The 141,909-nt window shown below is 45.4% G+C and overlaps 5 protein-coding genes and 2 long non-coding RNA genes across 15 annotated transcripts; 5 read left to right on the forward strand and 2 right to left on the reverse strand.

Annotated features, from left to right (window-relative positions):
* Positions 1 to 565: 565 nt before the first annotated feature.
* LOC128400231 (serine protease 27-like) lies at positions 566 to 9,737 on the forward strand. Of its 3 annotated transcripts, none has more exons than XM_053362344.1 (7): positions 566 to 688; positions 4,156 to 4,300; positions 5,315 to 5,335; positions 6,381 to 6,546; positions 6,975 to 7,249; positions 8,075 to 8,244; positions 9,421 to 9,737. In XM_053362344.1, exons 2-7 carry the CDS (start codon positions 4,243 to 4,245, stop codon positions 9,664 to 9,666), a joined length of 936 nt encoding a protein of 311 aa, XP_053218319.1. In that variant the 5' UTR covers positions 566 to 688; positions 4,156 to 4,242; the 3' UTR covers positions 9,667 to 9,737. The 3 variants fall into 3 exon arrangements, with proteins under 3 accessions (XP_053218319.1, XP_053218320.1, XP_053218321.1); XM_053362345.1 differs by having other exon boundaries at positions 4,159 to 4,300; XM_053362346.1 differs by having other exon boundaries at positions 566 to 677.
* Positions 9,738 to 16,062: 6,325 nt separating this feature from the next.
* Positions 16,063 to 26,184, forward strand: LOC128400232 (prostasin-like). 3 transcript variants are annotated; one of them, XM_053362349.1, is made up of 7 exons: positions 16,067 to 16,538; positions 20,740 to 20,760; positions 22,004 to 22,045; positions 22,303 to 22,465; positions 23,611 to 23,879; positions 24,584 to 24,753; positions 25,754 to 26,184. In XM_053362349.1, the coding sequence occupies exons 4-7, from the start codon at positions 22,386 to 22,388 to the stop codon at positions 25,997 to 25,999; spliced, it is 765 nt and encodes a 254-aa protein (XP_053218324.1). In that variant the 5' UTR covers positions 16,067 to 16,538; positions 20,740 to 20,760; positions 22,004 to 22,045; positions 22,303 to 22,385; the 3' UTR covers positions 26,000 to 26,184. The 3 variants fall into 3 exon arrangements, with proteins under 3 accessions (XP_053218323.1, XP_053218324.1, XP_053218325.1); XM_053362348.1 differs by lacking the exon at positions 22,004 to 22,045 and having other exon boundaries at positions 16,063 to 16,538; XM_053362350.1 differs by lacking the exons at positions 16,067 to 16,538; positions 20,740 to 20,760 and having other exon boundaries at positions 21,989 to 22,045.
* A 2,568-nt stretch (positions 26,185 to 28,752) lies between these two features.
* LOC128398888 (transmembrane protease serine 9-like) lies at positions 28,753 to 48,091 on the reverse strand. The gene is made up of 11 exons (XM_053360153.1): positions 47,804 to 48,091; positions 42,910 to 42,936; positions 42,642 to 42,810; positions 40,422 to 40,699; positions 39,173 to 39,348; positions 38,083 to 38,319; positions 33,875 to 33,983; positions 33,161 to 33,326; positions 31,353 to 31,630; positions 30,551 to 30,729; positions 28,753 to 29,152 (listed from the first exon to the last, which is right to left on the reverse strand). Exons 1-11 carry the CDS (start codon positions 47,955 to 47,957, stop codon positions 28,895 to 28,897), a joined length of 2,031 nt encoding a protein of 676 aa, XP_053216128.1. The 5' UTR covers positions 47,958 to 48,091; the 3' UTR covers positions 28,753 to 28,894.
* A 526-nt stretch (positions 48,092 to 48,617) lies between these two features.
* On the forward strand, positions 48,618 to 54,124 carry ELOB (elongin B). The gene is made up of 4 exons (XM_053362356.1): positions 48,618 to 48,745; positions 51,985 to 52,119; positions 52,795 to 52,903; positions 53,762 to 54,124. Exons 1-4 carry the CDS (start codon positions 48,743 to 48,745, stop codon positions 53,872 to 53,874), a joined length of 360 nt encoding a protein of 119 aa, XP_053218331.1. The 5' UTR covers positions 48,618 to 48,742; the 3' UTR covers positions 53,875 to 54,124.
* A 36,164-nt stretch (positions 54,125 to 90,288) lies between these two features.
* Positions 90,289 to 95,312, forward strand: LOC128399963 (uncharacterized). The gene is made up of 2 exons (XR_008327287.1): positions 90,289 to 90,592; positions 94,109 to 95,312. It is a non-coding gene; the product is annotated as an uncharacterized LOC128399963 (long non-coding RNA).
* A 7,067-nt stretch (positions 95,313 to 102,379) lies between these two features.
* On the reverse strand, positions 102,380 to 120,632 carry SRRM2 (serine/arginine repetitive matrix 2). 5 transcript variants are annotated; one of them, XM_053360577.1, is made up of 15 exons: positions 120,517 to 120,632; positions 118,542 to 118,817; positions 116,955 to 117,059; positions 116,585 to 116,785; positions 115,979 to 116,056; positions 115,756 to 115,818; positions 115,325 to 115,351; positions 114,904 to 114,954; positions 114,698 to 114,787; positions 114,361 to 114,553; positions 109,350 to 114,211; positions 106,790 to 107,059; positions 103,931 to 104,056; positions 103,664 to 103,780; positions 102,380 to 102,491 (listed from the first exon to the last, which is right to left on the reverse strand). In XM_053360577.1, exons 2-15 carry the CDS (start codon positions 118,778 to 118,780, stop codon positions 102,482 to 102,484), a joined length of 6,432 nt encoding a protein of 2,143 aa, XP_053216552.1. In that variant the 5' UTR covers positions 118,781 to 118,817; positions 120,517 to 120,632; the 3' UTR covers positions 102,380 to 102,481. The 5 variants fall into 5 exon arrangements, with proteins under 5 accessions (XP_053216552.1, XP_053216548.1, XP_053216553.1 ...); XM_053360573.1 differs by having other exon boundaries at positions 120,511 to 120,628; XM_053360578.1 differs by lacking the exon at positions 120,517 to 120,632 and adding an exon at positions 120,168 to 120,256.
* Positions 120,633 to 120,676: 44 nt separating this feature from the next.
* On the forward strand, positions 120,677 to 123,371 carry LOC128399290 (uncharacterized). The gene is made up of 2 exons (XR_008327201.1): positions 120,677 to 121,025; positions 122,031 to 123,371. It is a non-coding gene; the product is annotated as an uncharacterized LOC128399290 (long non-coding RNA).
* The last annotated feature ends 18,538 nt before the right edge of the window (positions 123,372 to 141,909 follow it).

Below are 141,909 nucleotides of genomic sequence, written 5' to 3' on the forward strand. Positions count from 1 at the left end.
AAAATAAAATGGAACAGTGCAAATCCGATGTATGGTTGATTTTTCTATGAATTTATAACAGAAATGTGGCGTATGTAGTGTGTGAGTGTGTGTGTGTGTGTGTGTGTGTGAAGTTTGTACAAACAGAATGATTGGGGTGGGGGGGTTCCTGCTACAGGCCAAACTTAGATTCACAGAATGTTTAGGGGTATGGGTACCCCTGCGTAACCCCAGAAAGAAAAGCACTGGTTCCAGCTGAAAAAAGCCCTGGTTTCATTATGTTTTTCTATATGTTGGAAGCTGCCCAGAGTGGCTGGGGCAATCCAGTCAGAGGGACAGGATATAAAGAATAAAATTATTATTATGGAAAAAGACATCCCTATTTTCATCAGAGAAATGTTGGAGGGTATGTATTCAAAGAACTGAGATTTATATGTTGCACTCCCACTCCAGACATAGAGAGACTCTCAGGAACCCAAAGAGGAGGAAATGCACAGAAGCGCCACCCTTTCCCCTTGATATGGAACATTATATAGCACAATTAATTAAGATCGAAGTTCAGCTTTTCCTGGCGTTCACTGGAAAGGAACCATCCGGAAACTACCTCAGAGAGGGACTGCAGAATCAGAAGCGAGTGGAACATGTCGTTTAGCCCTCCTTACTGGTACTGCGGCTGCTGCAACTAATTGTGCTAAAAGGTGATGGATTGGTGAGTGGGAATCAATCCCTCAAGTTTTCCCCACCTTTCAGGGGTGTAAAAAGGAGACGGGTTTAAAGAGTGACAGTTTAGACTGTCACTATTTTGCGGGGCAGGGGGATTCAATGACATAACCAGCAAAATCAGGTTGTGCGTAACAAACCCACTTCCTAGCAAAATTAGATATTTTTGTGATGAGAGTGAAGAGAAATGCACTAGGCAATGCAAGAGAACCTCCCTGCCGAAAAATTAGGATGAATGCTCCACAAACAGGTTGGATGTAAGGGAATATTGTTTGTGGCAAGGGCTTAAAAAGAGGCATCCCTTCTCAAATGTATATCATGGAATGTTGATGGACTGAATAATAAATCTAAAAAAATTAAATAGAACATAATTTCTTTCTTTTTTAAAAAAAAAAGGATATTATGTGCCTCCAAGAAACCCATATAAAATAGGAAACAGAAGAATTCTAATTAATAAAAGACTGGGTTCAGAATTTATTTCAGCAAGTTCAGAAAAGAAGAAGGGCGTTGTGATGTATGTTAGCCCTAACCTAGAGCCAAAAATACTATTCAAAGACGAGGAAGGTAGAGTACTAGGAGTGGAAAGAAAATATGGGAAAGAGAAATTAACTATTATAGGAATTTATGCCCCAAATAGTAAGAAATCAGAATTTTATAAGAATTTAGAAGAAGAAAAAATCTGGGATCATAATAATGAAAATATAATTCTCGTAGGAGACTTTAATGGTGTGACCTCTGTAGACTTGGACAGAACAGAAAGAGACAGGGTTATGAACACTGGGAAGTTGCCTCTTATCTTCTTCCAATTTGTAGAGAATCTTGATCTTTGCGACATATGGCGGATTAAACACCCAAATGGGAAAGATATTACACACTTCTCAGAATCCCAAAAATTGGGAGGTAGAATAGATAATATTTGGGTTTCCAAGAAAATAGTATTAAGACCAAGTAATGTCAGACCATAACCTGACAATGCTGGAAATAACACAGAAGAATGAGTACAGTGGTACCTCGGGTTAAGTACTTAATTCGTTTCGGAGGTCCGTTCTTAACTTGAAACTGCACCACTTTAGCTAATGGGGCCTCCTGCTGCCGCTGCACAATTTCTGTTCTCATCCTGAAGCAAAGTTCTTAATCTGAAGCACTATTTCTGGGTTAGCGGAGTCTGTAACCTGAAGCGTATGTAACCTGAAGCGTATGTAACCCGAGGTACCACTGTATATGAAAAGGTGGAGACTAAATGAGAGTATCGTGAATGATGAAGATATAGTTAAAAAAGCCAAAGATACATTAGAAGAATTTTTTCAAATTAATAACAAACAAGTGACGGACAATTTGGGATGCCAGTAAGGCATATATGAGGGAGTTCTGCATCCAACAGTCTGCTATGAAAAAGAAAAACAGAGATCAAAACTTCAACCTAATGCTTAAAGAAATAAGACAGAATGTAAAAGAATTGGCAAACATCCTAAGAACAAGGAAGCCCAAGTGGGGTTTAGGATATAACAAACACAAGTTGAGAATTTACTAAACAAAGAAGTCGTAAATAAAATTAAATGGCTCAAACAAAAAACTTTTGAGTCAGCAAACCGTTCAAAAACCAGGGTTCCACTGTGTCCTTTCTAAAGCTACTGGGTGGTGTGTGAAATTCTGCAATGGAAAAGTCAGTGTTATTCTGTTAACCTAGTATTTTTCTCTCTCTCTAGTAGATTAAAAGAGGCAAGGGGGGTACCCCTCTGTTTTCGAGGTTATTTGTTTGTTCATTTCTCCTCCCATCTTCCTTGCAGCTGAAGACTCCATAAACAGGGCTTACTGGTGGTCTTCCTCCAAAACTGCTTAGCTTCTCCAAAGTTTCTGCATTATGTGCTTCCCTTAGAGCAGGGGTCAGCAACCTTTTTCAGCCGGGGGCCGGTCCACTGTCCCTCAGACCATGTGGTGGGCCAGACTATATGGGGGGGGTGAACGAATTCCTATGCCCCACAAATGCATTTTAAATAAAAGGACACATTCTACTCATGTAAAAACACACTGATTCCCAGACCGGCCGCGGGCCGGATTGAGAAGGCGATTGGGCTGCATCCGGCCGCAGGGCCTTAGGTTGCCTACCCCTGCCTTAGAGCATGCCTTAGGGTATTCTGAGCAGAGGTAGCTGGTGCTGATTGTAATGGTAGAGTGGAAGTCAGGGTGAAGACCAACTATAGATGGAGCAAGAACCTATGACAGGCAGGGCCAAATAATTCTAGTTTTGTTCCCATCACTCTACCTGCTGAGATCTACAAGGGAAACACTGACATCTAGACACTTCCAGCCCCTGGACTGGCTATTAAGTAGGAATTCTAGCAGGTGGGGGCTGGCTGAGGCTGGTGGAAATGTTCCATTTGCCCTCAAGAGCCAGCATCCACTGATTCAGGGGTGTCATAACACTGTACCACAGGCAGAATGGGGGGGGGTTTTTCCTGACATTGAAAGAAGCACACGATTTTTCAGTGTGAAACTGGGTGTCTCAACTTGGGTGTGAAGCTAAGCACTTATACACACCCACATGCAGGGAGTGCTTTGGTCAGGAAGCAAAGGTCCTGGCCCAAGTCCTGAGATTGGAGAAAGCGGCACGCCCAGCTCCCTCTGTCAAGCTAAGGAGGAGGTATGTGCATGCAGAAATGAAGAGAAGAAGCAGTTTTGGAGAGATGCAAAAGCAACAAGAGGGAGAGCTGGGAAGACACCTTGGTGGGGCCAATATCTCCCTAAAGGGAGGTGGAAGACCTGCTGCAAGGGGGAAGTGTACTATGCTCAGCTTGTATACCTGTAAATAAGCTAAATATTACCCCCCAAAAATCCAAAGTTTTCTCCCCCAAAGGAAATAAAAACTCAAAAGAGTGCTGCCGTTTACAGTCTTGGAAAGCAAGAAGCATCAATATGATTCATTCATTTACCCCTGCATTTTTCTCCCCTTCCTCTTTTATCTCCTCTGTGCTGAATTTTAGACTAAAAGCAGCTCAGGGGAAAAACCTACTCCTTTGTTCTTCATAAATGCCATGCATATAAAGGGGGCTATAGATAAACTACCACCAATAGTACTACTAAATAATAATAACAACAACTATTTTGTTGTTGTTGGCACCCATTTTGTTGTCGTTGGTATTACTCCTCCCCTGATACCCCATACACCCCAATAACTATTTTACACTGTTATTAATTGGTAATTTGTTTATTTTCATTGATTTATTTTAAAACACTTACGTACTACTTTTTATTTAAGTATTCCAAATCCACAATATCAATCAAGCACTGCCAGAAAGTTTGGCAACCATAGCCCAAGGCATGAAGGAGACAGGAAGTCTCAGGAGGTCAACAGCGATTTGGGGTGAGGACTGAGGGACTTGGAGGTTCTGTGCTGCATCTCCAGATTCAGTGAAGGAAGCATTATCCTTTCACCCTTGATACTGTATTTGATCCTAGAAGACACCCAGACCAAAATAAAACATCAATTATCCAGAACCGACTGGTGCTCAACCACTCAGAGGACACTTCAGAAGAGGGACAGCCATGGCAACTGTGTCTTTCATGCTGGCTGTGTGGCTTCTGCAGCTGACCATACTACAAGGTGACTTATAGGGTTTGGGAAATGCAGAAATTCCCTCCATGTAGCCTTCGTTTAGGGGCATAGCTGTCAACCGTCTCTTATTTGGCGGGAAACTCCCTTATCACAATGCCATGTCCCGCTGCTTTCCCTTATTGATGACGTCCCTTAAATTTCCCGGGTTTCATGCTTGCCCAGCTTGGGAGGGAAGCAGCGGCTCGGGGTCCTCCGCCGCGAGAGAGAGCGCACACACGAGCTGCCACGTCTCCATCTCTCCCTTTCCCCCCTCAGGGGCACATCGTGAGGAGACGGGTGGCTGAGGAGGCAGCCTGAGGGAGGAGGAATAGCATAACACAGAATTCAGCATAACACAGAATTCTTATTTCTAAGAGGAAAGGCTTTTGAGAGTCAAGTCTACCTGGCTTCATCATGTGTCCCTCATTCTAAACTGAAAGAGTGGAGGGGCAAACTTGCCCTCTACTAAACTTAGAGGGAAAAATTATGCTAGGAGCTTTCTCTTGTACCCCTGCTGCCGCTACATAGTGGCATCTAAAAGCTCTGAGAGCCATTGTTCTATTGCAGCCCTAGGGAACACACCGCCGTTCACATTGCTTGCCAATACTGAATGCCCACCACACCTGAAGAAGAAGAAGAAGAGTTTGGCTTTGATATCCCGCCTTTCACTCCCCTTCAGGAGTCATAGCCACCCCATAGCCACCTTCTCCTAGGAGCCATGGCACTTTCAGGGGGCATTTTTTTGGGGGGTGGGCCCCCTCAGTTTTCAAAGGGTGTTCAGCTCTGTTCCTTGGTGCCTTACAACATTGTGTTTGCGACGCCAGGATGTTATGTCAAGTCCCCACAATCCTCTTTAGATGTTTATGCCTCTGCCCCAGCCCATTTCCTTACAAGATATATATCCTGTGCAGACACATTCACATGAAAACATGGATCTCAAAATGTTGTTGTTGCTGCTGCTGCTGCTGCTGTTGTTGTTGTTTCTTACCTGAAGTACCTTCTCTGCTTTTTCATTTTCCTCAGGTGCTGCCAACTCAACAGCAGGTAAGAGCAATTCAATATATTGTAAGCATTTCTGTGCAGGAGTTTCACCCAACTTCCTTAAGGCCCAGCCAGATGGGCGGGGTATAAATAAATTATTATTATTATTATTATTATTATTCAGCCAAGCCACAAACAGGGATGGAGAAGCTAGTCAGTCCTCAAGGCTCTCCCCATTTCATGTACCCTCCAAAGCCCACATCTCTCTCCAGCCAGGCTCCATGCTGTCCTTGAGTGGTTCTGTTTGCTTGGAAAGCATCCTTGAACTGTATTGGTGCCTCTTCCTTGCCTTGATGGACAACAGAGAGATGTGGTGGGGGGATGTAGAAACCGCTGGACTTTTGGGTGGCTGGGTGGAAATTTGATTCAATTCACATTTAAAGATGAACCTACCTGGTTAACATTTTCTGAAACAATACATGAACTTAAACACAGCTCTCCTTCCAAATTCTCCCTTCTCCAGAATTCGCAGTGCAGTTCTCCAGTCAAGTAATATGCAGAAAAATGCATATGCTAGCGTAAAGTGTGATGTGTTATGCATATGTTAGCAATGACATACAAAGATGTATTATAGTAGGGAAAATAGCTTTGCAAAAATGTTTACATTAGGGGAAATTGTACAAAAATGCAGGTGAATTTTCATTAAAGCCTTTGTGGCGTGGGGGGGATGCAAAGATTTTGCACTCAGTGGCAAACCACATAATTAACACCACGTGTAGCTGGGTCTCATTGAAGAAAATGAGACTTACTTATGATAAACATACACAACATTGGGCCACATGGTCTGAGGAGAAATTATTGGTCAATAAATGTTGTGTTAAGAAACAGTAAGTTAGTTTTACTTAACAGATGAAATGCTCACTAAATCCATCAAAACTGATAACTGGAAATCTTGTTTTGAAGATTGAAAACACTGACTGGAAAACCAATTGAAATTCAGAAATTTTGATTCCTCATGTCCTCGTCATGTTCTGCTCAAAGAGCTCCAACATGGCTGTGCTGCAAACCATAATAGCAAGTCCTCTCATTTCTTCCTCATCCTTCACAGGGTGTGGAAAACCAATAAACTCTCCACGAATTGTTGGTGGCCAACCAGCCTCAAATGGGTCGTGGCCCTGGCAGGTCAGCATTTTACAGAACCTTTATCCTATTTGTGGAGGATCCCTCATAGCCGAGCAATGGGTGCTCTCAGCAGCTCACTGCTTCTTCAACAGGTGAGTGATGGGTATTGCTGTGCAGCCGTTATCAAGCGTCACCCGAAAGACGGCTCAAGGCCAGGCTAATATCCTCTGCCTGCCTGTCAGCTACCTGGTGTCTCAGGTGTACAATACATTCAAAGTAGAACCATGTCACTTTAAACAGTCATGGCTTCCCCCCCAAAAAAACCCTGGGGACCGTAGTATGTTACAGGTGCTCAGAGTTGTTAAGAGACTCCTGTTCCCCACACAGAGCTACAGTTCTCAGAATGGTTTCAAAATTCATCCCTCTTCCCAGGGAATTGAGCTCTTGGAATTATAGTTCTTTGGGGAGTCCAGGGTTAGGGTGACATGCAGAAACTCAAAAGTCAGCATTGACAGATCCATCTGTTTGTTTGTTTGTTTGTTTGTTTGTTTGTTTGTTTGTTTTGCCCTTCTATTCACAGAATGGGGTCCATGTTCCAATACAATGTCCTCCTAGGTGCCTATCAGCTCTCAAACCTCTCAGATAATGCAGTGATATCTGACGTGGAGCAGATTATCCTCCACCCTGACTACAATGGCATGGATGCCTCCAGTGGAGATATTGCTTTAATTAAGCTGAAGTCCCCTGTGAAGTTCACCAACTACACCCTCCCCATCTGCCTGCCAGAGTCCTCTACACAGTTCCCTTTGAACGAATACTGCTGGGTGACCGGATGGGGAGATATTCGATCAGACGGTGAGGGGTGTTCTTCAAAAGGCTCATTCAGACTCTGGGGCTCATCCAGATTCACCTGCATAAGGCTTAAATAGTGGTTAATTTTACGGGCGCCTGCAGACTGGTGTTTCTTTGAGGGTGCGTTCTGCAACAAGTTGTTTGCCCTATAATAGTGTATTAGTGGTAGATTTATACAGGGCCATCCACACATGATTCCCCTTTTGCCATTTTTCTGCAGTGCTTCTCAAATGTCCTAGCATTCTTACTATCTGGTAGGGCGCTTTTACACTATAGTGCAACAGAAGTAGGACCAAAAAAAAAAAAGAGTCCCTGTACATTTGTGAGATCAGAAGTTAAAGGATTTCAGCAAGTTACAAAACATGCACCAATGGGAAATGAAGCAGTATGTCCACCCCAAAACTTTTGCAGACACAAGCAGTATTGAAAGTGGAATGCACAATAAAAATGATATCCAGAAGACCCCAATTCTAGTCCTTCTTGAGCATTCAGTCTTGTTTGGTTATGGTGCAGCCCCAAGGGTTTAGGTATAAGCAATTTTTGTGCATGCACAGAACACCTGGAACTGAACGCCTGTGCAAGATATGATCATACTGCACTTGGAATCCCCAAACCTAACATTCTGGTATGTGCTTGAATCTCTCCCACAAAATGCTGACACTCTGGAGGCAAATTCACACCTCCTTCTGCACATCTCATGCTCTGAGCTGTAGTGAGTGCACACCCACCATGCACTCACTGCTAAAAGTGCATGTGTCTGAATGCACTTGAATTATTCTGCCTCTGCCTTCCATGGCCGCATTCCATTTCTCTCTCTCTCTCTTCCAGTGCCTTTGCCAGATCCACGAACCCTCCAGGAAGTCAAGGTGCCACTCATAATTCGAGAAATCTGCAATATTCTCTATAACAGTCGCCCAGTGATAGGCCTGGGCAGGGATCCTATCAAGCAGGATATGATCTGTGCTGGTTACCCAGAAGGTGGGAAAGATTCCTGCCAGGTAGGTTGTTCCATGACCTGTTCTTCATACAGCCATTGCAGGTGGTAGACAAAGGCAGGTTCTGGGGTGGTGGCATTTGAAAATCCCTTATGTCATTATCTATGAACTTACATTGTGTGAATATAGTACTTGGGGAATTGCTTACTAATTTGGCTCTAGCTAGGGAGATGGTTCTTGACAATTTTTCAGATTCTCCCATTTTTCAAAGTGTTATTGCTTTTGTTTCATCTTAAATATTATGATGCTGCTTCTTTGGGCAATACCCCAAATATTGCAGGTGCCAGAGGCTGGCAGAATCAATAATAATAATAATATTTTTTTATTTATACCCCGCCCTTCCCGATTCAAAAACCGGGCTCAGGGTGGCTAACAACAAATTTAAAACACTTTAAAACACTTAATTATAAAAGGAGCATAAAATACAGTAAAAAAACACGAATAACAATAAAAATCAAAAATCAATTAGATAATCCCGAGGGCTAGATGGCTGAATTGGTCCTACTTGGGCCAGCGAGGAGGCCAGGGGAGAATTAGCTGTGGGGTCTCAGAGCGGGTGATCTTCATAAAACACTTGAAATATCTTATCCATTCATGCCTGAGGTGATAAAGACTTATTATTATTTTTTATTCAATTTTACAATTAACATCTACATTCAAACCAAAATCGTAATCATAAACATATAGTGGTGCCTGAATCCTTGGACTTCCCTCCATGGGTTCCGTTGTTAATCTTTCTCAACTGCATCGTATTAATGTTCTCTATTTTTCCTTAAAATCTCATTCTTACCATAATTCTTGTTACATTACAAGTGTTGTCCCATGATTTGAGGCATAAGCAGTTTTTTCTCTGTCTTGCCATGTTCCCCGGAAAAACCTACTGTTTACCGCTAACATTAATTCTCAGAAAAACAAACTGACGTCCATTCCAATTCAGTGGTAAACAGCACGTTTTCCTGGGCGAGAGCAGTGGGACAAGCCTAGTTTGAGGACGAGCCTAGATATTGTGCAGCTACAACTCCCAACACCCCTTACCATGGGCTGGAACTGTTGGGGGGTAGAGTCCCCCATTCCTGATTATCTCACTGATTCCAGCTGCTTCACCCAATCAAGATTCAGAGTCTGATATCAGAGTGTTCAGCGTAGATCCTCTGCTACCTCCCATCTCTTTCTCCACAGGGTGACTCTGGAGGACCTTTGGTTTGCCAACTTGAAGGAGTTTGGACCCAGGCTGGGGTTGTAAGTTGGGGAGTTGGCTGTGGTGGAAGCGACCACCCTGGTGTCTACACCTTAGTGCCTTTCTATGCTAACTGGATCCAAGACAAGATGAGTGGTAGAAATGGGAGTGGCGGCAAAAGCGACCAACTACACAACACCCGTGTTGTGACATTCACTTTGGTATCTCTTCTGCTAGCCCTTCTGTGAAAAACCAATCTATTGGCTTTCCGTTTTACCTATAATTACCTGGAATATTTAGGCTGCTGGAGGACTCTGTTTAAATCCAGGGAAACCTACCCCTACTTCTCTCTGATTAATACAGGCATTAGCTTTGTCACATTTCAATTCCTTTGTAACCATTTGATCATAGTTTAAGCATTGCGTGCCCAGGCGGAGAAGAGAGAGGCCATCAGAAGGAATAATAACTCATGACAACATGTTATGGAATTAAAATTGGCTACAACTTTATTAAACCTTTCAGATGTAGGAAGACCTTGGCTTAGGCATTGGGCATGTATCCCTCCCAGCCTCCCAGCTTGGGAACTGGGGCTCCTCGGGGTTAATGGGATAGGGGAGGGTGCACTGCAAGACACTTGTGTACACAGGCAGCCCACCCCATATCCGTGCAACGCAGGGGAGATCACTGACAACCTTTCAATGTATGGCCAGTGACTCCCTTTTCACAAACCCCTTTAAGAGGGAACCCTGGAATCGCCATAGCAGGAGGGGGGGTGAGTCACCACTTCACGTCCACCCCCCATTTAGGGAAGATAGACTAAAAGATTCTGTCCAAGGCTTAAAAGCCACCAAAGTTGTGACAATTGCTACGGGGAAGGCAATTCCTTCCCTGCTCCTCAACAGCAACCATCAAAAGACCCTAGCAACGCCCGCTGAACAGAAAGGATAATGGTTAACCTGCAATCAAGCATTATACAAAGGGAGAGTTGGGTGAGTGAAGCTCCGGAGCTGACTGCATGCTTGCTGCTGGCTCCGCCTCCCATTTATGCATCTCAAGCGGACCAATGGGAAGCCTGCCCATTCAAGGTCCGCTCGGCTGGCCCCACCTCCAAAGAAGCCACTAAAAAGTTTTAACTGGGGTTTGGCAGGAACTTCCAATGGCTGACGACAGGGAGGTGGGCCAACAGAACAGCTGGTGAGTCCCACGTGGCTCGGGGGTGCTGCATGCGGTCCTGCAAGCGGACCCACAAAGGGAGGTGTGAGCACTCATTTATTATTAAATTTTGATCCCACCTTCCCTCCATGGAGCTGAGATGACATACTGTACATGGCTCTCCTCCTCCCCATTTTCATCCTCACAACAACCCAGTGAGGTAGGTTCAGCTGAAAGTGTATGACTGGCTCAAGGTCACCCACAGGCTGACTGGAAATATGAACCCTGGTCTCCTCGGTCCTAGTCCAACACTCTAACCACGACACTTCAATGTTACACCCAAAGATCCCCAGGATTGCCACCTGGAGAAGAAGCTGAGAATTTTCCATCCATGGACATCAGTTGGAAGCTATGATATTTCAGACTTCTACAGTGATGCTGGAAGTGATGCCTGTCGTTCCGTTCTTAAAAGAAAATTAACATTTTTAATTGGCATTTTTAAATGACGTTGAAACAAGTGGTAGATAAATTCAGCCCCTGGGACAAAACATAATAAGTTATGAACTTTAAATTGAATTTCTTCAGTCACTTGATCTTTTATTTGTGATGTTTCAGGGTTTTAAAATTATCAATAAATTATTATAAAATACTTGCAATAGTTTTATTGCTTTATTCTTTGTATGATTATTTCTTCTTCTTTTCTCTTTTAATATTTGTATGTATACACAAAGAGAAAGTGAATGTTTTTATGTACTATCTCCGTCTGCTTCAACTACCTCCATTTCTTTATGCATTGCTCAGCTTTTTCCTCTTCTTTCTGCATCCTGCATGCATGTGTATACAGTGGTTTCTTGGTTCTCGAACTTAATCTGTTCCGGGAATCCGTTCGACTCCCAAGACCATTCAAAAAGTAAAGCGCGGCTTCCTACTGGCTGCAGGAGCTTCCTGCACTCAATCGGAAGCCGCAGAAGCCACATCGGACATTTGGCTTCCCAAAAACTTTCGCAAACCAGATCACTCACTTCCGAGTTTGCAGTGTTCAGGAGCCAAGCCATTCAAGTACCAAGGTACCATTGTACTGAGTTAGACCATTGGCCCAGATGTTGTGGGAAGGGGCAGAGGCTAACAGAATCACTAGAACTACCTCGCCAGTAAATGCTGGAGATACTAAAGATTTAAACCAGACACTGGTAACCTCTGACCCTCCATTGTTGCTGGTCAACAACAACTACCATCCCTGACCATGGACCATGCTGGATGGAACTGCTGGGAGGTGAAGCCCAACAACATATGGAGGGTTTCAAGTTCCCCATCCCTGATTGATACACTTATTCCATCTCCTTTACCTTGTTTGGCTCTGGTGTCATTGTGGGATCTATCTCCCAAATCTTTCTCCACAGGGTGACTCCAGGAGAACCTTAGTTTGCCATTTCAAGTTGGACCCAGGCTGGGGTTGTGAGCTTGGGAAGAGGCTGTGAAGGCATTTACATTTCAGTGCCTTTTTATGCCAAGTGGATACAAGACAGTAGAAACAGGTTCGGTAGACAAAATGGTGGACCACCCAATGCCCCATGTTGTAATGCAAACCTAAGTAATTCACACTTCCAAAACTACATGCAAACGAGAGGTTGTGAGCTTGGGAAGAGGCTGTGAAGGCATCTACCGGTACATTTCAGTGCCTTTCTATGCCAAGTGAATACATGACAGTAGAAACAGGTTTGGTAAACAAAATAGCTGACCACCCAATGCCCCATGTTGTGACATTCACCTTGGTGTGTCTTATTCTAGCTCTTCTGTAAGAAACCAACAGCCTTTCAGTCTGCCAGATAACAACATGGAATATCACAAACTGTCCACACATTCAGCAACAATGACTATCTGAATGGGCAGTAATCTGGGGAAACAAATGAGACTAGCGGAGAAATTCAGTTCTGTTCACATTTAAAGGCAACCCTATATAATTTACACTTTCCAAAGCAATACACACACCCCAAAATATGAATATGTACAAAAATGCATATATTAAAGTGTGTGTTTAAATGCATATGTTCACAGAAATAATATTTTTAAAAATGCATTATGTTAGAGAAAATTGGTTTTACAAATACGGTATGTGCATATTCAGAGACACACTAAAATGCTGATGATTTTCATGATCCCACACATACACACATATACATGGAAAAGAAAAGTAGAAATATTCTACTCTCTAATGCTAAGTTTATTTTCAGGATTGACACACTGGTATAAAGTCCTGCGTCTGTGCATAGAGCCTCAATAACTGTCAAGCCCTTACTTATCAAATTAATTTCCTTCACATTTTAATGCACATCTGCCTGAATTTACACCAACCAAACCAATATGTAGATCAAAACTCAGGTATCTACTTAAATTCACACTTCTCCAAATGCAATTATCCATACTCCCCCCCAAAAAAAAATCCAAAACCACAAAGATGTGTATATTAGGGGGAAATGCATAAAAATGTGTGTGTTGATTAAAATAATGCACATCATGCATTATAGTAGGCAAATTATTTTGCAAAAATGCATGAAAATGCACAAAAAGGTTTGTGATGTTTTAAAAACTGCTGCAGAGATAGATCAAATTGAACATAAAACTGGGGGGTGGGGAGAAACTGATAGGAACCCCAACTGACATGTTTAGCCATCTCTACCAATAAACCATGACACGGGTGGCGCTGTGGGTTAAACCACAGAGCCTAGGACTTGCCGATCAGAAGGTCGGCAGTTCGAATCCCCGTGACGGGATGAGCTCCCGTTGCTTGGTCCCAGCTCCTGCCAACCTAGCAGTTTGAAAGCACGTCAAAGTGCAAGTAGATAAATAGGTACCGCTCCGGCAGGAAGGTAAACGGCGTTTCCGTGTGCCGCTCTGGTTCGCCAGAAGCAGCTTAGTCATGCTGGCCACATGATCCGGAAGCTGTATGCCAGCTCCCTCGGCCAATGGAGCAAGATGAGTGCCGCAACCCCAGAGTCGGCCACGACTGGACCTAATGGTCAGGGGTCACTTTACCTTTACCTACCAATGAACCATATACCCTGCAGAACCTGGCCAGGCAAAATGGGGCAGGGGCACTTAGTTCAAGAAAAGATGTTTCTGCCTCTGCATTACAGTCTGGTAAATGGGTTGACTTTTGGTGTCACAAGCAGAAGAGGGCTATTGTCTTCATATCCTCCTTTTGAGGTTCCCTATAGGCATCTAGATGGCCACTGTGAGAACATAATGCTAAATTACATAGGCCTCTGCTCTCACCTAACAGAACTCTTCTTATATTGCTTACAAAGCACAATGTTATCTTAATAATACAGCGCAGTGTTCAGCTTTCTTATGTTGCTGCTAAACCAAATTGATCCCCTGAAAATTGCCCTTTAATTAAAAGATTAAAAATGGAGCAAGTTCAATTGTCTCCTCAGGCAACAGAAACTGAAGAACAGCCTTCAATAAAACTTGGAATTCTGTGGAAAGGGGTTGGCCCTGGAAAGAACAACTGGGAGGCAGAGTTCCCCGAGAAGAGGGGTTGATAGTAAAATTATTCTGTAAATTATAGCTCTATGAAAGGGTCTCTCAACAATGCTCTTAACACACTAGAGTTCTTTAAGAGAAGCCATGACTGCTAAAGCGGTGCAATAGTGCTTTCAATGTATAGTGTGAATGTCTCCTGAAGCAAAGAACAAAATGGCAGCCCCCTCCATTCCAACTGACAGGGCTGGAAGTTGGCTCTTCAGCCTTGGGGGCAGGATAGAGTCCTCCACCTCACCTCAGAGCAGCATGATAGCCTAAGGGGCAGAGAGCTGGTTGTGTGGCACACGCAGCTATGTCCTCCAATAGAGGAGAACAGCTAGAGGGCCAGGAGGAATGGCAGGAGAACTACCACCACTGCCCTACCCCAGGCATCTGCCACCCAAGGAAGCCACCTCAAGCTGTCTAATGGTATGGACATCCTCTGCATTCATGCAATTGCTAGCCATGTGTCTAGCTGGACTCCCAGAAATACTCACTCGTAGCCAAGTAGACTGACAGCCTGACTTCACTACACGAGGCCACTTTGTGCGTGTCACAGGCACTCTGCACATGCTGAGTCAAACTCTTGGCAGCCAGTTCAAAATGAAAAACAAAAATGAATGATGGCGTCTCTTTGTTCGAACCAGGAAGCAAATGTCTTTATTTGAAGTGATTTAGGTGTGGTGTAATTGTACGGAAAGAATGAGATTGAGTATTTATAGAATGTGGTGTGTGTGTGTGTGTGTGTGTGTTTTCCTCCTTCTCTCCAAAATCAACAACCCTTCATGGTATACCGTCTTTCCAGACAGGTGAGTCCAGAAAGAGCCAGGTAGGGTGCTGCAGCTAATGGAGAACGCTTGTCTTCCTGGAGAGGGGAGGTGGCAGCGTTGAGGAGAGGTCAGTAGCATTTAAGGGGGAAATTGCAGGAACATACAGGAAACTGCTTTATACTGAGTGAGACTTTTGGTCCATCAAGCTCAGTACTGCCTTCACTGACTGGCAGTGGCTCTCCAGGGGTTCAGGCAAGAGATCTCTCCCAGCCCTACCTGGAGACGCCAGGAATTGAACCTGCGACCTTCTGCATTCACAGCAGATGCTCTAGCCCCAAGCTAAGGCCCTTCCCTCAGAGGGAAGGAGGGTGGTCGAAGGAACGTCATCAGACCTCTGTTTAAGCCATGTGCTTATTCTGAAATTAACTTCCATCTATTTAAGCAATGAGCTCAGACGTTTCTCTCCATAGAGGTTAGAAACGCCGTCTTTGGATTGAATATTAAACCACTTACCTGCTAATGCAGCCAGGAAGGAGACCATAAAACAGACAGGCAGAAATGTATAACTTTTTAATGGTTAGTTCATAAAGGGAAGGAGCCTGAATTATGCTTCAGCTATGGGAGGTAAGGAGTATCTAGCAGTTAAAGTGACAGGGCTCCTATATGCTGCAACAGGAACAAATCCTTTGTTCTGGGAAATCATTGTTTTGCCCCAGTTTTTGGCTTCGGGAGATGATACTATTGTACTTTTAAAGCACATCCCACCACAACCACTAAGACTCCTGGGAACTGGAGTTGGGAAGCGTTCTGGGAATTGTAGCTCAGTGAGTTCCCAGAACTCTTGGAGGTGGGAAATGTGTTTTAAATGTGCTTTAGATGTATAGTGTGTGTGTGTGTGTGTGTGTGTGTGTGTGTGTGTGTGCGCGCGCGCTAAAGTGAATTGTGAGCCTTGTCATTCTTTTTCATTGCACATCTCCCCCTTCAGGGGAAGGAAGGAGGACGCGGGGGTGCATATTTTCTCTGTACCTCATACCTGTTTGCTGTACACAGACAGCTATTTTCCCTGCTGCGTCTGCTGCAGAATAATGGGAAGGAGAACTTGAGCTCTGTTTGGGCCGTCAATTGTGCAGGAGGCATGGAGGGCGGGGAGGGAGCGTGCCCCCTGCACCAGAACGTCCTTGCACCTGCCGGCGTCACAGGGCAGGTAGAGTTTCAACAGGGACTGCCGTGCCCAATCACAGTATCTCACTGTGGAATGTTTGCCGCAGGAGCTCTGCCAGAAAGCTCGGCCACACCGGCATTAGGACTGGGGAGCTGGGAGATCTCAGGTAATTGGGAGAGAGCCAGGAGTTTTACTGAGCGGCCAAGAGGAAGGATTCAGGGAAGCCGGGCTTCTAAGTTGCATCTCCACCCCCAGAACTCAGGGAGGCTCCTGTGAGCTCAGGGAAGAGGAAAATGCCTCCAGCCCTTCCCTTTCACCTTTGGACATGAAATTGTATAGCACAGGTGACCGAAACTGAAGCAAAACAGCTTTCCCCAGGAACTGGTTGGAGCAGAACTATCTCGAGGACCCGGCAAAAGAAGGACCACTGAAGCAAGCAGACAAAGGGGGGAGCCGATGGCAGTTGTGCCCTCCTCCCTGCTGCTGGGGCTGCTGCAACTGATTGTGCTGAAAGGTGATTGATGGGAAGATGGGGCGGGGGGGCGGGAATGAATGTGGGAGTCAGTCTCTTAAGTTTCCTGCATCTTTAAGAGAAGTAAGATGGAGGACGGTGTAGAAGGGAGTCTTTGAGTAATCAGTGACACAGGTGAAACAAAGATACAGGGTTTGAGGCAAGTCAAGGGTGAACGCAGGCTGTGTACAAACCACGCAATTAAAGTGCACACACACACACACACAAACACACACACACACGAATCCTGGGAACTGTAGTTGTTAAAGATGCTCTGTAAAGGGTAAACTACAGTTCTCAGGATTCTTCAGAGGGTGCTTTATCTGTTTGATTTGTAGGCAGAGGACTCTTCCTCCATTGCCATCTTTGATGTGTAAAAGAAAATGAGACCACTAGAGAGTCATATATTCATCCTTCTCCTTTATGGGGACCCGTTTCAGTTAGATACACTCTGCGCATTCTCACATGCACTCTGAAAACAAAGAGTGAAGAGATGTGGACAGTATATGTGGTTAAGGAGATTTTGACATGCATTCACTGTATTCTAAAACATTTGTTTTCAGGACAGAAAATCTGTTTTCAAAAGCCATTTCAAGGCACTTAGGATCTATGTCTGTCTTCCTCACTCCAAAATGTGATGAGGCCTTGGGTGCATTCAAACCCGGGGAATATTGCATTAGTTTGCCTGTTTTTATAATGCTAGAGATTCTGTCCTGTTTCCTAATGTTCCTTTCCCACTGAAGTACATGCTGTGTTATGGAACTGTAGCTTTTTGACCAATGTAGCTTTTTGGGCATGTCTTGCCCAATTGCATTCACACCAGTGGGTGTGTACAACACAACAAGCAATGTTGTCAGGCAGTGCTTCTACTCCCCCACCCCTTCTGCACATGGGTGCTTCTGTTCCCCCATTATTCTCCCACAAAAACAGCAGGGCATCACTGTATGCTGATATACTGCCCCAAATTCCATCACTTTACATCTGTGATTTTCAGGGTTAAGGACGCTACAAACAGGGTTTTTTTCCCCTGGAATCAAATAACCTGGAAATGAGCACTAAACATGTGCTATAGTCCATTGTTTTTTCTGAAAGTGGCTTTTACACCATGTGAAAGCTCAGATGCGGATATTAACAGTTAGGAAAACATCAGGAAAATGGAACAAACTATCTTGTGAATGCAGCCCTTGTTCAAATTAATAACGTTTTCAGTCATCTCAGCAATTGGGGGGTATAATTTCTGCATTGTCTTAGTCTGTTTATTAACATATTCATGTCTTGGTCATGCTGGTTGATGATCTCCGGTGAGCTAGGGACAAAGGTGAGAGTTGTTTCCTAGTTCTGCTGGATCTCTCAGCAGCCTTTGATACAATCGACCATAACATCTTTCTGGACTGTCTAGAGGGGCTAGGAGCTGGAGGCACTGTTATACAGTGGCTTCGCTCCTTCCTCCTGGGCCGTGTTCAGAAAGTGGTGGTGGGGGATGAGTGTTCAGACCCCTGGGCCCTCACTTGTGGGGTGCCTCAGTGTTCCATCCTCTCCCCCATGCTTTTTAACATCTATATGAAGCCGCTGGGAGAGATCATCAGGGGGTTTGGACTGGGTGTCCATCAATATGCAGATGATACCCAGCTCTACCTCTCTTTCAAATCAGAACCAGTGAAGGCGGTGAAGGTCCTGTTTGAGTGCCTGGAGGCGGCTGGAGGATGGATGGTGGCTAATGGATAGAAGTTGAATCCTGACAAGACAGAAGTACTGTTTTGGGGGGACAGGGGGAGGGCTGGTGTGGAGGACTCCCTGGTCCTGAATAGGGTAACTGTGCCCCTGAAGGACCAGGTGCGCAGCCTGGGAGTCATTTTGGACTCACAGCTGTCCATGGAGGCGCAGGTCAATTCTGTATCCAGGGCAGCTGTCTAGCAACTCCACCTGGTACGCAGGCTGAGACCCTACCTGCCCGCAGACTGTCTCACCAGAGTGGTGCATGCTCTAGTTATCTCCTGCTTGGACTACTGCAATGCGCTCTACGTGGGGCTACCTTTGAAGGTGACTCGGAAACTACAACTGATCCAGAATGTGGCAGCTAGACTGGTGACTGGGGGCAGCCGCCGAGACCACATAACACCGGTCTTGAAAGACCTACATTGGCTCCCAGTACGTTTCCGAGCACAATTCAAAGTGCTGGTGTTGACCTTTAAAGCCCTAAACGGACTCGGCCCAGTATACCTGAAGGAGCGTCTCCACCCCCATCGTTCTGCCCGGACGCTGAGGTCCAGCGCCGAGGGCCTTCTGGGGGTTCCCTCATTGCGAGAAGCAAAGCTACAGGGAACCAGGCAGAGGGCCTTCTCGGTAGTGGCGCCCGCCCTGTGGAACGCCCTCCCATCAGATGTCAAAGCGATAAATAACTACCTGACATTCAGAAGACATCTTAAGGCAGCCCTGTTCAGGGAAGTTTTTAATGTGTAATATTTTAGTGTATTTTTTGTTTCTATGGAAGCCACCCAGAGTGGCTGGGGAAACCCAGCCAGATGGGCGGTGTACAAATAAATTATTATTATTATTATTATTATTATTATTATTATTATTATTATGTGATAAATTAAAAGAGGATGTGGAATACACTTCTATTTTCAGGATTATTTAGCTATTAATTTTCCTTCCCATTAGCCATGGAACTGAAGATCACACAAGCAGGGTTAACCGGTGGTCTCCCATCCAAGCACTGACCCCACTCAGTCCAGCTTAGCTTCCGCAAAGTTTTTTGTATCCTGTGCCTTTTTCAAGCCATGTCCTTGGCAATAGCAGTCACAGAGGCAGAGCAGAAGCATTTAGCTGGTGTCCTGTCAACTGTGTTGCCTTACCCCCCCACACACACACACACCCAATACATCGCAGTGACATTGTTGATGGGCAGTCAGATAAGTGCCACCTCCCTGGCCCTCCAACTTCTACTACCTGGGATGGGCAGGGTCATCGTGACAATTTTATGCACACATCAACTTGTTCCTTTGAGAAGCAAGGAAAACACATCCTCCAAAGTGCAAAACTTGGAGTGTTTCCAGATGAACCTTTTATACCATTACCCAAACAGTTTCATTGCTGTGTTTGCACCATGTCCGCATGACATCACCATCATTTTTTTACAATCACCCTGCCCATATCTGACATTTATGGAAGCATTAGCACAAAAATATTTAGATGTGGGTGTTTGTTAAAAATTGAATCTTTTTAAAATGGAAGCTGGGTGGTATGGTTCATCAAGGAGTAACTAACCCCACACCCAGACCCCCATCGCTGCACATCTTCACATCAGCTTGCTTCTCCTCTCTAAATTTTACCCAAGCTCTTTTTGTTTTGGCTCCTTGAGATAGCCAGACATGCTTTCACTTTCATTCGTACAAATATTGGTCCTGTAGAGCCCTTTGCTCAGGACCACTAAGTAGCCGTGAATGTGAACAAGTTCCCACAGCTTGCTGATTTAATGTTTAACTTTAACTGAAGACCTTCCAGCATTCTGCTATCTCTTAATGATGAACCACTGTAATAATGTTCTGACCTTTAGAACAAAGAGATATCTTCCAGGTATATTTCATATGTGTCATTTTATAGAATGCATAGGCTGGGTTTCTCAATCTTGTAATGCAAATTATGGTGTGTATGTACCCCTGCAAAACTTACCCTCTTTCGTGGCAAACCTGTTGGGAATCTGAGGTGAGATACCCCCACAGTAAAAGTTGTTCCCAGTACCAGTCACCGCACACAATCAAGAGAAAGTTTCAGATAGTTTACTCCTGCAGAAGATAAGGCTCAATAAGTTCTGGCTGTAGATATATACAGCTTGTAGGCTTTTGCAGATGTAGATATACAGTATACAGATACAGATACAGTACATACAAGTACAAAGTTACTCTGTTGCTCTAAATAAGTTCAGCAATTCACTGGACAAGTAACACTGACTAATAGGCAAATACACCTGAGATGACATGCATTAATCACAGATATAGTCAGGGCCATCACAGATATAGTCCAAGATAGTGGCCATCGCTGCCTCCTGGGGAAGCAAATCCCATAGTTTAACTATGTGTTGCATGAAGTCTGGAGTATTAATTTTCTAACAAAATTGGGCAGGGTCTTCCTTCTGCTCTTACCTACAAACTTATTTTTGTGCATTGTCTCTTATTTGAAATATATTTTCTCTTTTTTTCCCCAGATGTTGCTAGCTCCGAAGCAGGTATGTAATATATTGGAAACTATTTCTGTACAGTGGTACCTCGGGTTACACATGCTTCAGGTTACAGACATTTCAGGTTACAGACGCCGCTAACCCAGAAATAGTACCTCGGGTTAAGAACTTTGCTTCAGGATGAGAAGAGAAATCACGCGGCAGCAGCGGGAGGCCCCCTTAGCTAAAATGGTACCTCAGGTTAAGAACAGTTTCAGGTTAAGAACGGACCTCCAGAACAAATTAAGTTCTTAACCCGAGGTACCACTGTACAGGAATTTCACTGGCTGGAGAGAGAGTGAATGGTTAAACAAAAATAAGCTCTCTCAGAATTATAGTGCTGATACAAACCTAACAGTCATCCAGTCCAACTTCTGATCCCAGCCTATCACAACCTAGTGTCCTCTAGATGTAGTTAGATTCCAGTTCCCATCAGCCTCAGCCAGCCTGGCCAATGGTCAAAGATGATAGAAGTCACAGTCCAAAAACATCTGGAGGGCCACAGGTTGTGTGAGGCTGCTGTAGATCCAATTCACCCATGTTGTACTGAATCTAGACCACTACAAATAGACAGGCAGAGCAAACAAGGTGTCCCACAGACATAACTGCATTTTTCTGGAAAGGAGTGGTGCAGCCGAGGCACTTTGTGGCAGCCTTCTGGCTTCGACATGGCCAGGGGAAGGACATCACTTCCTCCTCCATCAGCCGCACTGAGTGGTAGGGCTCACCCACACTTGCAACCAATCACAGGCAACCTCGGGGGCATTGGTAGGGAGCGGACCAGAAGGGAAACTTCTTCCCTCTGGTTTACTCCCTGGCCATAAAAGCCAGTTGCACTTAGGCCCCAGCCTCAGTCATGGGCAGCTTCCTCCATCCACCCTTCTGTTGCCATATTTGGGATCAGGGATGAATTTGCCTTCAGACTAATTGGGCCTTTCAGGCAATTAGCCAGCCTCATAGCAATTATCACAACTTGGTGTCAGATATGGCATTGGGTTGGATCTTTAGTCTATCGGATGGGAGTTGCCCTCCCTACTCCAAGGTCCTGGGAATTTTGCTACTGCCAGTGTAATAGTATCAAGGAGAATGTCAAGGAGACATTGACATGAAAAGAGTCAGCAATTCCAGGTTGTTCTGTTAGTATTGGTTTGATTATATGCTGTCTAACCTGTTTATACAGACGGCAATGTAATAAAACGTGTTTCATACATTCAACATTGCAAGATAATGTGCATAGGATTGTGTTTTTCAGGGGAAACAAAATCATAAGGCTGCAATCCTTTCACACCTAGGAGTAAGTACCAAATGACTCCAGGGGGACTTACTTTTGGATAGGACATATATAAGATCGCACTAAAAAGTAATTACTTGCCGGGGGGGAATCTTCCTCAATACCCAAAAGGAGCAGTCACTGGAAATGTTACTTAGAAATTATTATACAAATAAATTTGCCAAGGCAAATTGAGACGTTTCATTTCACATCTTGCCTTGTAAGAATTCAGTTTTTGTGATCATTACAATCTACCTTTCTTTCTTCTCTCTTTTTCACAGTCTGTGGGCAGTCTGTGATATCTCCACGTATTGTGGGAGGGAATCCAGCCCCCGAGGGCGCATGGCCATGGCAAGTCAGCTTTATGGAGAATAACCAGCCCATATGTGGAGGCTCCCTCATCAACGAGAAGTGGGTGGTGTCTGCAGCTCACTGCTTCACTAAGTGAGTATCCAATACCTGCATGCCACTGGGGAGCCATTATGCAGCTTTGTCCCAGAGGCAGCTGTAAGGCCAGGCAGATGGAGGGAGGGAGGTCTTTAAGAGACCAGTTGCAAAAACAATGGAACATTTGAGAACCAAAAACCTGCTGTTCCATGAGGTGAGCCATGGTGTCAGGGCAGGCCCAACAATATTTTTCTAACTGAAGTGAAGAGGAAGATGGTACCCTCCCAAGTGACTTAGACAGGCAGCTGAATCTTCCTACAACACAGGCAGTGGGACAGCTTCCTCCCCCACACCTAAGGGAAGCAGGTTAGCTTAGGGGTCTGAGGCAAGCTACATGCTGCACACAGCCGTGTCCACCCAACACCTGACAGACTCAGGAAGAACAGCTGCTGCCATTGCACCTTTTGCCCAAGGTGGCCACCTCCCTCTGTCCAATGATAGAGCAGTTCTTTCACAGTGTACATCCCACCAAGCCTATGACAAGGACTAGTGGAAAGTAGAGGCATGGGGTGACTTGCCCATAGAGGCAAGTGGCGCAGGGTGCCAGGGCACCAAGTTCTGGAGGGCGCCAGGGAAGAGGTGGAGGCTGGACGCGGAGCCTCCTGGCATCAGGTCGCTGCCCTCGCCTACCTCTGCCATGCCACGCTGAAGCAGCGCTGTGCCCAGAGCCTCCACCTGCCATGCCCACCATGGCATGGGCACCAAGGAAGAGGCGGAGGCTAGGCGCAGTGATTCCTGGTATCAGCTTGCCGCCCTCGCCCGCCTCACTAAAGCAGCGCCACGCCCGGAGCCTCCGCCTCTTCCCCGCTGGAGGAGCCGCCCTCCAGCCGCTGCCTGCCTCCTCCAGCCCCACAAAGCTGCCAGTAGTGCCGTAAAAAGGTTGGCAACTCTGGGAAACGGGGGGGGGGGCAGAGGGATCTTTGCACCATGGCGCTGGATATACTTAAGACGGCCCTGAGTAGAGGTGAATGTTATGAACAGTGGCATGTTTAAAGATGTGCCGTGTTATAAGGCATGGTCAACAAAGCATAGCCACTCAAAGGAAGCAGTCTTGCTTGCAGACTCAGCAAGACAGGATCAGGTTGCACAGAAACCAAAATCGCTGCTTCACTTGCTTTTCACTCTTGTTTTCCCTCTTCCAGGGGTTACGAACAGTATGATGTGCTGCTGGGGGCCTATCAACTCTCAATCCCCCCTTCCAGCCTTGTGGTAACTACTGTGCAACAGGTTATTTCTCACCCGAATTATAACGGCAGTGATGGCTCTCCCGGGGATATCGCTTTAGTGGAGTTGAACGGCTCACTGGATTTGAACGACTACATCCTCCCAGTCTGTCTGCCAGACTCTTCTGCACAGTTCTCTATGGACACATCCTGCTGGGTCACAGGCTGGGGGCAGGTGAAAGACGGAGGTGAGGAGAAGAGACAGGGCATGCTCTCATGCAGACCAGCCTTCCCCAACATGGTGCCCTCTAGATGGTTTGGACTACAGTTCCCATCATCCCTAGCCAGCATGGCCAATGGACAGGGACAATGGGGGGTTGCAATCTAAGTATCCAGGGAGAACCTGGTTGAAGAAATCTGTTTTAAATTTTGAGGGCCAAACTAAATATTATGTTGTTCATGCTTGCTTAGAATGACTACTTTTATTTTGGAGGGAAAGTTTGCTACTGGGTTCGTGATCCACATTTGCAGGGAAGCATTTCCAAACTCAATTACTGCTGAAAAATCAGCCTTTCACAGCTGCTGTATTCCAAGCCACGTACTGTTTACTTCTAAAAAGCAGTAGAACAGGCTTCCCCAGTGCAGGTTACCAGGGGCGAGGGTTTGTCTGAGTGTTCAAAGTGTGGTGTGTTCTTCCACAATGTGCTCACTGTTAAAAGTATGTGTGAGGCACCCAGAACTCAGTTACATTGGCAAATAAAAAGTGCTTTATATGTGTTATAACACTGTGACACCAGATGGCGCTGTGGGGTCCTGTCTTTCGTCAATGTGATTTCCCTTTATGAAGTTTAGAACGCATTTTCCTGAAACTTTTTTTTGGACGTGTCTAGATCCAGCCCCAGAGACCCTCTGTTCCATTTTCATTCAGCTGTCCAATTTTTGTCTTCTGCAGAAGCCTTGCCACCCCCACAAACACTTCAGGAACTGGAGGTGCCCCTCATTGACCGAGACACATGCAACTCTCTCTTCAACAGTGCCCCAGCGCCAGACCTGCCTCAGAATCCTGTCCTGGATGATATGATCTGCGCTGGTTACCCCGAAGGCGGGAAGGATGCCTGTCATGTAAGATGCTCCCTATCCTACATGTCATAAAACCATTGCCAGTCTTGGGCCTAGTATTATTAGTGAAAACCAACTGTTCAGAAGTGTTGTAAGTTTACTCAGTGGGAACTTCTATCCCTGACTCTACAGTATCCTGAGAAAAGACAGGGAACTAAATGCACTGTAAAAAGATGTGTGCCTACAGAACCCCGAGCCATGTCTTCCTGACCTGGACCTAGTCCATGGATCAGCCATACCCAGTCAACTGTCCCCGACACCCCTGACTTACAGAAGCCACCTCGGCTTCTGATGAGCTCCTGGGATGTCCCAATTTGGCTCCCACAAAAGCACAGCCCCAAAAGATGAACATTGGAGGGGGCACAATCTCAGAAGAGTCACTTAATTTATGCACAACCTCCACTCCGAAAGGCGCATGTCCCGATTTCACTCAGAGGCATGTTGGAGGGTTGGGGCCAGCAAGCTTTTTTTAGGGGATCAAGGAGCTAATCTTTCAGTGGCAAACTGGGTAGGGTCTGGGTCAACATGGTGGGGCAGAGCCAAGAGCAAATGATTGCTCAGTGAAATGATTTAGAGGTGTATAAAATTATGCCTGATATAAAGAAAAAGGATAGAGAGACAATTCGCCTCCCTGGCTCTCTGATAATACTAGAACCCAGGACCATCGAATTAAGCGGAATGCTGAGGGATGCAGGTCGGATGAAAGGAAATACGACTTCATGCATTGCATAGTTAAAACTGAAATTCTTTCTCACAAGTTGCAGTGACAGCCATCAACGTGGATGGCTTTAAAGGGGGAATAAACAAATTCCTTGAGGAGAAGGCTATCCATGGCCATGAGTAGGAATGAGGGTTCAATTATAGGGGCTTGTAAGCGCCTGGCTTGCAAGTGAGACCTGAGCCTTACTCCAACTTATCTAACCATTAACCCAAATCTGGTCTGAGGAGGCTTCCCATAGTCACGTTCTAGCTGCCATATCCCCCTCTCTCTTTCTCTCCACAGGGTGACTCTGGAGGACCCTTGGTTTGCAAGTGTGATGCAGGTTGGACCCTGGCTGGGGTTGTGAGTTGGGGAGAGGGCTGTGCCGAACCCAAACACCCTGGTGTCTACACCTTAGTGCCTTACTATGCGAACTGGATCTCCGACAACGTACCCAACATAAGCTTTGTGGCGTGCAACCATGCTGGATGGCACAGTGCCCCCATTATGACACTCTTCCTTGCACCTCTTGCTCTGGCCCTCCCTTGAGGTGCCATCTCTCTGTTGGCCTGCAACCCAGACGGTACTGCCAACTGGACTCTGTTAAGAAATATCCAAAAGGACTGTGTGAAGTAGGGTAGAGTTTCTGGGAATCTTCTCCCACTTCTGTCAAATTAATTGGGGCGCATCTGCGTTACCCATTTTTTAAAGAAAAAATAAACTCTTTGATAGTGCTGGTGTTTAATGCCAATCACTCAGTTTTAAAGGGGAAATCGCCGGAGATAGTTTAAATTATGCGAATCAATTCCGCAGCAGAGGTGGGTGAAAAATGTTAAATTTAATTTCTTTGAATTATGTTAATGTCTTTGATGCAGTCCAGGTTTGTCTGTGGTACGTTTGTTTACCTCATCAATCTACTGCTATATTTACAAATGTTTTGGCTCTTGCACTCTTTGAATGCTCATACACTCTTTTCCTCTCATCGCTCAGCTGCATATCTGGGATTACCAAAGGCAGTTTTGCAATCCAAACGGTGTGATTTGTCAGCACCTTTGGAGAATTACCTTCCTTAGGAACTTTTTTTTTTTTTGCACAATTTTTAATGTGCATTCAGCATGCGTACCAATGCTTTGGTACTATCACATTGGAAAAAAATTAAAGGGGTGATCTAGACTGTCACTGTTTCACAGGAGGAATCCAATTGAAAATTTAAATTTTCACAAAGGGGATTAAAGCACTGTAGTGCAACAAAGCCACTAAATACAAAAAAGACAGGATTTTTGGAGTATGCAAAACAACAGGAAAACGCACTGGGATAACCACTGATTGACAGGGAGCTATATACAGTAATCTCATTGAAACACGGGGCGCTAGCTGCCATATATGGAGTCAGACTGTTAGGCTATCTACTGTCTGCAGTGACTGGTAGCAGCTGTCCAAAGTTTCAGACAAGGGACATGCCCAGTCCTGCCTGGAGATGTTGGGGATCAAACCTGTGACCTTCTGCATGCAAGGCAGATGCTCCTCTGCTGAGCTACGGCCCTTTCCCCATAGCTCAGTGAAAACGAATGAGTGCAAACAATGAATGCTCAATAAACAGTGGACATCGTATAACCTCCAAGCCAATTTTCTGCTAAATAAGCAGCTCACCTGGGAGAGTGTTTCCTGGGCACTGTGTGGTGTCTGTGAGATGCATTTGTCTTAGCTGAGATCACCTCATAGCTTCTGATAGTTTGATACCAACATTGTCTGGCTAGTTCCATCCCAGCGAAGCATGGCACTTCATTATATATGGCTGAACTTCCCCCTTCCTGTGTTCATTTACTCTACAAACAGACAGACCGACACCCAGTTCTAACCCACATGTGTCAAAGGCATCTCCGAAAACCAATCTAGGAGGCAAAATATTAGCAGTGATGTTTTCAAGGGATGGGTACAGGGAAACAGGGACTGTCTCAGATAAAGACTGACAGTTGAAGCATACCTGTGGGGTTTTCTTGTTGGTTGGGTGTTCAAACAAGGGCCAGTTACCAGCTACTGCTCATGTTCACAGGACTGTATAATTAAAATTGAAGCGGAATAGCGGTCTCATGTATGGGACGCGGGTGGCGCTGTGGGTTAAACCACAGAGCCTAGGACTTGCCGATCAGAAGGTCAGCGGTTCGAATCCCCACGACGGGGTGAGCTCCCGTTGCTTGGTCCCTGCTCCTGCCAACCTAGCAGTTCGAAAGCACGTCAAAGTGCAAGTAGATAAATAGGTACCACTCTGGCGGGAAGGTAAACGGCATTTCCGTGCGCTGATCTGGTTCGCCAGAAGCGGCTTAACCATGCTGGCCACATGACCTGGAAGCTGTACGCTGGCTCCCTCGGCCAATAAAGCGAGATGAGCGCCGCAACCCCAGAGTCGGCCACGACTGGACCTAATGGTCAGGGGTCCCTTTACCATTACCTAGCAGCCTCATGCCATGCTGGCTGTCACTGATGTGAGGTGCAGTCTAAAATATCTGGAGAGCTCCAGGTTGGCAAAAGCTGCCCTAACATCTGACGCCTGTTCACTTTTGGACACAAGCCACCAGGATATTCTCCCACGAAGGCTCCACCCCTTATGTCTAAATTACTTACGAATTGGGGAAATGGTCCATTGTTACATAGAAAAGCACCCTTTTAATTTCGACCAGTTGAGTTACATTTATCTTTTACCGATCTGTATTTCATTTCATTTCTCTGTTATTCCTCTACATTCTTTCTACTGCCATCTGCTAAGCCTATGTACTAATATTGACCTCCTGCTCTGAGAGCTATGATCCTTATGTAACCAAAATGGCATTATCCGCCCACAGCAGGGGTGGTACTGGCAGGTTTGAAGGCACTCAAAGTTTTGCAGAACAAAAAAAAAAGTACAGTAGCCACAGAATGCTGATTGGCTGTTGGGTGAGGAAGGACAGAAGACAGATGGAATGGAGTAGCCTGAAAGAAGGTGTGCGTGGCTGGCTGGCACATTGAAGAAGAGCACCCCTTGCAGATCCATGTGCTCTGTTCTTATTTTAATGGCTCTTGACCCTGCTTCTGTTTCTGTTTCCTCTTTCAGTTACACATTGTTTCTCTTCACCTATTGAACTAAAACAGGGCGATCTTTCAGATGGTGGCAAAGCTGTTTAGAATATTCAGAGGTGACGCACTTCTGAACACTAGTTGTTGGGAATTGTAGGTGGGAAGAGCTGCTGTTGCAAGCTTCCCCTGGGCATTGGTTGGCCATGATGAGAACGAGGTGTTGGTCTAGATGGGCAACTGGCCAAGTCCAGCAGGGATCTTCATCTGTCTTTGATGTCCTCTGCTTCAGGCTCAGCCTACAGAAGACCAGAGTCCGGTCACTCTGAGCTGGTTGATCCAACCTATCAACACAAGGTGGCCATTCTGAAGCTCCAAGTATGCAGGCAACATGGGTCACCAAAGGCTGTGGGTCAAGACCAGGAGAAGAAGTAGAAGCAAGGGAGTGGCAGAACTGGCACTCAAGAGATGGGCATCACCGCCACCATGGGCTGCTTTCTCTGCCATGGTGCGCTGAATCCAGTCCATGTAGGAAGTCACCCGTGTGTGGATTCCCGGCCGCTTGGGCTTTGCACAGTCCACCCCAAAGCTCACCACTCCAGCCAGGAACCAGGTGCCATTCTGCTTGCAAGCTAAAGGGCCCCCAGAGTCACCCTAGAGAGAGGGAGAGAAAAAGACAAGGAAATATAATAGATTGCCTTATAAAAGGCCAGCCTTTTTGTGCATTCATTCATTCATTTTCTAGTATTTGTAGATCTCTTTTCACTACTGTGTGATCTAGCCCAGTATTGTCTACCCTGGCTGGCAGCAGCACCTCTCCAAGGTCTCAGGCAAGGGACTTTCTTATCACTTGCTGCCTGACCCTTAAAGTGGATATTGTTGTTTAGTCAATTAGTCTTCTCTGACTCTTTGTGACCGCATGGACCAGAGCACACCAGGCACTCCTGTCTTCCACTGCCTCCCAGAGTTTCATCAAATTCATGTTGGTCGCTTCTGTAAGACTGTCCAACCATCTTGTCCTCTGTCGTCCCCTTCTCCTTGTGCCCTCAATTTTACCCAACATCAGAGGGTTTTTTCCAGAGAGTCTTCTCTTCTCATGAAGTGGCCAAAGTATTGGAGCCTCTGTCCTTCCAGTGAGCACTTAGGGTTGATTTCCTTCAGAATGGATAGGTTTGATCTTTTTGCAGTCCATGGGACTCTCAAGAGTCTCCTCCAGCACCATAATTCAAAAGCATCAATTCTCCGGTGATCAAAGTGGAGATACCAAGGGCATTTTTGTGTGTGATTTTCACTAACATATGCATGTATAGGCACGTTTTACCCTAGTATATGCATTTTTGCACATATTGCTTGGCTGGAGAACTACATTTCAGTCCACATATTGTTTCAGATGATGCAAATGTGGCAACTTAGCCTTTGAATACCAGTGGAATCAGATTTCTCCCCCATCTCTAGCTCCAATGGCCCATTTGCAATATCTGAATTTGCAATATTAAGCACTCATCTGGAAGCACCCACTGTCCCTCTTGCGTTGGAAGGCTCCAAGATCTTGAGATAAACGTCTTGCAGAAACCAGGGGCGCTTCCAGACAACCTCTTTATTGAGCATTCTCATCCTGCTTTCTCTGCAGGGAGATTAGACGATGTTGGGTATTTAATGAGCATCCGTTCTGATTTCTCTGCAGGGAGGCTAGACAAGGTTGCTTCGATGCAAGTGTTATATCCCACACTTTCCAGTGCTTTCTTGATCACAACAGTCTGATAGTGTTTTGGGAAAACTCCCAATCAATATTAATTGTACCACCTGAATTTGCCATTATGTGACTTGAATTCCCACTTAAAAGCAGTTGCTTGTCTGGAAGTGCCCCAAAGATCCACTTCTCTCGGAATCTGTATTTTTAAGGACTGAACTGTTGTACTGAAGCCAGATTCTGGCTCTGCCCTGATCTATCCTAATCCACAGTCACCCTCTAATCCTAGCTGCCAGTTGCTTCCTCCCTGACCCCTCCCCAGTTTCCATTGCCCTTAATCTGCTGCTCTGATCCACAATTACTTGGCAAGTGTCTTTATTCCCATCTGGGTACCCAGCACAGATCATGTCTTTGTAGATCAACCGGTGGCCCAGAGGCACAGTCTCGGTGCCATTGGAGTCCTCGTGGAACATCTGGTCACATTCCTCAGTGCCTAGGATTGGCACTTCCAGCTCCTGCAATGTCCGAGCCATGAAGTAGCCTAAGACAAGGAAAGCAAAGGACCAAGATCAGCCACAGACTCAATGTCCCTTAACAGGATATACCATTTAGACCAGACATAGTGAACCCTTTTTTTTCAGCCCAAATGCATTTCCCCTTTGGGTAACTTCTAGTCATAGTCAGAGTTAAAAAAAGGTAAAGGACCCCTGACAGTTAAGTCCAGTCGCAGACAACTCTGGGGTTGCGGCACTCATCTCGCTTTACAGGCTGAGGGGGCTGGCATTTGTCCGCAGACAGTTTTTCCAGGTCATGTGGCCAGCATGACTAAGCCACTTCTGTCGCAACAGAACACTGAAACCAGAGCAGCACACGGAAACGCCGTTTACCTTCCTGCCGGAACGGTACCTATTTATCTACTTGCACTGGCGTGTTTTCGAACTGCTAGGTTGGCAGGAACTGGGACCAAACAACAGGAGCTCACCCTGTCGCAGGGATTCGAACCGCCAACCTTCTGGTCAGCAAGCCCAAGAGGCTCAGTGGTTTAAACCACAGCGCCACCCTCATCCCTTTGCCAGTCAGAGTAGACCCATTTAAATTAAAGGACATGACCAACTCAGGGCCATTCATGTGAATGAAGCAGATGGCACTACAACCCGTTCTTACCGTCTGCAGAGATGAGGCCCCAGCCAGTAACCCAACACGCCATCCCTACAGGGAAGGTGTCAGGATCCGGAGAGCTCGGAAGGCAGATAGGGGAGATGGTTCGGGAAAAATTGACTGCCTCCTTCAGGTGCATCAGGGCAATATCAGCACTAAGTCCTTCTCCAGCATAAGACGGGTGCACTATGATCCGGCTGACAGCAGAGGAGACCATGCTGGTCGCAGGCTTGGGGAGCTCGTATTCTCCCAAGTTTACTCGGAATTCGGGTAGGTTCAGTGGCCTGTGAGAGACAAGGAACAATAAGCATCTTGTGCGGTAGGAAGGCCTGGATTCAAATCCCATCTCAGCCCTGATGAAAGACATTCTCTAATCCTACTCTGCCTCACAGGTTTGCCTGGTGGGTAACTCGGGGTTATTAACCGTCAAGCACTTTGCACCCTAAGGCTGCAATCCTATAGCCACCTGGCAGGGAGGAAGCCCAGAGCCAGTCCTACCATTTGGTACAGTGAGGCAGCTGCCTCAGGCAGATTATTTCAGCTGTAATTAAAGAGCAGCAATCGATAGGACATTTGTTCTTGTGGCATTTTTACGCCCACAGAGAGTACTTTTTAGGCCATATTTACAACATACATGTAAAGTGCTATGTTATCACTTTAAATAGTCGTGGCTTCCCCCTCACAGAGCTACAATTCTCAGAATGGATTAACCATTGATCCCTCTGAGAGCCAGTGTGGTGTAGTGGTTAAGAGCAGTAGACTCGTAATCTGTTGAACCGGGTTCGCGTCTCCGCTCCTCCACATGCAGCTGCTGGGTGACCTTGGGCCAGTCACACTTCTTTGAAGTCTCTCAGCCCCACTCACCTCACAGAGTGTTTGTTATGGGGGAGGAAGGGAAAGGAGAATGTTAGCCGCTTTGAGACTCCTTCGGGTAGCGATAAAGCGGGATTTCAAATCCAAACTCTTCTTCTTCTCTTCTTCTTCCCAGGGAACTCTGGGAACTGTAGCTCCATGAAAGAAATAGAGGCCTCTTACCAGTGCTATTTTTCTAGAAAAGGAGGTGCCAGAACTGAGCTGCAGTGAGCTCTGACCGGGGGGGGGGGGATGCCCTGCTCCTAACTTCTCTCAGCACACTTAATAAACTACAGCTTCCAAAATTTTGTGGGGGGGGGCGGAGAAGCCATGACTGTTTAAAGTGGTATAATCGTGTTTGTCTGTATTGTGACGATGTGGTCTAAAATGCTGCCCAGGGCTCCTTTGCAAGGAAAGGTGGGATATAATCAATCAATAAAAAAATAAAATAACTGAACTGACTTGGCTTGACTTGGGGAAGGAGGGAGTTGCCATTTGCTGCTCTACACCAGGCACCAAATTGTCTTACGTCATCCCTGGGGAAACCCAATGGAACTTACTTCTGAGGCGCCGTTTATTGGATTCCGTGTATGTTGGGTTGACAGGCAGAGAAAACTAATTACAGTTTTGTTCTCATCGTCCTCTTCCCTGCTGAGTTCCCTAAGGGCATCCCTGAGAGTGAGGCAAAGAAAGCCGACAGGCAGAGCAACCCCCATTACTGGCTGGAAAAAGGAAGGCAAGCAGGCAGGGGTCGCTGAATGAAGTCAGTGGGGCAATAATACACACATTCTCAATAACTGAGATAAAAGAAGACCATCAGAGCCAGTCCAGTAAATATATTCCTAAATCATTGCAAGCATCAGATCTGTCCCTTCCTGAACTAATATTGCGCCTTCTCCCTGACACCGTCCTTCGACCGCCCTCTAGTGGAGCAGTGCAAAGCCGCGTCCTTTCCCTCTCACCCTTCAAAGCAATGAGCAGCCGTCACCACCCACTGGGACGAGACCAGGCTTCCGCCACAAATGTGCAGCCGGTTCCTCCGTATGCTGGCTTGCCACGGCCATTCCCCTTCGTCGGCCTTCTTCCCCCCGATGATCCGAGGGGCGAACACGTGGGGCCGTCCGCAGGCTGCAAAGGAACGAGGGAGAGGCGTCAGGCATGGGGCAGAGAGCGGAGGAGAAGCGGGCGAGCATCACCCTCGATGCGGTTTCATTGCAATTCTGCAGCAAATGTAAGCCACGCTAAATGTTGCGGCTAATAGTTTTGTCTTCCCAGGGCAGAGCTGTATCAGCTCTGGCTTGGGATGCTGCTGTGCAGAACTTGCCTGCAGGTGGAGGACTGAGATGGCAATAAAACGACACAAGGGCGTGCCGCTCGCTCTAGTCAGATCACTGTCCTCCTGTGTTTTCCCAGTGGCCTTAGAAATATGTCCATCTTCAAACTGGCGGACCCACCAAAATTTTCTCTTGGTTGTTGTTGTTTTTTTAAAAGGAGAGAGGCAGAAAGAGTTGTGGAGGGTGGGGAGAGGGGACCAGGGATATTAAACAAGAAGGGGTCTATCTCTCTGAGTCCAGGGAAATGGAAGCAACTTTTCCAGAGGCACCCTGGAGCCTGATCCCACTGATTTCTTGGAGGAGGGGGGGTATAGGTGTCCCTTCCCAGAAATCCCCTCTCACCTCTTTGTGTGGAAGCATTTTCAGCACCTGCAAGAGAAAATGAGACAGGGTCAAAATAATGGGAGATGATTGGTATTAGAAGGCGGAGATTGGACCGAACACTTTTGTCCTATTCCTGACAGCCCCACCCCCTCCCCCATTCCAAAATCTGGTCCGTGGTGAAATGCCACTAAGCCTGGGGTGTGGCAGAACACCAAAGGGTTGTTTCTTCTCCAGCACTGGATTTCATTCACAAATTTCTATCCCGCCTTTCCTCCAAGGAGCTCAAGGTAGCATGCCTACATGCTTCTCCCCACTCCATTTTATCTTCACAACAACCCTGAGAGTAGGCTAGGCTGAGAGATACTGACTGGCAGCGCCGGTTTTACGTATAAGCTAAACAAGCTTTAGCTTAGGGCCCCACTCTCTTGGAGGCCGCAAAAAAAAATAAAGGGGAAAAAACTGGATGTACATTTCCAAAATATAGGACAAAAAACAAATATAGGATAAAAAACAAATAAAAAACAAAATTAGAGCTTAATAATGATTTCACTATTAATATAATTCTTCTTAATTGAATTTCACTATTAATATACTTCTTCTTAGTTGTATTTCAGTTCAACAATTACTTCGATAAAATACATATTTTGTTATGTGCAAATGGCTTTGGATACCTATTAGGTCATGGGTTGGCAAACTAAGGTCCGTGAGCCGGATCAGGCCCAATTGCCGTCTAGATCCAGCCCGCTGACAATCCCGGAATCCAGGCAGCCGGCATAGCGCCCGCGTGCGATGATTTTTTGCGACTCAGTCAGGCTTGGGGGTCAAAAGTGAGGAGGGCAACTGCTTGATACAAGCCCCTTCTCCATCTGTCGCACGCGTGCAGCAATCTTTTCCTCCAGGATGAGGGGTGGGGAAGAGGGAAAAGGAGCCACGGTTCGGATTTCCACCATGGAGCTGCCTGCGACTGACCTCAGGAAGGGCAGTTGCGGCGGCAGGGGCTCAGAGGCGCCCCGGGAGCGATGCCCACGGATGTCTGTGGCGGTGGTGCTCCCCGCCAAGGGAAGCGGGGAGCGCCTGGGCGGCTATGCACTTGAAAGCAGTTCTGCGCTCTGCTGGGGAGGCCGCTCATTAGCTACAAGGTGCAAGCCATGGAAAGGTAAATAGCCAACGCCTTGTCTTCCTTCACACGGGGAAAAGAACTTTTTTGCTTGAGCGGCACCGGCCTGACTTAACGTGGCCAATGGCTTTTCCCTTCACCCACGCATGTGCATATGCTCTTCAGGGCTGACAAGAATGGCATGCTTACCTCAGCCCCCCACCCCACCTTAAGAGAAAATAATAACTGTCAATGCGTAAAATGCAAAGGAAGCAGCATAGGTATATGAAGGAGCACCCCCCCCCAAAAAAAGGATCACATTTGGGCAACATTGGGGTTAGTCCCAATAAGGGTTTTTGCCAGAAATGTGGGTCATAATCATGGCAACATATAGTCCCCCCACACACACAAAGTCTGAGGGACAGTGGACCGGCCCCCTGCTGAAAAATTTTGCTGACCCCTGTATTAGGTCCATAAATTACCATATAGCATATATTCAACAACAAAAAACAGTGGCAATTTGTAAAGGGCCCCATTACCTTCAGTAGCCTCATCAAACCTAAATCCGGCCCTGCTGACTGGTGAAGTGAGCTTCATGACTTGAGTGGGTTCTAGTCTAACGTTCTACACCACACTGACAACAAACAACTCCTTCTCTCTATCATTGCATCACCTAACACGGAACACAGAAGAAACCCAAAGCTTTCATGAGGGGTATGGAGGCAGAAACCATTTTGGTCCAGCTGAGGCAAATCATTATACACAAGCATCCCAGTATATCATTTGGGAATTTTATAGCTTCTAGGGTTCCCTGCTGTGGCCCATTCCCTTCTCATAAGAAGACCCCTGATGGATCAGGCCAATGGCCCACCTAGTGCAGCATCCTGTTTTCACAGGGGGCAGCTCTCTGTGGGAAGCCTAAAAGCAAAAGCTCACTTGAGATTCCCAGCAACTGGGACTCAGAGGCATCCTGCCTCCAAGAATGGAGGTAGAGCATGAGACTCTTCATCTCAGGGTCATGGGTTTGAGCCCCACATAGGGTAAAAGGGTCCTGCATTGCAGGGGGTTGGACTAGATGACCTTTGTGGTCCCTTCCAACTCTACAGTTCTATGATTCCAAGCTCCATGAAATTGGTCTGATCTTTTAAAGCCACCCAAGCCAGCGGCCAACGCTACTTCTGGAGTTTATGTGTCGTGTGGAGAAGTCCTTTCTTCTGTGGGTCCCAAATCTTCCAATACACTTCTTGTAGTAGCCTTGCTCCCAGATCCTTCCACCTCACAACCTACCAGAGCCCCCCAACTCCTCTCCCATAGAATTGAATCATCCAAAGAAAAGCAGAATGGACAGCCCAGGTGAGATGCGGAAGAACTGCTCCCCTCTGGGAAAGAACAGGGGTTGTTCTCACCTCCCCAGGTTGGTTAAAGGTTAAAAAAAGGTAAAGGACCCCTGGACGCTTAAGTCCAGTCAAAGGTGACTGTGGGGTTGTGGTGCTCATCTCACTTTCAGGCAGAGGGAGCCTGCACTTGTCCACAGACAGCTTTCCGGGTCATGTGGCCAGCATGACTAAACTGCTTCTGGCGCAACGGAAAACAGTGACGGAAACCAGACTGCATGGAAATGCCCTTTACCTTTCTGCCGCAGCGGTACGTATTTATCTACTTGAACTGCTAGGCTGGCAGGAGCTGGGACAGAGCAATGGGAGCTCACCCCGTCATGGGGATTCGAACCGCCAACCTTCTGATAGGCAAGCCCAAGAGGCTCAGTGGTTTAGACCACAGTGCCAGCCCCCCCCCCCCCGCCTACTGGCTCACCTCTCAGCAACAGCAGCAGCAGCAGCAGAATCTGGGAACAGGAGAAACTCAGCATGGTAATCCTGCTCCGAGGTCAACGAGGGAAAGAGAGAGCGCTGGGCTTGGTTGCTGAAGCACCCTTGGCACAAAACCCAGAGCAGCCTCTTGGTGTCACTGGCTGCCAAGTAGCTAAATCCAAGCTGTTGGGTGCTGCCGTCCACCACCCGCCTACAGCCACCCAGTGAAGCCAGCTCAGCTGCCTACTTTTCACCACTGGGAGAGCAAGGCTCCCTAGCTCTTTCCATCTCCACCACTGTCTCTCTGGTTGGGGAGCAAGGGCTAGTGAGCTCTTAGTTCATGAAACATGTGCACACCTACCTGTTTGCATGCATAGATGTGTGCCTATTGTAGGATTACCATAAGCTACGGAGGATGGGGCTCCTATTTCTTTAAAGTCACATGGAACAGAGAATTTCAGTTGGCGTAGTTCATTCTTCAACAGAGAGGGGAAAGCTGCTCTGCACACCCACAGAAATTCTTCCTTCAACATCATACAAAGCTACACATTTGTTCCTGGGCTCCATTCAAGTTGCTGAGACTGACCTTTGAATGGTTTGTGATATGGGCACTCAAAGGACCAATCATTCCTGGAACCCTATGCCCAGGACCCAAATTTCATAGTGATGGTTTGGAGGCACCCCCAATAAACAAAGGAAGGACTTCTCCAGCAAATGTTGCAACTCCCCACCCCTGGAAGAGGGTCTGCCCCAAGCTAGTCAATCCCTTTTTCTCTAGAAGAACAGAAAATCACCACTTAAGTACAGTACAGAATTTCAGTACTAATATTGGCTTATTGTAGGGGGCCAAGGTTGTCCCCATATTCAGCCATCAGGTTTTATTGGTATTACCTGTGTTCTTTCTCTGGATGCTTTCTCCTATACAGCTAACCAACATGGTGCCCTTGTGACGATGTTGGACTACAACTCCCATCAACCCAAGCCAGCATTGCCAATGGTCAGAGATGATGGGAGTTGTAGTCCATAAAACATTTGGAAGGCACATTGGCTACCTTGTTTTGATTTGTGTTTGTGCCTTTAAAACTCTGGTTCCTCCTTACATTCCCAGACATTTTATTTTTCAAATCTAGCTTAGTCGCTTCTCATCAGTTGAGCAAAACAAGGTAAGGAAGAAGGAAATACACAGATCGGTCCCCCAGTAGAAACTCAGTCTTCGAGGGTCAGCATTCAGACCTTCCAAGCTTTCTCTGAGGACAGGCCAACTTGCACGCCAAAGCAAGATGGCCACAGTGAAACACATTGAGAGAAGGTAGGGTGGGTCACAAAAGGACATTGGTTAAGGCCAGGAGAAGGAGTGGAATCAAGAGGGTAGCCAAACTGGTATGGACATCAGTGGCTGCCAATTTCTCATGTGTAGTGTCTTCAATCCAGTCCATGAAGGAGGTGACTAAGGTGTAGATGCCAGGTTGAGAGCTCTCCACACAACCAAATGTTATGCTCACTCCCGTCAGGAACCAGACATCATTCTGCTGACAGACTAGAGGTCCCCCTGAGTCGCCCTGCCAAGAAAAGGAGACAGGGTCTCCATTACTCTCTTGAGAAGAGGCACCAAAATGCACAGAGGGTTTGATAACCTGAAACAAATTGCATGAATGTGTTTATTTATCACACTGGTGTCCATTCCTGTTTCTCATTTTCCAAGTTTGAAGTTCAGTTCTCCACATTTCCACATCAGCTTGCAACTGTTTTTAATAAAAAAAAAGTCCTCATGAAATTTAATCAGCATTTGAGAGCAAATTTCTCCTGATATGAATATTTTTGTACACCATTTTGCCTAATATGCACATTTTTTGCAAAGCAATTGCCTCTGATATAATTCAATTTTACATGTTATTTTGACTAACGTATGTATTAACGCACACACTTTGCTTTGGCACATGCATTTTTGTACATATTACTTGACTGGGGAACTACACTGCCAAAAAAGCCCCCCCAAAACATATTTCAAAGGATGGCTGTGTTTGTTTTGCAAAGTGCAAATAAGGTAGCTTTGCCTTAAATGCAAACCGGGGAAAAAAATTCCCTTCTCTATCCTAACAAACTGGCATTATATTATGTGACATATTGCTGCTATTCTTTGAGATAATATAAGATCAACACCACTGCCTGTATTTCTGGACTCTCTTGGAGTGTGGTGGGATGGCACTGTCATGACACATACCGCAAAATTTACCACTACACCACCGTCTATATTTTCCAGGGCTGGACACTGCTACTGAAAACAAGTTTTGGTTCGGCTGCGATGACCACAAACTCACAATATTTCTGCCATCGTAGCCTCACAGGCTGCTCCTGTCCCCGCCCTGCAATATCCTACATCATTGCTATAATACTCTGGTTCATGATTCTTACAAAGCAGGCATGCATCCCAACTTCTGAATACCCAGCACAGATCATGTCATCATAGATGAACCTGTAGCCCTTGGGGATGGTCTTGTCACTACTTATGTTGTGATAGACTCCATTGCAGTCTTCAGCTTCTACGATCAGCACTTCCACCTTCTGTAGGGTCTGAGTGACTAGGGAGCCTTGGGCAAAAGAAAGGAAGCATAAGGCACAGTCTCAAATTTCACCAGACAACATTCATTACAGCCTTACTGGTTTTTAAGAGCCGACCAGCACGTAGTTTGCTGGTTTGGAACACAAAGTTGCCCAGCTTGTAAAGGATGGGCATGTTCTGAATCAGGCTTCATTCCCCACAAAAATATTCTGCAGCTCAGTGATACAGATCACGCTAGCTCTTTCATCAAATCACAACAAAGTGATTAACAGTGATACCTGCATTGCTAGGGGATGGACTAGGACTCTTTGGGTCCCTTCCAACTCTACTATTTTAGGATTCTATTGGGAACCAACTTGTGGTCAATAGCACTTCCACCAGGCTGGAAGGCCAGCTCACTAGCTGTGCAACTATGCCCCTAAGAAGTGAGGGACGGGCCAGAAGAGGAGGTGGCCTGTATCCACCTGCATCCTTTGGGTCATGCTCTCTGCCAAGGCCAGGTAGAACTTAAGACTGGCTTCAGGGTGAGGTTCGAGCTGGGCACCAGGCAGCATCAAAGCTGAATGCAGGGACCCAGGCTATGCTCCACAACCACAAAGCTGCTATGTTGATTCAGCAGGGAGCAAGCTGAGTCTCAGCCCTCTAGAATAGCAGCACAGCTGAGTCTTCATGGTGAACCCCACACATCCTGGAAGATGCTACCTTGCTTAAAGGAGACCAGCTCTCTCCACTAGCCTCATGCTGTGATGGGGTTGGGTGAGTCTCTGGTCACGCTTGGCCCTCCATGGAGTCTTCCCAGTCCAAAGATGGCAGTGCCACCTCCTTTGGCTGGGGTCATGCTGGCCCTACAGGTTCCTCTGGTAGAACTGCTTCTGGGGACACTGAAACCTGGTCCCTGACCATGCTTTCCCCTACTTGTGATCATTGTTATGGGGCGCTCCTGCCATCTTCCCAACTTCTTATCAACACAGATTCCTGTCTTCCTAGTCAATATGATTCCCAGCCTCCTGCCTAAACCCTTCTTCTCCCCTAAAGCCACAAAGCAGTGCCACCATCTCCAATAAAGAGCATGACTTAGCAAGACCCCAGGCTTGTTCTTACCTCCTTTAAAGGGGACGCCCCAGCCAGCAATCCAGCACCTCATCCCTCCGTAGAAGACAAAAGGTTGAAAAGTATTTGGGAGGCAGACAGGCAAAATCATTTTGGAGAAATGCACTGCGTTTGCCAGCTGCACCAGAGCAATATCGGCACTAAGGCCAACTCCAGCATAAAACGGGTGTACTATGATCTTGTTGACACTGGATGAGAACATGGCAGCTGTGGGTGCAGTGAGCTCATATTCCCCCAGGTTTACTCTGTACTCACGTACATTCAGTGGCCTGTGGGAGACAAGGAGCCATCAGTGACTTGCGCAGTGGAAAGGCTTGTGTTCAAATCCTTACTCAGCTCTGAAGTTCACTAGAAATCCTTTGGAAAGGAGCCCACTCTATCTTCAGAGGGTTGCTGGGAGGCTAATCATCAAGTAGTTTCCTCAGAAGAAAACCCCCCACACACACACACACATATAGGATTTGCTTCCATAGAAACAGGCTTAGATTTTCAGAGAAAAATGGATGAAGTTCCCAAGCGCTGTTCCTGGCTTCTGACACATGCTCTAAACCATTATAATACACCAAATAAGGCTTTAAATCAAGCAGACACTGTGCACTCTCCTTCCTTGGAGGTTTTTAAGCAGAGGTTGGATGGCCATCTGCCATGGATGTTTTAGCTGAGATTCCTACATTGCCGGGGGTTGGACCAGATGATCCTGAGTGTCCCTTCCAACTCTACAATTCTATGAATCAGTTGCCAGCATAATAGTGTTAATTCTGCATTTGACATGATGAACTCTTAACTATGAGTAACTATTATAACTATTATTAATGTTGTATTTTATTAAAGTGAATTAATATTACACTTTAGAGAGTCACATTTCAAGTTGTTAACTCTAAACATAGTTTCCAAATTTTGCCATTTTTGGTATCAGCAACATGGACTTCTTTCACTGAAGAATTTCAGTGGTGATGCTGGATCACATGGTGTTGATGATGATTTGTAATCAGGCCCTTCATCCCAAAGGAGCTCAGGGTGGCAAATAGCAAAATGTTAAAACAGTGCAAATTTAAAATCAAGTAAAAGCATTTAAACACAATTTAAAACCGTCTAAACGAATTTAGAGCCTCTAAGAATCCTTTAAAAGCAATTACATTCCCTCATCAAATTCAGGGTTGCCATGACTTGTACCTCTCGGCCATCAAATGCCTGAGTCAACAGGAATGTTAATAAATTTCAAATGAAACCAATACAGAGGGAAACAGGAGCATCTCACCAGGGAGGGCATTCCATAAATGGGGAACCACCAGTGAGAAGTCCCTGTCACACCGTGTCATAGATCAATGCTAACTGGGCAGCAGCCAGAAGTGGCACCACCAACAGGGCCTCCCGGGCCAATCATATGGCTCAAAATGGTTGATTAGACAATAATAATAATTTATTATTTATACCCCGCCCATCTGGCTGGGCTTCCCCAGCCACTCTGGGCAGCTCCCCACCGAATATTAAAAACACAATACAGCATTAAGCATTAAAAACTTCCCTAAACAGGGCTGCCTCCAGATGTTTTTAAAATGTAAGGTAGTTGCTTATTGCCTTGACATCTGATGGGAGGGCGTTTCACAGGGCAGGCGCCACTACCAAGAAGGCCCTCTGCCTGGTTCCGTGTAACCTCACTTCTTGCAATGAGGGAACCACCAGAAGGTCCTCTGTGCTGGACCTCAGTGTCTGGGCTGAACAATGGGGGTGGAGACGCTCCTTCAGGTATACAGGACTGAGGCTGTTTAGGGCTTTAAAGGTCAGCACCAACACTTTGAATTGTGCTCAGAAATGTACTGGGAGCCAACGCAGATCTCTTGGGACCGGTGTTATATGATCTCAGCAGCCATTCCCAGTCACCAGTCTAGCTGCTGCATTCTGGATTAATTGCAGTTTCCGAGTCACCTTCAAAGGTAGCCCCATGTAGAGCGCACTGCAGTAGTCCAAGCAGGAGATAACAAGAGCATGCACCACTCTGGCGAGACAGTCTACAGGCAGGTAGGGTCTCAGCTTGCATACCAGATGAAGCTGGTAGACAGCTGCCCTGGACACAGAATTAACCTGTGCCTCCTTGGACAGCTGTAAGTCCAAAATGACTCCCAGGCTGCGCACCTGGTCCTTCAGGGGCACAGTTACCCCATAATAATGGTTGGCTGCACTGATCTTCCCAACAGGCTGCTTTCAACTCACCCATCAAAGCAATGGGCAGCTGTCACCACCCACTGAGATGAGATCAGGCTTCCACCGCACACATGTACCCTGTTCCTTCGGATGCTGACGGTCCACGGCCATTCCCCTTCATCAGCTTCCTGCCACCCAGATAAACGAGCGGTGTGCTTCACTTCAGGCTGGCCGCAGGCTGCAGGAAGGAACCCGGAGCAGTCAGAGGGGCAGGGAGCAAAGCTAAGATTGATGAATACCTGCCCCTTGTAGCTATGGACTCACATATCTTCCTCACCTGGTTGAGCAGAATTTTTATTGGTACCTGCAAAAGGAAAGAAGGCAGGAGTCAAGAAGGCAGGGTGGGAAATTGTGAGCATTAAGGTGGAGCAGTGGTGGCTGGTCCCCTTTGGGACTGATAGGGTGGGAGGCAAGGAGGCCAACAGTAGGTGGTGCCAGAGCTGGCAGAGCCAACTAATTTTCATTTTGCCCCCATCCTCCTCCCTACTGAATTCTACAAGGGGCAACACCAAGGAGGAGAAAGCTGCCAGTTAGTGCTACCTTCAGGACTAGAAGCAAGGAAGGAGAATGAGACTTTGTGCTGACCACCAGGCAAGGGCTTTTTCCACCAGGCAAGGGCTTTTCCTACCTGCAGGGGGCAGGGGGAGAGCCAGTGTGGTGTAGTGGTTAAGAGCGGTAGACTCGTAATCTGTTGAACCGGGTTCGCGTCTCCGCTCCTCCACATGCAGCTGCTGGGTGACCTTGGGCCAGTTACACTTCTCTGAAGTCTCTCAGCCTCACTCACCTCACAGTGTGTTTGTTGTGGGGGAGGAAGGGAAAGGAGAATGTTAGCCGCTTTGAGACTCCTTAGGGTAGTCATAAAGCGGGATATCAAATCCAAACTCTTCTTCTTCTTCTTCTTCCCTGGAAAAGACCCTGATGTTGGATAAGATTGAGGGCACAAGGAGAAGGGGACGACAGAGGATGAGATGGTTGGACAGTGTTATAGAAGCAACCAACATGAATTTGACGAAACTCCAGGAGGCAGTGGAAGACAGGAGCGCCTGGCATGCTCTGCTCCATGAGGTCACAAAGAGTCAGACACGACTAATCAACTAAACAACAACATTATGTTATTGATATTTATTATTTATAAGACACTTTGTGTGAATGAAAAGTGGCATAGGAAGGAAGGAAGGAAGGAAGGAAGGAAGGAAGGAAGGAAGGAAGGAAGGAGGCAGGCAGGCAGGCAGGCAGCTGGGGTTTGCCTGAGGGTAGACTGATGTGATGGATAGCCTCCATGGAGATGAGCCCGCAGGAACACCAAGCTGGTCTATGGTGAAGTGTGGCCATGTCAAGAGCATGACAGAGCAAGTCACTAAAAAGCCACAAATGGCCAAAAGGAGATACCTTGGGAAGCTTCTAACACAGCAATGAATCTGCCTCTGGGGTGTTGATAACAAACATATTCTGAGTTTGGTAGCACAGAAATAGGTGCACGGAGGAAATCCAAACCTCCCAAAAGTCATTGAAAGGCAGACCATGTTTTGGTCCAGCTAAGACTTAGCCACAAGTCTGATCATACAGTACCAGAAAACAGAATTCAAGTCCTCCCACGTTCCAGACTCTGGGCTCCAAATACACAAAGACATCTCTTTTTCAATCACACATTAGAGTTGCCAACCAGATTCTGGCAGGGTCCCAGTGCATTTGATTTCTGCTTGCAAGGGATCAACAAGTGAAATCTTCCCCAATATTGCATCTCCAAAAGAAAAGCAACCCATTTGAATGTTTCGATAAGATGCAGTGGGTCTGACAAGGGCAAAAAGTGTTCCCAGAGCAGAGGATATAGTTTAAGTATTTGGGGCCCTGGATCTCATTTCTCAAGGCCCCTTAATTCCCACCAAACTTTCACCCCATCTACTAACACAACTGCTTTAACAGCTAGAGTCCGCACCTAAGAATCTGCATATCCCCTGGCTTCTAGGGCCTCTTGCTATGACCCACTGTCCTCTCAGTTAAAGTATCCTTGCCCTTTCTCAGTTACTTTCTCAGTTAAAGTATCCACTTTGTATCCCAACCCCAATTCCTCTCCCCCCCCCCCCAAGAGAATCCAGGAGTCCTGGATCATTCCTTCCCAAAAACAAGCAAAACTGGCAGCTCAGATGGGACAAGAATGGCTGCCATTCCTGGAGGGAAAGAGAACAGGGGTAGTTGTCACATTCCCAGGGGACCACACAGACGAATATACACCACTCCTGATGCCTTACCTCTCAGCAACAGGAGGAGGAGCACAATCTGGGAAGAGCAGAAACTCAGCATAGTCCGGGCAGCCCTGGATCATCCAACTCTGATGCCAACCAGAGAAGAGACTGCTGGGCTTGGCTGCTTAGTCCAAGCAACCTTTGCAGGATCAGTGCACCAGGGAAAGGGCACAACCCAAGAGCTGGTGGTTATTGTCCTGGTGGAGTCTGCTTAGCTGTTCTTTCAACATCTACCACTCCATTCACGATATTTATTTGCAGAAATTTCTACACCACCAATAATGAGAAAAAGGATAATGTTGGTGAACAGCATAAAACAAACAATAAAATATGACAGTGATAATACTGAACTATCTCATAGGTGGGGGGTTAGGAGAAATGAGGTAATATAGAATTTGGGGAAATAATATAAAATTTGGAGGACTGATACAATACAGTATTTGGGGGATGGCTTCTGATCACAGGTTGTGGTCTGCCCTGCCCTCTATTTAAGCCAGCAAAGCACAACCGCTGTGCTACAAAACCCAACAGGTAAATGATCTTCAGCTCTGCCCGCAGTAGCACTCAGTGTAAACTCAAACACCATCCCATCTCCTCCCAGCCTTTATCCACATCCCAGCCCTAAAGTTGTCAAGGCCCCCAGCACCCCAAGGCCTGAAGGGCAAGGGGGTGGGGCTTGTGGTGTCATGATGAGGCAGAGCCACATGATGTCAAAAAGTTGTAAACCCCTGAAAGTCAAAACTCTGCTATAAGGTAACAGCAGCAGGCAACGGGGGAGATGAATCTGTCATTTCAGCTTTTCCCAGTCATTACACATTCCCTCCTCAAAAATGAACATTTCTCCTAATATTTGTATAGTTGTGCACAATTGTTCCTAGTAGAGGCATGTTTTACAAGCAAAACCTCCTTAACAGAATGCATTTTTTGTACATTATTTTCACTAATACACACATTTTTGGATGCACATTCTTTTGAAGAGCTGCATCTGACTATTCAGGCAAGTGCAATTTTCAAAGGAGACAGCTGTGTTCCTATTCACATATTGGTTCAGAAACTTCAATTCATTCATTTTTAACCTATCCTTACTACAGAATGCATACCAGATTGCTGTTGAAACTCTTATTCCCATTCCAAGATAAAGAACAGCAACTGACACACACGGGATATGAGGGAAACTTATGCCAGTTCCTTTTGGAGGGTTTACCACTGCTACTGACCCACTCATGGGGGCTATGAGGTCAATTTAGTACAGTGGTACGTCGGGTTAAGTACTTAATTCGTTCTGGAGGTCCGTTCTTAACCTGAAACTGTTCTTAACCTGAAGCACCACTTTAGCTAATGGGGCCTCCTGCTGCTGCCGTGCCGCCGGAGCACAATTTCTGTTCTCATCCTGAAGCAAAGTTCTTAACCCGAGGTACTATTTCTGGGGTAGCGGAGTCTGTAACCTGAAGCATATGTAACCTGTAGCGTATGTAACCCAAGGTACTACTGAATCTGCAAGCTGCCTTGAGTCCCATCAGTGAAAAAGGTGGGGTATTAATAAATTTATTATTACTATTATTATTATTATTAGTTATGCCAGGTTACTGCTCAAAGTGAATTGAGCATGCATAAGAGTTTGGACTAGATGACCCACAGAGCCCCTTCCAACTCTACAAGTCTATGATTCTTTGATCTCTTCCTGCCTATTTTCTTCTCTCACACATGCAATACACTTCTTGTTGTCACCAATTCCAAGATACTTGAATCAGGAGTGCCAACTTGGTCCCGCGACTGTGGGTGCCCAGGGCCGTGGGTGCCATGCAACATGCATGGCCTTGGCACCGAAACTTGTGGGTGCCAGGTCCCTTCATGGGGATTTTTATGGGTGCTCGGGCACCCAGGGCCCCAGGGAGTTGGCACTTATGACCTGAACCACTCCCAAGTCCAATCTTTGTTTCTAACAAACAAAACAATACAACTGCTTCAAACCAAAGTGGATAGAGTGTGGGTGGAGGAATGGAATGGAGTGGTGGGGCAGGACAGGGCATGGTGAACTAAACACCTCACCCCACCTCCCACTGGTCAAATAAAATATTGATTGGACAACATAGTGCCTGCTGGCCCCTGGTGGCGAGACATGGAGGCACATGCAGATATGCCTAGCAGCCATTTGGTCCCATTGCCCAACTTCATTGTATACTTCAAAAGAGTCAATAATTTGTACTAATTTTTGACTCTGGAAGGTGGCCTCGTGGCCGTGACATCAGCCTGATGAACTCCCCACCACCACCCCATTTTGCTTCATCCCCCTGCTTCATATAACATTTTGCCTGGTGAAGAGCTCTGCGGAACCCGAAAGCTTGCCATGCTTCTGTGGCATTTGATTTAATAATGTATTAAGATTTTAGAGGAGTGTGGTTCCTCATGGGGCAACATGGCTACATTTGTTTTGTTTTTTTACAGAACTTGGTTGTATTTGTATGCAGATTAACATTTTCAAAAGGCACTCCTAACATTTCTCCAGATGTTTTCAACTGTACACTTTGTTGAACTTTGAGCCTTAAATTTAGGCTCAATACTGTGATTGGGAGCTTAAACTGGTTTGTTAAGCAGGGTCCTGTGCAGCTCACTGGCTGGGGTTTCTCCTAGGCTAGAGGAAAAGTGAACGTTGATACATACAACACAATAGAAATAGCAATTTCCCAGTCACCAGGACAATAGGCAGAAGCAAGTGCAAATCTCACGTGGGATCACAAAGAGTACATGTCAGGAAGATGGCCTTTTCCTGATATGCAAGTTTTACACACGCAAGCTTGTGGCAAGGGGAGAGGTTGTGCACAGGTGTTAGGGAATCCTCACCTCCCTGTAGTCATAACTGACCACACCCTGGAATAATCCCTTATCATTGAGACTCCAGTAATTTTGTAAAAAGCTGGCCCTTTCTACCTGTAGTTGTCAGATTATGGCTACATGTAAATGTAACGATGCATTTTGTCGCGCATAAAAATCGCACAGGGATTCCACAGGTCTCCTCCAAAAGCAGTAATGAATGAGTCAAGGATTGGTGCAAAGAGAAGAGCCTCTTTTCTCCAGGCAGCATCCAAACTGTCAGTTGGCTGCCGTTATGAGTGAGCTATGGACACTATAGAGTCCATGAAACACAATGCTACAAAATGGTGGTCCTTCCAAGAAGTGGGGGGGGGGTCCTTCTCAAGATGGCAGCAGCCTCAGTCCACAGTTGACCACCTCATCCCAGTGGTCGTTGGGCAGCCTCCTTTGGTTCGGGGATGCGGAAACGACCTTCCTAAGATGGCTCCCGGCGATCGCCGTTTCTATCCTTCCTTGTAAGGCTTGCTGTCAAGGCTTAGACAGGGTTAAAACACCAGTGATAAGGATTAAATGCTTCCCCGGAGAACAGAGAGACGCAGGAGCCTTGACAGACGGATAGCATGACGGCAACCTTTGACCTCCCCCAAACTGGCGGAAGCAAGCCCTCCGCGCTGCCGCCTCATAAAATGGGACTTGGGAAGAGAATTTATGTGCGGAGACGACCTTCTCAGCATGGCTGCGTTTGAGCGCGACCTTCGCAAGATGGCGGCGATTCCTGTCATAACCCGCCTGCCTTCCCCGCCCCGCCCGCACCACCACCTCTCCGCTCTCTCTTTTATCTCTATGGTTCCTTCTCGAGCGTCCCTTTGACTTAGTTGTCTATGGTCTTCCGCACCCAATCGAAAGCAGCCGAGCGCTCCCGAAGCGCATGCGCCGCTCCGCTCCTTCCGTCAAACCCGGCTGGGCCGTCCCGAGGTTGCGGTGCATGTTGGGATACTGGGGGTTCTGCTGCTTTTTCCTCTCTGGGGGGTCTGGGCTGAGGTTGCGGCTGCAGAGATGGTGAGTAGGGGAGGGGGAGCAGGAGAGGAGGGAGGGGGGGACAGTCGGCAATAATAACAATAGTGCTGGTAGTAATAATAGTGGCAGGGATAGGGATACTCTCCCTCCCACTTCCTCCGCCGGCCCCCGCCCCTCCGCCGGCCCCCTTCACCCTTTTCTACACCCCCCATACCCCAGGTTTAAGCATCTCCCTCCCGACCCCGAGCGCCTCCCCCCCCCACTCCACCCCATCTTCTTCATATATTCATTTCTTTTTGCCCTCTTACCCTCCAATCCCCCTGTTCTCTGCCTCCCCCTCACCCCCTACCATCTTATTTCGTGGCAACCATCCCGTTCCCCTTTTTGGGGGCAACTCTTTCCAGCCCCCCTCACTTTCCCTTGTCCAAACGGGAGGAGGTCCCTCCGCGTCTCGTCCTCTTCTTCCCTTTCCTGTTTCCCTCTCTGCCCAGCATTGGGTGTGTGCGCTCCCTTGTTGTTGTTCACACTAATAATAGCGTCCAGGCGGTGTTTTTTTTTAATCCTCCCCTTCCTCCATGAAGCCCAGGGCCGTGTTTGTGGTTCTGCTCCGGCCCCCGAAATTTAATGCTTACAACAGCCCTGTGTGGTAGGTTGGGCTGGGAAGGGATGATTGGCACAGGGTCGAGCAGGAAGTTTCACAGTCCCCGCCCCTTTTTTCTGGGAGAATCTGAACTCTAGCCCCACTCTAGAATGCACCCATGACACCCAATGACCTGGTTATAGTCCTTTCTGTCTTTCTGCAAAGCATGCCTCATTTCTACCGTCACCCACCCACCGACATCTATCCTGTGTTGGTAATTCTGGCATGCCACAAATGCCCGTTAACACACACAGACTATGGTTGCATTGTGTTGTGGAGCATCACTAGCAAATAGGGAAGAGGATGAGATTCCTATGTTAGGTGACCTCTTATCTAAGATTTCCACCCACTCCCTAGTAAGGTTAAATGAGCTGTTTGATGCTTCTGAAGCAAGGCTGTCCGTGCTGATTTATGTTGACAAAAAAGCCAAGAAGTTGAGGGGAGTGGAAAATGCATTCAGTGATATTTCAGGATTACAGGAGTGGCAATGAAAGGTTGAAGAGCCTGAGTGCTCTTAGTTTGTGGAGCTGGGTGGGAGGATAAGACTTTTCAATATAAGAGGTTGCTTGAAGCAGGATGCCAACCTACAGCCGCTGAGAGTTGGGTGAGAGAAAGCTGTATTTGTTCTATTATTGTTTTTGTTGTTATTTTACTCCATCCTTCCTTGGGCTTCAAGGGGTGGGGTGTGACTTGGGTCTCATCCTGTCCTATGGTGGGTCAAGACACCAATCTTTTCTTGTTTCCTAATTAAACTTGAGAGAAGGGGAAAGTGTTTAAAGGTGGCTTCTGTGTCTGAAAATACAGAAGACAATTGCTCTAAGGAGCTGAGGGAAACATACACAGTCATTCTCACCCCACACAATGTTATCGTCAAAACCACCCTGTGAGGTATGGTAGACTAAAGGAAAGTGACTAGCCTAAGATCACCCAGTCAGCAGGGGTGTCATACAGATTTTCTTACTCCGGGAGATGTAACCAGCAAAGGATTGGTTTGTGTAGAATGGGTTGATTAAGCATCAGATAAGAGAGGCTTCCTTTCATGGTGAAGGAGAAGCTAAATGGCCTTTCAGAGACCCTCAAATTCTTAATGGAAAGGTATCCAAGACAGTCCTAAGATTTTCAACAGAGGAGAAAAGACTGTGGATTACACCTCAAAGAAAATGAGCTGGAAAATTATGCCCACATATGTGAGAACAAAGGCTAATGTGGATACTTGAAATTATGTATCTGCATTATATGCAGTGTCAAAACTGCTGCACTGCCTATTGTGGGGTGTTACTGTTTTAGAATTTGTCAGCCCTAAAGAGGAAAGATGTTGAGTCTTCCCCTGAAACAAGATCCAGTGAACAGATTTAGAAATCAAAATACTGGGCCAATGGGGAGGAAACAGTCTGCATTTGGAGCTCTTTATCACTGTTGTTACCGTATTTCAGTGCATGAACATCTGACCTTGCAATAATGAGACAAGTTGGGGTTCTTTCAGTTCCAACATGAATGGAGACTGTTCCATGCTAGTTAACTTCTTAAAGGATATTTATTTATTTTATTTGTGAATTGTTTCCTATGAAACGTCTGAAAGTGATTTAATTAAAATACAATGAAAACATATTAAACCATTGCATATGTAAAAAATAATTTCGGATCCCACATCCCATTAGAATAAAAAAAACCTTCACTTAGAAGGCTTGTTAAGAGAAGTAAGTCTTCCACAGGTGCTGAAAAGCCAATATAAACACCACATGATGTGCAGCAGTTGCTGTCCATTGAGCACTTTGACTTGCATACCTGCAAAATGCTGGTTAGTACCATGAGAACATGGTATTAACCTTGTTTACCCAAATTCAAAAGAAATAAGTTACACCTGGATGCTGTCATTGTGCCCGGGGCATGTTGCACCTTGTGCCAAAAGAATTTTAAGGACTAGTCTACACATGCAGCAGAATGAGTTGGTTGGATACTGAGGTGGTAGAGCAGACTTTACCATGTCAGGACGCAGGTGGGACACCACACTTTCGACTGATCCTCCAGGTAAAAATGCCCTGCAAGCAGAAAACTAGAACACTAGAAAGAGAGGTTCTAGGCTAGATGCTGATGTGCTAGTTCTCTAACAAAAGTGGAGTTGTTGTTTTTTGTTTTTAAGCTTTGGGGAGGATTTTGAAAATGTTGCTTTTTCCCCACCTACAGTCTGAAGTGGTTCAGTGCCTTCCACCAACTTGTACAGCTTTCAGGGTGTCTTTGTTTGGTTCAAACAACTGTTAAGGAGAAGATTTCATTGCATGCAAAAAAAATCCTGGGTTGGTGTCTCCAGTTGAAAGGATTGGGGAGAGGGTAGTGGCAAAAACTGAAGCCATAGAAAACCCAGTGTCAATCGGAGCTGAGCTATCTGGTCAAATAGTCAGACATAGTATAATGCAGGTTTCTATGAGTTGCTCCAACCTGTAAATAGCCACTCACATGGACACTTGTGAAAGGTCATAACTGCCTTTATGAAAGTGAGTAGGAACACTCTTGAGAACTTAGAGGTTCTCTCTCTTCTTTCTTTTTAAAGTTATAAATGGCTTCCATGGCTCAAGCTCCTGAAAAGGTGTTGTGCATCAGCGAATACTTGCTCACCATCCATTGCCACTTTTCCATTTGACAGGACGTCTTTTTAATGATCCGACGTCACAAGACGACCATCTTCACAGACGCCAAGGAGTCCAGTACGGTGTATGAGCTGAAAAGAATTGTTGAGGGGATACTTAAGAGACCCCCAGAAGAACAAAGGCTATACAAGGTAACGGGGGGGGATGCTTTTTCTCACTGCAGAGCATACCCCAATATCCCCTCCCTGTGGATTGCAGCTATTATAACAACAGCTGGTCTGGTCAACTTTTGTATATGGTAAGGGTGGAGAGAGAGATAACGCCCTTTGCCTAGGGGAGCAAAATTATCTCGGGGCCAACCCTGGGCAGCGGTGATGCCCCTGGGATTCCCCCTTGTCCTTAGTCCCTGCCCTCTCAGGGTAATGCCACTGCCCACAAATGGAGTGGAGCAGAGCTCAAGGCTGTGGGGGGCCTCCCCATTGTGAAAAGCATAGGGTTGTGGATTTACCAAACACGTTGGCTTAGTTTTTCACTCCGCTCCTCTCACAGCCTGCTGGAACGCCCCAGAACAAGTCTTGAAATATCAGCTCTACCCTTCAATCCTACTGTTGCTCATTAAACACCCATCCCCATCACTCCCCCCCAGGATGCATGCTGTTGTGACAATGGTGTGTGCCTTTGCATGCTCCAATCTGCTGGTGTTATGGGGCCACGTTACAGCCTGTCCTCACAGAGGCAATCTCTGCTGTTCTTTACCCACCCCACTGCAGCAGAAGTTGTGTTGTGCTACCAGGTTAGTTTTTTGGGGGGTTTTTTGTGCATTGCTAAGGTTTAATTTGTTGTGCAATTGCCACTTCACCTTCCAGGATGACCAACTGTTGGATGACAGCAAAACCCTCGGAGACTGTGGCTTCACCAGCCAGACAGCACGACCTCAGGCCCCAGCAACAGTTGGCTTGGCCTTCAGAGCCAGTGGTGAGTTGGGGTGTCTTGCTTTCTAGATTTGGGAAGGGGAAGGAATAAAATTTATTTGTTCCATGCATCAGTTGTCTGCCCTACAATTTGGGTACTTTTAGGCTGACTAGTCATTAAATCACCTGTTGCCATTCACGTTGGTGGAAATTATCAGAGCACCCGTTGCCTTGTGCAGGAATGAGTCGGTGGGAAGAATCTGGGTGCTGCCGGATCCTTGGCTTTTTCTCTTGACCCTTTTTGACAAGGCGAATAGTGTGTAGCTGCTGCTTTTCTTTCCCCTTAGTTTGCAGGAGGCAAAGCAGAGAAATGCTACAATAATTTCACCCAATTCAAAGCATCTGTGCGAAACAGTATAGAAGTAAAATCCTCTTTTTAAGAAAGACATGTGTTGGGGCTGATGTGGGAGTAAGCAGCTGCTATTTTGCATTGCATTCTGCTCACCCGTGCCTTTACAAAAGCTTTCAGTTAAGGGGTTGGAAACCTCAGGCCTGGGATACAAATGCGGTCCTCTCTGCCTGGTCTTCAGAACTCTTCCCCAGGACACATCCGTGCACCAGCCATGCTTTGCATCCTCCTTGTGTCTTTTTGACTGTCTGAAACCTGTCCTTGAACTTGCGGCGATGCCTCTCGTTTGCCTAGATAGAGAGGGGTGTGCGAGTGTGTGTTGAAAATTAGCCTACTGTGCAAATGGAAAATTTGCCTTCGTTGCTCTGCACTCTTTGACCGCAGGCCTTGTCCACCACCCTTGGGCCGCTCTTGGTTGACTTTTGGAATTGTTTGGTTCCATTCTTGCTAGTTGCCAGCGTGCACAAATTCAAACTTACTGTGTCGTCTTCTCCTCTTTCTCCTCTCGTGCAGAAGATGCCTTTGAGCCCCTCCGCATTGATCCCTTCTCCAGCCCCCCGGAGCTCCCAGACGTGATGAAGCCCCAGGACTCTGGCAGCAGCGCCAACGAGCAAGCGGTGCAGTGAGAGGCCAGAGGGAGACGGAGCGAGCTGCACAACCCGTGGCGCCCCTTCCCCACCACCCACTCCCTCCCTCAACCCTCCAGCGTGGAGAGAGACATGGCACTGTCCCACCCCTCCAATCCAGATCCCCCTTTTACTCCACCCCTCTCTATACAAGACCACACCTCCTTCCAAGCCCCTCCCCACTCATCAAACAGAGCAATGTTTTCATTTTTGGTTTTGGAAACAATAAAAGTTCAGCTGGTTTTTTTTTCCCCTTGTCTTGTGTTGTGGGCCTGTGCTATGAAACACAAAAAGAACCCTGCTTTCGGGGACTGGGATCATGTCGTGACAACTAGCGAAAGTTTATGCCACACTGAATTTGTGGTGGTCTTTGAGATTCCAGCAAGCAGAGTCTTACGAGACCTTAAAGACTAGGACAGGCTCCCACTCTGGAATTTGTTGTGTGCTAAAAATGCTCTTCTAAGCCCCAGGGTAGGTATATTGTCAGCGAACAAATGTTAATAGCCATCTCCCATCATGCTGGTGAGTCCAACAACTTTTTTATTATTGGATTATCACATTGCAGAGCCGGTGTGGTATAGTGGTTAAGAGCGATAGACTTGTAATCTGGGGAACCGGGTTCACGTCTCCGCTCCTCCACATGCAGCTGCTGGGTGACCTTGGGCTAGTTACACTTCTCTGAAGTCTCTCAGCCCCACTCACCTCACAGAGTGTTTGTTGTGGGGGAGGAAGGGAAAGGAGAATGTTAGCCGCTTTGAGACTCCTTCGGGTAGTGATAAAGCGGGATATCAAATCCAAACTCTTCTTCTCTTCTTCTTAAAGATGACTCAGAAACTCAACTAGTCCAAAATACAACAGCCAGATACTGACTTGGGTTCTGTAGGATCTCATAGAACCCCTTTAAAAACAGCTGCACTGGTTGCCAGTTCATTTCTGGGTCCAATTCAAGGTGCTCACATTCATGTGTGAAGCCCTAAATGACTCAGGCCCCAGCTACATTAAATACCACCTCCTTCCCTACAGACCCTCTCAAGTGCTGAGAGGCAGAGGGACCATCTTGGTAGTTCCTCTGCCCTCAGAGGCTTGTGAAGCAGTAGCCCAGGAGAAAGCATTTTCTATGGCAGCCCTTTAGTTGTGGAACTCCTGACACAGGCATTTATGGCGCCTTTATTTTTGTTTCTGGTAACAGCTGAAGATGCACCTCTTTACCCTGGCTTTTGACATTTAAGGTGCATATTTTTAGAACCCACCTTAATTCTGTGGTGGCAATTTGTTTTAAATTGTTTGTAGAAATGTGTTTTGATTTTGTAACCCACCTTGTGGCCCTGAGGTAAATAAAGAGTGGGCAATAAATTATAACATCTTGGCCATAGGTTCCCCATCCATAAACTGGGCCAACTGCCAAGTTGCAGGCTGACTGTACTTGGAGAAACCCTTGTTTTAAGATCTTTCAGCATGGCTAGTTCCCAAAATTTTCAAGGATAACCTTCATGGTCTTCAAGCAGCACATTTTGTTCCCCAGCCACTGGGCCTTTTTTAAAAATGGAAATAAAACACACCTTGAGGCACTTTTGAAAGTGGAGGTGGTCCTCTAGATGGCACTAGATTCCCATCAGCCATCCAGCATGGTCAATGGTCAGGGATGATGAGAGCTGTCATTCAACATCTGGAGGGCCCCAGATTTTTCTTCTCTAAGGGTATTGGTTTTTAATTTATTGGTCTTTTAAGATTTCACAAGGCTTTGCTGATTTTGATGGAGCAGACTAACGCAGCAAAACCCTTTGCAGCTCGTTAAAGGGTTCCTACCACAGAGCGTCGTTATTATCTTTTCGCAAGTCCAAGGAGTTCCTTGTCAGTATTTCATACAGCTTCAAATTCCCATTTAACTTACCTGAATGTGTAGATCACCTCTGCATTGAGCTACTAGCAATGCCCTAAAGGCTATTATCGTTTTTCTGATTGGGAGCCACCTTGGGGTGGCACCCCCTTTCTTTGTAGAGTATATATGTGCTAAAATAGTTGCAAGGTAAGAAAAGAGGCTATTAAAATTACCCACCTAAAGCATGGCCAGGAAGCAATCCTGTCTGGGTCAGGCTCTCTCATTTCAGAAACCAGCAGATTTGCAAGAACGGATTCCTATTAAAATATATGCCGTTCAATGGGCTTAAAAGAACAGCTCTTGCTCGGGTTTTTGTTTTTTTAATTCATAGAATCGTAGAGTTGGAAGCGACACAGGGGGTCATCTAGTCCAGCCCCCTGCAATGCAGGAATCTTTTTGCCTGATGTGGGGCTGGACCCCACAACCTTGAGATTAAGAGCCTCATGCTCTACTGAGCTATAGTTGCACATACACTCCACATCTGGCACTGAACATCTGGAGAGGGGGATTCAGGATACTATTCGGAGGGGGTTCTTTTGTGGAGCAATTTCATGACAGATATCTTTCCCTAGAACATGTTAATGTGGCTGGGTAGATTGGTGGTAGCCTGAACCAACTGTCCTGTTGCCACTGAAGGTGCATATCGGGGATGGGGAACTATGTCCCCTTCTATGGGTTGTTGGCCTACAGATTCCATCATCCCTGGCCATGAACAAGCTGGGTGGGAGCTGATGGGGCATATCTTCCCTATCCCTAGATTATGTGAAAGGGCAAGGTGTTGGGAGGCAGAGAAGAGAAGGATCACAGGTTTTTACAGCCCTCGCTTTCACTTCCCGGGGGGAAAAGTCTAAACTCGTAAATAGGAGGAACAAACCACCAGGTGGTGTTAAAACAGTTTTAAAAGCAAAAGATCGTTGGGGAGTCATTTTGAGGCGTGCTGGTCTAGAAGCTGGATTCAAACGGCCTAGCCTTGTCACGAACGTCAAGTTGTTATCTCTCGCCTCAACCAACCATCCTCACAGACTTGTTGGAGATTAAAAAATAACAACTATGTATGCTGGCTGCATTAAAACAGGTGGCTCAAGCAGAGGGGATAGGAGTGGTTCAAAGCAGGGGACGTTAGTGAGAAATACAAACGTAAACTTTGTTTTTAGATTATGTGTGTTGTTGCACACTAGCTTAAGAGAGACATTACCTGCTTTGTGAATGGAGAGTTGCCCCTTTCAAGGTGGCGTTAACCAGATCCAAGTTTTGTAACTTGTTTTTTTTTAATTAAAAAATGCCCAATTAAACAGGGCCACGTTGTGTCTGAATTGGCAGTGTCTGTTTTTTATCAGCTGTGGCTGCAATCCTGTGCATGCTCACCTGGGAGGAAGTCCCACAGAAATCAATGAGGCTTCCTTCGGAGTAGATTTATATAGAATTGCATTGCAAACCTTGAAGCCCCAATTCACCCTTCCTCGGAGGAGCTTTGTGTGGTGTGCACAGCTCCTCCCTCTGCCATTTTAATCCTCGTAACAATCCTTTGAGGTAGGTGAGGCTGAGATCCCCAGCCTATTTCAGTGAGCTTTAGGATTGACTGGGAATTTGAACTCTGGTCTCCCCCATCTTAAGTCAATCAATAGTTCCTCCAGGGGCCAATGAACTACAGCTCCCATCTACAATTACCACTGGCACTTGCTGGCTGGACTGATGGGAGTCTGTAAAAATCTGAAACGTCTCTTTTTTTAATAATAGTAAAAAAGCAAATTTTCTTTTAAAGAAAAGGGGGAGGGCTATAATGCTTGTAAGTGCAGAAGTGAAGGGTAGCATTTACTCCATGTGAACTGACACAAAATTAGCAAGTGCATTTTTATATTTCAAACGCTAAGTTTCTGGTTTGTAGTATCTCCGCCCGAGTTAGCAAGTTCCCTTGCAGCACTGCCGTCGGTTGGAGACCACGTGGGTTGACTTCATGCAACGAGGCATGTGGGTAGAAGACGTTGGTTTGGTTTCGAATCAACCATGTCACGGAACAGCTAAGATGGGAGAACAACGTCCCGGTTGGGTGGCAGCAGTTTACTGTAACAGTCCGTGTCTGTGCGAAGGGGAGACTCACCACAAATGGTTAGCGTGGTCTGGGCCCCTGTGCAAATGTCTTTTAAAGGCACAGCTGTGTGACTACACAGCTGTCTGTTGCCTTTTCTCTGAAAAGAAGCTGCAGTCCTCGTGTAAGAGAAAACAAGCTTTTGAAATCCTTCCAGTATACATTACTGAGTTATGTATCCAGGCTTACTTGAGAGAAGGGTTGCCTTACGTCCAGGATTTCCCGGAAATATCCAGAATACTGCAGTCGGCAGCAGTGTCCTTGTGGAAATCAGTAACAAATGTCTTGGAAAAAATGGACGTATGGCAGTCCATGTCATCAGTGCTGTTTTTGCCGGTTTCCCATAAAAATAGCTCAAGAAAAGCTCAATACCTTTTTTGTCCATAGTTTCACTATTTGAAATATGGCAACCCCACTTGGGAGTAAACCTCATTTAACACAGTGGGCCTGTTTGAGTAAACCAGGTACAGGATTGGAGTGTTCAACTGCAATAGGTTTTCAAGCTGAATTTATCCTGTGTATGCACAGTAGTGTTGTGGAAGCACGGGATTTCATTCTGGGAATCTCTGCTTTTGGGATTTCCCCCCACCCCCAATAAAAGCAAATATCGGGTCCTTAAGGTTACAAAAGTAAATGATGAAAAGTCATGGGTGATGCTTGCTGAAATATTTTACCGATAAATATTTCCAGTTGTTATGGAGCTAGATGTACTGGGTGTTGCTCCTTGCCCTTCCTCAGGCCTAGCAGATAAAATTATGTCTAAACAAATGCATGCAAATGTAGTTAATGAATTCAAGTTGCATAATTCATCTATTCTTGAGCGGAAGTAAACCCATGTGGCCACAGCAGAGTGGGATTTAGCAAAGCTCAGGCAATAAGCTACACTAAAATGAATCCTATACAGAGTGTCGCTGCTCCAACACCCTAATGGCAAGGCAGGATGACTCAAGAAACAAAAAAACCCCAAAGTTTGTGTTGCACAGGGCTGCAAGGTCCCCACATATCCACGTCACAAAAATAATATGCTTTTCAGACTCTTTTCCAATTCTATGTATCAAAAGTTTGGTGGAAAATATTTTTCATCTACAACGTATCTTCCCCACTCTCAGTGACATTTTGATCTGGGGGACGTTAGCACATCCTCAGTACTAAATTGCTCTTAGGGTCCAGTATCACCACCCACAACCATTTTGTGGAGGAGTCTGCATTTTTAGGACTTCTAGCTTGCTGAACCCAATGCCTTCTTTGACATATAGAGTGACACCACCTCCAGTACATCTTTTATCTTCTGCGCCCACTGGTCCTCTCCATTCTATCAGGTTTCTATGATGCCCACTATATCAATGCTACCCTGTAAGACTCCAGTTCATCTATCTTGGCGCAGAGGCTTCTAGTATTATCATGAAAAAACCACCTGTATTCTTTCTCCATAGAATCATAGAATTGTAGAGTTGGAAGGTAACTTAGTCCAACTCCCTGCTATGCAGGAATATCAACTAAGGCATCTATGACAGATGACCATCCGACCTCTGCTTTAAAAACCCCAAGGAGGGAAAGCGCACAACCTCCCAAGGGAGATCGTTCCACTGTCAAACAGCTCCTATCATCACAAAGTTCTTCCTGATGTTTAGTTGGAATCTCCTTTCTTGTAACTTGAAGCCATCGTTTCGGGTCCTACCCTCAGGAGCGGGAGAAAACAAGCTTGCTCAACCTTCCATGTAACAGCCCTTTAGATATTAGAAGATGGCTTTATCTCCTCTCAGTCTCCTCTTTTCCAGGCTAAACATACCAAGCTCCCTCAACCTTTCATCATTAGGTTTGGTTTTGACACCCATCTCGGTTGTCGTCCTCTGCACATATTCCTGCTTGTTAATTTCCTTCTTACGTTGTGGTACCCAGAAATGAATACAGGAGTTCAAGTGTGGTCTGACCAAGGCAAAATGGACCAGAACTTCCCTTGATTGGGACACTAGACTTCTGTTGATGTTGCCTAGAATTGCATTATCCTTTTTTGCTGCTGCATCACACTGTTGACTCATGTTCAGCTTGCGGTCTACTCAGACCCCTAGATCCTTTTCACATGTACTGCTGGAGAGCCAAGTATCCCCCATCTTTTTGCAGCTGGTTATTTCTGCCTATGTGCAGAACCTTATATTTGGCTCTATTGGAATTCATTTTATTAGTTTGGGCCCAGTTCTCCAATCTAGTCATAGTGAATCCCTATTCTGTTTTCTGCTACCACTCCCAGGTTGGTGTCATCTGCAAATTTGATGAACATCTCCTCAATTCCTTCGTCCAAGTCATTTATAAAGACATTGAACAAACACAGGACCAGGACAGAACCTGGTGGCACCCCACGTGTCACTTTTTCTAGGATAAGGAACCATTAGTGAGCACTCTTTGGGCTCAATCAACCAGCTACAAATCAACTTAACAGTAACCTTGTTCAGCGCACATTTTAACAGCTTCTCTGCAAGAATATAATGGAGGACTTTGTCAAAAGCCAGACTTAAATCAAGATACTCTACGTACACAGCATTGCCCTGATCCACCCAGCTTGTAACTCTATCCAAAAAAAGATGAGATTTGTCTGGCATGACTTGATTTTGAGAAATCCATGCTGGGTCTTAGTAATCACAGCATCCTTTTTTTAAGTGCTTACCAATTGACTGTTTTATCTGTATTAGCACCTTTCCTGGTATCAGTGTCAAGCTGAGCAGTTAGTAGTTGGGTCTTCTCCCCGGACTCCCACACCCCTTTTTGAAGATGGGGACGACTTCTGATCGCCTCCAGTCCACATGGACCTCACCCCTACTCCAATAATTACCACTGATTATAAACAGAGACTCTGAGTGCCTTTGACACTTGCATTTTGTCCCATGGTGTTTTGCCCTTTCCGAATTGCTATCCTGTGCTCCTCCCCTTGCTATGCCTTGTTCTACACCTCCCCCATTAAAATGTGCATTACTTTTATCACATTCATCCCAGGGGAAAATTTGTTCCAAACTGAACCCACAGTTCCTGTCAGCTTCCTCACCCCACTCCACCCCACCAAAAAAAAACCTTAAACCTGCAATTGTAGTTCTGTGCTTATCACCCAAATTTGAACAGGAGGTTTTAAAATTTCTGAACCTCCAAACACAGAATTGTGCCGATTAGCAAACTGCTGTCACCACAATCTATGGCCCCCCTCAAGAAGTTGTGGACTCTCCTTCCTTGGAGGTTTTCTAAGCAGAGGCTGGATGACCATCTGTCATGGATACTTTAGTTGAGATTCCTGCATTTCAGGGGATTGGGTTAGATGACTCTGGGGACCCCTTCCAACTCTACAATTCCATGATTCTCAGTATCCACTGCAAGTTCTCAGGGTGCAATCTGTAGTGCAGTTCAATCTCTCGCTCGCTTTTTGCATGCTCAAGATCCAGCTGCAGGCGCTGGGGAGGGAGGGGGAAGAGATGCAAGCGCGAAATGGAGATGCACAGCGGGCAGAACGCCAGGAAAGTTTCAGAACAGGTCACTGAGTCTAAAACGCTAACAGGTGACAACTGCCCATCCCCCCCACAAGCACATAACTGAACGTCTTCCTGCAAGTAGCAGAAGCCACAGGCCGACCACATCCTGCCTCACAAAAATGGCGCCAAAGGCCTCGCCCTCCCCTCCCCCTCCGCCCTTGGTGTGTTTCTGCCCATATAAGGCAATCAATGCAGCGCTACAGCTTGCCCCACAGCCTACCATGGGAAGTCAAAGCTCAGCAGCCTAGCAACAGCTCAAGCCTGCCCCACTTGGTGGCCAGAGGGCATGGGGAGGAAGAATATAGTAGGTCACAACAAGGAGGAAAGGGAGGTGCAGGTCTGGGAACTGGGACTCCTGGTTTTCTCTGCAGGAAATTTTGTGATGCTAGGAGTTGAGGTTTCCTGGGTTCTCCGAGAAAGGAGAGCTTCGGGAGAAGAGAGTAAGAATGAAGGAAGGGTTCAGACTTCTGCTTTCTTTGAAAACTATACATGCCCCAGCTCTGCAAGACAAGGGTTAGAGAAGGAGCAAGTAGGGGCGAATGACCCAGGATGACTATAGAATTCAGTAGGCTTGCACACGAAGAACCGTCATGCTTATCTCAAAACCGGCGGCCCCCACATCCCCCCGCCAGCGGTCCCTTATCGCTCGGAGAAGATCAGTTCTGTCGGATAAGGGTGGGTCCTTCCTGTCTCATTTGCCATGAGGTTAAAAAGAAAAGAAAAAAAGCTACTGAGATGGTGGCAGCAAATCTGCCTTTAAATGGTGAAACAGCCACCTCCTTCTTCAGGGCAAAAGCAAGCCAAACAAATCTGCAAACAAAAGCTGGTAACTGGGAGGCGTTCAAAGAAAAACCCCTCCACCTAACTTTGACTGCTCCATCTTGAAGAAGTAGCAAATTTTCCTCCATTCCCTGCTTTTCTGACCCATTCTGGCCCAAATACTATATGTGTTAGAAGCCGCCCAGAGTGGCTGGAGGAAGCCAGCAGGATGGGCAGGGTATAAATATAATGATGATGATGGTGATGCTTTAGAAGACACACACAAATGTCCTTTGCTTCAAAAGCTGCACCTCACTCCAGCATTTATTTTGCTTCAACCACAGCCCCCCAGGAGTTTTTTGTGCCTCGTGCCTTAAACTGGGTAGCCATATTTATTCTGTCCTTGAAAGGGGGCTCATGGCCATTGATCATTTGAGTCCTTGTGAATTTGTATTGACCCTTAATAGAGTAAACCCTCCTCACCCCACAAAATATTTATTTTCTTAGGTTTTTGTGGCACTAGCCTTAGGAGGCAACTTCTCTTTAGACTCATTTCACAGACGAGATGAGAACTGAAGCAAAGGGAGAGTAACCTGGCTGGGATAGTTGGGATAGCAGGCTTGTTGGTCTTTGAATGTCTGGTGTAGATTTTTCAATTTCGTTGTTCTGTATGGGACAAGGACAATAAAGATTATCGTATCGTATTTGCCCAAGGGCACAGGGCAAATCCTGGGAGGGTTGGGGGGATCATAGATCCTTGGTCAGGTGTCTTGCCTATGAGGCCACTCCAGCCTTGGGTTCTTTAAATCCTCCAGATGTACACCTTTATATACAATATCCCAGCTGCACTTCTTTTTTCCAAACAAACCCCTGAAATTGCTTCTCTGAGGAGAGGGGGGATGTTTCTCAGAAAACGATGAAACTGAAGCTGGCTCTTGTGACAGTCCCAGCGACAAGTATGCAGGAAGTTGAAGTCCCTTCCCCCACCCCACCCCAACATTCACTCACTTTCACAGGTTTTGATTTGAGCCCTTGCAGAGACCACTCTGCCCTGTCTGCCCCACACTGGCCTGCCCCCCCCCCAAGTTTTGAGAGAATGGGGAAGTGAAGGGAACGGTATAACTGGAGAGGAAGCAGGTGGGGTTTCTGATGGGGAAGGGGAGGCTTACAAGCCAGGCCTTTTTTAGCTCAGTCAATAAAGCAGAAATTTGAAAGCCTGGGGGGTTATGCACCCATGACATCTCCCACCCGGGCTGAGAGGCTCAAGTGGTAACTGCGGCGTTAGCCCTAGAGACAAACTCCTAAGAAGAGCTCAGTGGAAAGCCTTTGGGCTCATTAGAAAAGTGCCCCTAGCAAAACTGTGCAGCTTTTAATGTTAAATTATTTTCATACACATACCCCAATACAAAATGACTTTAGAAGAGGTATTCTTACACACACACACCAATCTTCAGCACAACAGGAAATGGGGCCCCAGGAAAGGTATTGCGGGCATCAGTAACAGTACTTTCTGTTCGGAAAAAGCTGGTTTTCTTCATACACAAATTAACGCAGACTCAATTAATTCGTATCAGCTCGGTGACTCATGGACAAAGTTATCTGTTTCGATTTACTTACAAGAAATTCTTAATAAAATAAGAAATGTTTCTTTCGTCAGATGCAGTCCTACTCTCAAGCCCTGCCTGTTATGCAAGACAGTCAACCTCTTTATGGGTCCTGCTCTTTCTCAGCAGTCTGAAATTTAGCAAGTGGTGCTTTCCCCATCACTGTATCTGAAGGCTGTGGGAAAGCCTCAGTTGCTAAATGTCAGGATGCTTTAAGGACACACTAGGACAAATGGGGGGGGGGAGACACTGTGAGAATGCCCTCCCCTAAATTCTCTATCATATATGCTGTGGTAAAATGGGGAGGCAACTGAATTGTGGGGTGGGAGATTTGTCAGCGTTGAAGATCCAATTCTAAAACAATTTCATGTTGTAAAACAGGCATGTACCTGAGGTAAAATTGCCTTCAAACAACCAAACTGGGCAGCCAAACCTGAAAACTAGAAGAGCTTCACCTCCCTGCCCCACAAATCCCCCCAACACTTTTTGGGAGCCAATAGGCTGCAAAACGACTGGCAGAGATGGCAAGGGAGGTTAATAACATGGCAGAGTGGGGAGACATTGCCAATTTTTGTGACCTTTTCTGGCAGGCTGCTGCTAGACATTCACCTCTTAGGAAAACAGGGTCAACAAGGCTGCTGAGGCAGCGACAGCCGCAGGGAACAGCAGCCGTCAATGCTGGGTCAATAAGGATGAGAGTGGAATAGATGGCAACCCTGCTGCCCTGCTGGGATCCACCTAAGGGGACAAGATGAGAGATCAGAAACTAGAGGCTTCTCCCCTAGTTAAATCCAGCCCTTTGAGGAGTCTGATATGCCGCCAGCAGCACTAGTCGCCTACAGAGAGGTGCGACGGGAAAGGCAACTGCAGGCAAGAGGACTAGCTGGGGATGGGCCCTGGCTCACCAGCCTCCCTCCCTCTACATGCCCCCTAACAAAGAAGGGGAGTCATAGCAGCCTGGCAGCATCAGGCAGATCACAGCTCTGCAGTAAAGAAAGCTACACATTTCCCCCCTTAACACAGGGGACTATCTTAATGGGGCTGCTTCTAGGTTGGGAGGGGGTCCCTGGGGAAAGCACCCGCTGGAGGACCCCCTCATCCGCCACTGGGACCTGGTGGGTTTATCTAGCAATGGAGACAGCAGCAGATCTCCAGCAGTGCCGGGCAGCTGAGTCAAGCCTCCATTTTAGTTTCTCACAATGCCCCCAATGTAGCATCACTACAGAGCACTGTAGGATATTTAAATGGTGGCTACACTCAGCTCCCCACCGCACCCCAGAAGCATCGTCTGGAGTGCCAGGTCAATGTGTTTTTGTTTTCTTAAACAGGGAACAAAGGCATGTGTCCGCACTGGACCCTACCAAGATGTTGTGAACTCAACAGTTCCCTAAGGGTGCCATGTGTTGACACTCACCCAACTGTTTAATACCATTTAGCCTGATGGTGCCTGCTTTGAATGGCAGCAGCTCTCTCCTGAGTCCCAGGGCAGAGGTCATTTCCAACATCCACTGCCTCAGAGGTGGGGAACCTTTGGTCCTCCAGGTGTTACTGGGCTTGAACTCCCATCAGCCCCAACCAGTACGGCCAACAGTCAAGCATGATGGGAGTTGGATTACAGCAATGCCAAGAGAGCTACAGGTCCATCCTTGTTATGAGGAAGTGGTTGAGGGAAACAGGAGGCTTACAAGGCTTACAACCGGCTAGCTCCAGTTTTTGTCCTCCTTGCTAGGTCCACCAACTTTGCTCATATTATGAGTGCACACCACACACACACACACACACACACACACACACACACACACACACACTGCAAATAAGCCTCTCTTCCTGAGCCCCTCTCCCCAGTTATTAAGCAGATGTGTGACAGGATTGTGACCTTGGGCTGTTGCCATGTGGGTACAGCAAGGCCATACTGAGCAAAGGAGACTGTGAATTTGAGAGGAAGGAGGAGGAGCCAGAGCAAGACAGACTACGCATGAGACAAGAGACAGACCGATGTGCGAGCCTGCCTTTGCTTTTCCTCTCTCAGGCTCTGGGCAGGATGTGGTTGCCCCGTCTCTCTTCTGACAAATGTTTCTGGGTCTCTGCAGTTCCCTCTCCCAGGCTAAGCTGAAACTCCCTGCAAAGGGAACTAGAGGCGAGAACACAAGCATATAGGGCAGGGTGACCTAATATGTGTCAAGAACATAAGTGCCTGCTGACAGAGCCATCTCGCTCCCTGGCCAGGAAGAAGTTTCTAGAAAGCTCACAGGCCAGAGATAAAGGCAACAGGTCTTTCTCACTGTTGAAACATCCCACCGGCACGCACACAACAGCAGCCATTAACTGGCATGGACTTGTATCTCTGTACATGGAGATTCTGTTTACCCATCACCACCGCTCTATGAATTGGGGCTGTTCTGAATCTCCTGTCAATCAGATTGAGAGTGCCCCCAAATTATAGTGTTGAAGGGGGACAAAGAAACAAATTATATTTCCTAGGTACATAATTTCATCAGTCTCTGTCCTATCTAATCTAGAGAAACACAACACTCTAGCCTTCTTCATACCGCAAGTCTAAACAATGGAATTTGCTCCCACAGGAGGCAAGGGAAGGATAAAAACTTGGGTGGGTTCCAAAGAGAATTAAACAGATTCGGCTACTAGCTACAATAGGCAGCATGCTTCTGAAGACCAGCTGCTGGGGAGCTGTTGCACTCAGGTTCTTCTTCCAGATTTCCTGTAGACATCTTGTTGGCTACTGTGAGAGGATGCTAGACCCCTTCCTTAACACCTGCATACTCCCCACTGCCCCAACGTCTGATGAAGTCCTACAAGACTCTTGTCCCAAGCTCTAAACAAGCGCATCCTTCGGGGGTGGGACTACACAGCAATGTTTTAGCGCAAGTCCCACTTGTTCCTTCTGATAGCAAACTCTGTCTCCAAGTGGCGATACAGAAATGGCCCAGAGGCAGGAGGCAGGGCAGCAGAACAGTAGGGAGTGAATAAGGAGTGCTTCTCAAGAGAGGGGGACAGAGAACACCTCACCCAAGCCAGTCCCTCCAGAAAAAAATGCCTGAAGCTGACATTAGACCTCAAGACAGCAGAGGGGTGAAGCAGACCCACCCAAAATCACAGCAGGTTCTGGAGAGCACATGCTAGATATACTTTTTAAAAAAATTGACATGGGAACCAATTTAACATGCATGTCTGTTTATCATGTAGCACAGGGCAGGGGGACCCTTGACCCTCCAGCTGCTGCTGAACTACATCTCCCATCAGCCCCAGCCAGGGTGGCTAATAGTCAAGGCCAATGGGAACATGCACTGTTCCTCTTCTCCATTTTCTCCTCACAACAACCCTGTGAGGGCTGTTAAGACTGAGACAGAGCGATTGGCCCTCAGTAACACAGCCAGCTTGCTTCAAGGCTGAGTGGATGTTAAAAATGAGGAAGCCCCCATTCAAATCTTAACACCTGAATCCCCATTTCATGTGGGATTTGTCCCTAGATACTTTTCAGACAAATACATTTTCTATTCATGTTATTTTTTAATTTTTATCATTATATCATTTCTCTCTGAACATGTAACTGGAAAAGCAGGCTGTTATTATTATTATCATTTTTAAAACGATGACTTAATACAAGTCTCTGTCAGTCAGCCATCACACCCAAGAATTTGTCAAATAGCCATAGCTCAGTGGTAGAGCTGAAGGTTTAACCCCTGGCAACTCCAAATAAGCCAGAAAAGACCCTTGTCTGAAATCTTAGGCAAGAGTGTTGCTGCCAGTAGGTGTAGATCAGGGGTGGCTAAGCTACGGCTCACCAGCTATTGTTGGCATGATTTTCCATTGCTACTTTGGAAAGTAACTGATGAGGGACACAACAATAAAAAGAGATTGACAGCAAAAATCATACCCTTGTTTTCACGGTTGATTTTCCTAATGCTTCTTTGTACTATTTCTTGAGAACAGCACAGAGTGTTTACTTCCTACCTCCGAACAGGAAAATGCATAGAGGAGAATGACAAAAAGGACTGGCAAAAGAGCAAGTCATAAAACGGATTGCCTAATTCAAGTAATTATTTAATAGGGGTCAGGGGGTTACTACAGTAGTACATGAACTCGTGAATTGGACTGAAACAAGTGACTGAGGAGAAAGCAGGGCAATGCCACCAACAGCGCTTGGTAAAGACAGAAGACAAATGAGTCTTAAAGCAAAGAAAGGCGCCATTCTACTTAACCAGTTCCTTCACTCATTTTTAGAACTCACTACTGCAAAATTGTTGGTGGTGTTGGTCAACTATATCTGTGGCTTCCACAAAGATATAAATAACCCAGTGATGATCAATCAAGGTGGCTGAGGCTGCCTCACCTAGCCAAGGAGTTTCCAAACCTTGCAAATTAGTCAGAAGAATAAAATTTCAGGTCCTGGAAAACTTCCCAATTAAGGCCTCTGCAACAGAGATTCCCAGAGGTACCACACTATGCAGCTGGGAGCAGTTCAAGATTCTGCTTTTAGCATTTAAAACCTTAAACAACTTGAGATCAGGCTACCTAAGGGGTTACCTCACCCCATATATCCCTGCCCAGCAACTACGCTCCTCAAAGGGTGTATTTAGTTTGTCCTAGAAACTGGGCTTTTGGTGTGGCCAACTCCAGCATCAATTCCCAGCCAAAATTGGGCAGGCACCCAACATCTGATGTTTGGGTATCTACTGAAGACATCTTTGTTTAAGGCTTTCCATAGGAATCTGTAGGAATGGTTTCATTGCTTTCAGAGCCTGTAAGAACGGTTTTGTTTTTAGAATTTGTATTTTTGTGTGTGTTGTTTTTGTCTTGTTGCACACAATGGCCTCAGGCTGTAAAGTTGGTTTTATACATATGTAAAAGTAAGAATAAGAATTCAGAGGTAGAACCCTTGCTTTGTATGAAGAAGGTCCTGTGTTCAATCTATGGATTTAACCAGTTTAGAAGGATCAGATGGCAAGCAATGGAAAAGACCCCTGCCTGAGACCCTGGATAGCTGTTGCCAGTCAAAGTAGACAAAACTGGGTTAGGTGGACTTTCTATGTTGGTGGAAAAACATTTAATTCCTCTTGCTGCAGAGCTATGGTGTCTCAGCTAGCCATAGCTCAGAAAATGGAATAGCCCATGTTCCCTAGACTGCCTCCAGCCCTGCTAGATCAGCCCATTTAATTCAGCACCCTGCTTCCCAGTACCAGCTAGATGTCTCTTGGATGCCCACAGGAAGGTGCTGAAAGCAATAGTCCTCACCTGTTGTTGCCCCCCGGCAGCTGGAATTTAGTGGCCAGCTGCATGAGGCAAGGGGAAGGAAGTTCCACGCAGCCACCACGACTCAAGAGGACCACTATATCCAGAGACAGCATGCCACCAAATGCCCACCGAGCTTCTCCAACCAGCCATAAAGCCTCACCTCACCATCCTTATCCCTGCACTTTTCTCAGCTGGTCACGGCAGTAGACAGTTGGGGCCGTGTGTTCTTATTACACTGCAAATGCCTTGGGAAGGGCAGAACCTTACTCTTGCTTTGGGAAAAAGAAAAACAGAGATCCCAAATGCCTCAATACCTGACCATACCTTCTACTGCTTTCTGATGCGAGAAACGAATGGGTGCTTCTAGTTGTTAAAGGGTGAACATTTCAGCTTCTGCAACCATCGTTTCTTGGCTTGCCTAAAATGAAATAAATAAATAACCGCCTCTCATCATCAGATAAGATGTCCTGCCTGGTAAGCTCTGAAAGCAACAGCGAGGAAAGACTGACTAATGTTATGTTGCCTAGGGGATGTGGGGTGTTTGTGAGAGTCTAGTTGGTGATTTCACTGGAGAAGCCAAGACAGGCCTAAAGAATCCCCATTCTCAAATGAGTGGTGGAACTGCAGTCTCTCCACTTCCTAAACACCCTCGTTTGTCCCAATCCATTCAGCACACAGGACTTCGAGGGGAAGATGGCCGCCGAACTAGCTGCAGAGTTCTGGAGGTTATCTGAGGCAAGCTTTTATTTATTTTTTTTTTTTATAATATTTTTTATTACGTTTCTTTCCAACTTTTATACATTGCAAGCAAATAAGGAATTTACAAGAAACCATTTTTTTTTTTTTAACAAAAATCCCAATTTGGACTTCCCCACCCCTTCCGATTCTGCGTTCTTTATATTAACAATGTCAGCAATTTGTTACCTTATGTCATACCTTATTGTAACTTTTACATGTTATGTATCTAAATTCAATATATTGTGTCACAGTTTTTATACCTTTAAAATAAACGTAACATGTTCAGTTCATATTATCTCCTTTTCTCTTTTATCACTTAGTTTACTATTTACTTAATCATAATTGCTAAAGCGTATCATTTCGAAATCATGCACAATCTTAAGATTCATACAGTTTATAATACTTTTGCAAGTAGTCTTTAAACTTTTTCCAGTCCGCCTCAGTTGTTTCTACATCCAAATCTCGGATTCTGCCGGTCAGTTCAGCTATCTCCATGTAGTCCATCAACTGCGTCTGCCATTCCTCCAGCGTGGGTAAATCTTGTGTCTTCCAATTCTTTGCGATAAGTATTCTTGCTGCTGTACTAGCATACATAAACAAAGTTCTGTCCTTCTTTGACACTTTCTGGTCTACCATGCCCAACAGGAAGGCCTCTGGTTTCTTGGGAAAGGTATACCTAAATATCTTTTTCAACTCATTATAAATCATTTCCCAGAAAGCCTTAACCCTTGGGCATGTCCACCAGAGGTGAAAGAAAGTCCCCTCTGCTTCCTTACACTTCCAACATTTATTGTCAGACAGGTGGTGTATCTTAGCTAACTTGACTGGGGTCATGTACCACCGGTATATCATTTTCATAATGTTTTCCTTCAAGGCCGTACTTGCCGTGAATTTCATTCCGGTGTTCCATAACCTTTCCCAGTCTTCAAACATAATGTTGTGTCCAACATCCTGTGCCCATTTAATCATAGCAGATTTAACTGTCTCATCCTGTAAGTTCCACATAAGCAGCAAGTTATACATTCTAGATAACAGCTTTGTCTTTGGTTCTAACAATTCTGTCTCTAGTTTCGACTTTTCCACCTGGAAACCAACTTTTTTATCCATTTTGAAAACCTCTTGAATTTGAGCATAATGTAACCAATCTCGCACCTTATTTTTTAGTTTGTCCTGGCTCTGCAACTTCCAATTGTCTCCAATTTTTTCAGTCAGTTCCCAATATTTCGGCCAATAGGCCTCCATATTGGGTCTTTTTCGGGCCTTGGCCTCCACTGGTGATAACCACCTCGGAGTTTTACTCTCTAGTAAGTCTTTATATTTCATCCAGACTGCAAAAATTGCTTTTCTGACAATGTGACTTTTAAACAATTTATGTACTTTAACCTTGTCGTACCATAGGTATGCGTGCCATCCAAAAGCATTATTAAAACCTTCCAGATCTAGGACATCAGTGTTTTCCAACAAGAACCAATCTTTCAGCCAGCAGAAGGCTGCAGCTTCATAATACAACCTCAGGTCCGGCAGGGCAAACCCCCCTCTTTCTTTTGAATCTGTTAATATTTTAAACTTTATTCGGGGCTTTTTGCCCTGCCAGATAAATCTAGATATATCCTTCTGCCATTTTCCAAAGCAGTCCACTCTGTCCACGATCTGTAAGGTTTGAAACAAAAATAACATTTTCGGCAACACATTCATTTTTATCGCTGCGATTCTTCCCAACAAGGAAAGTTTCAATCTTGACCAAATTTCTAAATCCTTTTTAACTTCCAACCAACATTTCTCATAATTATCCTTAAATAAATTCAAATTCTTGGAGGACAAATAAATCCCAAGGTATTTCACTTTTTTAACCACATTCAGTTCTGTTTCTCTCTGAAACCCCTCTGTTTCTGTGATTGTTAAATTTTTGGTCAGAACCTTAGTTTTTTGTTTATTCAACCTAAATCCCGCCACCCGACCAAATTCCGATATAAGTTCGAGAACTCTTTTTGTACTGGATTCTGGCTCCTGCAGTGTCAAAACTAGGTCATCTGCAAAAGCTTTCAGTTTATATTGTTTCACTCCGACCTCTATCCCTTGTACCAACCGGTCCTCTCTGATCATATTCAATAGCACCTCCAGGACTGAAATAAATAACAGAGGGGATAGAGGGCACCCTTGTCGTGTCCCTTTTTCAATTTTAAATTCCTCCGTCACCACATTGTTCACTATTAGTTTAGCTTTTTGTTCTGAATAGATTGCATGTAATCCATTCTCAAACCCCCGTCCCACTCCCATCCCTTCCAAGTTCTTCTTCATAAACATCCAAGATATGTTGTCAAATGCTTTCTCCGCATCAATAAAAATTAACACCGCCCTTGTGTTCCTATTAGTCTGCAAAAGTTCTAAAATGTCAATGATGTTTCTAGTGTTCTCATATAAATGTCTACCAGGGAGAAAGCCTGCTTGGTCTTTATGAATTACTTCATTTAAAACTTTTTTAAGTCTATTTGCCAAAATGTCTGCAAATATTTTGTAATCCACATTTAGGAGTGAGATGGGACGGTAGTTTTTAAGCTGAGTCTTTTCAGATTCTGACTTAGGTATCAATGTGATGAAGGCTTCTTTCCACGTTTCTGGTGCCCTCTTCCCATCCATGATCTGGTTACATACCTCCAACAAAGGTTGTATCAAATAGTCCTTCAGAACCTTATAATATTTGGAGGTAAGTCCATCCGGGCCTGGAGATTTGCCTAGTTGCATATTCTGAATGGCACCTTCAATTTCCTGTGAGGTTATTGTAGAGTTCAAGATTGATCTTTTATCTTGAGTTATTTTTGATAGTCCATTTGTCTTTAAAAATTGATCTATCTCTGATTCTTTCTGGGGCCCCTGTGCATACAGTTCTTTGAAGTATCTGTGGAAGCACTTCCTAATTTCTTCTGGTTTCTGTACCATCCTTCCATCAATCTCTAGGTTTGTTATCGTATTTAGCTTTTGTCTTTTTTTCAGCTGCCAAGCTAATAGCTTTCCACATTTATTTGCTGATTCAAAGGATCTTTGCTTCATCTGTTTTATTTTCCATTCAATCTCCTGATTGATCAATTTTGAATATTCTGCTTGGTGGAATTTAATTTCTCTCAGCACCTCCTTGGACTTTGGTTTGGTTCTCAGTTTTTTCTCTCCTTGGTATATTTTCTCCAATATTTTGTCCTTCTTTCCATTCCAGAGTTTTTTCTTGATTGTATTCTGTTGTATCAGAAACCCTCTCATAACAGCTTTGCTTGCGTCCCAGATCGTTCTTTTTTCAACTGTAGTATTCAGATTTATCTCAAAATAGTCCTTTAATGTTTTTTGGGCCTTTTTCACAATCTCTTGATCTCTTAGTAGTGTGTCATTCATTCTCCATCTGAAGGAACCAGGTTGAGTTAATCTAAGTTCTATTTTCAAGGCATTATGGTCGGAGCATGTTTTTGGGCAGATTTCCACCCTTTTAATCTTGGGTGCCAGCCCCCTGGAGGTCCAGATTTGGTCGATCCTTGACCAAGACAGGTGGGCCTCAGAGAAAAAAGTTCCTTCTTTACCTAAGGGATTCTTTGTCCTCCATATGTCGATCAAATCCAGATTGTCAGTCAATTCGAAAAAAGTTTTGGGCAGTCTGCCGTCTAATGTTAAGTTTTGGTTGTAAGACTTATCCATGTGTGTAGACACCACTCCATTCATATCTCCCATCATTATGATGTTAGCATAATCCAGATAATCCAGCAACGTCTCATGCAGCTTCTTGAAAAATTCCGATTTCCCGTCATTTGGAGCATAAATTCCTAAAATCAATATTTTTACTCCTTGGGTTTGAATTTCAATTGCCAAAATTCTTCCTTGTTCATCCTTAAATAGAAATTTAGGTGTCAGGCTCTCCTTGGCATAGATCACCACTCCTCTTTTCTTTACTTTGTCAGACGAAATAAATTCTTGGCCTAATCTTTTGTTAACCAAAACCTTCCTGTGGAGCCTAGTCACATGGGTTTCTTGTAGGCAAATAATGTCCAATTGTTCTTTCTTCAATATGTGAAATAACCTCCTTCTTTTCTCCGGGGAATTTCCGCCATTTATATTCCAACTGAATAGCCGCAGAGACATCCTGAACTATTCTGCTACACCTAGAGCGGTGTGTCTTCTTTCTCCTCTGGTTCCGAAGGTGCAGGTATTGCTCCACCTGGGTTGGGTATAGGCCAATTAGCTGCTGCTTCTTTTTGGAGATCTTCTCCGTGATCGTGCTGGAACTTTTGTAGGTCCTCTGATGATCTTATTTTAACCTTCTTCTGTTTGTAAGTAAATGATAGCCCTTGTGGGAACTCCCACCTGTAAGGAATTGTGTTGAGTCTCAACAACTTAGCCAATTCTGAATAGGTGGCTCTCAAGTCCAATAACTGTTTAGGAATGTCTCGGTAAATTTCCACCCTTTTCTCTTGTATCACAATTGAGTTTTTGAAGTGTAGGCCTAATATTTTATCTCTCTCCTCCCTTGATCTCAAAGCTATTAGGCAGTCTCTGGATCTATCTTTTCTTACTAATCTTCCCAACCGAAAAGCCGATACAATTTTGAAGTCACTTTCTTCTTTTAAGTCCCAGAACTTTGTAAACTCTGTTGTCAAAAGTCCTATTAGGTCTTCTTGTTCAATTTCTGGGACTCCCCTTAGTCTGAGGTTGGTCTCGCGATTTTTCAATTCCACCAACGAAAGATAGGTTTGTTGGTCCCCTATCTGTTTATGAAGAGGCTTGACTTCTGCTTTAACTTCCTCGACTTCTTTTTTAGCTGATGTTGCAATTTGAACGGCTTCCCCTGCCAGTTTACGATTCTCTTCTGTTGCTCCTTGCAATTTTTCAATTGCTTGGGTATGTTGGGAAACCTGATCTGTCAATTTCTGGATCGAGGATGTTGCTTGGTCAATTTTTGTTGATTGATTATCAATTTTTTGATTTATTGCTGACAATTGTTCCAAAACTTGTTTCAGTACTGCCTCAGCTCCTCCTGCTGCCATATCTTCCTCTTCAGATTTTTCAGGCTTTTCGGTTTCTACTTTTTGTATCGCAAGCACAGCTGGAACTGATAGTCTACGTCCCTGAGTTAAAGTTGTTTGCAAAAGCTGTGCTTGCTTTTTTACTTTCTCTTTCTCCTTAGCTTCCTTAGCTTTGGCTGCTCTTGTCTTTCCCGTGCCACTCATCAGTCAATGTTCAAGGTCAAATGTTGTAATCCCATGGGAAAGGCAAGCCCAAAATTAAAAACAGTCTATTGAGAGAAGGTAAACAGAGAAACTTTTCCCAGGCCTCTATATTCCCAATGTCCTCTAGGGGGAGTGCCACCAAAATTTTAGTAAGAAGAAGGTAACTTTTCCACGATTAAAGTCTCTTTGTTCCAACTTTAAAAACAATTTTAAAAGCAAATTAGTTCCAGCACGCTAAGAAAAAAGTCCTGCAGAGCACTTTTAAACATGTAACAAAGTTCCAGCAAGGTGCCTACAGTTATATCCACTTCAGCTAGCAGAGCTCAAAATTACACTCTCCAGTTACAAAAGTATCAGGAAGCTTGCAACAGTTCCGCAGTTTAAACAACTTTACCCAGCCACCCGGGAATTTGGGGTTAGAGTCTTCCCTTGCCCCTTGGGGGACCGCTCCAGGTCAAATTTATGCTGTATTTATTCTTTAAAAAAAAAATTCAGATGTGCACGAAAGTCCCAATTTAAAGCTTTAAAGCTTCCCTGTTCACAGCGCTTTCCGCTCTTTAGTCCGTCTGCTTTGATCTTGAAAGCAGTGCCGGAAGACGGACTTCCTCTTTCTCGTCTCCCGTTTTTAGCCGAATTTTCCGAATTAATTTGTAGGATCTTAGGTCCTTACTCACGGGTTTGATGTTTCAGCCCGATGCTTCTTGGAAGAAAGGTCAGCGCTCATCCGTGACAGCCGCGCGGCTTCGCCTCCGCAGAAAGAGCGATGAACCCACAGCACCGCTCCCCCTCCTTCACTCCGGAGCCCCTTACGGGGTTCCTTTTGTGATTTCGGGGTCGCTCCAGGTGCCCGCCGGGTCCCACGGCCACGGACTCACTCTGCCCGTGGTTTGTCTTGATGGGTTGCCGCTGCGCCGTCGCGAACAACCCTTTTCTGCGGTGCCCCTCTTCAGAGCTCGAAGAGGTCCGCCATCACGGTTTCGCGCCGCCTCCGGAAGTCCATCTGAGGCAAGCTTTTAAATCTGCTTTTTAAACAGGCTCGACACCGAGCCAACCTTTGAAACCCCTTTATAATATATTTTAACTCCTCCAGAGCTTTTAAGTAATTTAATAGTTCTTTTAGCTTGATGCTTCTAAAAAAAAAAAAAAAAAAAAGAGCTCTTTTGTTGCCTTGTTATCTTGATGTCCGGAGGGTTTGCTCCCCGCGCTGCTACGCTCCTCAAGTCTGACCGAAAACGGGTGACGGCTGATTTATTGCCAACTTCGTGTTATGCCCTGAACTACAAGCTATCAAATTACAAATTACAGACAGCTATCCCAAATCTTGCCTCAATTTGGACCTTAGCCTATAGCTGGGTGGAGCTTCCGACTTCCTAAGAGACATAGTTTTTGAAATAGGAAGAATAACCCTGACAACAAAGATTTACAAATGGTACTTACCAGAAAGAAACGTAGGGACCTGGGGATAGTGACAAGCCCATTGTTCCAGGAGTGTTATGAGAAACAGAGTAAAATCACGCAATACTTTTTACATACAAGGGACAATGAGAATGGAAATGGAAAGGGGCAAAAGATGGCTGAGATGGTTGAGTCGAAGCAGGATGAGGCTCTTCTTTTTCCCTCTGCTGCTCAAGATCACACAACCTCCTCTAGAGGAATACAGGACTCGGAGAATAGCAACCAAAATAGAAACACAATGAGCCTGGCCCATGAAATAGTCTTGGCTGAGATATTATCTTCAGAGCTACAGGAAGAAACCCGAAACTCCCAGAAATCCCAGACTTCATCTATGGGCTCCCAGACGGAAAACAATGACTGCTATCCTCAGGACTGGCTGCTCTCTATAAATCTGGATCTGGCAGCTATGAAAAAATACTTAACAATAACAAACGGGCTGCTCCTGACATTAGTGGAAAATTATTCCCTTCAAGCTAAAGGCTCAGAAATTCATGGTGCCGATCCACCAATCACCCCTCAAGAGCCAGAATATATAAAGCAACCAGCAACCAGCAAGTGCACACAAGGATCAGCAGCGGAAAATCATTTACACCAAGGAAAGGGCATAGGGTTGTATGTATCTGTCCCTAAAACTGAATTTCCTATCGAAGTAAATCAAAAGAAGCGAGGCATCAGTAAGAGATCCCATAAGAAGAAAGCTGAAACTAAAAAGAAAAGTAAGAACATAAAAACTGCAAGGAAATCTGTTATAAACCGACGTGCATGTAAAATATGCTGGAAAAGACTATATAAGCTGATCCCAACAAAATCAAAAACAAACTCTAACAAACCTGCTATACACGGCAGCAGAGAGAACAACAGTGTGGATTCAGGAAAAAAGATCCAGCTGAAGTCTCTGAAAGAAACATTATCGCTGCCTAACAAAACAAGTGAGGAAACGGAATTACAACCCGGGTGCTCTATGCTGAAACCCCAAGGATCCATAAATATTAAAGAAGACCCACCCCATACCATTGATTATGGCAGATCTCAAGATGAGCCAGTAGCAGGGCAAGACTTGCCCCAGGATAAAGGATGGAAACTGATGTTGGCAGATAGGAAGTTAGCATTTCTTAACTACCCGAAGCCAAAGGGCTTCCTTACACAGGAAGAACGCTCGGTGCACTTTGTGAATACTTTAGATGACATGCTGCCAGGGAAAATAAAATTAAAGGACATTACTTCAGTAGATTTTATATTCTACAATGGATACTCTCTGCGAGTGATTGCCTCCTTCAAAGATCAAAACTTGGCTAAATATATATATAGATCAAGACATTTGCTGTTAAAGAAAAGGATAACGGTAACAAGATTCTTTGAAAACAGCACATGTTTGAAATTGTTTCCTGATGAGTTTACGACAGCTGAGATAAGATTTTCTTGTAAATCAAAGGTGGAGAGAGGACACTCAAAAGACAAACTGGAACATACTGAGCAAGGGTCCTTGAAACTAAGACAGGAGATGAGACTGCCTAATGAGGGGACGGATAACTTCTATCCAGAAGAAAAGGCATTAATAAATCAGTTTGGACTGTTGCCTTTCCTTGCCCAATCTGAGATCTTGAGAAGATTGGAGACCCTTAGAAATAAGCTAACAGAGATGAATGCTCAGGAAAAAGTAAGAGAGAAAGAACCGGCAACGGACCAATTAAAGAAAGAGAACCTCTCTGAAAAAGCCAAGACAGACCCCATGAAAGATTACTCTTATAATACCTCTGCAACTGCAGAGATAAACCTGTTAACAACAGATCTAACACAGTGCGCAAGGGACAAACTACCATCTAAGAAGGAAACCATCCTTATGGCAACCATGAAAGATTACCTTTATAATACCTCTGCAGCTGCAGAGATAAACCTGACAGCAACAGATCTAACACAGTGCGTAAGGGACAGCAACAATCTACCATCTAAGAAGGAAACCATCCCTATGACAACCACAACGCGCTCTTGGACCAGCATGAGATACCTGGATGAGGATGAACTTGGTACCAGTCAAATAGAACACCTCAAGGTTGATTCGCCAAAAAAAGGAATATTGATCACTAATGTTAGCACGCTGCACCCTTCAATTGATTCCATTGAGTACCTGGGCGACAATACATCTATGGACATTGCCAAAATGAATGAAATCCAACTAACAGATAAAAAGATAGGCCCAAAAAATCTTTTAAAGGCAAATTGACTAAGATCAATGTTTGGCAAGACAACGTGCAACCTTGCCTTGCTAACTTGGAATATTGCAGGTTGGCAAAAGAGGGTTTCTGACCAATCCTTTGCTAAATATATCCAGAGACATGACATTGTGTTCCTCCAGGAGACCTGGAGCACAAGTGAAGTGGAGCTAAATGGTTTTTCTGCGTTCTCCCTCCCAGGTCTTTTAAGTACTAAAGGGGGGCGAGTTAAAGGTGGGTTAGTTACCTTAATCTCAACAAGGCTAAGGGCCATATTTAAAGAACTAGACCCACTAGACCATCTGGCCACAGCTGTGCAAGTACAGTGGAGAACCCACAGCTTGCTGCTGATTAACGTATACCTACCCCCACAAAGAGAGAAAAGATTGATAAGAAACACTTGGGCTCAGTTAGAACAGTATCTTGACAAACTATCAAATCAATTTCCTGATGCCTCTGTAGTGGTGGCAGGCGACCTAAATGCCAGAACTGGACAATCTGATGAGGCTTTGTATGCCCATTTCCACGAAACAGTCCCCATTATAGAGGAAACCCACCCAATACCAGCTAGAGTCTCAAAGGATAAAGGCTGCAATTATGCCGGCTTATGCCTACTACGCTTGGTCAACAAGTTGGACTTGGTTATACTGAATGGCCGTACAGAGGGGGAGAAGGTCGGAGAATTCACATTTATATCTAACAATGGCGCCTCCACAATTGACTATATAATCGTGTCGTATGATCTTCAAAACAAAGTTCTGGAATGCAAAGTGGAGGAGCGCTTAGACAGTGACCATCTGCCATTAAGTGCACTCGTAGCTGCGGGGAAGGATTTATCCTGCGCTGAGAAAATCGAGCATTCGAGCCCTACAGCTCTGGAGCTTAGATATTCGCGTATCAGATGGACAGATGAACTGCATAAGGAAATTTCAAGCAGGCTATGCTCAAAGGAATTCCTCACTAAGAGAGAAAACCTTATAACTTCCTCTAGCCATGAACTAAAGATAAATTTATTTCAGGAGTTAATTTCACTCCTTCAAGATTCCCTGAAGGAAAAAAGGAACAGGCCAAGTAGGCAATCTTCAGTATATAAAAACTCCAAACCCTGGTTTGATCAAGAATGTCAGGACATGAAGCTAAACTTACTGAAAAAATACAAAAATTATAGATCTGCCAATTTACCCCAACTCCCCACGGGCTGGTTTGAAGATAAACGAAACTATAAAATTTTGATCAAAAACAAAAAACTCCTGGCACAGAAAAGAGAATGGAAATGCCTAATAGATGCATCCAGAGAGAGAGATTCGGCCACCTTCTGGAGACTGGTAGCAAATGGAGTGCGATCTACTTCCTCAGAAGTGGAGTTTACTATACCTGCAGGGACTTGGGAGGCATTTTTCCAATCTTTATATTCAGCTCTGCCTTTGACACAGCCACTAATACAGTGTGCGGCAGGTGATGAGTGGCCTCCGGTGTCGGTTGCGGAGATTAGGAGGCTTATTCAGGCACTCAAACATAGAAAAGCCCCGGGAGCAGATAATATTTCTCCTGAGCTTCTCAAAGCCAATATTGACTGGTGGGCCCCAGTCCTTGCCACCCTTTTCACCAGCATAGATCAAACAGCAATAATACCAGAGGACTGGGGATTGGCAATCATCGTTCCCATATTCAAGAAAGGCTGTAAACTTGATCCAGCCAATTACAGACCAATCAGTCTCTTAAGCATCATTAGCAAACTTTATGCAACTCACTTACGTGAAAAGTTTGCGGACTGGCTGGAACAGGAGCACATCCTAAAGGAAGCCCAGGCTGGTTTCAGGGCACATAGATCAACTCTAGACCAAGGACTGGTATTGCAACATCTAGTGGAGAAATACACCTCAAAGAAAGGAGGCTCTCTCTATGTAGCCTTCATAGATTTCAAATCAGCTTTCGATTCGATACCCCGGCATAGACTTTGGGAAAAATTAAATGCCACAAACATCGATAGACGTCTTTTGCTTCTTATCCGTAGACTACATGAAAATACTCGGATCCGTGTTAGATGTGATCGTTATGGGAACCTATCAAAGGAAATCCAAAGTTTCCATGGTGTCAAGCAAGGCTGTGTTCTTGCCCCCATTCTATTCAACTTTTATATAAACTCCTTAGTCGGAAAGATGGAGGAAGCAAGTACTCATTCCCCAAACCTAAACAATATACCAATACCAGTCCTTTTGTACGCAGATGATGCGGCACTTATTTCCTTCTCCTGTGTGGGTCTAAGAAAACTTCTACGAGCTCTTACAGAGTATTGCGAAGCTGAACACCTAATAATAAATTATACTAAATCAAAAATTATGGTGTTCCCCAAGAGAAAACTCCGACATAAATGGAAAATTAATAACCAACCTATTGAGCAAGTAACATCTTTTAGATATCTTGGAATAATTTTTGATGAGAAGGGATCTTGGTGCCATCAGATTAAGAATTCCATTGTCAATGCGCAAAGATCTTTTAGAGCTATCATAAGATTCTTTTACAGAAAAGGAGGTCAATATGTTCCTGCCGCCTCCCAGGTCTTTGTTGCAAAAATACTTCCACAACTGATGTATGGCACCCAGATATTTAATTGTCAAAAACTCAAGTCCCTGGAATCTGTACAAACTAAATTTTACCGCTCCCTACTAGGGTTACCTACCTGTGTCTCCAACACTGCCATTAGGCTGGAGGTAGGTCAACTCCCTATTAATGCCAGGATATGGATCCTGAAGATTCACTTCTGGCTAAAACTCATATTTTTCCCAGTGGGAGTGGCTCCATTGACTTTATTAGACCCGTTCCAGTCTAAATGGAGATTGTCGCTTTATGAAAAATTGAAGGGCCTGGGGCTTTCCCCACAAGAACTTATAGCCGCAGGTTTTGAAAAGGCTAAAATGATGGTGAGCCAGCGAATAGGAGATGTAGAGCTTCAGGACCATATGAGCAAGATAGATAAATATCCAGCTATCCAAGATTATGAAAAAGGGTTTAATTTAACCCCATATTTGCTGGATCTACAAATCGCAAAATATAGGCGGGCGTTTACCCTTACCAGATTTGATGTACTGCCATCTGCCTTACTAAAGGGCAGATACGAGGGCACACCCTATGCCGAACGAGTTTGCCCATGTGGTCTGAAGGAGGTGGAAACGGCTTCACATGTGTTGTTACACTGCGACCTTTACGGGGATATCAGGTCACTGTTTATCTCTCCTATCGTCCAGAAATTTCCAGGTCGATCTGAATCCCAGCGGCTGAAAATCCTACTAGGAGATAAAAACCCAGAAGTAACACTGAAAGTGGCCAAGTTTTCTGCGGCCGCGATCAAGCGGAGGGCATTAGTTGTAAAAAAGTAAAAGATCTGACTCTTGGACAAGCCCCCCCCCCTTTTTTTTTTTTTTTTTCTTTTTAAGTCTACACATATATGGTAGTGCATATATGAGTATATATGTGCGTGTGTGTGGGTGTGTGTGCATATGTGCATTGTTTTTATGTATAATTTTACAACTTTTAATTGACACCATTATTCCCTCGTAAACTACTGTTGTCCTTATGTTGGTTTTTTTTCTTCTGGTCTATGACCGTAATAAACTATTCATTCATTCATTCATTCAGCACACATGCATCATGGGAAACACAAAGTTGTAAAACGCACAACACACACACACACACACACACAGAAAACTTTAGCAGAACAATCCCTGACAAAACTTCCAGCCGGATTCCAGTACCGTTCTCACTCATAAAGCAAGTTGAAGCAGGGAATTAGCAGGAATACAGACTCCCAAATTGTAGTTTCATGAGAAACATACCGAGCTGGGCTTGGTGCCCACGTTTACCACAGAGAAGAGCACTTCCTCCTTAGAAAACGGAACTAGGGAGAACCTGGAATCATGTAATGAGATCTCATTGAATATGGGAGCAAAGCAGGGGTGGGAGAGGGTGTGCTTTTCCACAAAGGGTGGTGGTGAAGAGGTGAGATGTTGGAGTTCCAAGATCAGAACTCCCATCGCTTGACATTTATTTTGAAAAGGGGCCCCCAAGTTGGATTGGGCTGAGCATTTGTGAGAGTCAGTGTGGGAGAGTAGCAAGTGTTTAACAAGGCTTGGGATGGTGGGCTCAAGTCCCCACTCAGCCACAAAGCTCTCTGGGTAGGCACTATCTCATCCTAGTCTACCTCACAGGGGTGTTGCAAGAACAAAATGGGGGTGGGGGTGTACAGTGGTCCAAGCTCTCTGGAGGGAGGGTGGAATAAAATTTTAAACATATATAATAGTTTTGTAACTACTGTTAGGTTAGCGTACTATTATTGACCCCAATGTTGTTTTGTGATTGTTCTCTATCTTTTGAACCTTCAGGGGTGAAAAGGCAAGATATGTGTTGCTTAGGCAAGTCAACCAAGAATATGACAAATTGAGTACAGTAGGCTCTCTGCCACCTACACTACCTTTTTGCACATACCTGTCCCCTAGCCAGTATTCTGCACAAGTCTCAAGATGGGAGAGCCTTAGGCTTCTAGGGGGAAGAAGAAGGCATCCCACACTCTTCCATTGTCTCCCAAGACAGATGGATGCCAGCAAAAACTTGAGATCAAGTCTGCCAGATAAGCTGATTTAGTCCCGCCCCCTACACCCAACACTGGCTAACCAGGTGCCTCAAGGCCTATTGGGGGTGTGGCTTTAAATGATTATTAGACAATTTACTGAAGGATAAGACTGTCAATGGCTACTATCAGTTGGTAGCAACTGCAGGTGGGCAGAGCGCTGCTGCACTCAGATTCTGCTTGCAGTCTTGCCATGGGAATCTGGTTGGACTAGATGGGCCATTGACCTGATTCAGAAAGCTCTCCTTGTTTTATTCAGGGAAATCTCTGATAACCATGCCGAATTATGCCACCTTCAAACCAACAGAAAGTTTTAGCGGATATATTTCTGCTCATGCCTGCAGAAAAAAATGTGAGTTATGGCCCACAGATTTTACACTTACTTACTTATTCAAACCTTTATTAGGCATTATACAAATAAAACGATAAAAGAGAAAGAAACATATAAAAGCCTTGAGATATAAACAGAAAGGCAGCAGTTGGCTACATACATATATATATATATACATATAAAATCAGTGGTTTTCCTTGTTAACCTGCTCCTTGGAGGACTGCTACCAAAAACTCGGCTACCCCCGCCGTTACCCTTTGGTCAACGTCGGATAGGCAGAATCCCACACATTCACCTTGTTGGGGCTCCAGACCACCCAGAAGAGGGGACAGCACGCGTTGACGGAGCGTACTGTACAATGGGCACTGAAAGAGAATGTGCTCTACCGTGTCCGGGACATTCATAGAACATCTGCAGAATCTCTTATTTCTAGGGATGTTTTGATATCTTCCCCTGACAAATGCTGAGGGAAAAACATTCAAACGGGCCAGCATAAAAGCCCTACGTTGGGCTGGAATTATTAATTTGGTGACGTAATTGGCTCTGCTATCTAAGATATTTAAATCATAGAATATGGGCGAACAAATTTTGTTTACAGCTGCCATAATATTTTGCCTCTCGACATCCTTTAGTCTAGTTAGGATATTATGGAAAATGTATTGCTCATTAGAATTGTACAGGGGCTCCAGCTCGATGCCTAAAGATTCAATCTTTTTTTCGAGGTACTGATACCATCTTGATTTGTAGGAGTCTTTGAGCAAATCAGCGAGCAGACTTGATGGAGGGCAGCGAAAATGGCAGCGTAACCAGTACTTTATTGAGGTGGACCAGGCCCAATATTCCATTGTGTGTATGCCTATTTCTGCACACATTGTTTCATATTTGATCACAGCTGGGAGTCCAAGAATACGTCTCAGAAAGCTGGAGTGAATCTTTTTTAAATCACTATTATATGCTTGGACCCATAGCGGGATTCCATAGAGTATCTGGGATTGCACTTTTGTTTGGAATATCTGATTGGCCGCAGGAATAAATTGATTGCCTTTCTGATAATAAAAACGGGCAACAGCTGATGAGGTGCACTTTGCCTGTTTTATGGCATTTGTGCAATGATTTGCCCACCCTAAATTGCTCTGGAATAGGATTCCCAGATACCTATAGATTTTCACTTGTTGAATTTCCTGCCCTCTTATTTTCCATTTCTCTAATTTCCAACCATTCGAGAAGACCAAAATTTTTGTCTTCTCGTAATTTATAGAGAGCTTGTTACATTCGCAGTAAAGGATCAGAGAAGATATAAGGCGTTTCAGACCCAAGCTCGTTAATGATAGTAGAACAGCATCGTCTGCGTATAATAATAGAGAAACTGGTTTCTGATTAAGTTTAGGGGCATGTGATTCTATTTTTTGAAGGTGATCTGGCAAATCTGATAAAAATAAATTAAATAGGAAGGGGGCAAGAATACACCCTTGTTTTACCCCTTTCGAGTTTGGGATGTCTGATGAAAGGTGACCTTTGGTGTTAAGTTTGACTTGACAGATATTGGAAGAGTATAAATTTTTTATTAGGATCAATAAGCGCTGATCAATTTTTAATTCTGCGAGTTTCCTCCACAGCTTTGGGCGGTCAATTGAGTCAAATGCACCACGAAAATCTACAAAAGCAGCATATATCTTAGATTGCCTTTGAGATCTGTATTTTTCAACCAAATGCATAAGTATAAGGCAATGGTCTAATGTAGAGCAACCTTTGGAGAAACCTATTTGTTCTTTCCCTGGTAAATTTAGATTTTTCATCCAGGTAAGGAGTTTAGATAAAAGGTGCTTAGCGTAGATTTTCCCTATCACTGATAATAGGCTTATCGGTCTATAATTCCTTGGTTCTTTTGGGTCGCCATTTTTAAAGATTGGGATAATTATTGATCTTAACCATATCTCAGGTATGATCCCATATTTATCTATGAGAGTAAACAATTGAGCTAAGGGTTCTGCCCACCAATCTATATAGGACTTAAATAATTCTATTGGTAGACCGTCTGGCCCAGGAGATTTCCCCGATTTGAAATTTTTAACTATCTCTCTAATTTCCTCTTCTTCTACCCTTGGCCACTCCTGGAGTTTATTGATTTTATTTTTAGTGGTTTCATTTCCTTTAAGTTCACTGTGTAGATTGTTAAATACCGATGTAAAATATTGGGACCATTTGGATTCTGCAATTGGTGGTAGAGTTAGTTGATTTTCGGGTTTCAATCCTCCGTACACTAGGTTCCAGAACGCTTTGTTATTTTTACTCTGAATTGAGTCGAGTAATTGTAGGATTTTACACAACCTAACAAGTTGAAGGGGGGGAGTGTTCCAGCAATTATGACACCTTCCAGCTGTCACATATCTAGTCTTCTATCTCAGCCAACTTATTTTTCCAGCGCCCCAACACTTTCCAAAACCTTTACAAATGCACTACTCCCACCTCCAAAACTGTGTGATTTCAAATTGCAACAGGTTGGGTTAGGGTTGTGTTCAGAATTAGGTACAGATATGTATTAAAGAGTAGGCTCCCACATTATAGCATGTCACAAGCAGATGGCAGGAAGAATTAAAAAGAAGCATCTGCTAGAAAGGTCTGCCTAATAAAAGGAAGCCATCATCTCAGGATTTGAGGGGGGAGCAGAATTCACCATTCCTATTCCCTTGCATCCAGTTTTCCTCGAGCCACTGCTTCTGTCTCCCTCCTCCCTCCCCCCCCCCGAAAGTCCTGGAATTCTCCAGAATCCTTATCACGGTCCCTCAATGAGAAGTGTGGTACTTGTGGAAGAGTTGCTCAAAAGAGAGCTTAACCATCTCCGACATTCTCACATTGTAAACTGTTACATGGGAGAGTTGACAGCATCCGAGTCAGGCCCAGCCAATAAGCTCCTTATATCAGGTTAGCCTCTTTGTCCACCTAAGTTATCAGGGCGGGTGTCAGGAGCAGAGCAGAATTAACTCACACAGTGCCAGCAAAGTTAACTCTCTTTAGTCAAAGAAACCAAACAGCTCAGGAGGCTAAGCTTAGTGAATACAGTAACTCTTCCATGTAGATCTTGCCCCAGTGAGGCAGTTGCGACAACTGAAGTCTCCACCTTCCCCAGTTCCCTAAGTCTCCTCCTCCTGGGTCCTTCCTAAGCAATCTAAAACTCTGACACCTTGTCTATCTTTGCTCTGCCCTCTTCCTACCTCTTCAGGTTCTGGGAGGGAAGCAGGGAGGGCAGCTGGTTGCAACAGGAGGGGAAGACCAGAAGCCTGCCTCTTGACTCCCCTCCTCTCCAGCCTCTGATTCTGAACTGCTCTCTGCCACAGACTCTTCCTGCTCACTAAACCCTCTTTATCTCCCAATACCTCCTCCTCCCTGTCTGCTCCCTCTTCTTCCTCTGACTACTCCAATCCCCTGGCTCTGACCCTTCTTCCCTTGGAGTTTCCCAAAATGGTGCCTCAGACCACTCCTCTGCATCCAGCCAGTCCATGACACTGGCTGACTCTCCAGAGTCTGAGGCACTGAACCTGCAACCTTCAGCGTACAATTTATGCACTCCACCACTGAGCTGTGATCCTTACCAATGAGCCAGGCCCTTGCATGAACCAAGAGGAGTGGCTAACCTGTGGCTGTCCAGATCTTGATGGACTACTACAACTCCCAGCATGCCAGGGCCACTGGCCATGCTGCCTGAAGCTGATCAGCATTGCAGCTTCCCCTGCCTTAGAACATCCATGGGACTCCATAGCAGATTTGCAAGAGCTCTTGGCAGAGAGGGTCTGAAAAACGACATTTAAAGGCCAGTAGTGGGGTACTTTTGACCCTCCGGATGTTGCCGAACCACAGCTTCCACCAGTCTCCGCAAGACCAATGGCAGTGGCTGGAGGGACAAAAGTTCCCCATACCTGCTGTAGGCATGCAGAGATCTAAAAAGGAAGGAGACCAGAAAGAAAATACAAGGGGAAAGAAACCAGAAGAAAAAGTTAAGACATATAAGATGGAAGAGGGTAAGAACCAGAGGCCTCTTCCAAAACCATGGAATATCATGAAAAATTATCACTGGGCTCTAAGCAAAGCTGCATGGAGGTGTAGTGGCGGGGAAAGGAAGACAGGATATAGGATTGCTCAATAAAAAAAGTTGCAGAGAGTTTGTTTTTCTCTGTCAACTGAATTGCAGTCAAAACAACTCCTCATGCCAGCAGGTTACCTGGAAATTTGATATAGGAACCTAGGAGTTTGATTATACCCCTCTCCAGATCTATCCAAGGCTGGTAGCTAAATATATGGTTGCATGCCAGAGCCTGGGCATACACAAACTCACATGCAGAAGTGAGTGTGCAAGGAGTATTTATACACACACATAATTATTCAAGGCAAAATACAGAAGTAGAATAAGCACAGTACCAAAAGCCACCATGAAACATCTCCCAGCTGCAAAACTAACACACAGTTGGAACATAACGCTACTGGAAGAGGAAAGACTTCTGCAATTCACTAAGAGCATCTCAAAAGCCATTGGGCAGAAGTTTAACATTACCACAATCATTACACAAATAGAAAGGCTTATCCTAAATAAGAACATCTCAACTCGCAGAGGGTTGGGTGCGGGGAGAGAAATAGAGATGGGACCAAGTGTGGATGTCTAAGAAGCATGTTCCATAGCATGGATTCCACTACAGCAGGGGTGGCCAACTCCCAAGAGACTGTGATCTACTCACAGAGTTAAAAACTGGCAGTGATCTACCCCCTTTTTGGGGGGAGAGTTATCTACCAGTGATCTACGGCAGACGTCCAGTGATCTACCAGGAGATCACGATCTACCTGTTGGGACATGCCTGCACTACAGAAAAAACTCTGCCTACACCTCAGCATAGCTTCTCTGCACTACTTCAAAAAGTGCATTTGCAAAGCAGGGCACATGTGCACGCCCAACACAAATTAGCACGCAGGCACTTTGTGAATGAGGAAGAGTGTTGTGAGCTAGCACAAGTTCTCACTTCAGGGCCCTTATGAGATAACCTGGGGCAGCTTTCGGCAAACTCTAGATGATTTGGATTATGGTTCCCATCAACTCCAGCTTGCATTGTTGTCCAAAGCCTATGTAGGACACCAGGCTAGCAAAGGCTTAGGGTAAGAAAGGGAGCACTTTAAGCAATCTCATGAGGATTTTATTTGCTCTCCCCACCTCAGTGAGACAGAAGTGTGGTGAGGAATGTCAGCAAGCAACAACATCCAGAAACCCTTGGGAGAAACCCTGAGTTGAATGTATTGCTTCCCAAAACCATAAAATAGACGATCACTCATACACACCATCCAACTTCTAGGCCAAACCCAAAGGTCCTGTCTGTTTTAGTTTTGATGAAGTGGGTTAGGAGGAACACAGCAGGAGATTTGCCCCTCTTTTGGCAACTTCCACACCCTTCAAGCTAGCTTTGCTTTAGGCACTTGTAAGAGGGCCAGACACACACTTGCGAGAGGGTCAGAACATGTGCACAGAAAAACCTGCATTTGAACACTGCATGGGTGACAGAGACCAGCCAACTGTTGCAAGGTCAGCCTTCACTAAGCACTCATTCATATAAAGCGCCCGATAGCACAGTCGTAGCTCCACGTCCTCAAACACAGCCCTGAAAGGGCCCCAGAGGTGCCTCCCCTTTCCTCCACCCGCCCCCCACAAAAAGAAAGGGCTCAAGAGAAATTTGTTTCGGTTCCGTAAGATGCTTCTATAGTCAGGCCTTTGTTCCACATGTACACGCCCTGAGCTTTACCAGAGGATGCAGGTGTCTGCGGCCCCCCGGGACCCTTCTGCCCCCTTCGTTTTGCTGGAGGCAAACCTAGCCAGGAGCTGCCCCCACAAAGAGATCAACCACAGCTCCTCGGTGCATCAGGTGGGAGGGGTGTGCAAGACTCTGAGCTCGGGGCAGGAGGGGGGGATGTTTGCAATTTCCTGCCCCAGTTCGAGGAGAGAGGCCTCTTGTCGTTTCCTGTGGTTTGGGGCAGGGAGGGGAGAGATAGCGAACAGTCATGTGATTATCTCTCTCCCCAAGTGGGAGGAGACGCGAGGCGGGCTCAGTGCGGTAAGGCGTCTATAAATGGGCCAAGCACTGGCACTTCCATCTCTTGACTTCAGCTGGCGACTGGTCTCCCCGTCTGGCCCGGTAGATTGCAAGCGACCCAAGAGGTAGACTGCTGTGGGCTGACAGGATCCCTGGGTGGGGAGTTGGGAAGAGCGGGGCTACTTGACTGAAGAGTCCTGGGTTCTAGCTGGGAATGCAGGAGGGCAGGAAAGGGCTGTGCAGTGAGAGATAAGGCGGCTGAGGCTCTTGGAGAGAGCACGCTGCATCCATGCGCAGGGTGGATGTTAAGCTCTAGGACTCCTGGAGTTCTATCATGATGTCTAGGAAGGAACAAGAGGAAGAATGAGGCTGGTGTTTGGGAGACGGAAGGATGGGGATCTGGGCCAAAGCTAATCTTGGTCCGTCTTCTTGTTCGAAGAACAAAACCTGTATTTTTAAAGAGGGGCATGAGGAATTGGGAGCATGCAGGGGTGTTCATCGGCATGTAAGCTATTAGTCCTAACTCTCCACCCCCCTCCTAAACAGGCTTAGACTGGGAAGTAAGAATAGGGAAGTTCCGAAAGAAGATGTCACACGGGTGGCTTATGCAAAGGGGAAATATGGCGGCTGTGCACAGTCAGTGGGTGCACACTCATGCTTATTCAGGCCCTTCACTGAAAGGGCGCTGTGAAATTTCAACATGCCTGCCCTCTACTGATAGGAAAGAAGACGAACACCTCTGTTGAAGAAAGCAACAGTTGGTTGACCTTGCAGCCATTTTCCTAACCTGTCCTCCTCCTCTCTCTGGTTTTTAGGGCAGCTCCTTTCTTGCAGAAATGTGTGGAGTTTGGCAGGAATGCCCGTCCCAGCAGCATTTGACCACAAGAGTCTCTTCGATGAAACATGAGCTGGTCTGGGATCACTGCCTGGGGATCTTGGAGGACAGTTCCACTGCCATCGTAAATCTCGTTCCAAGAGTCTATGGACCAAGACAGTTGGTAAGGTACAGGACATGGAGATCCTTTCCCCACTTTTGGAATCTAACAGGGGTAAGGAGGAGGGATAATAAACACCATTTCAGGTTATTTTCCATTTTAGAGCATGTGGATAGTGAAGATAAGGCCTCCATGCTGTGCCCAAGATGTACTTACAAGCAGTGCTCAGAAGGAAAGCCGGGGGGGGATTTTGCATAAAGGTGTTCAGGGTTGTGGGGCAAGTAAGTAATGTATGAAGGATTCAGTCTTAACCCCCAACAGGAACTTGCTGAAAGGGCAGGGAGAGAAAGTAAGAGATAGAAAACAGGAAAGGCAAGAGATACAGCGTATAGATCAGCCTTCGCCAACCTAGTGCCCACCATCTAGGCAAATGAAAGCAAACAGACTTCTAATGTCCCCTGAATACCAGTCACTATATTAAAAAACAAAACCTCATTAAGTTTTCTGTTAAACCAAATGGGCTGCATCCAACTAAGCTCTAATCAGAGTAGACCCACTGAAATTAATGAACCTAAATTAGTCATGCTAATTAAATTCAATGTGTCTGCTGTGTGTAGGACTAACATTGGATATGACAACCCCAGCTATTGTGGGAGGAAAGTTCCAACTATTTCTCTGTTGCTCTCTTGAAATCAAACGTATAGCCACACGTTATTGCATCAAACTGAACAAACCATTTTGCATCTATAATGGGGAAGGTCTGACAGTGCAGTCCTATGTGTGTCTACTTAGAAGAAAGTCTCATTAAGTTTAATGGGCCTTACTGCCAGATACATGGGAGCAGGATTGCATCCTAAACATTATGAGCAGTCCAATTCTCTGCCTGTTCAACTCAGAGTAAGTCCCAACTGCATTCAGTGGGGCTTACACCAAAATTACATACACACAGGTTTGCCATCAAATAGAACAGAAAGCTAAACATAGACACAACCATTTTATGCTGCTTATTACTGAACTGACGCTACAATACTATGGAATTTTACTCAGGAGTAAGTCCCACTGAAATCAGCGAGGCTTACTTCCAAGTAAACCTGCATAGAACTGGGCTCCGAGTAAGTGGTTCTTAAGGCCTGTTTACACATTAATAGTTTTATATGTTTAATCTTAGTTGATAATCTATTTACCCTGCCAATTTATAGCAGTATTTCCTTAAATTTCCTTAACTTATAAGACAATTCTATGCAGATTTATTAAAAGGAAACCATTACACTGTATATAAATAGGTAGACTGTTCTATAGGTTGGGTTAAAAAAACACACCAACACTCCTGAGTTGCCAAGTTTGCTGCAGTTAAGTTGCCTAGTTCTTTTAGAACCAAAGCATTACAAGACTAAGCCATTTCCACAAAACCTGTAATTTATTCAAGATAAAACCCAGAATAAATTTTCCCACCCCAGCATATTCTCAAGATAGTTTTGCAGAACATGAGCCCTTCTCAGAGAGCCATACATGACTGGGCCCTGTGTTCAATATGGTGCATTACAACCAGACTTCCCCACCTTGTAGCCTACCTGAATCTGCAAATCCTGTATGGGAAAGGAGATCCCAAGAATTTCGCTCAGTGTCAGAGGCCCTTTCCCCCAACCTTCACCTCTTTGCTCTACTAAGATCTACCAGGGTGAAAAGCAGGGTCCTCCTCATTGTACCCCAATTCTGCAGAATTCTCTCAATTAAGAGACCTGCCAAAACTTCACATTACTGTATAACATTTTTTAAAAGAACAGCACTTAAAATGTTTTTTTTTAAAAATATATAATGCTTTGGTTAGAAATACAATGGTTGTTTTAACGGGCTTGGGATTGCAGCTTTGTCCCTTTGGGATTGGGAAGGAGGCAAAATACTTTTTAAAAACACACTTTCATTTTCCTTATGGTAGCCTATATGGGCAGGGATCTAAAGAGTTACTTTGCCTCGTGCAATGCATCTGTACTGACCTAGTTTTACATTTTAACACTTGCCGCGAGCACGCGAGCACACACACGAGATCCACCGGCATTACATTTGTCTCGCCCATTAAACTGGCATGCAGCCCGCTAATCACTTGCATGTTTCTAGCAAGGAGGCAATTATTAGATGTATTCAAATTATTCAACCATGCAACTAGCTGGCACCAACTAGTTTCATGGGCTATTGGATCCTAGCCTTGAAAACCTTTAAATGTTTATAATTCTGAAACTCAGTGATGTGTGCACTACAAAAAATAGAACTATAGCTAACCCACATGTAAAACTGAAATTAAATAATCATAATATTTGGTGGACTGGAAAGAAGAAGAAGAAGTTGATATATAGTTATAGAAACCCTCTACCCAGACAATTTTCTCGGTCTTCAAGGCCAATTGCTCATCTCTCTTAAATTTCATCAGAAATAGCAGAGACCTACTCCAGACTTGATGAGCCACACACTCCAGTCTCCACAACATTTCTTTCTTTAACTCTCTCAGGAAAACATAAGATTTTTGGTTAAGGGGTTAAATACTAAAAAAAGCAATGCCAAAAAATTCCCCCTCAGCTAGTTTCATTAAAATGCTCTACTTAGTTCCCTATTCAGTTTGTCACCACTAGTGAAAAATGGTTGAGCTTTTTTCATAAAGCCACAGGAACAGGCAGTAAGTAACCACTAATACAATGTCCCCCAGTAAACTACTCTCTAGATTTAAACATGTGAGACATAAATTCTAAGTAGTTCTAGCACAGCAGAACATAGGATCTGGAGCAGTGAGGGAAACTATCTGGCAATCTTTTAGTTGAGTTATGGAGTTTCAAGTAGGATACCTGGGTTATGCCCTCCGCTCATACGTTGGGTAAACCAGAACACATATATTTTTATTATCAATTCTCGGAGCCAGCGAAGTCAGAGGTGGCTGGGAGTCAGATTCTCTGTTCCAAACTTCCCCAGACTTATTTGCCATTATGATTATGAATAGGTCAGTCACCCTCAATGTGCCCAGCACTTTAAAGAGCAGTCCCTGCCCCAAGGAGGTTACAATCTAATATCTGACAAAGGGAAGGGTTGAGAGTGAACAAATGAAAAATATATATCCGGCTTATTTGTACGCACTTAGCTCTAAGATATGGGGATTAAGGGACTGTGCCAAATGCTTCACAAATAATGTGGGTTTTGAGGAGTGATTTGATGGGGGGGGGGACTTCTCATAGTTGTGCTGGGAAGGGAGTTCCAAGCACAAGAGACAGCAAAGGAGAAGGGTAGAAATTGGATTATGGTAGCAAGAGTCCTCTGGGTGGTGGGATAAAAGAGGATGAACACAGAGGCATTCGCTCTGCCAATGATGTGTTTGCCTTTTACTTTGGGCTCAGAACATCCCCGTAGGAGAAAGAGGGCAGGCTGAGGGCATCAGCATGCCATCTATTGCCACATGAAGTGGGTTCTCATTTGCCCTTTCTTCAAAGGCAGCCAGCTCCAATGACCATCTGAAAATCCGAACCACGTGCACTCATTTTTGCTTCTTTCAGTTTTTATCTGTGCATATGCCTTAAATGAACTTTTACCTTTCTGCAGAGAAAGAGAGGCAGGCCCCTTTTCCAAAGACAATGAAAGGAGCCAGGCATGGAAGGAAGAGAAGGATAAAGGCAAGTAAGTATTTGCAGGTGTAAAGGAGCTTTAAAATATTTACTGCAAGATTTTGCGGAACATGCAAGATTTGAGTCTCCTTCAGTTTTGTTCGCCGCTTCCTAATGCAGAATAAAGCCTTATGTAGTCTGTGAGCCCTATGGGGAAGGAAGGACGTTTTTTAATTCTGTAAAAACTGCTGTCTCACCCCAAACCCACAAGGCAGGGTAAGTCGAACCTCCCCTCCTGCTAGTATCTCTCTGTTATTTCACAACCAGGGAGCTGCCAGCGGGCGGGCGCAGGGGAGATTAAAGGGGGTGGGCAGGGGTGGGGACCAGCTCACAAACAGCCAGCGACAGATGAAGAAGACGCCGAGAGCCAACCCATGACCAGCAGCTGCACTTTATGGACAGTGGACTCATCCATAAAGTAGAAAGCACTACTAAACGCTCGTGTCCAAGTGTAGTGTTTCCTACTTTATGGATGAGTGTACTGTGAGCAACGGAGGCAACAAGGAGAAGCGGAGACTGGCACAAGACCAGGGAAAGGGGGGAGGGGAGGGGAAGGCGGAAATGCCACGTGGCCGTAGACAGGAGGGCATCATGGTTGAACACACACACACAGAGCCAGACTGTCACTCAAATACAGATGCATCGCTTTCCCCAAAATATAGCACATGACACTCCCAACAATAATGCTTGTAACATGTGACTCATAACTGAATCTAAGTAGGAGGTGGGGTGGAGAACAAGACCTGGGGAGAAAGGCCCATTTATTGGCACCAACTTAGAATGCTCAGAAGTTATTCTGCCAATACCCTCTTTCCAACTTTGCTACAATCTGTGCATGATACCTTCTACCCTGCTTGCCACACACCCCTACCTGAATATTAGAAAGTGGAAGGGTTTGGGAATTTGCTGGGGGCAGAGTAGGGGGCGAGTAAAATATCACATGATGCTTGGTACATGTGTATGGAAGCTGGCCATACATATACAAACACCCCATGACCAACATACTCTTAAAGACCTTCATTGTTTGGGTAACTGTCTGAAGGTCACTAGCTGTGATTATGTACTTGAAAGGAGAGGAGACAGGTATTACAGGATGTACTGTATGACCACTTGCTTCACGAAAATAAACTTTCAACACAGTTGCATCTTTGTACTTATTCACAAGGGTGGGGGAAGCTGGTCTTGGCCGGCGGGTGCGGTGGGGGGGTGGAGAGAAGAAACAGGAGCAGAATTTCACAAGTGTATCTCATTTTTGAATTTTCACTTAAGAATCAGCACTACAAACTTTGCCAACCTATACCGTAAAATTTTTGGCCTGGCTCCAGAGCAAGTCACTCCAATTCTGATGAAACCAGTGTGGAAAGTTACTCATGAGCTAATGACATCCTACTGGTTTCATTGGGAATGAAGTTCAATCAACTTACTCTGGATTCAAACCGCTACATGCAACCAATCCACTAATCCATGTACAGCTGAAAGCATCCTACTACTAAAGCAAATTCACAGCATCACTGCATGATACAGGCAAACGGGCACAAAAAATGAATCAGGCAACACAGAACCAAACTCTGGGGGTATTCTGCTCATCACTCCAATCTCATGCACTGAGATTCTTACTTTCCATTTAAAACCAGTAGTCTAAGGCAGGGGTTTCCAAACTGGTCAACAAGCTTCATTCCACATTGTGACACTGGATTTGTGGTTTAGGATGGGAGACAACACATTCATCACATTAAATATTAGCAAAGGTTCTTAACTGTATTTTATTATTTCTCGTACTTCTTATTTTACAACCTGAATTTTATGGAATTCAGATTGTAATACAATATATAAGAAATTAAAGCAACCGTAAAAATACCTTTAAAAATAAGCATCTGGCACAGTGCATTACAGCTGCTATGGCAGGCAGAAAAATAATTAAGTAGTCTGCCACGATCCTAAGCAACTATCAAGTGGTCCACGGGGAAAAACACTTGGGAACCACCGGTCAAAGGCAAAATAATGGAACAACAGAGTAAAAACAAGGTGGCAGTTGCAAGTAAAGCATAGACAGGGAATCTGCAGCACTTCACATGTTTCTGAACTAAACTCCCATCAGCCCATCAGCCCAGAGCACTACCCATGCTAGCTAAGGTTGATGGGAGTTGGGAGTCTAATGATAACATCTGGTGGGTCACAGGTTTCCGAATTCTGTAGCAAAAGGATCAGAAAATAGGAAGGGGTAGTATTTTACCAGAAGGGCTGAGAGGAATATTCTGTTCCACCATTTTGAATCCGTCTTAATATTGCACTCAGCACTCACACTCACACTTTGGAGCTACTTAAAGTCTAGTATGCCCTGAAACCCAGGCCAGGAATTTCCTGCCCTCTGCTCCTGAAGGGACCCTCAATTGGCCAGAGCTGGGTTGGGACAGCCACCCCACCCCCACCCATCCTTCTGGGGTTAATGAAGATCTGTCTGTCCCATGAGAAGGCAGAAGTGAAGACTAGGCCAGGAAACTTCTGCTGTCAAGCTTTGGAAGGGACCGTCATTTGGCTTCAGAAAACACTTGTAATGTCAGAGTTACAAACCATGACGGGTGTCTTGATTTGTTACCATGCCACTTATTATACACACACTTATTTGGTTGATAATATAGAATTCCATATGTGCATTCACTTCAGTCAGGAAACTGGTACAGGTTTATTTTCAGTCTCTTGCTATGCCCTTGAACTTCAACCATGTTCCAAGTCCTGCAATTCCAAGTTAAGAAGACTTCTCTGAACCCAGAAACAACTCCTTCACAGTGGCAAATATCCCCTTTATAGAGGCAGTGGCAGCAGCCCAGCCTTGGGTCCATTCCAGTCTGGCTTCAGACCTGATCACTGCCTTGGTTGCCCTGGTTGATTGCATCTGTCACAAGAGAGATATGGAGAGCAGTGTGACCTTGCTCATTCTCCTCAATCACCCAGCAGCTTTTGCTACTGTTGACCACAGTATCCTTCTAGAGATGGGGGACACCATGCTTCAGGGGTTCCACTCCTAGTTTCAGGGCCACTTCCAGAAAGTGCTTACGAGAGGCCACTGTTCCAACACCATGCAAGTTGTATTGAGGTATCCTACAGCGTTCCATATAGTCCCCTCCATGCTACTTCACATCTGCATGAAAGCTTTGGGAGCTGTCGTCAGGTAATTTGGAGTGAAGTGCCATAAATATGCAGATGATACCCAGCACTCACTCTCTCTCCCTGTGCGTGTTCCATCTGAATCAGGAGCAGTGCTTGAGGTACTGGACCTGCGCTTGGAGGCAGTGATGGGCTGGATGTGGACCGATAAACTAAAGCTGAATCCTGGAAAGACCAAGACGTTATGTGTCTCAAGTTCTCATGTTTGGGAGGTAGAGATGGCCTGGCCTAGATAGGGTTGCCCTCCCTTGGAAGGAGCAGGTCCACAGATTGGCAGTGTTCCTGAATTCAACCCTATCACTGGAGGCTCAACTGAGTTGGGGGGGCCTAGGAATGCTTTTTTCCAGCTAAAGCTGGTTCACCAGTTATGACCCCTTTCGACTAAAACTTGGGACACTGCACTCCATGCTCTGTTAACTGGCTGCCCTTGGAGACTACCCAAAAACTTCAAGTGGTACCAAATGCAGCAGCCAGATTACTGGCTGAGGTTCTATTTAGATCTCACATAACCCCATTTCAAAACAGCTACACTGGTTGCCAGTTCATTTCCAGGCCCAATTCAAGGTGTTCACAGTAGTGTTTTAAGTGCTAAATAACTGGCCCTTAATACCTGAATGGCTTGCTCCTTCCCTACAGGTGCTGTCAGAGGTTAGGATCAGCAAAGTGGGGACATACTGTTTGTTCTACCGCCATCAGTAGCTCAGGGTGGTGATTGCCCTGGAGACGGCATTCTCTGTGGCAGCCCCTGAATTGTGGAACTCCCTCCCCAGAGATGAGTCTGGTTACTTCATCATATAGCTTTTAGTGAATGCTGAAAGGACACCTCTTCACCCTGGCACTACAAACACACACACACACACACACACACACACACACACACTCTATATATATGCATGTGCGCCATCTTATTTCTGCAATTGTAAGTTATTTTAAACTATTCCTGCATTCATGCATTATAATAAAATAATAATAATATATTATTTATACCCCGCCCATCTGGCTGCACTTCCCCAGCCACTCTGGGCGGCTTCCAAAAAAATATTAAAATACTGTAATACATCAAACATTAAAAGCTTCCCTAAACAGGGCTGCCTTCAGATGTCTTCTAAAAGTTTGGTAGTTATTTTTCTCTTTGACATCTGGTGGGAGGGTGTTCCACAGGGCAGGTGCCACTACTGAGAAGGCCCTTGCCTGGTTCCCTGTAACTTGGCTTCTCGCAGCGAGGGAACCGCCAGAAGGCCCTCAGCGCTGGACCTCAGTGTCCAGGCAGAACGATGGAGGTGGAGACGCTCCTTCAGGTATACTGGACCAAGGCCGTTTAGGGCTTTAAAGGTCAGCACCAACACTTTGAATTGTGCTCGGAAACGTACTGGGAGCCAATGAAGATCTTTCAGGACCGGTGTTATATCGTCTCGGCAGCCACGCCCTGTCACCAATCTAGCTGCCGCATTCTGAATTAATTGCAGTTTCCAAGTCATCTTCAAAGGTAGCCGCACGTAGAGTGCATTGCAGTAGTCCTAGCGGGAGATAACTAGAGCATGCACCACTCTGGTGAGACAGTCTGCGGGCAGGTAGGGTCTCAGCCTGCGTACCAGATGGAGCCGGTAGACAGCTGCCCTGGACACAGAATCGACCTGCACCTCCATGGACAGCTGTGAGTCCAAAATGACTCCCAGGCTGCACACCTGGTCCTTCAGGGGCACAGTTACCCCATTCAGGACCAGGGAATCCTCCACACCTGCCCGCCTCCTGTCCCCCAAAAACAGTACTTCTGTCTTGTCAGGATTCAACCTCAATCTGTTAGCCGCCATCCATCCTCCAACCGCCTCCAGATGGTTGGATTGCAGCGGACTTGGCGAGATGACCTTTGGGGTCATTTCCAACCCTAGAATTATATGATTCTGCGTTTTTAACATTGTGCTTTAATTGAGGTAACCTGCCCTGGGACCTGAGTGTGAAAGGAGGAGGAGGAAGAAGTTGGCAAGACACACTACTTTCTGTTTCATTCTAAAGAGCACAGCTCGTTTTAAACTACACTGGCACGGCGGAGGAGAATGAAAGAGAAACTGAAGTGCACACAGCAGATGAGAAGGGGGGAGGCAACAGGAAGGAAACTTAACATTTTAGATTTGGGTTGGCAGAAGGATCTTCCCTCCCACCCCCACAAGTCATGAGCTGAGGCCACAGCTAGCCTGTGAGCTCAAGGGGGCTTAGGTCTTGTGTCTCCAAGGCAGATAATTTCAAAAGTTTCTTCTGGCATGGAAGGTATTTCAAGTGTTACATTTTCGTTTGTGATGCGGCATCACAAAGGCTCCCCTTTGTGGAGCAGGAGTGAAGAGCCCTTTGGAGATGACTTGGTTGAGAGCCACAAAAGATGATAAAGGAGGTTAGAAGGCACAAGGACAAAATAAACTGTGCTTGCTTAGTCTAAGAGGGGGAAATCAATGGGAAATAAAATGCTTTTCTTTATCTAGGAAGGAGAGAGGAGAGGCATTGATTGGCTAGCTGCAAGTTGGCAATTTGAGGCTTGTCACAAGTTGCCCCAGAAGCAGGATTACCATGAAAGAGCAAAACAAACAACCATGTTCAAAGTACAGGGAAGCAAATTTAGGAGAAGTGTTTAGCAACAGCTCTCCCAAGACCAGTGAAGCTCAACAAAGCACAAGATCTCGAGAGGCAGGGCAGGGGAGAAAGGGAGCATCGTTTGGGGTATGTACCTTTTTAAAAAAAATTAAAAAGCACTTTGAAAAGAAGAATAAAGGGGAAGAGGGTGGTGGTTTTAAGCTTTTTTTTAGCAAAGTGGCCAGGACAAGAAGGTACACAATCTGAACAGCTGCACTGGCAAGAAATGCATTTTCCTTTGTAAAGCAAGACCAACACACTAGCCTGTGCAACAGCAGACTCTAGCGACTATTATTAGGCATTACAGCAGTGCTATTTCCTCCACCTCCACCACCCCATCTCACCCTTCCAACACATTTACACAAAAAATCTTAACACGCTCTCTCTTTTCAGTCAAGGAATGGGTTTAAGGGAATTTAATTTGTGATGTAAGTGACTGAGAGCACCTGAACCATGTTGTGGCTGCAAGGAATGAAAACTCACTAGGCAAAAACAGTTCTGGCAACCACTGGATCCAATACAACCAGTCAGGATACAAATATATGTGGATTCCTATTTCACTGTAATCAACATTATACGCCTATATCAAATTTTGCAACTGAATCCACAGGAAAGAAAGCGAATCCTAATGTTTCCCATGTCTGCAACACTGGGGTACCTCTTGTTTCTTACACTCTTACTAAATTTTCAAGAGTGCCCTATTTTTGTCAGGCACGCTTGAGAGCTTGCTCCAAAATGAATTTGTATTCCATAATGAGAAGCAATGCCTTTACTACTTTCCCTTTAGAAATTTTGGGCTCTCACTCTCTCCTCCCCATTATCAATCATACTTTCCTACTAAAGGGTCCGTCGAACAGAGCCTCATCAGAGTCCCCTTTGCAACCAACATGGCAGAGAACGTTCGCTGTGGTCCTGACACTCTTAAGTATTTTGCCCAGCAAAGCCAACTAAGAGTACATATTTACAGGCTATTACAAAGGAGTGTCTTCACTTGATTCTTGTATTTTCTATTTGGTTGCCCAGCTTCGCCAGATTGAGCCAGAGTATTTCATTTTTAAAAAGAGGATATGTAGAATTACTTATTGTTACTCAATGTTACTCTTGCTATTTATAGCCACTATGACTGTAAGAAAAGGGCAAAGAATATCGTTTCTAATTAAATTTTAAAATCCACATTAGAAATATGCTGTTGGCTGTAACCATGTGGTAACTGAAGGCTTCAACTCTCAGAACCTGGAGGGTGGCTTTATAAAGTGGGAGGGCCAATGTACTAATTAAGCAATCAAATCTCTACATCTGAAAAACTAACGCAGTTAAGACCCAGAACTGCAATGTCAAGACAAAGCAGAATAAAAAACCTCCACATGTAATAGAGGTCTTCTTTGACAACCCAACACCACAGAAGAGGCAGAGAAAATCTCAGGGATTCAACAACAATTTCTGCATTTCGTAAGTTTTTTATTTGACAGAAAAAATCTCCTTGCTGTACATATCAAAAAAAATTAAATGCTTTTAAGAAATATGAAGAAACTTCTGTTCCCATCCCTCCCTGATTTAGGGTTTCTCGGCTTCTTTCCAGCAGAATTTCTCTCACCTTCCCTTGTAAAATGCCTGTCTGCCCCCTTTCCAGTCCCTATCCTGACCCCTCCTGACCTGGCTCAGCTGATCAATATGAAAGAGTCTGCTTTGAGGGAAGGATAAAAAGGAAAAAGAGCACCGCATATTAAAATCTGTTTGTTTTTTGGGGGGCGGAAATTGTCTAATGCTCAAATTGTGCCAATATCAGAAGTCAACCCCACTGTTGCAGGCTACAAGCAACACCTAATTTCTCCCAAAAAGTTTGCTTGCACTTCTCCTGGAGCAGTGGTTCACAGAAGGAAAGCTTCTGAATATTCAGCAGGAGCCCCCCACCCCGGCCCTGAAAACTAGGGGATCCCCAAAGCCAACCTGCCCTCCTTCCCCTTTTTTTCCTACAACCCTCCACCATTACAGAGAGGGGTGCCTGAGAAACGCTAAATCAACAGATTAGCTCACATATATCTCCCTACTCCCCACCCACCCACCCTTTTTGTGTTTTCTTTTATTTAAACCTTTTATGTCTAAATCAACAAAAAGGAGACCCCTCTCTCAAAACACAGAAGTAAAGATTTTAGCTGTAAAACGCACAGAAAAAACGCTCACAAGAGAGAGAGAGAAAAAAAATCAAATGAACATCACCAACTGTTGGGAAGAGGAAGAAGAGGAGCGCAGAGACGGCGGATCCTGGTGGGTGCTGAGCAGAGATGTCCAGGGAGGGGAATGTAGCTGCCGACAAATGATGGGCAATAAAGACAGGGACAGTGAAGGAAAAACTAATGAGAATAAAAAGCCAATGGCAAATGAAGAGGGCCCCCCCACACAAACACACTGGCTTCCAGTGGGCTTCAGGAGGCAGGGGGCTCCCACCTGGGACAGCACTGTGGGAGGCTGGGGTGGTGCAGTCTGTGGTTGCAAGGGCAAGGGCTTTCCAGATTCTCCAAGAGGCTTAGGGGGACCTGGAAGGGGGCAAAGAGAGGAGAAATTAACAAGCTTCGCTCCCAGGATGGGCTACCACCCGAATTTCCCAGCCTAGGGGGAGACCACCTGCCCCAGGCTCTTGAGGTCACTCCAGAGTGAACTGTAACCTTTTCACAATTGTCTACATCACCTTAAGGAATCATGGCCACTTGGACACCAGTAGTACAGAGTGGAAAATGTTGTGAGGGAGAAGGGAAAGCTTCACAATGCCCACTGGAGAAGGTTGGACAGCCTTATGTATCTGCAGGCCATTAGGGAATGAGGCAGGAAAGAGTCCACAACCCCCAAATAGAAAAACCCACAGAAGGCCTGCTTCTGAAGACAAGCGTCTATACAATGAGCCAGCCCGAGCCAACCTTCAGCACGCTTCTTGCCCCTCTCCCCCAGGAGAGAAGAACTTGGGACTATGACATCACACACCAGGAAGCAAAAGAGGCTGCAGTAACAACCTCCACATATTTGTAATACTTTCTACCTGTGTGATGGTTTTAACAGATGATTTTAACAGTCAGCTGCTCTGGGGGTCAATCTTGGTTTGAACGTGAGGTGAAGCAAATATTCCCCATAGAGTGATGTCACAAAGGTCTACTCAATGTTCTATCAATTAATTTACAAACATTACTAGAGGGAAACCTCCCATCCAGGAAGTTACAGAGTCTGACCTACTCAACTTCCACAGAATTACAGTGCAGCTGCACCATGTGCTTTCCCAGCCATCCTGTGACACAATTCTGTAACTCAACTGCAAAGATCAGCAGGAACATGGAACAGTGTTTTCTGGGACACTACACCCAAGGCCATTCACTTAGAGCAGAGGGGAGGAGCTGCAGCCCCAGGGACCAAGGTGGCCCTCTAGGGCATCTTTATCTGGCGCTTGGACCTCCTCCCAGGCTACACCCAGAGCCAGGCTCTGTGCTTTTACCTGACTGGAATGTGTGTCCTTAAACTATTACAGTACATCTTGCTTGCCTGAATAGAGGATAGAGAAACAGGGGAAAGGGGCTCTATGCAGAAACCTGTTCTTACAGACTGCTTTTTGTCAATAATTCAAATCTGGAGCTGCTGGGGGTTTTGCTGAATTACTGCTCTTTATGAGCTGTCATATTTTATAAGCCACCTTGAATACTGTCAGAAACCAAGCACATACTACCTTGAAGTTCTGCGGCGGGGGACTCGGGGGCTGGGGGAATTGCGTCGACGTTTCCGGCCTGGAGACCTGCTGATGCTTCGTCTGTTTCTCTGCGAGGACCTGTCCCTGGACCTGTCCCTGGAGAAGCAAAGGAAGGCATGAAGCTGAGCCAGGTTATCTTAACTCCAATTCTCACATATCCTCCCTCCCTATTCCAAACAGATCCCTAGCCACCGCCTCCCTCCCTCACAATCCCAACATGGTGAGAAGGGAGGCTCAGGTTCCTACCTGCGTCGGTCCCTTGGAGCTGAAGGCAGCTGGACCGGAGGGGATACCCGGCGGCGTTCTGCTGGGGAGTAGCTGAGGGAGCGTGAATCACGCAGGGAGTCAATAGGCTTCCGGGGACTGCGTGACCTGAAGGAAGAGAGGGAAGATGGGCTGCTTAAGAGTGCATTCACCACACTTGGCCCTTCAGCTATGGGAGAAGAAAAAGAACTCGTGTGATCATTTTCCGGCAAAATGCTGGACAAGAGTAAAGCATGGACACACCCCTAGGCTGTACCCAGAGCTGAATACCCATGCCCTCATACTACGTGCAGAGTTCAGAATCCTTTCATTTTTAAGACGTTTCCAATTCAGTACTAGATCCATATTTTAGGAGCCCACACGTAAAATTCTCTCTGTGGCCACATTCTTCTCACTGACATCACCTGCACGTCAGGGAGAGAACTAGCAAGTAGTGCAGCAGTAGCAGCTGCCACAACATTTTCCTTGCTGTTGCCGTAACTCATGCACTCACTCTGGACCAAAGGGTGGGTGAGCAAACGGTTAAGGGTAGGCAGACTCTCTGCAAAGAGTCCCCTGATTGCCCCATCAGGCCAAGCCCCAATGCTGGAGTTGTTTGAATCCTTAAAGCTGCAGAGGCAGGCTACAGTAGGTGCAGGAAATGCCTGGCAAGATCTCAGTTGGGCGGAGGCTAAGCAAGCTTTCTACTGGAAAGGACTTTGGAGCTCAGCAGAAATCCAGGCATCTAACAGTGGTTTTCAAGAAGAGGTTGATGCAGAGCAAGCCAACAGATTCCAGTTTCCTTAACAGAAACATGAAAGCTGCCTTATACAGAGCCAGATCACTGTTCCATGTAGCTCAGTCTTGTCTACACCAGGGATGACACCTGTGACGCTCCAGATGTTGTTGAACTAGAACTCCCATCAGCCTCAGGGAACATGGCCAATCATCAGGGATGATGGGAGATGGAGTCCAACATCTGGAGAGCCACAGGTTCCCTATTCCTAGGCATCAATGATTGGCAGCAGCTCTCCAGGACTTCAAACAGGGGTCTCCTACCTAGAGATGCCAGTGGCACAAGAGCAAGCCTCCTCACTACCACACACACACACACACACACTCAGGCCCAAAGTCTTCTGCACCTTTGTTACCCACCTGCAACACTTGGGACTGCTGGCATTCTGCTACACATGCTCTTTTTACACCATTTTCACTAACAATGTGGTGCCAACGGCCACCCTAATTAAAGAGTTGGAAGAATGGAGAACAGTCCCACAGGATACAACAATCTTGTAGGAGGAAGGGACTGGTCCAAGAGGTGGATTTGCCCTGCCAGACCTTAAACTGTATTATGAATCAGCAGCTTTCTGCTGGTTGAAAGAATGGCTACTCCTTGAGAACACAGACATTTTGGATTTGGAAGGCTTGAACAATGTGTTTGGTTGGCATGCATATCTGTGGTATGATAAGGTCAAAGCACATAAAGCATTTAAAAATCATATTGTCAGGAAAGCACTATTTAATGTCTGGATAAGATATAAAGATTTACTTGAAAATAAAACCCCAAGGTGGCTGTCACCGATGGAAGCGAAGGCTCAGAAAAAGCTCAATATGGAGGCCAAATGGCCGAAATATTGGGAAATTTTGGAACAAGCAGGAGACAAATTGAAATTGCAGAGTTATGAAAAACTAAAGAATAAAGTGCGAGATTGGCTTCATTATTATCAAATAATGGAGGCATATAATCAGGACAAAAAAATTGGATTCCAGGTGGAAAAATCAAAATTGGAAACAGAACTGTTAGAGCCCAAAACTAAGATTTTGTCAAGGATGTATAACTTGCTGTTGAAATGGAATACACAGGATGAAACGGTGAAATCTGCTATGATTAAGTGGGCACAAGATGTTGGATATAATATTATGTTTGCTGACTGGGAACAGTTATGGACCACAGGTATGAAGTTTACGGCATGCAATGCCTTAAGAGAGAATATTATGAAAATGATATACAGGTGGTACATGACCCCAGTCAAGCTGGCAAAAATTTATCATTTGCCCGATAACAAATGTTGGAAATGTAAAGAAACAGAAGGTACATTCTTTCACCTTTGGTGGACGTGCCCGAGGATTAAGGTTTTCTGGGAGATGATATATAATGAAATGAAAAAGGTATTTAAATATACCTTTCCTGAAGAAACCGGAGGCCTTTCTCCTGGGCATTGTTGGCCAATTGGTGCCAAAGAAGGATAGAACTTTCTTTATGTATGCTACGACAGCAGCGAGAATACTTATCGCAAAGAATTGGAAGACGCAGATGAAGGTGATGGACTACATGGAATTGGCAGAAATGACCGGCAGAATCCGAGACCAGGGAGAAGAGTCGGTGGAAGAAGATTGGAAGAAATTTAAAGACTATTTACAGAAATATTGTAAAATTAATGAATGTTAGAATGATGTTGGATGAAAAGTTATGTGGTTTTTAGCTATAATGCTATAAGGAGTATGAAAAAATTGGACTATGAATAGACAAAAATCTAATGTTACATTATTTTCAGATTAAAGATTAGGATAAGTAAAGAGGGGAAGGATTTGCTGAACTAACAAATTAAACTAGAATACAAAAAGGGAGGTTTGAGGAGGTCCGGGAATCAAGCAAATGAAAGAATGTGATGGAAAGATGGAATTGTTTTTTATTTGTATTTTTTCTTTTTTCATTTTGTAAAACCCTAATAAATATCTCTTAAAAAAAAAAGGAAGGGACTGGTCCACCCCATACTAAAATAAAGTCACTGCCAATAAGTCATGGCATCATTCATCGCAGCAGATTCTCAGCTTTCACCAATAACCAATAAGAATACTTACTTCCTCTTCTCTGGAGACGGCTTCTTTTTGGGGACCACTTTGGCTGGTACCTGGGATCCAGTCTTAGGCGACGAGGGTGAAGCAGAGGAGGAAGATGATGAAGATGAGGAAGAGGCAGAGGACGAGGAGGAGGATGTGGAGGAGGAGGAAGAGGAAGAGGAGGAAGAGCTGCTGCTGGAACTGCTGGAGCTCTGAGAACGGCGCTTACGTTTGCCCACTTCCAAAGGCTGCTCATCACGGTTAGCCTCCTTCAGCACTGGACTTGGTGGCCTGGGGCGGGAGAAGAGAAAATGAAGGATAGTATCAAGTTCAGACACACAGGGCAACTGTGTTAAAAGGATTAAGAGAGGTATTGGTGGGTTACTTCTAGAATCACCATTTTTGTTTCTTTGCCAGGGGAAACTGATACACTAACCTTTGGTGTTTATGGGAAAGGTCCTGGAGACTAGCTGCCTTAGCCCGCCCCCCTTTACATTTCCGTTATCAGAATGGTTGCTGTTGTTCCCACCAGAACACATTGAAGGCTTCTACACACATTGGCCTACTGCTACATCACAATGGCTACATCTCTCAAGGGGCCAGTGCCACCTCTATGGTTGCCAACTGGGGACAAAGCAGAAACCTCTTGAGTGAAACACTTTGTGATAACGGGTGGGGAGCCTGCACCCTACAAGCTGTCACTGGACAGATTTCAACTCCATCATCTCAGAACCATTGGCCACAATGGACATGGCTGATGGAAGTTGGGAGTCCAACAACATCAGCAAGGACACAAGTTCACCCCCTACTTCAGGTGTTCTTAGATCAATGTAGAATCATCACCTTCAGTAGGAACAGCAATCTCACTAGTAAGATAATGTCAAAGGAGGTTCTCATTCCTGCTGAAGTTCAAAAATCAGAACAGTATTTCGATTAGTGATTCTAATGATCAGCCTCTTCCATCTCCCAACTCTTGCTTCCTCTTCCCATTCTCCAGTTCCCTAATGCTTTGTTTTCTAGTTCTATCACCCCAAACCATGTCAAAAGTAAATATGAAAAGTACACTGAACTAGAATCTTGGGGAAAGAATCAAAGGATGTTCACAAACCTAGCCACATGCATTTTATGTGTACAAACACATGCTCTGCAAGGGAGCCCTGCATTTGGTTTCACCAGGTGCGCTTTAAAGGAGCAAAAGGCTTGCATGGGGCCTGCAGTGCAGATTCAGAGCCCAGATTCCATGTGCCTTCCTGCTACAAAGACACAGTGAAGTGAAACAAGGTTAGCCTCTGGTGGACAAAGACCACCATTACAGCATTTAAAAACCGTTTCAGCTAACATGACGAACTTTATGAGATCTTTTAAAACTAAGAGGTAAAGTTCTCACCCTCATTTGGTAGATTTAAGTGTCAAAACAGAGTGTGGAGAGAGAAGCCATGAAAAGCAAGAGGTAAAGTCTATGACATTTCTATGCCAAGCTTAAGAAACATACAAGATATGGACACTGGCCATCCACAAGCAGAATCTGGGATAGCTAAGCTATACAGGTCATGTTATGCCCTTTTTGCTTAAGGAAGCCTCTCATACGGACACCTATTGGCAACTAGGTAAGAGAGAGGACCGGCTGAAAAGGGGATGGCAAACATGCATCCTTGTACCCTTCCCAAGCCTACTTAGTTTCTGTGCTAAGGAATGGAGATGCTTTTATGCCCCTCCAATGGCCAGCATACAAACAAAGGTTACCAGATTCTTAATAACTTCTGACAGCTTATTTTCAAGGCTGATATTAGTGCCAAGACACACTACAGTGGTTAATTTAGCCCACCAAAGGAAGGAGGATTGAACTATTAGCTTGCGCTTGTTATATTGGGGCAGCCAACCCCTGACCTGAAGAGCTGATGCAATCACCCAAGGAAGTTTTTCTGGCCCTCCAAGACCCCCCCCCCAATTCTGGAGGTGGCAAAAAGATAAAATAAATTTTAAGTACATACAGTCCTGAAGAGGGTGAAGATCCTTGTGCCCTGCTTGAGATGTAAATCTTCCTCTCCTCAGCCATCAGGCTGGAGTGGAGAGAGGAAAATTACCAGCTGAGGTGGTGTAGGTGGGGGACAACACCTACTACTGACAATCTGTGCCCAAACAGTTGACCAAGAGTGAAGGCACCCCTCAGGCCACAAAAGGTTAGCAACCAGTTGAGCTTTGCATAAAAATCTTACAGAGAATAATATCTCTTGGTTTTCAAGGTCTTAGCTATTTCACACTCTCAGCCTGCATAGAAAAACACACATTTCAAGTATCAGATGAAATGGATTTTGTCCCCAAATTTTTCATGCTATAATGTGAGTCTTTCAAGGTGCTACAAAACTCCCTTTTCTGGAGTGGAAGGCACAATGTGGAGTTGTACAGTGGAGATGGTTGGAAAACAAGGCACAGAGGGTCAGAGGTACGGATACCCTGAGTAAATACAGCAGAACAGGTGACCTAGCTTCATGTAAGACAGGTATGAACAGTGATTACTAGCAACTTAAGAGAGCGGGAACGGGGGAGGGGGCGGGTGAGAGAGAGAAATATAGGCTCTTACTGTTTTGGTACAATCTCCGCCTCAAGGTCTTTTGCCGGCTGATCCGGGGGGATGGACTCAGATGAGCTGGATTCAGAATCGGAATCAGAAGACGATGAGGAAGAGGAGGAGGAGGAGGAGGAAGAAGTGGTGGAGGAAGCAGATGAACTTCTCTTCACCTTTGAAGGAGCAGAGGGTAGCGGAGAGGGGGGAGCCAGTTGTGGGGCAGTAGAAGAGCTGCTCCTGGTGTTCTCCATGGCAACAGACGCCAGCTGTGGCTCAGCCTCTAGGGTGGGGAGGCGCCCTGCAGGCCTCTCTGCTACTTTTCCTTCAGATACAAACTCCTCTTCTTTGGGGGCTGGGGCTAGCACAGAAACCAGGGCTGGCAAGGGGCTGGAGGACTCAGAGGAGGAGGAGGAGGACCGAGCTTTAACAGGAGAAGGGGAGTCTGCATGGGAACTGCTTCTCCCTGACAAAGGAGCACCAGCAGCTGTCTCATCCCTAACCGTGGAAGGATGAAAGACCTGACTCCTATCTCCAGGGCTGTCTCGGACAGTCGTGGAACCACCATTCTTTGACACGGCAGATGGAGCAGGAGACAGGGCCTTTCGAGCTACGGGAGAGTCCTCACATGGTGGGGTTGGAGTGCGAGGGATGGCAGTGTTGCTTTTGCTGTGCCATAGTGAGGGTGCTGATGACTTCTCCTGGATGTCAGACTTGGGGTATTTCTCCAGCACAGGAGGAGAGCGGGATTTCCTTCCTGGAGAGGTGCAGATTTCTCGGGAGCCTGATCTGGAATGCTTCCTCACAGGAGACGACCGAAAATCAGGAGACACTCTGGACCCAGTGCTTTTGTAGGTTGCTGTTATTCGCGGGGCATCTAATCTGGGAGGTGAACGGGATGCATTCCGGCTGGTAGCACTCCGCTGTGGCGACAGCCTAGACATCTCTCTCCGTGCTGGTGATCGGGAATGGCCTCTGCGCGGTGAGGCGACTGAGCGCTCACCCTTCCATGTGAAGCGAGATTTGTCTTGACGGGAAGGGGATCTTGAGCAGCTTCGGCCTGGGGACGAGATGGACCTTTCCCGCCGTAATGAGCCCCGAGACTTGTCTCGCCGCCTGGAGAGCGAACGGGAACGACTCCTCCATGACAAAGAGCCAGATCTTCCCCGTCGCAAGGAGGTTCGAGGTCGGCTGTCACAGTGAGATGACGATTCAGACCTATGTGGATGCATGCTGGTGTTTGACCTCTGCCTGGAGCGTGATCTGGACCTCTGTCTCAGAGGTGTTCTAGATTTCCGTCTAGGGCTCAGTGGTGACATAGATCTCCGTCTTCTTGTAATTGGTGTTCTAGACTTCTCTCTGGCTCGTGGAGATGAACCAGACCTTCGACGTCGTGGTGGGGTTCTAGATTTTATTCTGGGTCTTGGAGAGGATCCAGATCTGCGGCGGCGGCGTGGTGGGGTTCTGGACTTCATTCGTGGTCTTGGGGATGAACCAGACCTGCGTCGCCTTGGTGGGGTTCTGGACTTCATTCGTGGTCTTGGAGATGATCCAGACCTACGTCGTCTGGGGGGTGTCCTGGACTTCATTCGTGGTCTTGGAGATGATCCAGACCTACGTCGTCTGGGGGGTGTCCTGGACTTCACTCTGGGCCTTGGTGGTGACCCAGACCTACCACGCTTTGGTGGAGTTCTGGATTTTGCTCTAGGCCTGGGTGGAGACCTTGATATCCTGCGTCTTACAGGTGTCCTTGATTTTACTGCCGGTCTGGGAGGTGACGGAGATCTGCTTACAGATTTTTCTTTTCTATCTGGTGAAGACTCTGAACTGCTCTCACTGTTGTGTATTCTTGGCTTCTCTTTAACCTCTGAATACGACCCTGACCTGCTCCTCCGAGGTGCATCTCTGAGTGCCTCTTTCTTCTCTACAGGAGAAACCTTTGACGTCTCACTTGCTTCTGGAGAAGCTCCAGGTCTGTTGTGCTTTGCAACAGCTGGAAGTGTGCTGTTCTCTGGTTCTGGAGATGAATCTGACCTGCTGTGTGCTGGCGATGATACAGATTTGCTTTTGTTGACTGAAAGTGTTACAGAGCGACTCAGTCGTGGAGGTGATCGAGATTTATTGTCTTCTGGAGAAGACGTTGATGAAGAGGAGGAGGAAGAGGAGGAGGAGGTGGTGGAGGAAGAAGAGGAGGAAGAAGAAGAGGAAGATCCAGATCTACTTCGCCTTGATGGAATCTCTGACTCTGTGAGTACTGATGACCCAGGCTGGCCTTGACTTGGTGGAGACTTCAATTTCTCTTTCCCAGGGGGAGATGAACCTAATTTACTTTTCCGGAATGGTGATGCAGCTCTCTCCATTACTGCCAATGATTTGTTGTGCCTTGCAGGTGACCCAGATTTTGACTTTATTTCTTGGGATTTATTTTGTTTTGGGGGAGATTTAGATTTGCCATTTAGTTCAGGAGATGATCTGGACCCACTTCTCCTCATAGGTGATCTAGACTTCTCTCTCACTGCTGGAGAGGAGAGCCCAGGCCTGACCTGAATCAACGGTGATGTGACTTTCTTTGTCTCAGGAGAGTACTTGGACTTGCTCCTGGAAGGAGATTTAGATTGCTCCTTGACCAATGGAGAGGAACCAGACCTGCTTCGCCTTGCTGGTGATCTGGATTTCTTCAACTCCAAAGAGCCGGTTGTACATTTTCCCAGTGGTGAAGTGGATTCCTTCTTCAGTTCCAAAGATGATCCAGATGTAGTTCGTCTTGGTGGAGACAGAGATTTCTCCCTCAAAGCTGGAGGTGATCCAGACAAGCTCTGCCTTCGGACTGGTGATCTAGGCTTTTCTTTTGCTGCTAGAGACCTTCCAGATCTGCTTCGCTGCAGTGGGGGTGTAGACTTTGGTTCTGAAGAGGCTGTTCGTCTTGGAGGGGATAATGAGTTTTCTTTTGTTGATGACTGAGAGGAACCAGACCGGTCTCGTCTTGGAGATGATCTTAATTCCTTCTGCAGCCCTGGAGAGGACCTTGACTTCGTTTTCACTTCTGGGGAAGACTCAGACCTGTTTCGCCTTCTGGAGGATCCAGACCTACTGCGTCTTGCAGGTGAGTTAGATTGGCTTCTTCTAGAAGACATTTTAGATTTCTCTTCAACTGCTGAAGAATCCTCAAACTTCCTTGTATGTCTTGGAGATGAGCCAGATCTGCTCCTTGAGGACACGCTAGATTTATTTTTGACTGCTGGAGGTGTCCTGGATTGACTTCGCCTTGCTGGTGATCTGGATTTCTTTTTTGGTGTTGAAGAACCAGACCTGCTTTGCCGTGGAGATAACCTGGACTTCGTTTTCAGCCTGGGTGAGGAACTAGAGCGACTGCGCTGTGGTGGTGTTCTTGATTTTTTCTTCCTTGACCTTGGAGATGAACCTGAACAACTTCTTCTAGGAGACAACTGTGATTTCTTCTTTGCCTTTGGAAGTGATCCAGATCGACTGCGCCGGGGAGAAACACGTAATCTGCTTCTTGATTCAGGAGATGAGCCAGACTGGCTACGCCGCAAAGGTTTTCTGGACCTCTCTCTCATTTGGGGGGAGGAACCAGATCGGCTTCTTCTTGAAGAAATTCTAGAGGCCTTCCGATCCGGAGATGACACAGACCTACTTCGCCTTGCTGAAATCAACGACTTCTCTCTCCTTGGTGAAGAGCTTGACCTTCCTCTCCTGGGAGGAGTTCTGGTTCTAGATCGCCCTCTTCTGGGTTGAGTTCTGGATCGAGACCTTGCTCGTCTGGGTGGAGTTCTGGATCGAGACCTGCCCCTTCTTGGTGGGGTTCTTGAACGTGACCTTCCTCTTCTTGGTGGGGTTCTTGACCGTCCCCATCTCCCACTATTTCTGCTTCTAGACCAGCCATGCCTTTGGGGAGTTCTAGAACGAGACCAGCCACGCCTCTGAGGTGTCCGTGATCGGCCCCATCTAGGAGGACTTCGTGAGCGTGACCTGCCCCACCGCTGGGGTGTTCTTGACCGGCCCCGCCACTGAGGGCTGCGAGAACGGAGCCTTCTTGGAGGAGTACGTGAACGGGATCGAGCACGTCTCTGAGCAGAGCGAGACCTTCCCCTCCTTGGAGGTGTGCGTGATCTGCCTCTCTTAGCTGGGGTGCGTGACCGAGATCTACCTCTTCGAGCAATGGGTGTTTGGGAGAGAGATCTATCCCTCCGACTGCTCCTTGACTTGTTGCCCCTGGCTGGAGGGGTGCCCGATAATTCACGACGAGATGTGACCTTGGCAGCCTGCTTTTGCCCAGAGCGGGAGACTTCGGGGGATGAACTAGACCTCTCTCTGTGTGTGGAGGTCTTCTCTTTGCCTTGCCTTTTAGGAGGCTCCTCTGGAGAAGAGCTACGGGAAACTAGGGCTGGCTTGGTTGCTGGGGAAGGAGAAGAGGAGGAAGAAGAGGAGCAGCTACCACTGTCTGAAGGAGAACAAGAGCGCTGAGGTGGAGAGCCATCGGGTGAGCCCTTCCTCAGCTTTGTCTCACTGGCTTTAGAAGTAGGAGATGAGGCAGCTGCCAGCTTCTCCTTCTGGTCAGTTGATGATTTAGCCTTGGATGGTAGAGTCCCATTACGATCCTCTGTCTGCTTCTTAGGGGGTGGGGACACACTCTCCTTCGAGGAGGAATGCTTGTGCCCCGAGACGCTTTCCCGAGAAGGATCACTTGGCATTGGGGAGCGATGCTTGAACCTTGAATCCCGCTCAAATGATGGAGAGGATTTCCGATCCCCATGCCGAGCAGACTTCCTCTCCTTTTCTCTTTCCTTCTCTCTGGCAGGAGAGGGGCTGCCAGAGCGCTGGCGGGTTTCACGTACTGGAGAATGCTTGGACATAGTTTTCTGGACAACAGGAATTTTTTAAAAAAAACAAAAACAACCTGTTAGTATTACAACCCCGACTCCATGATTTTTCTCCTCCAAATATAATCAAGTCCTGCTGAAATCCCTAAGGAATCTCTGTTGCAAGTCACTAAAGTATAATGCCATACCTCCCGCTTTTCTCTGCTTTCTCGAGGGCTTGGGCTCCTGCCCCGCCGGACAAGCTCGGGAGAAGATGAGCGTGTTCTCTCTGGCGGATTCTTGGAAACTGCCTCAGTTTCCGCTTGCTTCCGTGAAGGTGCAGAGGGAGACTTGCTCTGTCGCCTTAAGGAGGCCCGCTTCTGGGCTATGGGACTACCTGACCTGCAGATGATAAATAACTATCAGAGGCTTGAAATGTGAGTTATTTTCAATAGTCTGCCCAAGTCTGAAATCTGGTTTCAAGAACATTGGACTGGTGTGAGGAAGGAATAGAGGGAACTTTGGATCTCCATCCCAAAGCCATACCTGCTACGGGAGGCATCTGAAGAGGAAGAATCATCTGGGGAGGAGGAACGATCCCGTCGGCCTTTTTGAGATGCACTCTCGCTGGTGGACCTAAGAGGGTTAGAAATGTGAGCAGAAAGGATGCAAAAAAAAAAACAAAACAAAACAAAAAGACCACCTTTAGCAAGGAGGGATCTTGGTAGTGGCGAGAAAAAGGTGGTTTTTACCTCCTGCGTTTCTTTTCCTTAGATTTGTGTTTGCTCTTGGGACTTGGGGACCTGGAAAAAGACATTTGTTTTGAAACATTCTGTAAACATTGCACAGCCATTATTTCCATCTCAGTTCCTACAGTACCCACTGCAGAACATCCCCATCCCTAGGAATAACCAAGAAGCTATTACTAAACATATATCTCTAAAACACCGCCACACAATTCATAACAAGATCAATGCAACATGTAGCTAGTAACATTGGATGTACACGTGGGACATTCAGATTCAAGTCACCACTCAACAATGAAAATCACAGGCTATCCTCTGAGAACTCACAATTTCTCAGTTCTGATTGGTTGAGAATACAAGCAAAGTAAAATCAGAATTGCAAAGAACTCTCGATACCCAAATGCATTTTTAAAAAGTTAAGACTTACCTGTGCTTTCTTTTCTTTGACTCTGACCTACAAAAAAAAAAACACCACAGGGTCTTATATACTTCAGCTTATTGCCAGTCACCTAACAACATAATAGTATGCCCAGAAATCTTGATACTGGATGAAAAGTGATGACTTCCCTCCACCCCAGTCCTACACAAGATGCCTTCAGACAAAGAATCTCTGACAAGAGATAGCTACATATAGGGTGAGAAAGGCCCCAAACTCTACATCATGTAACCTCTTTTGTAGCGGAAGACAAGACAACCGTACACCACAGAAAGCAAGGTCTGTTCTCTCATGCACACTTGAAGACAGAACCATAAGCTATTTAAGGAACACTGAAAATAACCATCAGCTGAAGAGATGAAGATCCTAAAGCCCAGTCTATCACACTAAGCCAGCCTATCTCTCCCAAGACAGCCCCTTACCTGTGTTTCTTTTTCTTTGAACTTTTCTTCCTCTCCCTCCGAGAAGGTGATCTGCTCTCAGATCTGAAGAGACAAACAAAAGGGACATGTTACATGTGGCAAGGGGTAATGGAGACCCACACATCCCAGATCCCTTACTCTCTCCCCTCACCCCAGCTAGCCAAACTCTAACTGACACCCTCTTCTCGCCACATCTCACCACTGCCTTTGTTCATGCACCCACCTGCCTCTGTCTTTCTTCTTTTTCTTCTTCTTCTGTTTTGGGGATGGTGAGCGGGAACTGCTAGACTCTTTAACAAGACTGGGAAAACACAGAAAAATGGTGAAAACCCAACTCCCGAACAGGCTCCAAAATAACGGCCCTCCCTTCCTTCCTTCCTCTCCCCATTCCTCCCAACAAATCCCCAAGCAGGCAACTAGGCTGCCAAATAAAAATTCTCAAGTTTAGGGGTATTAGCATCCACACCACAAAAGGTATATTAGGGAGTCCCAGTATCGTTAACAACCATTACAAAAATTATGTCAAAACTACAGCCAATTAATCAAGCAAAGAGATCAATAACTCATGTCAAAATACAAATCAGATTTTTAAATACATATATATTTAATAAACACATCATCTGATGTAATCTTAACCCAAGGCAAGGCTTGTATTATATAGTGAACGTCAAACAACTGCTATCAAATAATACCTATTTCTTAAACAAAAAAATACAACAAATTGTTTCCCAATCCATGTAAAGCGACAAGAGCTCAACTGAGGTAGGCACACCCATGTCTACCTCCCCAACTTCTACCTTTCCTTTCCTCAGCAAGGATGCCCACATACCTGTACTGCTTTTGCTGTTCCTGCTGCTGCTTAGCTGCTGCTGCTGCTGCTGCAGCAGCAGCAGCTGTTGCTGCCTCCTTAGCCCTGCGGTTGGGGTCAAAGGAGCTGCCATCCACATAGTTGTCACTAATTCCAAAGGCAGCTCTAAGCCTCTCGTTCTTCTTTTCATTGGCCTCAGCCAGCTGATGGGTCTCTGTGACACTGGAGAAGAACAGAAATAGTTACTACAAGGGGGAAACTAGAGGTTATGAGGCAAGCCCAAGGTAAGTATGGGAAGAGCAACAAGCCCCACAAGGAATGGAAAGGAGGTGGGGCGCTAATGAATCAGTCAACTCATCAGAATCAAAATCCACCAAGGTGCCTTACTTACGTCGGCTTCTGCTGCTGTTCCCCCTCCTTGACCACTGCTACATCCTTCTCCAAAAGCATCATCCGAAAAGTGGCTACCTTTTCCTGGATCTCCCCTTCTCCATACCTGGGTTGAGAACACCAGAAAATATTTTACAAGGCTTACCAGATGGGTCCCATAAACAAGGTAACCAGTCTCTAATGAGGTAGTAGGCAGTGCTGCTAAGGGACACGAATTGTAACAGATTGAAAACACTGACTACTTCCATCTAACACAGCATAGTACTTATGACTTACATGTAAAACAAAGACTTAAGCACAGCCCCCCCACACACACATCATGACCTAGCTAAGTGTCCTTCTATGAACCACTATTCTCTCAGCCTCAACCTCCCTGAGATCTGCAATTTAGAGATAGTATTACAACACCTCTGCATAGGAGGATCATCATTATCAATAAAGCATTTGACTCGAACTTCAAAGTATTTTATAAAAAGCTAAGCAAAGTTGTTACTCCCCCAAAAGGAATAATTTTCTACTACAAATGAAAATGTCATCTTCATTCCTGGAATTCAGCAAAACAAAATCAACAAATTTAACTCTTCTTGCAATACACATAAAATTGATTGAACACCTACTAAATGTAAAGTAACTTCACTCTGCTACATATATTGAAAGCACTTCTGAACAAGTACCACTGAAACCAACAGACAGCAAGCGGCCAGTGCCACAACGCATATGTACACCTAGCATGTATGACATGATTTCTCATACTTTCAACTCCTTGAGGCAGCTAAAAATTACTGAGGTCCTCCCATGACAAAATGGTAATATATATAGGCGGTTTGGTACTATCAGCAGGCAATTACCGACATCTAATCCATATTTAGAAATTACTAAATTCTTTGCCAAAGCGTTTTCCTGGTGACAATGAGGTCCATAGTTTAACTTTCCTCAAGCATAGTAGACGTTTACTCAGGAGGTACTAAAACCCAGCCCCCCTACTGACTAATCCAGAGAATTGACAGATCCAGAGGCTCACTTTAAGTAGAGAAGGCTTTTTCCCCACTCCCACTCCTAAGTATTTTTACCCATTTCATGTAAATTCTTCTCCCATTCACCTTTCATGCTCAACTTGTACTTCATTCCCCCACCCTACCCTACCCTCAGGCCTGGTCCTTGAACATGTTCACTTATTCTTCCCATTTCAGTTTTCCTCTTCTCTACTCCTAGTTTATTTATACCTGTATTATTAATCATAAATATGTAACTTTCCCATTTCCTTCGATACCTAAGCTCACCCTTTGCCCTTAGAGGAAGGACAGCTTTTCCTTCCTCGTCCCTGCATCCTAACTTTGTCTACCTTCCATCATTGCTGTGCTAACAGATCAGAGTAATTGGCCAGTTACCAAGACCAAGGTTGCCAACAAATGAAGGCAGAAATCCCAGGTGCAATGTCCACATACCCCACATTCCCATACCCCACCTTCTTCCACAATTGCTATCAGCCTTATTCATTCAACAGCTGCCACTATCTCCATGCTTATTTTTAAACCCCCGTTGTTATATTCCAAATATCTCTGCTTCCCTATTGCCTACTACAACCTACCCCTGCTCTTCCATGAGTTCAGCCAACTCTAAGCATTTCAGCTCAACCTTCCGCTTGCGCTCGTGGTCCAGGATGTCCTGGTTGGGTTTTTTAACCAGGGATGACTCCAGCTTCCTCAACTCCTCTTCTGACTTGTAGTCAGTGCGATCTTTCTTGTGGCGCACGGCCGAGAGGTTGCGCTGCACGTAACCGTTGGTGCCGCTGCCCCGGGGAGTGGGGAGTCCTATCCCATTGTACATGGCGCTCACAGGCTAGCACCAACGGTGCCTCTAATGCCTACAGAAAAAAACAGAGGATGTATGGCTAGAAGCAGAGGCAAAAGAACAACTGGCAGCTTCTGCCAACATTTTCCAAATACCAGGATGGATCCATGCCTCTTCACAATCAAGACTGAAAATATAAATGCACAGAAGAAATCCATAGAACTCATGCAGTGCAACATGCTTCCCACAAATTCCAACATGAATCTAGTGCCAAACACCCCCTCACACACACTTTCCTTTCTTCTTACTTTGCCCCATTAATGCACTCTATGCATCTTCAAATTTACTCCTTATCAAAGTCTCCCTTACTGCATTTCAGGCTTCCCTCATCTTCAAATTCTATCTGCTCCCCCAGAGAACTGTCTCACCTACAGCCTCTTACCTACATTTTTCCTGTTCAACACTTTTCCCTTTATGAACCTCCCAGGAACCTAATTTTTTTCATCCACCTGCTTTCAGAATTTGCTTAAATTTACTCATCCCATCCCCTAGAGAGCAGAGATGATCACAAAACCCTAGAGTCTTAACTTCCACTCTACTGAGCCCCTCTTCCTATTTTTACATTTTACACAAATACAACCCTATCCTTTGTTTCAAGATGGGGGCTTGAAACCCCACCAGTTTCAAGCCCCCAGCTAAGGCTACAATCCTGCTCATTATTATCTGGGAGCTCAGTTGGACTTACCTCTGAGCAAAAAATCCAAACAAACCGCACACGATTGGCCTGCACACACTCCCCTCCTCCCTCACTATCCCATTTGATCCTATTTCATAAACGGCTGAAATGCCAGCCCGATATTTTCCCAATCTGGCTCCAACCACCCCATTAACCTCCTCCTTTGAAGGACTGAACACCCCCTCCCAATCTTGTTATAACCTCTCTAGTCCCTATGAGGTTTCTAACCGGCTTAAAGGCCTGCGCCCCCCACCACATGCACCCACAACCTGGCTACGAGCAATCCATTCCTACATTCCCCACCCCCAAAAAGGCCTGGACAGCCATCTCTGTAGCAGTTTCAAGCCCCACCCCTGCCTCTACCCCTTACTAGGCCTTTCCTCCCTCCCCAGGAATATCCACACACACACAGCCCTACCTATTGGGCCGATTCACCTCAAGGCCTGATGGAGCCGTTCGAGACCCTCCCTCTGCCCGCACCCCAGCACTCAACCCAACACCCGCCCACGCATGCACCGCGTCCGTGACGCGCGCCCGCGCGCCCCCTGCCCAAACCCTCCCCTCCCTCCCCCTGCGCGACTCCCGAGATCGGGCCGCCCCGGAGTAGGCCTCTCACCCGCCTCCCTCGCGCTGCCCAGGGAGGCCGCTCTCTCTGCCTGCGCCACTCGCTCGCTCGCGCTCCCTCACCCGACGCAGCAGCAGCAGCCGCGGCGCAGGCGAAGGGTGAAGGGGAGGAGGGGGAAAGGAGGAGGAGAGGCGGAACCGCCCCCCTTCCCGTCCAATTCGCTCCCGTCTGTCCCTCTCCGCGCCCGCGGGGTTATGGGAAACGTAGTCCTTTCCTTCGTGATCAAGACCCCGACGCCAAGAGCCCGAGGCATGGAAAAGACTACAAATCCCGGCATGTAACGCAAGCAGCGCGAAGGTCGGACGCCATTTTCTAAAGCGCTCTGGGGAGAGGGATAGAGATGGGGGGGAGGGTGTTTCAGGAAGACTTTGCCCCTGCGGCTGGTTTTTCCTTTCGCTCTCTCACCCTCACTTTTTTTCCCTCTCTCTCTCGTACAGCAGTCACATCGATGCGCGACGCACTTCGGAAGGCACCGCTAGTGGTGCGTGAGGGAGCGGGGACAGGACGAGACGAGACGGAACCGTCCCTCCCGTCAGCCACCGCGCGTTCCCAAATTAGAGAGGAGAGGGGAGGAATCCAGAGTAGAAAGCCAAATCTCGCGAGATTTCATTTGGAAAAGCCGCGTTGCGTCTATCGCGACGCAAAATGTTGCGTGTCTTCGAAGCATGCCGGGAACTGTAGTTCAGCTGTTCCCATTGCATAGCACTCGCACACACTTCTCATACAAGCGAGACAACAACTTCCAGAATGAATTGCGAGCTGATGTTGCTGCATTTTCTTTCCCGTTTCCCCTCACAGAGGAAAGAACGGGGAATTTTATTCCTAGAGGGACTTTCCATAAAGCCCAAAGGGAAAGTTTGGCTGGGAGTGGAGCATATCTTTCGTTGCGCTGCAGACGGTGGATTTTGGGGAAAGTTAAGGTAGCAATATTTCATCATCAATGCAGCCTTCTGCCATTTTGTCAGCCCTGATATGTTCTCAGCTTCGCAGCGTGGCGAGCAGGGTTTAATTCTCAAGAGTCGTATTTACATTTTATTTTTATTTTTTAAGAAACTGCATTACCCAGAATGCACTGAATATGGACCCTAAACCTTCTGGGAAATGTAGTTTTTACCAATTAAATCACTGCCAGATTTACGTATGAGCTAAACAAGCTATAGTTTAGGGCCCCACTCTTTTGGGGGCCCCCAAAAAAATTAAAGGGAGAAAAAAACGGATGTACATTTCCAAAATAGAAGATAAAAAACAAATAAAATAAAACCTACATACCTATTAGGTCCATAAATTACCATATAGTATATATTCAACACAAAAAGCAGCAACAATTTGTTGTTGACAAAGGACAGCTGGACATATAAAGGACCCCATTACCTTCAGTAGCTTAGGGCCTCATCAAACCTAAATCCGGCCCTGAACTGAATATTTGTATTGGTTGCCTAGGGGTTAACCACCCAGCCCTCCACCTTTCATAGCTCTCAGAATAGCCGTAAGCCAGTGGTGGCCAAACTTGGCCCTCCAGCTGTTTTGGGACTACAATTCCCATCATCCCTGGCCACTGGTCCTGTCAGCTAGGGATGATGGGAGTTGTAGTCCCAAAACAGCTGGGGGCAAGTTTGGCCACCACTGCCCTAAGCCAGGCTTCCTCAACCTTGGCCCTCCAGATGTTTTGGGCCCACAACTCCCATGATCCCTAGCTAGCAGGACCAGTGGTCAGGGATGATGGGAATTGTAGTCTCAAAAACATCTGGAGGGCCGAGGTTGAGGAAGCCTGCCCTAAGTCATACATGGGAACTTCCAGCCCAGGAGCTTGCAAGGATCACCAGAAACGGCCCAGCCAAATGAGACTGCAGCTGAGTTACAACCTCCCACCTACCCACCCAAACTTTATTAACTTATTTTTGTTTCTACTGTTTCTCTTGATGCAGTTGTTCCTGACACGGTTTCCATGTAGTTTGACCTAGAAAGCCTTAAACAGCTCAGGATTTCAAGACCTCAAGGACCACCTTTCCCCATATTAACTGACCCGGACCCTGAGATCATCCTCTGAGGTCCTTCTTCACGTGCCTCCTCCATGAGGGTGACAACACAAGAACGAGCCTTTTCTGCCATGGCTCCTGATGAGTGGAATGCTCTCCTCAGGGAGGTTCAGCTGCCGCCTTCATTATACACCTTTAAGCGCTTTAGACGTTCCTCTTTAACTAGGCCTTTCACTGATTGACATCCAACGACCTTTTAAAATATGTTCAGGGTGGGGAATATTGGGTTGTTCTTGCTTCTATTTTTATTATGTCCTTTGTGTTTTTATATTGTGATTTTATGTATACCTACCAGTATATTATTCATCTCTATCCTGGACTGCTGATCTTCAAACATTTAAATTTTTTGAAATTGGCCAGAACCGGCGATTATGGCACTGTTGCCAGGAAATGCAGGGCAAGCAATGCAGAAAGGTGGCCTTCACCAGCCACATCACCAACTGCCCCACAAGCCAGTCCTCCAACAAGTGAGTTGATAGCCATGTTGCCAATCCCCACATGAACAGGTGGCACTGCAATTGCATTCCAGGTTAGAAGAACCTCCAAGAAAATAAGCCTTGAAAAGACAGAAGGGCAAATGGGAATATTAGAATGTAAGAATATTGACGTAACGTTATCTAGAGTCTCTGTAATAACCTAATGAACTCAATTCTGGAGCATAGGGCTACAAATACGAAAGCAAAGACTACACCACGCAAGTCTTCCTCATTGCAAAATGTCTAGTAAACCTTTCACATCCGTTCTTACCATATACCTGAGCGGGGAAGCAGATCAAGAGTTTGGAATGCATGGTGCATGAGGAAAAGCTGGAGCCACTAGCCATATTTGGCCAAGGAAGAGATGATTAAGACGATGACAGAAGCTTTCAAATATTTAAGAAGCTAAACAAGAGAAGGAATAACGTCAGTTTTCCAAGCCTAGCAACTAATTTCTGTGGGAAATTGTCATAATAGAATCTCAGCTGGTATCACAAGCAAAAGTTTCATTTGCGCTGCTATGGGATTTGTTGTTTTTAATGTTCCATAATGACTCAGCCTTGTCCATTCATATTTTACTCTGTTAGTCTGATTCTGTGCATGTTCACTCAAACATTAAACATTCTCGCTGCTGTTGCAGTTTATAAGAATATCTTTCCTTTTTCCTTTGAAAACTCTGGTCCCAATATCCCCAAGAGGAAGGCTTCTGGTTCTTTTGTAAAAGTTTGTTTGAAGAAAAATTTATTTCTTTGTATATCATATCCCAGAATTTTTTAATTTTATTGCATCCCCACCACATATGAATCATTGTCCCTTCAGCCTGTTTACACCTCCAGCATGTATTTGAGCATGTTCTGTACATCTTTGCTAACTTGCTGGGAGTTATATACCACTGTAGAATCCCCGCCGCGGGGATTTGAACCGCCGACCATGCGATCGGCAAGTCCTAGGCACTGAGGTTTTACCCACAGCGCCACCCGCGTCCCTCTTATATATACCAACATTGGTATATTTTCCCCCAAATCAATTGCCTACTTAGTCCTGACTTCTTTGACTTCCTCGTCTTTAACCTCCCATTCAAGTAGGAGTTTGTACATTTTGGAGATTACTTTTGTCTTACTATATATTAATTCTTTTGCCAAATCTCACACCTGTATTTTTCTTTAGCTTGTGCCTAATACTGTGGGGTTTGTTGAGTTTGGAGCAGAGATGCTGTTGCACGGAAAAACTGGAATACCTCAATTGTCCAGCTCTTTTTGTTGTTGTTAAAGTGTTTTCTTGCAAGGAAGTCACACAACTGGTGTCTGTTGGTTTTGCTTTATTGGGAAAGAGCTTGCAGGAGAATCTGGAGAATGGTAGGTGAACGGTGGGTAGCCCTGTACCATTTCACTAAACACACCCTGCCCTACAATGAGGAATGTGGGGAATGTGATGCTTTTCATTAAAATGTGGGTGAAGAGTACAGAAGTGAAGCTCTCAAATCAAGTAGCTCTTGAAGTTTGAACAGCCCTTGTAAAAATGCCTTGCCATTGTTTGTGTGGACACAGCCACCAATCCTACAAAAAAAAAGCGCAAACCTTTGGCATCGCCTCTTCAAGGTAAGTGTGCCCTATTGATACTGTTGACGTAAATATGTTTTGCGTGGCTTCTCATGCCTTGCTTAACTCTCTCCCGTCTCTTTTCCTGTCATGACCACAGGAAGGAGCTATAGCTTCGCAACCCACAATAACACATCCTGCCTTCTGTCTGAACCACTGCTAAGAATCAGAAGGTATTCCTGTTACTCCTGTTTGCACAGAAATGGAATTACGGTTGGAAGACTGTCGCCACTTCACTATCCACAACATGGAGACTGGGCACTGTTGGTCTTAAACCTCCAGAGGCATAAAATGCAAGACTTGCTATGTTTTCTCAAGCAGAAACCAGCCAGACTTTAAGTATTTATAGTCAGAGGCTATTGCACAATGTAATGACAGTAAACAACAAAAGTTGAATTCTTTTTTACTTCGCACTCAGACTCAAAATTATAAAGCAACACAGGCTGCGTACACACTATACGTTTAAAGCACATCACCTCCCCTCAAAGAATCCTGGGACCTGTAGTTCACTCCCTCAGAACTGCAATTCCCAGCACCTTTAAACTACATTTCCTGGTATTCTGGGGGAAGTCATGTGTGTTAAGTGCATTGTGCATATGCAGCCGCAGAAGGGAATATCAACTCTATCGCTACCAATATTACGCAGGCCTGAAATCCTTTCAACTGTGTGGCCATCTCAGTTAAAAGCATACAATGGGGTGGAAACCTGTGGCACTTGCTGAACTATAACTCTCATAATCTCTGACCATTGGGATTGGGACCATTGGTGGGATTTGGAGTCCAGAAATATCTGGAGGGCTACAGGTTCCCTGCCATGTCACATGACAGACATATTGTTTATATTTGTCACTAAGCATTAGGTTGCTCCAGGGCAAGATCGTGTAGCTATACAACTATGCTACAAGTTCAGAAGTGATGCCACAGTGGGTTTACCAGCCTTCGTGTCATGTTTGCAGACATCTTTGGAACTCAGAGTTGGTCTGCCAACAAACCGGATGCCAGAAGCCAGCTCCCCATAGAGCACGTCCTTGGGGATCCTCCCACCTTCCGGTTGTGAACGACTCTGGGGTTGCGGCGCTCATCTCGCTTTACAGGCCAAGGGAGCTGGCGTTTGTCCACAGACAGTTTTTCCGGGTCATGTGGCCAGCATGACTAAGCTGCTTCTGGTGAAACCAGAGCAGTGCACGGAAACACTGTTTACCTTCCCACTGGAGCAGTACCTATTTATCTACTTGCACTTTTTGGCGTGCTTTCGAACTGCTAGGTTGGCAGGAGCTGGGACCAAGCAACGGGAACTCACCCCGTCACAGGGATTTGAACCGCCGACCTTCTGATCGGCAAGCCCAGTGGCTCAGTGGTTTAGACCACAGTGCCACCCCTGTCCCAATGTGCACTTAGGAGAGCACATATTTGTCTGGAATTCTGTCCTGCCATTTGATAACCAAAATTAAATTTCTATTTACTGTAAATCATAATCATTCTTTCCAAACGTCCATCTAAATGTATAAATTAACATGTGCAAATTTTACGGCAGCCTCTTTTTGTGTTTAAGCCAACGAAGTGCGCCATAATCCTCATGCCACAATAAAATGGGTTGTCTTGAAGGTGTCACAAGGCGCTTCACTGTGGCAGACTAATGTAGATAAGCAACCCTTCTAGCTGTTGCTGCTGTTCCCATTAACTAGTGAACCCATGTATTAGTGTTAAGAGAGAGGAGGGAAAGAGAAAAATGTCTCCATCCACTTTCTCCACCCAAAAGCAGAACCAATAAAAAGAGGTCGCCATCCCATTGTTCTCTGGAACACTGACTGAGAACAGCGGCACCTGCTTACGCAGAACTCCGAGTTTCGATGTGCAGGCAAAGATGGAAGGGCAGAGGTGAGGAGGCAGCAAGAACTCCTTCTCACTGGGCAGGTTGTAACAAGGACACCTTGGACATAATTAAGGAGCTCACACGGGCAAGCAAATCCCCAGGGAAGATCCCTCCACGAATTCAGGAGGGGAATGGGAAACAGAGGCAATTGTAGCCATGGGCTCCAAAAGCACTCCGGCCATCAGCGCTGCCAGGCAAACACAAAGCTATGTTCCTGTGTTATTTGTGGGATCAAAGCCAAGGAACAAGCAGTTCCTGGAGGCAGATTCCAAGATAATGACTCCAGCGGAAAAGTGAGCAGAGGCCTAAACCACACACACACAACCATCTTCCCGACAGGTGGATCCTGAAATAACTGAGGAAGCAGACTGGGTGAATATATACGTCAGCACTCAGCAAACTCAGGCCTACTGGGGCTGGGCCCATGCCACAGCTTGGACAAGTCTAGCCTGAATAAAAATAAAAATAATTATTATTTCTACCCTACCTATCAAGCTGGGTTTCCCCAGCCACTCTGGGTGGCTTACAGCATACACATAATATAAACATCAAGGGTTAAAAAAACCTTCCGATACAGGGCTGCCTTCAGATGTCTTCTAAAAGTTGTATAATTCTTTATCTCCTTGACATCTGAAGGGGTTGCATTGATCAGTGTAGGGCTTCCACCATGTTTTATCTCCTGCGATACATTGATGTTACATCTGATGTTGCAGCATGGTGGGAGATTAAGCATGGCAGTTTCCCAGAGCCAATCAGCTGCTCAGTTTCCATCCCATTGCAACCTTGCCACGTAAAGGGAAGAGGGTGGCAGGCAGCTGTTGTACCAAGTGGCTACAAAAAGCACTGGCAATGCCAGGGGTATGGTGGTAGGAACCCAGTGCCCTCCAGGGCACCCCTCAGTGCCACAAGCCTGGCACCAGCCCTGTGAGCCAGTGAGGGTATTGATATGAGTGTTGTACTAGAACATTCCCCACTTAGCCATGAAATTCGCTGGGTGATCTCAGGGGTTATCTACTTTTTTTCAGCCAAGACTACCTGGCAGGTTTGTTGTAAGGCTAGAATGGAAAAATGTTCATGACTGCCACTGCATGTTCCCCTACAAAAGGGAAGGATATCAAATTTGGTAGACATGTCCCTGGTATGATTTTTTTAAAAAAATAACTATTATTTATTCTGATCCTGCACTTCCTCCAAAGTGCTATGGTGGCATACTTGGTCCACATGCATTATCTTCCAAAGAAGCCTATGGGGTGGGTTAACATGAGAGATAGTGAACGACCCAAGGCCATCAAGTAAGCTTTGCACCATTTCAACATGTGCACAACATTTACAAGGTTCCAGATGCATTTTTATGAGAGTTTAGCATCTGGCACCCAGAGGCAGGAGGAGGGAACCAACTTGGGAGCCATATTGATGAACAGAAAAAATAGCATTAAAGAGCAATCCCTCCCTAACAACGGCTCCTCTGTTCAAAATGGCAGGCTTCCGTGGCTGCTTTATGTGGATCAAGTACGATCTGTCTCCCATTCTGCCACTCTTAATGGCTCCCAGAATCTTGCACCCGAGGCAACCACCTTGCTTTTCCTCATTGAAAGGTCCCCTCATACTCAGCTTCTCTCGCACACAGAGCACAATGGCACACAGCCCACTTGGACTTCCACAGTGACCTGGGTTTGTGTGTGCTGGTTGTGTAAAGGAACATGTCATCCTATATAAACTAGTTCCTTGATACTCAGATTTGACTTGGCTCCAAATAACTGACTCATGGTCAGCTCTGAGTTGCTGACAATTCAGCCCAGCTGGGGGTTTGGCTCTAGGTTTTTCAAAACAACATCCTGGAACAACTGTCTCTCACCCCTAGAGGCAAGGATTGTGACCCAACAGGACTCACTCACAAAATGAAGCATGTGCTCTGCTCCTATTTATCGAAAGCAGTCTTGGTTTCTGGAAAATTTGTGTCTGCTATGCGTGTGTCCCTACTTTTGCCTTCCGGTGGTTCATTGCTAACATGTTAAACAGAGGTGCTGAAGGTGTGACCTTCCAGATATTTGTTGGCCCTGCAGATGTTGCTGGACCACAATTCCCATCAACCCTGACCCTTGGTGAACTGTCTGGAGCTGATGGGAGTTGGAGTGTGTTGTAAACAAAATCTGCCCTTTTCCCCCTATGGTGTATCCAAGAGCCCGTATAGAGTCCTTACATGGGTTCCCTATTGGTAGGAGAAAATAACAGAGGCCAACCAGAGAATATTGAGAAGCAAAGCAGCTAGTAAGCCTGATCTTTATTGATCTGTTGCAACAGGGTGCTCCCCTCACACGCAGAAAAGGAGGAGGACTTCAAACAATGGTGCGCAAGGCCTTATATAGACATTTTAAATTCCCTGCCCTGGAGCTCAAGACCACCCCTCCATACATCACGCATAGATCACAGAAGGGGTGTAACCCAAGACCACCCCCCACAAACATCATACCTACATCACAGAAAAGGTGGTCTACACAAAAAACAAAGGTACTGGGAAAGAACTTAACAGTGGAGGAAAGAGAGAAGTTTCAGAGTGAAACTGGATTAATGGTAGCAAATAAAGTGAAATATCTAGGGGTTAATTTAACAACTAAGAATGTGAACTTATTTAAAGATAACTATGAGAAATGTTGGACAGAAATTAAGAAAGATTTGGAAATATGGTCAAATTTGAGACTTTCCTTGTTAGGCCGAATTGCTGTTATTAAGATGAATGTTTTGCCAAGAATGTTGTTTTTGTTTCAAGCATTGCAGATTGTGGACAGAATGGATTGTTTCAAGAAGTGGCAGAAAGATATATCGAGATTTGTCTGGCAGGGCAAAAAGCCCAGAATAAAATTTAAGATATTAACTGATGCAAAAGAAAGAGGGGGGTTTGCCCTGCCGGACTTAAAACTGTACTATGAAGCAGCAGCTTTTTGCTGGCTGAAAGATTGGCTACTTCTTGAGAACACAGACATTTTGGACTTAGAAGGGTTCAATAATAGGTTTGGTTGGCACGCATATATATGGTATGACAAGGTAAAAACACACAAAGGTTTCAAAAACCATATTGTTAGGAAAGCATTATACAATGTTTGGATTCGTTATAAAGATCTGCTGGAAAATAAAACCCCTAGGTGGCTGTCACCAATGGAGGCTAAGGAAGTCAAAAAACTTAATATGGAATCTAAATGGCCAAAATATTGGGAAATTATAGAACAAGAAGGAGGAAATGTGAAATTACAGAGCTATGAGAAACTGAAGTCTAAAGTAAGAGATTGGCTTCATTATTACCAGATAAATGAAGTATTTAAACAGGACAGGAAAATTGGCTTTCAGGTGGAAAAGTCAAAGTTAGAAACAGAATTGTTAGAACCCAATACTAAGAATTTGTCTAGAATGTACAATTTGCTGCTGAAATGGAATACACAGGATGAAACGGTTAAATCAGCTATGATTAAATGGGCACAGGACATTGGTCACGACATTATGTTTGATGACTGGGAACAGTTATGGACCACCGGTATAAAATTTACGGCATGTAATGCCTTAAGAGAGAACATTATGAAAATGATTTATAGGTGGTACATGACTCCAGTCAAGCTTGCAAAAATTTATCATTTGCCCAATAACAAATGCTGGAAATGTAATGAAACTGAAGGTACTTTCTATCACCTTTGGTGGACGTGCCCAAGGATTAAGGCCTTCTGGGAAACGATATATAATGAAATTAAGAAGGTGCTTAAGTGTACCTTTCATAAAAAACCAGAGGCTTTTCTCCTGGGCATAGTAGGCCAATTGGTGTCAAAGAAAGATAGGACGTTCTTTATGTATGCTACAACAGCAGCAAGAGTGTTACTAGCAAAGTATTGGAAGACACAAGAACTACCCACACTGGAAGAGTGGCAGACGAAGGTGATCGACTACATGGGACTAGCAGAGATGACGAGCAGAATCCGTGACCAAGGGAAAGAGACGGTGGAGGAAGACTGGAAGAAATTTAAACTTTATCTTAAAAATTCTTGTAAAATTATTGAGTGTTAAAATGTCATGGGTAAAGCATAGCAGATTTGCAGCGATAAATGATTGAACAAGAGGAAAGAAAAGGGTTAAAGAAAGGAATTAAAAAGTAACTCAGACCAGGGGTTGCTGAAAAAATCTAAAACAGGGATGCAGAAAAGGGAGGCATGGGGAAGTCGTTGAAATTGGGTATATGAAAAAATTTATGAAATTATACATGTTTATATGTTTGTTTGTTAGTGTTTGTTGTTTGTATTGTCTTATATTACATGTTGAAAAACCAATAAAAATTTTATTTAAAAAAAAAAGGTGGTCTACAACAGAAATTTGAATGTTATTGTTTTTCCTGTCTGCCAGGTTATCTGATAATGCCTTTTCTGGTTGCCTTTCCTGGTAGTGTGTCACCCTTTGAGATGATGATTTCCCAATTCCTGAAACATCAGGAAGGCTCCCTGACCCCATCCCTCCTTGCAGAGAAAACATTTGGTCAGTTTGGGAGTCAAAATGGTTTCAGGTCGGTCTTCCTGTGCTGATCTATGTACATGCTTGGTTGGTACATTTATGAACATTTATTATATACGTAAGACCTTAAATTTTATAATTACAAGTCCAATGATATTGGGGGGGGGCACACAGGCTCCTCACTCTTGGTCTATAGCAATTAGCAAAAGGTTGGAGAAGCTGTGACTCTCCAGACTGTTGGACTCCAATTGCCATCAGCCCCAGTTAGCATGACCAATGGAGGGGGGCCTGAAGTCCGCCATCATCTGCAGTTGTCACAGACTCCCCACCTCTGAATTAGCAGGTGAACAAATATCCTTTAGATATTTGGGGATGCCATTCTTGATTGCTTTCTTTTATCCATCTAGCCCAGCAGCAGCTCTCCAAAGGTCTAGTAGTCAAACAGAAACACTATACAGACGTACCTTGGAAGTCAAACGGAATCCGTTCTGGAAGTCCATTAGACTTCCAAAACGTTCGGGAACCAAAGCGTGTCTTCCATTCGGGTTCCAAAGAACGTTCGAAAACCAGAACAATCACTTCCGGTTTTCGATCAGGAGCCAAAACGTTCGACTCCCAAGGCATTTGAAAACCAAGGTACGACTATTAGATCCATTTGTTGGTCTGCTGTTTCAGTCCTCAGTCATGCCTCCCTCCACGATACACTGCTCCATTCTATTCCTTTTTTATTTTTTTATTTTTTACTCCAACTGTCAGCATTGCATGACCACTGAGCACACCAGGTCTTCATTTGGCTGCTTCAGTGGCAGGGTGGGCACACAAACAGGATTTCTCCTGCCCCCCCCAAAAAAAGAGTTTGTTTTAGTTTTGCAAACCTTGGGATTTCTCTGAACATGCTGCTACCTCCCACTTGTGCATGGATGGTACCAGTTTTGCCTGATAAACATCACCACTCAGACCTGAGCATCAGACACGGAGGGAGTAAGTGGGAGCTACAACAAAGCGTTGCAGTGTTAGAGTGCTCCTGCTCAGGACCGCGGTCACCGCCCCACTGGTTCTCTGATATTTTCCTCCAGCAGTCAGTCAACATTCTGTGGTCACCAAGCATGTTCAGTCCTGATTAGACCATTACGGTATTCCTTCCCCACTGCAGTAAGTAACTCCCCCCCCCCCAAAAAAAAGTGTTTTGGGTTTGTTTGTTTTTTGTATGTTTACAAACTTCAGGATTCTTCCTAACCTGTGGGTGCCTCCCTCTTGCACTAAAGGCCCAGGAACAGACCCAACTGGTTTCTATTCTAGCCTGTTGTCAGAACTGAAAGTCCAGTGCAGACAAGTGGCAGAGGCAATAAAAGTAGATTTCCTGCCCAATCTAAGCCAGGCATCAATTCCTGTCACACAGGGAACAGCTCTCAGGAGGCTACTGTGCTTTCTTTTTCCATAACTGGCCTTGGCTTTCTACCAAAGCACCAGTTTACGGTTTAAAATAATAATGGTTTGCAGCCTTTAGAGATATTTTGCAAAAGGGGAAGATGGAGGAGAGAGAAGTGGATCTGGGAATATAGAAAGTTGCCTTATACCAAATCAGACCATTGGTCCATCTAACTCAGTGATTGGTAGCAGCTCTCCAGGATTAGAGGAGGGGAGATATTCCCAGCCCTACCTGGAGAAGGTGGGGAATGAGCCAGAGACCACTAGCATGCAAGGCGGATGCTTTGCCACTGAGCTACATCCCAGGAGGGGCAGGCAGCAGCAGACAGCCAACACTCTGAAGAGAACTGCCAAGCAATGTAGCCATAGCAGCTGCTATCAGCTTAATTTTCCCAGAATGCTTCTGAGCATGGAACTCAGGCATTCGGGGGGGGGGAGATAGCAGCAGCTGCAGTCACCTCAGCCAGTGGTTTGCTTCAGAGTTCTGATCCCTAAATTTTTTTTAAAGGAAACACTTCATTGTATGTTATTTTAAAAGGAAGTTGGCATCAGTAGCCATGGGCTCTCCAGGGTTCGTAGAGCATGGCATTTGCCATAGTATGCCAGGTGCTGATGTCAGGATTTTAACCAGATTTGGGAAACATCCACACACAAAGTGAAAACGTGTCAGCTGTTTAATATGGTAGTAGATTTTTGGCTAACCATAACAGCAGTTTTAAAAACCGGCCCTGTTCAGATGTCATATCAAACAGTGGTTCGTCATCGTGAGCACAGGCTAGCACAAAGCATGGTTTGCACACGCCAGGATCCTGAATTTGATACTCCAGATTTAATATCCAATCTTGGTTTGATACCCTGGCTTGCTAAATACAATTTGCTGAGTTGGAAAGTCACAAAGAACTGCAGAAGCTTTAACTGTCCTATGTGGAGGAGAGTGTGAGAGCCCAACCCAAATCAACAAACCACGGTGTGTTTCATATACAGTGGTACCTCGGGTTACATACGCTTCAGTTTACATATGCTTCAGGTTACAAACTCCGCTAACCCACAAATATTGCTTCAGGTTAAGAACTTTGCTTCAGGATGAGAACAGAAATCGTGCTCTGGCGGTGCGGCGGCAGCAGGAAGCCCCATTAGCTAAAGTGGTGCTTCAGGTTAAGAACAGTTTCAGGTTAGGTACGGACCTCTAGAACGAATTAAGTACTTAACCCGAGGTACCACTGTATCAGATACAAACAGAGGCAGCAAACATATGAAATTTTCCATTTAATTCGATCATATCTGCCCTGGTTGAAGGGGCTCCACGCTTTCCCCTGCTCTGCTACTTGAAATCTGGTTGAGCACATTTTGAAGTGAAATATTTACACAATGGTGTGGCCCACACGCAACGCTAAGCCAAAGCACGATTTAGCGTGAACAGGGACAGAGCAAAAAACACTGCCACTTCGCTCCTCCCCTGCTCCTGTTGCTCCTATACTACCTGGAGCTAAGCTATGGTTTTGGTTTACCATGACAGTGATACCTTGGTTCTCAAACTTAATCCATTCAGGAAATCTGTTCTGAAACCAAAGCGTTCCAAAACCAAGGCATGCTTTCCCATAGAAAGTAATGAAAAATGGATTAATCAGTTTCAGACTTTTAAAAACAACCCCTAAAACAGCAATTTAACATGAATTTTACTGTCTAACGAGACCACTGATCCATAAAATGAAAGCAATAAACAATGTACTGCAGTCACACAATCAATCAATCAGTAGCTGAACTGGGTTCCACACAGTCACAAACACAAAACAAAAAGAGCCACAAAAACAAAAACGCAAAATAAATAGGAAAAACAGACTGACCTCAGCGTAACACTCAAAACGGTAGTGTGGCACTCAAAGTGGAAGCGTAACACTCAAAATGGAGCATGTTCAGCTTCCGAAAAATGTTCGCAAACCAGAACACTTACTACCGGGTTTGCAGTGTTTGGGTTCCAAGTTGTTTGAGCACCAAGGTATATGAGAACCAAGGTACCACTCTATGTGCATGGGCTCATGGTTTGTCTCGCTCCAAACAATCCGTGAGCTGTAGCCAAGGTTTTTCTTGCTCGTTCATGCTTGCTCATTTATGTGCAGGCATGGTTTGGCTGAGTGTTAATGTTGTATTTTATTTTTGTTTTTAAGTTGTAATCATTCATCTTGTTTTTATTATTGCTTGTAAGCGGCTCTGAGCCCGGCCTTGGCTGGGGAGGGCGGGGTATAAATAAAAAAATATTATTATTATTATTATTATTAATAAGACTACATTCATACATAAGGTAAACTGTAGTCAATGGCTAACTGTGAACACATTCTTCTTTCGATCTACACCTAGCTCAGGCAGGAGCAATCAATCACTGACTTAGCTCTGTTTCTGAACTGGGGATTGTGGTTTCGTTCATTCCAAACAAGCCCCAATGTGGCGTATGGGATTGCTTATCTATCATGGTTTGTCTGAGCAAAACAAACCACTATTCCCAATTCGGATGTAACTCAAAGCCAGTAATCTTGGATCGTTGTCCTTGCTTGCAGTAGGGAAGGAGTGAACCAGGAGCCACCTTTGTGTTTAGGGTAAACCATTAACTACAGTTTACTGTGGCATGTGAAATGGGCCATTACCATCAAAGGAGGGAGGCCCCTGTCAGACACACTTGAAGTAACTGAAGTAAAACTACACTACTACCTAAAGAGCCTTCGCTAAGACCATTAAGTCCACAGTATAAAATTAACTAAGTGTACCTCTCTGAGTAGAAATATCAGGTATTGGAACCTGGGGCTTCCCTATATATAAGGCCCATTTTCCTCCATAGCAAATGGTGCCCCCTTCCTCAATTCAAGGTGTATACTATTAACACCCCAGGCTATGCCATTTTGGCACCTTAGAAAATTCCACAAATACCTCTCCTGGGAAATAAATATACAATAATAATAAATTTAGTGACTGCTCTTTCGTGAACCTCAAAATCAGCTGCCTGAGGCAGCCTCCTCCTCCATGCAGGCTTTTTTTTAAAAAAAAGAGCTATTAGGGACAATGGTTGTAGTGTCCATCCCTTTGCCTGGTATTGTAGTTTTCTGTTTCCAGTTAATTTTGTAACCCAGGAGTTTATTAACAAATGTGATTCACCACACACACAAACTGTCTGTTTGTCTGTCTCTCTCTTTCCCTCCCCCCACCCTCTGATGTCATTTACAGTTCTTCTCAGACACAGTGATGGGAACCTGTTGATGTAAACTATGGGGAATCCTAGAAAGAGGAACTCAGCTTAGAACAAAAACCATATTGAACATCACATGCCAATATTGCATTAATTTCTGCGGACGCCTGAGTTCACCTCAGCCCACACTTCTTTGTTTATTTACACATCAGCCTGGGCTTTGGAAGTGATGTTTACACAAAAGGATACGAAAACAATAAAATGAGCAATAAAAACCCTCCATAAGACCAAAGCTTATAAAAACATCTTGTAGAATTTCCTTGCAAAAAACAACAACCATCAATGAATATATATTTAACCAGACAAACATAAATGTCTAGAAGGTGTTTGCCTTCACATTAAAACTCAGAATAGCCGTTTATGAAACTACCTGGAAATAAGTGCTCCAGGACTTAAAGGTGCATATGTGAGCTGGGGAATCAGGGAGAAAAAAAGCAATGTGGTACTGTCTGAAGTGTTACTGCTGTGATAGGAATTTTATGGTCTTAGATATATGGCAACGTTCATAACCACACGTACATAGATCAGCACAGGAAAGCCAACCTGGAACCATTTTGATTCCTAAACTGAGCAAATGTTTCTCTGCATGGTCAAAATGGAAAAGCCTCCACATTGTCTCTTCCTTCACAAATCCTGTCTTAATCTGTGTTTGAATAAGGGTGTGAGCCTTATCGACTTCCGGGTTAGCGCCATCGGCTAATGGCGGATTCCCTCCGAGCTCCAGAGGGAATCGGCTCCGCAGGATTGGGTCTTGACCGCTGCGGCGACGCGGGGACCCTCAAAAATCACAGGTGGTGAAGCCTGTGAACCTGGTGACTCGGCGGCACCATTTGTGCCCCCCCAACCTGTGAAGGAGCCTTTTTAAAGGCTTCGGAGCGGGGGACGGGGTGAGCGGCGCGGTGCTGAGAGTCGACTGCTTCTCCTGCGGAGTGAAGCCGCATTGCCATGGATGGAGAGCGCTGACTTCTTTTTGTGAACAATTGGACTTTAAAGCAACAACCAGTGAGTAGTACGGAAATTGGAAAGATTTTTTTTTTTTTAATTAGGCACGATCGGGGAAGGCACAAACAGGAAGTCCGTCTCCCCGTCTTGTAAATAATTTAAAGCAAGGACCTGCTAACTAAGGTCGAGAGAACCCTTTCTTTTTTACTTGGTAAAAGACTTTAATTTCACGATTTGGCAATATAAGTAATCTTACTGGAGGATAAAGAGCTAATCTTGGGAGCTGAAGTGCCACCCCCCCCGGACCCGGGAGTGCTCCGCGAGAGAGCCTGCTGGTGAGGTATTGAAGAGTTTGACAGCTGTCAAATTTAGCTGTCAAGACGGGAAAAGAGAACTTTGTTTCTGCTGGCTATATTTGTTACAATTTGGTTACAATTTGTTGAAAACAAGGAAGAACTGTTACAAACTAACTTGATTTTTGGATTTGAATTGGAAGGAATATTAAGTTACCAAAATCCCTCTAGAGGGGGATTTGGGACATTACAAGAATGGCTGGAGGAGGGAAAATTCAGGCTGGGTTGGACAAAGCTTTTGTTCTCTTGGGAAAGTTACAAGGCCAAATTGATGTTTTGGCTACAAATGTTGCAACTCTGAACTTAGTAAATAACATCACTGAATTTGATAAGGATTTGACTCAGGAAGCCCATGCAGCTGGACAAAAAGAGAAACTTGAGAGCTTTGAGAGTGTAGAGAAGGAGATATGTTGTTCCTGAGGAAAAGGAAGGAGGAGCTGTAACTTTGCAGATGATAAAGGAGAGCCAGAGGCCTGACATGATGGCTACAAAGGAAAATAAGAACTTGATGTCGAAAATCTGGCTTGAATTGGAGATTTGAAGAATGGAGAGATCTCCTCATGTGGAGATCTGAAGACCCAAGGATTACAAATTTGCTTAAGGTGGAAGTTGGAGCTTTGGGGACATTTGGACTTGAAAGGAATAAGAAACATGATTCGGGCTCCACTTTCAGGTATGGAGGTCTGGCTGGAAGAAACATGGATCCCGTTGGGCCAGAGCTTCTCCGAGATCTGGTGTTTAATATTAAGGACTATAAAAAAAACCGGCAGAGAGGAATTGAGAGAGAATTAAGAGCCTCGGACGTGAGATCTCCAGGCTGATAGTAGACTAAGACTGATGGACATTTGTTGGGGATTGAAACCGGGAAAGGGGGGGGTGGAGTTTGGAAATCCAAAGGGTGTATAATTACAATCTGTTTTATTTTTATTTTATTTTGTTATTTGTATGAAAATTGGGGAATTCGTGGAAGGGAAATTGGGTCGACGTTAGAAAAATGTTTTAAGAACGAGTATTGATGCATAAGTATTTAAGTTTGGATAAGGCAAAATTGCTTTTTTAAAATGAACTAAATAGAAAAAGGTTAAAATTAGGGATAAGAACTTGCTGAACTAACATTTTGAATTGGAATATAAGAAGGGGAGGTGTGGGGAAGTCAGGGAAATATGTTATAGAAAAATAAGGATTGTGAACTTTATGTGTTTTTAAACCTTTTTGTTTTTCCTTTTTTGATTCTTTTTTAATGTATTAAAGTTGAAAATTTCAATAAATATCTTTTAAAAAAAAAAGGTGTGAGCCTTATCATTACAAAAGACTGCCCAGGCTCCCCAAGAAATCCAATCAAGTAACCTGCCAGACAGGAAATAAACAAAGCGACAGGAGAAAACAACATGCAAATGTTCTGTTTTAGACCGCCTTATCTGAGGGGTGGTCTTAGGTTACACCCCTTCTGTGATGAATGCATAATGTTTCTGGGGGTGGTCTTGATCTAGAGGATGGGAATTTCAAAAGTCTTTATAAGCCCTTGCACAGCATTTTTGGGGGTCCTCTTCCTCTCCTGCGTGTGAGGGGAGTACCCTGTTGCAACAGATCAATAAAGATCAAGCTTACTAGCTGCTTTGCTTCTCAATATTCTCTGGTTGGCCTCTGTTATTTTCTCCTACCAATAGGGAACCTATGTAAGGACTCTATATGGGCTCTTGGATACCCCATAAGGGAAAAGGGCATATTTTTATTTACAACACTGCAATGACACCATGTGTATGTGTGATAACACACGCTTGTGTGTGTGCTTCTGAAACAAATGCCCAATATAAGATCAGATATTATTATAATGGGAAGTGCCAGAATCCCCAGAGAAAGTTGCTGTTATCACCAATCCCTCTAATACTGAACCCAGATTATTCAGTGTCTATCCATTTCAAAACAGCCACCCAAAATTAGGGTTACTTCTACACACCTAGGTAAGTGCCTCTGTTATAAGAATTTTAGGGTCTTAGATATGTAATAAATGTTCATAAATGTACCAAGCAAACACGTACATAAATATATAAACCACATGTCTGAAACCCCACAAAAAAAAAGTCCTGAATTAATTGACCTCAAATATTTCTCTGCAAGGTCAAAGTGGGAAACCTCCCCATTGTCTCTTTCCTCACAAATCCTGCCTTAAGGGCACATTTAAGATATGAATAGGGTGTGAGCCTGTGACTGGCCCAGGAACTAAGTATTTATCATTACAAAAGACTGGCCAGGCTCCCCAGGCAATCCAATCAAGTAAGCATTAACAGGTAACCTGCCAGACAGGAGATAAACGACACGGGAGATAAACACGCTCAGTTTTCTTTTGATTGAGTTATGATGTGTTTGGGGGGTGGTCTTGAGCTACACCCCTTCCGTGATGTATGTTTATTGTTCCTGGGGGTGGTCTTGGACTCTAGGGCGGGCAATTTAAAATGTCTATATAAGGGCGGACACACCTGGGTTCTGGGTCCTCCTTCTCCTGCGTGTGAAGGGGGCACCCTGTTACAACAGTTCAATAAAGATCAGGCTTACTAGCTGCTTTGCTTCTCAATATTGGCCTCTTGTTATTTTTCTCCGACTGATGGAGAACCTGCAAAGCGCTCTACAAGGGCTCTTGTGCACCCCATAAGGGAATAAGGGCAGGTTTTCGTTTATTACACCTCCAAGTGTAGAGCTTTGCAAAGAAGAAGAAGAAGAAGAAGAAGAAGAAGAAGAAGAAGAAGAAGAAGAAGAAGCAGCAGCAGCAGAAGCAGCAGCAGCAGCAGCAGCAGCAGCCTGACAAGGAACTGTGAACGTCCAGGTATGAGAGCAAAGCTTCTGTTCCAAACTGACAAGGAATCCTGACCAAGACCAAGTTGCAAGTCCAACTTTTCAGAAATTAATAACATGCTGGCTGGGGCTGAAACATCGGTTGCTGAAGGCTGCCATAAGGTTCAGGGAGAGTCCACAGGGGACAGCAAAGGAGGATCATGAAAATGTAGCTACAGTAGCCATGAGCAGATTATCTAGGATGGGGAAATCCCTTGATCTCAAACTAGGTGTGCATGCTTCCCTAGGTTCAGTGACCTAACAAACTGAATGCAAGGCAGAAGATCAACGGGGTGAGTTTTCGTTGCACTGCATCCGCAGGGACTGGGGAAAGCTCTACCAGTTGATTTTCTGTCTTGCAGGCAGTTGCTGTTAAAGGATCAGGAGCTCTTCCCAGTTTAAAAAGTGACTTTCCCTCCCATCCCCCTCCTAACTTTCCCCACCTTGTTCTGCCCTTCCTCCTCGCTCCCCTCCCCCTCCCAAACAACCTCAGGAGATCTGAAAGGGCCGGATCTCTCAGCTTTGTCCATTTCAATGACTCATTGTCATGCCCAGGCAGGTGGATAGTTTGCACTCTCCAGGGGGCTCATACAGCCCCCCCTTCCTTGTTCTTCAAACAGCCAAATCCCAGCCCACTCCTCCCAGGAAACTGGTAGAATGTTTCTGATCTAATAAGCTGCCAAATTTATCTTCCTCCCCCGCAGAGGTGGTGAATAATGTTCTGGTCCCAGAAACCTTTAACCCCTAATCTCATCGAAAAGAGGCTGACTGTTGTTACTCCCGTGGTGGAAGAAAGATACTCAGAAGACTCTTCTTATGTTATCTCTGCGTATGTGTGTGTATTTTATACTGCCTGTACCCACATCCCTCCCACTACCCTTTGCACTATGCATGCATCTGAAATGAAGACCGTGCTTCATGCATCTGATGAAATGGGCTGTGATCCACGAAAGATTCTGCTACAACAAATGTGTTGCTCTTTAAGCACTTTATTGCTTATGCCAAAAAGGTGTCTGGAGCAAGGCAACCAATCCTGCCATGGGTTCCCGAGTACCCAGGAGAGCTACTTCCCTCCCCATCATTCTACTCACCTTCCGCACTGTCCTAAATCAAAACTCAAGTGTGTGGAACTCCTGTGGTCTCTACATAAATCCTTCATTGCCAGCTGTACTCCTGCGAGTAGACAATGTGGGATTTAAGGCTGCAGTTCCTAAAGACATTTACTAGAAAGCAAGTCTCATTAGACACAGTGGGACTTACTGCTGAGTATACGTGCTTCGGGTTGCAATCCAATTTGCAGTCAACTGGAATAACGTTTATATAGTACTTTTCCTTACCAGAGGAGCACAAAATACTTTTTATGTATGGAACAACAGCCACCCAGAGGTGATAAAAGAAAGAAGATAAAAGTCCCTACCAGAGAAGAATGGCAAACCAAGCTGGTGGCCTATGCTGAGATGGCAAAACTGACTGGAAAACTCAGAAACCAAGAGGGTAACAACTTTATAAAAGAATGGGAAAAATTCATAAGTTGCCTTGGAGTCCATTTGCGGTGTATAAATTACTATGGACAATATGGTTTGGTAAAAAAAATTGGAGTATGGATGAATATGCAGTTGTAGAGATTTAAAATGAGACCCCATGGAGGGGATGGGGAAAGTCCCGAGATTCAGATAATCTCTTTACAGTGGTACCTCAGGTTACATATGCTTCAGGTTACATACGCTTCAGGTTACGGACTCCGCTAACCCAGAAATAGTGATTCAGGTTAAGAACTCTGCTTCAGGATGAGAACAGAAATTGTGCTCCGGCGGCGCGGCAGCAGCAGGAGGTCCCATTAGGTAAAGTGGTGCTTCAGGTTAAGAACAGTTTCAGGTTAAGTACGGACCTCTGGAATGAATTAAGTACTTAACCCGAGGTACCACTGTACAGATACAATTATACAAAGATAATCTCTTTACAGATACTAGTAGTGTTTATTTGTATCTTTGTATCTGTAAAACCAATAAAAATGATTTCACACACACACACACACACACACACACACACACACGTACTTTTCCCAAGTGATGAGATGCAACCTTATCAAATGTTTGCCCCACACAACAGCCCTGTAAGGTAGACCGGTACTATATTTCAGATTGGTAGAGTTGTAGTTTTTGCCCATTGAGTATTCTTGGTTGAATCAGGGCCTTCCAGGCTCACAGCTCATGTTCTTAATCATCGCCTGATGACACTCTTGTCCAAGGGAGGGTAAGAGCATCTCTAAGGTCCACACAGGAAAAGTTTACCAGGGCCCAGTTCTCAACCATTTGGTATAAAGGCAAGAATCCTTAGCATACACTCCTTTCTCATTACACAGCAAGAAGTCCGGGCTTTTGGGAAAGTAGGTGTGGTTAGAAGGAAGACTTTATTTAAACAGCTGTTAAAAAAAACAAACACATGAGACATCCTTAAGAACTGATCTTGGGCAGGGCTACTTTAAAAAAAGAATTATGACAAGCACCCTTTGGAATGAACTTGTTCCTTCCTCATCGCATTAGCAATCC

This window comes from Podarcis raffonei, chromosome 13 (assembly GCF_027172205.1).
Source record: "Podarcis raffonei isolate rPodRaf1 chromosome 13, rPodRaf1.pri, whole genome shotgun sequence".
NCBI classification, from domain to species: Eukaryota; Metazoa; Chordata; class Lepidosauria; order Squamata; family Lacertidae; genus Podarcis; species Podarcis raffonei.

Excerpts from the sequence above, each read along its gene's own strand:
- LOC128400231 (XM_053362344.1), top strand. The coding sequence starts at position 4,243 with ATGGCAACTGTGTCTTTCATGCTGGCTGTGTGGCTTCTGCAGCTGACC. Across the intron at positions 4,301-5,314 it reads GCAGCTGACCATACTACAAG|GTGCTGCCAACTCAACAGCA; the intron begins GTGACTTATAGG and ends CATTTTCCTCAG. Across the intron at positions 7,250-8,074 it reads GGGAGATATTCGATCAGACG|TGCCTTTGCCAGATCCACGA; the intron begins GTGAGGGGTGTT and ends TCTCTCTTCCAG.
- LOC128400232 (XM_053362348.1), top strand. The coding sequence starts at position 16,481 with ATGGCAGTTGTGCCCTCCTCCCTGCTGCTGGGGCTGCTGCAACTGATT. Across the intron at positions 23,880-24,583 it reads GGGGCAGGTGAAAGACGGAG|AAGCCTTGCCACCCCCACAA; the intron begins GTGAGGAGAAGA and ends TGTCTTCTGCAG. Across the intron at positions 24,754-25,753 it reads GCGGGAAGGATGCCTGTCAT|GGTGACTCTGGAGGACCCTT; the intron begins GTAAGATGCTCC and ends TTCTCTCCACAG.
- LOC128398888 (XM_053360153.1), bottom strand. The coding sequence starts at position 47,957 with ATGCTGCCTGGAGAAAAGAGGCTCTTCTCTTTGCACCAATCCTTGACT. Across the intron at positions 39,349-40,421 it reads GGGCGTCCCCTTTAAAGGAG|GCTCCCTAGTCACTCAGACC; the intron begins GTAAGAACAAGC and ends CTTTTGCCCAAG. Across the intron at positions 33,327-33,874 it reads AAATGCTTCCACACAAAGAG|CCTGCGGACGGCCCCACGTG; the intron begins GTGAGAGGGGAT and ends GTTCCTTTGCAG.
- ELOB (XM_053362356.1), top strand. Across the intron at positions 52,120-52,794 it reads AAGAACAAAGGCTATACAAG|GATGACCAACTGTTGGATGA; the intron begins GTAACGGGGGGG and ends TTCACCTTCCAG. Across the intron at positions 52,904-53,761 it reads CTTGGCCTTCAGAGCCAGTG|AAGATGCCTTTGAGCCCCTC; the intron begins GTGAGTTGGGGT and ends CCTCTCGTGCAG.
- SRRM2 (XM_053360577.1), bottom strand. The coding sequence starts at position 118,780 with ATGTACAATGGGATAGGACTCCCCACTCCCCGGGGCAGCGGCACCAAC. Across the intron at positions 115,819-115,978 it reads AAGAAGAAAGACAGAGGCAG|ATCTGAGAGCAGATCACCTT; the intron begins GTGGGTGCATGA and ends TTGTCTCTTCAG. Across the intron at positions 114,212-114,360 it reads AAAGCAGAGAAAAGCGGGAG|AAAACTATGTCCAAGCATTC; the intron begins GTATGGCATTAT and ends CCTGTTGTCCAG.